General features: G+C 39.1%; 1 protein-coding gene across 1 annotated transcript; it reads right to left on the bottom strand.

Annotated features, from left to right (window-relative positions):
* Positions 1-1,270: 1,270 nt before the first annotated feature.
* On the bottom strand, positions 1,271-81,309 carry pcdh1a (protocadherin 1a). Its single transcript, XM_061703176.1, has 5 exons — positions 80,839-81,309; positions 71,654-72,468; positions 69,250-71,433; positions 24,994-25,213; positions 1,271-4,997 (listed from the first exon to the last, which is right to left on the bottom strand). Exons 2-5 carry the CDS (start codon positions 72,446-72,448, stop codon positions 4,627-4,629), a joined length of 3,570 nt encoding a protein of 1,189 aa, XP_061559160.1. The 5' UTR covers positions 72,449-72,468; positions 80,839-81,309; the 3' UTR covers positions 1,271-4,626.
* Positions 81,310-141,419: the final 60,110 nt, after the last annotated feature.

Below are 141,419 nucleotides of genomic sequence, written 5' to 3' on the forward strand. Positions count from 1 at the left end.
TTAATTTTTAAATGGAACCACATGCTTACATTGACAAACTATCTCAAAGTACCTCGAGTTCGTTCTCTGCGTCTGGCTAAAGTTCAATTTGGTCAACTTTAAAAACATTTGCCATTGTGATTAATCACATTTGAAATATTTTTTTCCAGAGCCAAAAGTATTGCAGTATTGCTACCATAAAATCTATATTTGCATTTTTTTTCTTCTTCCCAACTTTTTTTCTCTCTTTGGAATCGCTTTTGATGTTTTGGCATTCCCAGTCGGTCTCCCATCCAAGTACTAACCAAACCCTGTTTCGCTTCTGAGATCAGATGAGAGTAGACGTTATCGGAGTGCCTGTCGTGGCACTGACCGCCAATTTAATTGATTAAATTGCACATGCTCTTTTGCCAGTATAATATGGCAAATACTGTAGGGCGGTTAAAGGTTACCAGAGTGTTTTGTGAAAATGTTGGTTGTCCTCCACTACTGAACGGCATTAGCAGTATAGCTGTTGGGAAAGCAATACAAAGTGTTACCATACAGACACTGAAAGGATACTTTCACTGAGTACACACACACACACACAAAGAAAAATAAATAAATAAATAAAAAGCTTTAAACTAAGACAAAAAGACATCTTGAAATTAACATCACAACACAGCAATGCTCATTGTGGAGCTGGGGCCAGCTCATCAATGCTTTAAAGAATTGCTCTAATTATGCTGAGTGTAGGATGGGGATTATCCACTTCTAGGACTAGCACTTTGTTTTTCAAGTGATAGAAGTTCTAAATGCAACTCCTGGGACTGTCCTACTTCAGGCCCTGGGATCTCTGCTTTTTAAATCTAATAGAACTTTAGTCACAAGGAAAGGAGATGTCCTTCCTTTCTTGATCACAAAACTCTTATGTGCTTGTCATGCACTTTCTCATGAAAATATAATTGAGAATTGTAAAAAGAAGAAAAATCATCCCACACAAATTTTCCTTGGTATTTTGACCTATGACATTGTCATAGGTCAAAATCGCATAGACTTCTCTCTAGTCAAACTCATAGTGATTGTGAACAGGGCATTGAGTGGGAATCTATTCTATACCAGTAGCACGACAGTGACCTATACGTACCACTACGCTGCCAAATGGCTCCATTTAGTGTATTAGTTCTATTACCCTACGCGTGACGTGTGGCTTACAGGACAAACCACAGACAGCATTAGGTTGTTTTTTTTCTCCCTGAAGTCATTTTATTACAAAGTTCATGAGGACAGTATTACAAGAAAAGTTGTCAACATGCTAAAACAGAACAAAGTTGAACACAGGAGTTTAACAAACTGGTAAGATAAGACAATCCACTGTTCACAATTATCATAACTTGATTAAGTCTTCAGGAGATGGGAGCCAGTGAATGACTACAGTGCAGGCATAGAACGGCCACATTCACACCGACTCAGCAAAGGTCAATCCAACCAAGGCAAAGATGTGCACAGCTCAAGAAAACATGTTACAATTTTTATATGCCATCGGCTTTTCTCAGAACTTTTAGAAAGCATCACTTGTATGTACATAAAACTGTACAAAAACATGGCATCACAAGCATTTTTGTCCTATATAAATATACCAATAATTAGGATAACAACTAGATTCTCTCTTGCAAAGACATTCTCGAGGCAATTGTCTTTGTTTTCCATGGACTGTGAAAAACATGAAAATAGATGTGCAGTTAAATTTCTGTTTGAAGAGTTTGGAACTTTTGGAATATAAACCAGCACTGACATGTCAGAAACTGAAAGAAAAGAAACAGTGAACAGTTTCTACCAATTATCTTTGGAATTCATGCGAAAATCCCAGCCTGCTTTGACAGCAGACAAAAGGTCGTGGAGATCTATGTACACTAACACCACCAACAGATTTTTTTATTTTAAATTTTTTTCTTCACACAACCGCTTTGCTAAGAGTTTTTGACCGACACAAAAACAAAACCGCTTGCCAATTTCAGAACAGTAATATGTCCATCTGTCCACAGAAATGATCACTTTACAATACAGACTACAGAGAGGCAAAATATACTCAAGTGAATTCAACATTAAATCAATGCAAAGTACAAATTAAACATTATTCAACATATTTTGTGTATTTCAGTGCTTTGTGACCTCCTATCCTTTTGATCACGGTCATCCTCTTTCTATTTCAGAGGGGTCATACAGTGTGACTTCAAATCCAAAGGTGACATGAAGGAAACTTTAGTTCCAGGAGCAAAATGAAGGTCAGTGTTGGGTCCGACTCATCGAGAGAGAGAAAGAGAGAGAAAGAAAAGAAAACTGTTACTTTGTGGTTGACGCACAGTAAATCAGCCTCCTGTTATTCCATTCAAAGCAATGCCTGATCATCCCTGCCCCAATTTGGTGATCAAGGAAGAGATACATTTCAGATCTGTGCCAGTGATAAGCATCTACTTAGGCTGGTATCAGGTTAGGATTAATCAGAGAAGAAGAAGAAAAATATTGATGCAAAGCAGTTCCTGAATAAATGAGTCAATACACATAAATGGATAAAAGTTGTGACTGAGGCGATGTGGCATTGGCTTTATCACTCCTTACCATCTTTCAGTTCGTCGTTAATTCCAGGTCAGTGATCGCACCCGCTGCTTCCGGGCCATGAAGCGACTATCCGAGGGATACTCGTGGGGGTTTAATCACAGTGCATCATGGCTGTTGTTTGAATTTTATTTCAGTCACTAAATGGCTTTGAAAATGGCATAATGCGCTCTCTTTCCCTCAAGGCAGGATAATCGCGCACATTATTTAATCATGGCCATGTCCAGTAATTTCCATATGTATTCAGTTCAATTACTCTAAATGCAGTTTTCAATGGCGACGTGATGAGGTAAGTGCTGATCCTTTTAACTGATTGTAGTGCTGCGGGTAGATGTGCATTATTTGGTGGGTGCCTTGTCCTGGGGAGGTGCCTCACACATACACACACATGCACACAGACACACACACACGCCACAGCTCAGGATCCATTACTCACCCTAATTAGGATGCTTCTATTCGGGGATCTTTCTTGCTTACTTAGAGACACAATCTCACCGTGGAAATTTGCTGCAGAGGTGAAAGGTATCTACAAGTCTAATCAAATCAATGTTTGAATCAAAGACACCGCCTGGCGCTGTACCATGTTGCAAGACAGGCTAATGTAGTCTTCACTGCCTTCCAATTACTGAGTAATACGAAGTGTCCTTCAGGCATATCCTTTAGATTGACTTGGAAAATCTCCACTATGGAACCAAATCCCTATATTTTATTTTTGTAGCCAAAGGGGGAAAAAAATATTCATTGATGTATTGCTGGATTGAAAACAAGTCTGTTTATGTTATGTTAATTACGATCTACTTGAATGATGTTCTTCAAGGACCACGCGCCTTTCTCCCATAAGTGGTTACATAGCTGAGACTGAATTTACCTCTGAAAAATAATAAGATACTTTGGGAAAGAAAAAAAAAGTGCTCAGAATGAAGAGGACTACATAAGTGCAACATGAACTCCAATTCCCTACTTAAGATTCAAGTGTTGTTTTTTGCATTTTATTTTTTTAAGCACTGATAAATAACCTTACATATTCATTGATTCTAGCCACGCCCTCATAGCTTGTGACGGGAAAGCCCTAGCAAGTCGATTGTCTGGATTGAGAAGAGCATAAAAACTAAATAAAAATATAACACTGGTATATTTTGAGTGAGTCACAAGGATTTGAAGCAAAAAACAAACAAACAAAAAAAAACAATCCAATTTGGTGTTTGGTCATTGTGACTCCAGGGGACTGTGGCCAAGTCAAGTGTTCCGATGATAAACTATAGGTCACAGTGCTGAGAGTCAATGGAACATAATGTCTGTTCAAATGTTGCTGCAGAGCTTTCTCCACCCATGGCGAAACTCTACGGGGAGCAGAGGTAAAGGCCATTTTGCTATGATTAGGGGCTGAAGGTGTGTGTGATTATATGAGGCGGATAAATGTTTTCCACAATATTGAGCTCACCTCCTGGAGATGTTCTCAATCAAGTTTTAAACAGCAGCAGCAAAGAAAACCTTGACGACGGCAAAATTCTGAGCCAAATTACTTTTTTTTTTTTTTGTTATCAGCTTCTGCCAGACAAAAGTATGTAGAGCACACCATTCAAAATGTATTTACAGCACTATACAACAAGAGAACATATCATTTGATTGTTAGTTAAAAGCAGAATGCCATCTGATAGGGCCGTATTGGCTACCGATCAAAATTCTCTAACAATGGCACAAGAGCACTGATCACAAGTTTCAAATTCAAAAGATCACTTGACAGCGTTGGACGTGGCTAACTACGACAATTATTAGTTACTACATTAGTAGTAATGACCAACTCATTTTGATCCATGTCCTTGTGAATAAATAAATTAGAGTATATCAATTAACCTTGTGGAATTTGTAATAAATATGCTAATAAATTATTAGATGGTGGAGATGGCAAATGACCCAAGTGATCACGCCGGTAATTGAATGAATCACTGTCTACTGTTAATTTCAACTGGACCTTGGCATTGGCAGGTGGGCGGCTTTATTTGTTCTACTGCCATGGTTGATCTTTTCTTCATTTCTGCACTGATTGGATATTCACAGATAGATTTCTCTTTTAGGAGTGTGGGTAGACGGCGAGGTGGGCGGGAACTCAGAGGTTACACTGAGGGGCATCTCCTCCAAGGGGCAGTCCTGACTGGCATCGTGACCGCTGCTAGAATAGGCACTGCGAGAGGGTGCAAGGCGTGACCGGTGCTCTTCGCCTCCCAGAATGGCGCTGCCATTTGCCAGGCGTCCCAGACTCCCTCTTTCCTGGTAAGGCACAAAAGTGGAGAGTTTCGGGGGGTTCCTCGTCCTGCGTACAGGAGAGGGATGCCCGGGCATCCAGCACGCATCTGAGTGGCCCAATTCGCTGCACTCAGTTGTACAGTTTCCGGTCATTGCCACATCAGGAAGCGAGCGAATGTCTGTAAGCAGAAGAGAGAATAAGGCATTGTTAGTTTGTTATAAATGAAATATAAAATAGCATATTAATCATACACCAACATCTTTAAGATAAACCTCTTTAAACTTTATCTCCGATCAGAAATGGTGTCATCCAAACACAAAGAATCCTCCCTCCCTCCTTTCTTTTGAGGTCTTTGCAGCTGTTGCTAAGCACTGAGCAGCAGTTGCTATGTAGCTGTTGCTATGGTTGTGTAATGAGCACTACTGTGTGTAGTCCACTAGCTGATGTGATCCATTCAGGAGATGGCGTGCTGTGTTTGTGTCATTTACGAGTATTCAGCAGCAGTTAGTCTGGCATGCTTGAAATACTACATCACCGGACCATTAACGGTTTCAACAGCAGCCTATTGATTTCGATTACTTGGAATTTGTATTCTGAAAAAAAGGTCCCCCCAAAAATATGCTGGCATTAAAAAATTAATACATTCATAAAAGAAAAAGACAGCGAGGATATGATGCCATGGACACGAAGAGCAGCGGTTTTTGGTGAGAAGTGGAAGCGATAGATTTCTTTGGGCAAAAGTATTGTTATTGATTGACAGCACACACATTCTCTCCCCTTCATTATCAGCCATTTCTATTCAGCTGTTCCTAATTAAATAAATGAGTCCATGAACCAGTGACCTCATTTCCATAATTTTCATAATAATTTCATTTCCAAAATAACTCCTGATAAAATAACTATGGTACATCAGTAGCTTTTCTTCATCCGTTAATCTAAAATCTAATACAGAACTAACTAAATAAATACATACATAAACTAGACAATGACTGATGACAATGCCTTATTAATAAAGACCAATTCTAGAAGGTAAGCTAAACCAAAGTACCCAATCCTACGTTTGCGTGAAATTTAAATTGATGTTAAAACCGCCTAATAATAAACAATAAACAATATTTTACAAATATGTATTTTTGTAAAATGGCTTATCACACAACATACCTGTTGACAGACTACCCTTTTGTCTGTGGTTAAATACAAACAGTTCGGAATTTGTCTTTGTTATTCCTTCATGCTCTGACAAGGACAGGCAATCAATGTTTGTAAAGCAACGATCACACAATATCACTCTGACACGAGCCATGCGCAACGTTTCGATTGCTATGATAAATACCTTCGTGTGATGTGATGTCATGCCAATGTCGCACATACAATAAAAAGAGCATGCCCATCAGTGATGTCTCTTTTTGCAGAAACAGGGCAGTGTTTGAGTCAATATATTTGTTGGGAATGGATTGAGCTTTGTGGTTCGGGGGTAAATCAAAATCAAAAACAAAACAAAACAAAAAAAAAACCAAAAGGCTGCATGTGAATGATGCAACAACAAGAGATGGCGTAACAGAGGCAATTCAAGCAGTCCATAGAGGAAATGCCATGTTAACAGAGATTCTCCATCAGTATTATATTCTTGACCGGAAAACGGCAAGATAATTATCCCATAAAATGTCAGACCTCTGTGGTTGGACTCTGGCCCACAAGGGCTTAAATCAATCAAACGGCTTGAGTTGTCTAAGCCTGTTTTCAACCTATGTTCGGTTTTACATCTCGAAGTACCCATTTAAAGTAGAAATAGGCGATCCCTCAATTATGAAACAGTTATGAAAATGAATTTAAAGCACTTCTTGTCAATATAGTTTGCAAGAGATTTTGTTTATCTGACCGTGGGGAAATTAGATATTTGCCAAATGTTTGAAAGACATTTGCTTCTAAACAGCCCCAAAAATGACGGCTTATGACTATTTGGTTCAAATTGTTCTCTGGCATGAGTAATAAGCTCTTTGCAAATGGGGGAAAAAAACAGTATGTTGCATAACATTTGTTTTTTAATTCATTAATAAATCTCTTGGTCGGAAACATCTGTTGAATATCCAGTAGCTAACTGAATTCAAGCTGCAGAGAATGGAAATAAAATACATGCTCATGAGAAGCTGAGAATTCCAAGCCAATGAATGCACATGCTAAACGCTAATGAGCGTTTTCTGCGTTGGAATGTCCTGGTTTGAAATAAACACAGAAGTTTGCTCTAGTTCAGCAGTCAGCTGACACTCGCTAACATGATGTGTCCTAGTTGGTCCCCCAGTATTATCGACCACAACGGAAGGCGATACAGGGTTGCCATGGCGATGACAGATGCTCTTTTCTTGTTTCACAAGCTGTATCTCTATAATTTTGCAGCTTGTACTTTAAGGTAAAATGATCCCACATTATAGTTTTAATATACACAATAATCCATATTGCATGACCAATTGTTTGTCAAAACGATAATTACTGTTCAAAGGCTGTTGCTCTATCTTTTGTTGCCCTTAATCTCATTGTTCCTCTAATCCTAATTGCTGGTTTTAAGGCGTCTCAAGGCATTTGAGTCACAACTAAGCAATGCTTTTTATATACCCTCTTAATTCAGTTACAGTTACAATTATAGTCAATAAAATTGTACTTTTCAAATTAATTTTTGAAAAAAAATTGACCCCTGCTACAAAATATATTTCAAGGGAGGAGAGTTGGGCAAATTGTTGAGCGTCAGAGCATGAGCACATTTGTGTAGGCAAAGACTCCAAAAGGATTTCACACTTGATTAAAACCTCTCTACAACTTCCAGGTTTACTCCACACCAAGCTCCCTCGTGTCAAATTCTGCATGGCTGCAAAACCAAAAATCATTCATCCATCTTTATTGAAACCTGCTTTTTCCATGCTACAATTAAGGATATATCTTCCTTATCACTGTATATGTACACACATTTATCTTTAATGTGCTGATGAACTCAAAATAAGGGAAAAACTTTGACACATCTTTACCGATTGTCAGTTTTACTAATTGACTTCTGATTTTAAGGCACTGGGCATGTTTAATGAAACTAAAAGCAAGCATGTAATGCATCCTGATACTAAGGACCACTGAGTGCTCATCAACATCAACAGCCATAAAATAAGCAATGACAGCTAAATACACTCCATAGCCTGCCAAAGTCTGACGTTTTCTTCTTGCAATGTCAAAGTGCATATTGCAGCGCACCAGGAGACAACATAGATGTTCAAAGAGCAGCTATTTTAATACTGAAGTAGCATCTCTATTTGTGTTTCATTTCAGTTCACACATGGTTTTATTTGTGAAATCGTGTTGATAATCAAACAAGCAAGAAGGTCGAAATTCAGCGGTTTTCAACACGCAATAACACTAAATCAAACGGTGCTATGAACTTTTTCCCTTCTTTAATGCACTGAAAGAAATTAATAATTCAATATTAGATAGAGGTTGACTGAGGTACACAAAAGAGCATGAACTGCTTTGCTCTTCAAAGCAAACGCCTAAGATGGTGATCATAAAGGTTAAATATCTGAGGATGAGGGTGATGAAGTGAATGAGACAAGTATGGGAGTGAAAACAGAGTATGGAAGGCCAAGGTCAAACCTATTGTGGAAGCAGGTAGAATTAACATCTTCATGAATCATGGAAAATTGCCATGAAAAAAATGTGTCTCATGTTCCATCCATCCATTTTCTACCGCTTATCCGAGGTCAGTTCGCGGGGGCAGCAGCTTTAGCAGGGAAGCCCAGACTTCTCTCTCCCCAGCCACTTCATCCAGCTCTTCCGAAGGGATCCCGAGACGTTCCCAGGTCGGCCGAGAGAAGTAGTCTCTCCAGCGGGTCCTGGGTCGTCCCCGGGGTGGGTGCCCGGAACACCTCACCAGGGAGGCGTTTGGGAGGCATCCGAATCAGATGCCCCAGCCATCTCATCAGAGCCCAAACCGTGTGTGGAGACGAGCCCGACTATATCTAGTCAGAACTTCTCGACCTCACGCACCAGCTCGGGCTGCTTCCCTGCCAGAGAGTTGACATTCCACGTCCCTAGAGCCAGCTTCTGTAGCCGGGGATCGAATCGCCAAGGTCCCTCCCTTCGGCCACCGCTCACCTCACACTGCGCCCGACCCCTATGGCACCTCCCACAGCTGGTGAGCCCATGGGAAGGGGGACCCACGTTATCCTTCCGGGCTGTGCCCGGCCGGGGCCCCATGGGTGCAGGCCCGGCCACCAGGCGCTCACCTTCGAGCCCCACCTCCAGGCCTGGCTCCAGAGGGTAGCCCCGGTGACCCGCGTCCGGGCAAGGGAAACCTCAATCCATTAACATCTTTCATCATAGGGGTCTTTTTACCGTGCTTTGTCTGGTCCCTCACCTACGACCTGTTTGCCATGGGTGACCCTACCAGGGGCGTGAAGCCCCAGACAACTTAGCTCCTAGGATCATTAGAACACACAAACCCCTCCACCACGATAAGATGATCGCTTCCAGGAGAGGTCTCATGTTCATTTCAATGAAATAATAACAAATAGTAAACATGCTGTACATGAGATATCCTATACAAGAGCTGTTATGAAGCGCACCTTTCCCACCATTCGACCCTTCATGAAAGTGGCATTCATGAAAATGGATGCCTTTAATTTACACTGCTGTATATTTTTGCCATCGAATGTGGCCAGGTAAAATGGTAAAAATGTTCAGTTACCAAACTAGTGCAAACAACAATTAATCATAATTATTCCTAAACATTAACTCTTAACTGATATTTATTAATTTATATAATCAATATTGAAAAATGGAATGTTACCTTCTCCAAGATGTTACCTTCTCCAATAGCAACACCTTAGTTTTGCCGTTTGTTAGATTGTTTTGTTTATAGCGCAGGTAGGTCGTAAGGCACTACATTTACTCTGTTACATTTACTGAAGTAACTTGAATAATTTGTACTTGTCAGAGTAGTTTTAGTACAACAAACAACACTTTGGCGACACGGTGGACAACTGGTTCACAGTTCTGAGGACCGGGGTTTGCATGTTCTCCCCGTGCCTGCGTGGGTTTTCTCCGGGCACTCCGGTTTCCTCCCACATCCCCGAAAACATGCATTAATTGAAGACTCTAAATTGCCCGTAGGTGTGTATGTGAGTGTGAATGGTTGTTTGTTTCTATGTGCCCTGCGATTGGCGGTCGACCAGTTCAGGGTGTACCCCGCCTTTCGCCCAAAGATGGCTGGGATGGGCTCCAGCACCCCCGTGACCCGAGTGAGGATAAGCGGAACGGAAGATGACGAACAAAACTTTGCACTTTTACTTAAGTATTTATGTGAAGAAAGGCTACTTTTACTCCATTACATTGAGCTATATTCAGCTTGCTACTTTTATTTTTTTATCGAGTTATTATCTCTTGCACGATCTGTTTGTTTTGGTTCGTCAGAGATACTTGTGCCCTGGGTACTGTCACATGACGCTGTTTCACCTATCAGACATAACCACTTGCGATGTTTGACTCCATGTCACCAATCAAACAGAGCCAAGCAGTCACATGAAACACAGAAGGAAAGCTTTCAAAGTGCCTTATTTGCGTGAAGCGTGGGACTCACTGTCACAACTACAGACTCCAAAAAAGAACATCTGCATGTTGTCATTGCGCTGAGCTGCATTGTTCCTGTTTTTATATGTAATCTCTGCCTGTTGAGCCTAATGTACTCTTTCACAATTATAAATAAAGTTCATTTAAGACCATTTCTTGTGGCTCAATTTGCCCTAATTTAGAATAATTCCTCATTGGTTTAGTTAGTTAAAATGATATTTTTGGGGAAATATCTGAATTTGCACATTCCTTTTTTATATTTTCTTTCTATTGTCCATGTCTGATTAAAAACAAGAGTACATCAGAGGTTACTCACCAGTTAGCACTTGAATAGTTTTTTTTCACTGAATACTTATTATTACTCAAGTAATAATTTGGAGGACTCATTTTTACTTATATCTTCGTCATATTATTCAAAAGTAACAGTACTCTCACTTGAGTACATTTTTTGTCTACTCTACTCACCTCTGATTAGTAAGCATTATGATGGAGAAAATACATTTTTTCATGTTTGTAAAGTGGCATACATATCCAGAGGAATGATTCAATTAAATTTGAATACACATGAAGATACAAACATATGAATTATTTTCTTTTTGCAAAATAGTACATAAACCAAGTATGGATGGAAAGAAAACCACATATAAGGCATGTCATGATTTGTTTACTTTTCTTACAAGAATTCGCTCTCTCGTTTTATAGTTTTGCTCCTGATTGATCGCTTCCCACTGCCTTGGAATAAAAAAAAAAAATGTTAACACAAACCAACAAAAAAGCCACCTTGACAGTAGCCAGGAAGCAGAATGGCATTAGTTAATAAATCGTTGCAAATTATTTTTGCACAGTGGGACTTACACCGTAAATGTGATACAGACTTTGTAATGAACCATTAGGTACATGTGCATGTACCTAATGTTGTGGCCGGTGAGTTTCTTCTTGAATTATTTAATGGAAGGAGCGTCAAAGAGAAATGATAATCGGAAATAATTGCAGCTCTATTTAGCAAGTGGAATTGGTTGATTCCAGGGGGTTTGTGATTTGGCTTTTTTTTCCTGTTGCCATCATGAGAAGCAAATGTACCTGTACCACTCTCCATTTATGTTCTCGCTGTCTCATGTGTAATCTGAACGCATGCATGCCAAAAAAATATTTTTCTCCATCCCCACCATCGCATCACCAACTCAGTGTGCACCTTCGCAAAGCCCCTAAAACACCTCCAATGCAGTGGCATAACATGCACTCTGCAGCGCAGTCACCGGGGTAGGGGTATTCGCACAGCTTAACAACACCCCCCCCCCCCCCCCTCATCCCCTCCCACCCGTCGGCTGACTGATGCATGCGAGGGGTGGGTTTGCATGCCGCTTGCATCAGGGTGCCAGTGGGAGGTGTCGAGTGTCTGAGGCAGGCTTCCTCATCGTCTGATCCCCTGCCCAAAGGCATTGGGAGGTGGTGACGGTGGGGAAGCTGCCTCTTCCTGAGATTTCACACTGCTGCTCTGCGTTTGATTGCAAATGCTGCGTCTCCCCACCGGCTGCTTTCTCGTGCGTGTGGCACGCGGCTATGATCGATGGTGGAAAAAATATGAGAGAGGCACAGCTCATAGAGGGATAACAGCCACTATGGTTTGGGAGTGTGTGGGTGATATTAATGGGAGTGTTTGTGGTCCCTGCTAACATTTTATGTGGCAAATGACTAAAAAAGTTCCAAGAAGCAAAATACTCCACATCTGAGCAGACATTAGCGCCTGGTTCTGGCTGTCAGTCTTGTAACTGGCTGGGAATGCATACTGTGTTTGTCATACTTGGAAGAAAAACAACAAGAAACCAAGGTTTTGTATATCTTTAGCCGTGACATGTCAAGCCTTTTTTGTGCTCAGAACAGTTTCTCACAGCAAGTTGAAGGAACCAAAAACAGCCTTTTCTTCTCCAGATGGGTGTTTTTTTTTTTTCCGCAAGACACAAGCACTGCAAGCACACACCCAATGCTGACATATGTACACGTTCTCCTTGCTGAATAATGGAAAATACAAAAACAGGATGATGGAGTTAGACACATGATATTTGTACTTTGACATCTCACAGGCATGATTAAATTGTTTTCGGTCAAAGAGATTGTCACCCCAACTTGCGAGACAAGCAGCCGTTTACCTATTTGTTATAATGTTGAAGTGTTACTCTGCTGATAATTTTATGCATTTATTCCCAAACATGCTTTGTATACAGCGGCTCAAATCCGAAGCATCATTTGCCTTTGACAGCTTTTTCGGTGTGGAGTCTATTTTTAAACCCTGTAACATATGCGCGCACATTTCATTGCTGGTCGTGTCGTGTCTTTGCTATTTGTTTCAAAAACCAAAAAAAATGAAATTATTCTACATTTTGGCAGAAACAAGTTGACAATTAGTTCTCAGTCAGTCTTGTTGCAAGTGAAGGGCTTGGTCGTTGTTTGGATAAAAAGTTTAGAGCAGCAGTACTCAGGACATGTGGTCAGTTCTGCTACAGACCAAATTATATGGCTCACGAACGGCTTTGACGCTGATCCAAATAATTGGATGCCCATCGACAAATCGATATTAATGCTTATTCCTTTATTTTTCCATGTATATTTACTAGGAAATCAGGGGAAAGTATATGATATTTATAAAAAGTGAAATAAAATCTGTTACTCTATCGCAACCCTCTTATTTTCAGTGGGAATTGGTTACATTTCAACCATCGTCAACAATAACAAAAATTGATGACATAATAATGTAGCAACTTTCTAAGCATTGCCAAGGTACCCTTGAGCAAGGCACAAAAGCCCAACCAAGCCCATTTCAAGTCTCACCTGCCATCCTCAACCACATAGAAGGAACAAAAAGGGGCAAATGACAACTCATGATTGATTGTGCAACCGTCACTAGATTTCCCAAACTAGTGTTAAGTTAGTGTTGTTTTAGGCATTAAAACAAAGAAACTACTGCCCAGACATACAACCTGAGCAATCATGTCGTGACTCTCACAGTCAGTCGGTCTGCACAGTGTGAGCTCTTAAATTGTTATTCTAGTTTTATTTCGAATTAACCTTTATTTATCCAGGTTAGGCAAATTGAGACCACGTTCTCAATTCCAATGCCACAAACTGTACAATGTTCTTTGACCTACAGTCCACATTGGTATGAAATGCCACTTCTAAAATTGCACTTAATTGTGCTTGTGTGTGGATTCTGACTGCGTCAAGTGAAGATCCTCTAAGGGGATTAATAAAAGGATCGTTCTTCTTCACTTTATGGATACAAGTTTGTAGTGTTTGCCTCCCTTAGCAAGGAAGGCCGCATGCTGACAGCGCCTGATGAGCGGACATGACGGCCAGCGGCACGTCAGGGAGAGCTGCTGTGGATGGTTCACTGAGTGACGGTACAACACCTGTCAGTTCTTCCGACATGCACAATTTTGTCTTATAAGACCTTTATTTTGAAGACTGCTTTGTGAGGGCTCCGGTTTGACAAAGTCTTAGCACCTTCTGACAGATCACGCTATGCACTGGCTCCTCCAATTGAGGAGTTGATATGTGATGTGTCAGGCAATACCACTGTTGGGCAAGCTACTTGGAAAATGTTGTGAGCTCAGCTACAAGTTATTGTATATTGAATGAAGCTTCACGACACACCCGAAAAATGTAACAAATGAAGCTACAAAAGTAGCTAAAATACATTTTAAAAAAAGAACAACAAAATTTGTACCATTGGGGTATGAATGAACACTTATAGCAATATTACGAACCCCAATTCCAATGAAGCTGGGACTTGTGTAAAACGTAAATAAAAAGAGAATACAATTATTTGCAATTGATTTTCAACCTCTATTAATTTGATTATGCTATCCATTATGCTTGAGTTATAAAAGTCCAACAAAATAGTTTCATTTATCTGTATTGTTTGGATGTCTGTATATATATATATATATAAACTACTATGTATGTGACCTCAGCTTTTTTCCCCAGTACAGATTAGATACTGCAAATATTTCAGATTTATTTGGCTTTTTGACAGCACTAATGTTGGACCTCAAGATACACCTGAATAAAATAACCGGCAGAAATGCTGTATGATTCTTAAAAGGTTTATTTCAGGAAAATACTGCCATGATTGTTAAACAGAGTGTTTAATCACCCAGGGCTTTGCTGATGACTGTGACATTTACTTGGAGAGACCAAGAATGTCTAGTCCTCTTGCTCACCAAGGTTTTTTGTTTTTTTCTTTATTGGGCCCTGCCTCTGAAGCATTTGAAAGCTTTCAGGTGTTTTATGTCTTCACTCTATTGACCTGTGTGCCATAGTGACATCACCCTATGGCACCAGCAGATCCATGATGCCTCAGTGTGCAACAACTGTGTGTGTAACCCCACATACAGTATATTTAGGCCTACTGCTAATGTGTTTGTTTCTTTGAACCAAATGTCCCATGCACTTACAGTACACATAAATTGATTTCTTTCAAGTTGAGTGGCATTGGGTTCATGTTAATGTCATTCCGCATAGTGCTTGCATTAAAAACACACACAAACACACATTTTTCATTTATTAAAAAAAAAAGAAAAAAATAATAATCATCATCATCCAATACGCTGTCAGAAAAAAATCCCTTTTAGAATTCCAGGGACAAAAAGCTGTCTCCTCCTCTATCATTCATTCATTGATCGTGTCGACAAAAAAACATGTTTTCCATGAGCCATTTGCTTTTTTTCCCTCCCCCATATTGATCGTCACGTATCCCTTGGTTAATTCTATCTTTGATCGCAACAGTGTGAGAGCCCATTAACACATGGCTCTACCCACCTCCAAGCTGTCTGAACGGACTACACGATGAAGAACAGAAAGGTTTCAACCAAATGGCCTCAATGTATAATGAGTTGTAGCTCTGGTTATTCCTGGACAACCCATCATTTGATTATACCTCATATCCTGAAACTAGAGGCCAAGGGGTATATATATATATATATCTTGTATCTGGATGAATCTTCACATTAGCAACAATATTAGAAGCATTCAAACAATATCTTTTGACCACAATTGTCGCACTATTAAGACTCACACAAAGTAATTAAACAACTGTTTCAGTGTATCGTATTACATGAAATGCAAAAACAGTGTACAATCATCTCAACTTTCTCTAGGGGACATTTTTATTTTCTTGATGTGGCTAAATGCATTTTAGAACACTACATCATAATTAGATTTTCATTGCGTAGTAACCATGAACCAGTTTAAGAATGTCACTTCAATACTGCCCCAATAAAACAGAGTATCAGCAAAATATGCATATACTAATATAATCAAGGAACTACAAACATGAAGGATTTACTACTTAATATGTGAAGCCCTCCTCTTCCCATTGTTATTACGTCACTGTCCAGGAGCTAAAAGACCTCCACAAAGAGGACGTCACTGGTTCCTCGATTATAGCTCGCCCCTGGAGCCTCCTTGATGTGCATTTAAAACAACCGAGATGTGGTTGCGTTGGCTTCACTTGGGCCACAATCTTCAACTCTCACCGATCGGTTCACAGCCGAGTGTGGAAGCAATTAATATGAGAATCAGCACTTCTAAATCCGAGGCCATGGAAACACCTTGGGATATCGGTGCAAGAGCTTGTCAAAGTGGTTGAGGAAATGGAAGTCTGACTCTGCTTATCCTGTTGCCCCCCCCCCCCCCCCCATCAGTAAAAAGAAGATATGTTTTTTTTTGTTTTTTTTTTAATAGCAACATGAGTATTACTGGACTGCCACAACACGCTCCACAATGGTGTATGTACTGCATTGAAAACAAATATGACACCTGCACTTTAGTCCCTGTTTTAAGGAGCATTAGCATGGGTATATACTCGTACATGTTTATCAAATTAGAATACTAGCAGGGGACATACCACACTTTTGGAGCTACTAAAAAGAAACGTTAATAATCATGCATATATTTGGTCACGCACACTGGATTAGATTGCTTTTTCCAGTGTGATGTCAATGTTTACATTGTGGCCATTTTTAAAAATAATAATAATAAAAAAAAACAATGGTAGACAAGTTCGTAAGTATTTGAATATCTCTATACCTGTAGTAGATTAAGATATTCAAATAAAGATGTGGCAATAAACAAATGCACAACATGAGTAAACATCAGTCTTTTTTATGGCTGTACTTGCCATCTGTTCTTCAGTGCCTGTGTATGATGGCCACCTCATTTCCCTGCCAGACACAGTAGATAGCTCATCAAGATGAGTGACACGTGTAGATGCCTTGCAATGCACCGCTTAAAGAGCAATAGACCTCTGGCTTTCACCGATGAATTGCAAGAGCCACAAGAATCTCTGACAGAAACCCTCACAAATCAGTGACAATATTCCAGTGTCATGGAGTTGACTGCCTAATTAAAGCAGACATTCAATAGAAAGCTGGCATGGGAAGAAAGTTTCATTATAGAAAATTTCTGTCAGGATTGTTGCAGAACAAGAGCTCTTCAGGGAGAGCTCATGTGAAAAAGTATCCTTTGAAAGACAGACTTTGCAAACAACAGCCAAGGGATTAGCGAGTGAGATTTGACACTGTTAATAAATAAATAAATAAAATAAGATTGTGGCATTTAGTTTTAACTACACAGTAAAACAAATGTGATGGCACCTTGGATGCATAACATAATAACGTGCATTTCACAAAAGCTTTGGAAGACAAATTTATTTTTCATTTCCTCTATTGCTTGAGGCATGTTGACTATAGATTACATTAACACAATATTGTAAATTAGTAATTGATCCTTTCACTGGGAGCTTTTTTTCATCTAGAAGGAAATGTACAAGAACATACTGTTGCGTTACATTACTTTTTACACTGTGTATAGTCATTATTAAGTATGGATGGCCCTTGAACTGCAATATCCTCTTTTGACTGTCAAAGCATTTAAAGAAGACATTCCATTCTACTGGAAATCAGGGAATTCATGTCACAGCGATACAGTGTGAATCCAATCCCTCAGGTTACATCCATCATTAAGGGTCAGAAGACTAGCGAGAGCGAGTTTCAGTAGCTCTTGGTCGCCGACAACGTAGTGTGGCGGGATGACACTTCAGGGCTTTATTATGATGCCCGCCTGAACTGCTCGACAAACTGAGGTCGAAGAGGGTCTGGCCCTCCACAAGCATTGCCGCCAAGACGCATAGCACTCTCCCTTGTCTGCAAATCACATATTCGATGATAGTTAAGAGAGCAAACCTCTAAAATCATCCTTAAAGTTTAACGCCACCATCTCATGATTTTACCAGTAGACACATAGCATCAAGGACCACTCATAACCACAAGAGATACTTACTTACTTTCTTGATGTATCATCTACCAGTACTATAATCATGACGGCAAATGTTCACTTTCAAGCCCACGTTCCAAACACACTACTAGCTCCAAACCTGCTGCTTCAGCACACTGTTGCTCAGGTATGTGCTTGGAGTTGACAATATAATAATCGAAATTCATCCCAAAATAAAGCAAGCCATTCCTATTTGTTACAGTAACACATGAGCACATCTGAAGCTTAGGGACACTGATTAAGGCACCGGTCATTCAGTTCACAAGCTTAGTGCAAAACCCCAAAATATTGAGCAGCAATGCGGTGTTAAAACCACATGAAGTCTAATGTCTGCTGTTATTTTTATTTTTTGTTTTATTTAGCTTTTTTTTATGTGGGGGGGGGGGCAATTATTCAGAACACTAATCATGGTTTTCATCATTTTACCAATGTTTTTCACATGTTAATAAAAGCCAGTGTTAATCTACATTTACTGTAAGTGAAGGTGCTTTAACTATGTATGCCCCATGTAGACATTGCAGAAATATTACGATAAATCATACAGTATATGATTTTTTTAATGCCCTTTCGTTTCTCTGACATTGCTCAAACAATATTACATTCAAACATTACACAAACATAATCAGTATTTTCATTTTTTCATCATAATTGTCAATATAGCATTCTTAACAGTAGGTGAACTAAAACCCAACAAATGTCAGTTTGTTTTACCCCCCCAAAAAATATAATCATCTCTATTGTTATTCAAGTCAGCAAGACACAATGATGAAACCACAGAGAAATCACTTTAATGCACAAAAGAATGAGGAATGAATTTGGAGGGGGTAGATTTATTGGGATAATGGGGTTTCTATTCTGGTCCCCTCTAGATTTCACATGTGGCTGCAATCTCCGCTACTTTAATAGATGTCAGCTCATATTTAAAATCAGCCAATTTCATAATTTGCTTCAGTTTATAGTTTGTGTCTCACAGTACCTCATTCAAAGGTTTGGCCTTCTTGCTGTTGTTTGGCAATTACGGTTATCTGCTGTCAGGACCACATTTTCAGTGTGTAGTCACATTTTTTTTGTGATCACACAAGCAAGATATTTAAATTGAGGATATTGTGAAGACTTGACACATCATTGGTTCCATTTCAGACCCAGGCGTGATGTTGCTAAAGGCCCCTGGTAAACTAGGGTGATAATAAACCATTGTCTCTCTGTGGTGTCAAAACCTAATCCAGGTTAGAAAGTTTAATTCTGCTCCAGTTAGGCTCTTCCAGTGACCTATTTGCTCTGCAATAAAATTACAAACAAGCGGTGGGGAACGAAGAGCAGCAGCACAATGCGTGTGCTAGAATGATCTCGGAATTATAGGCGTACTCAAGACAACTCGCCACAGGGGATCGCTCGCTGGGGCTTTTTTCCCCATAAACGTCTCTAACAAAAAAACAACTTGTCCTTTCTGGTCGCAGATCCAGCAGTTGGTATTGACATAGTCCGCTCCATTATTAGCGAGAAAAAAAAAGACAGAACACCTGTTTGAGGACACCTGCACCGGTGTATTAGTGTGATATTATGGCAACAGGCAGGGACCCAAGCTGTGACTCACAGGACAAAAAGCCCTATTAAGGTGACATTCTCTCCCAGCACATTGTCTTCCTCGACAACTCTTGAAGATGCTCACATGCTTTGCTCATTATTTTACTTTAAACAGAATAGAATTTTACCAGGATGAGGCAATGAGCGTTGAAAAGGTTGATTGCGGCATGATACTGGCATGGTAGCCATTAAAAGCAGAAGAAAATCCCTGACAGGAGTTCAAAAGGAACAAACATTTGACACTACATGCATCTTCTGAGAGATCTGAGACTGAAAAATCAGACAGCATTTCTAAAGAACCTCATTATCATGCAAATGGGATTCATGCCATTTAATCTCACCCTACTTGGTGTCCCACATGGCAGTGAGTCCGTAAAGAAGAACAGACAGTGAGACCGCATGCGAGGCAAGCATCCATATGAAAATTCCTCCATCTGTGGACATTATTAGTCTGTTGTACAAAGGTACTTACAACCAGAAAATGTAACCAATGATCAATAGAAGAGTTGTTATGCCCTTACATTGTGTATGACAAAATTGTTGGTCAAAGTAATGCCCCAGCAACAGAGCAAGGTCAATTATGAGTGATACACAAGGTTCAGCTTTTGAGCAGCAAATCTATTTAATTGTTGAGACTTTGCTTGATGGAAAGCAATGGAAGTTTAAATTCTCAATAAATCATTTGTTTAACAACAACAACAAAAAACAGGAAAAAGGCTATTTCTAAATTAACAGCCATTTTCTCTTGCTAAAATCATGAAGACGAGTGGCTTGCTGTCATTTTAAGTGAGAAATGTGACCTTATTCTAATAAAACTCCTTCTATGTTGTGTGCAGCATCTAAACCACATCTGTAACTGCTAACGCTAGCTATTCAAAGGGCACTGCATGGTCTGTTGAACATCAATCGTATCAGTTTGACTGTTGGTCAGATCCAGCTGGCTTGTTCCAAGAATGTCGGGTAGAGAAACACTGGGATTAAAACTAATTAACGGTGCCTGATAATATCATGGGTGAACTGTATAATCACAACTTTAGCTGGGAGCTGTATAATTTTTTTCTTCCTCACAAACATGACAAAACATGCAGTGTGTATTATAGTAATCCTAGCAATAATGACTGGCAGGGGCAAAAATGTCAAAGTATCTGTCCACTAATCAATATGCACTGTCTTGATAGTGGCTGGACAGATGGGGGGAGGGAGGGGGGGAAATCAATCACAGACAAACCATTCTCCTTGAGAACAACAGGAGATACAAGATTGGATGACTCATGGTGTTCAAAGCGAGTTGTTTAAACAGAATTACTGAGGGCAATGATTATGATGAGAGTTCATTAACGTAAAGTAGCAAAGCAATCAAAATGATTTGGCCATTCGGGGGTGTGGTGAGACAACCTCCTCTCCCTTATGTAAATACACCCCGCTCCAAAAGAATGGGAAGAATGAGAGTGATCTCTTCATTTTTGCTGAGACTTTATATGATGGTGCACCGCTTCCCACTCTTGATATGCTGGATGGTGAACCGGAGTTTCCTTCGAGCCACTGAGAGGCATTCTCAATGGCCTCATCGAACTAACTCCTCACCAGCCTACATTTTGCCTCTGTGACCACCAAAGCTGCATTGCTCTTGGCCTGCCGATCACTATCAGCTGCCTCCAGTGCCTACCATCGGGTTCAGGGATGATCGCCATGATAGGCACCAAAGCACCTTTCCAGCCACAGTTCAGGTTGATTGCCTCCAACAATGGAAGTACGCAACATGGCCCATTCAGACTCGGTGTCCCCCGCCTCCCCTGGGATGTGGTCAAAGTTCTGCTGGAAGAGGGACTTGGATGTCCTTCTTACAGGGGACTCTGACAGACGTTCAATAGACCAGACCCCCACAATACGTCTGGGTCTGCCAGGCGAACACACCACCAGGTGGTGATGGGTTGACAGCTCTGCCCTTCTCTTCACCTGAATGTCGATGACGTGCCTGCAAATCCAAAGACATGACCACAAACTCAATCATCGAACTGTGGCCTCGGGTGTCCAGGTGCCAAGTGCACATATGGACACCCTAATGCTTGGTGTCAAACCATAATGAGCACCGAAGTCCAGTAACATAGCTTTTCTCGGGTTCAGAACAGAGAGGGCATTCCTCCTAATCATGACCTTTCAGGTCTAACTGTCATTGCCCATGTGAGCATGGACGTTCCTGAGTTGCTCTGAACTGCTTTTTGGTGCAGTATACTCAAATCTATACTGAACAAAAATATAAACGCAACACTTTTGTTTTTGATCCCATTTTTCATGAGCTGGACTCAAATATCTAAAACTTTTTCTACATACACAAAAGGCCGTTTCCCTCAAATATTGTTCACAAATCTGCCTAAATCTGTATTAGTGAGCATTTCTCCCTTGTCGAGATAATACATCCCACCTCACAGGTATGGCATATCAAGATGCTGATAATTGCACAGGTGTGCCTTAGGCTGTCCACGTTTATATTTCTGTTCAGTATATATTACCTCTAAAATCTATGTTAACTGTCAGAACGCCCCCTGATGACGGAGGGAGGCTACCCTATCGCCCACTGGAATGAACCCCAACGTGCGGGCACCAGGTCGTGGCGTAATATGTATGACCACACCTGCTTGGTGCCTCTCACTAGTGGCAACTCCAGAGTGGAAAAGAGTCCAACCCCTCTCAAGAGGAGTGGTCCCAAAGCCCAAGTGGTGAGGCGAGGAAAGCCTGACTACATTTAGTCAGAACCTCTTGATCTTACACACCAGTTTAGGCTTAATCTTTGCCAAAGAGGTGATGTCCCAAAGTCACTAGAACCAGCTTCTGTAGCTGGGGATCAGACCGTCATGGTCCCTGCCTTCCCCCCTCCACGTGATGAGCTCAAGGAAAGATGGACACCTGTTGACTCCTCATACTGTGGTCAGGTGGGACCCCAAGGGTGCAGAGCCTCGCCATCGAGTCCAACTCCAGGCCTGGATCCAGAGGGCAGAGCGGTGACCCGGGGCCAGGCGAAGAAAAACATAGGGTTTTCTGAGCTGTACTTTGTCTGGTCCTTCACATTCCACCTGTTTTTCCTGGGTGACCTTACCATGGGAAAAAGTCTCGGGCAACTTAGCTCCTTGCATCATTTGGACACACATAAAGCCCTCCGACACGATATGGTGACAGTTCAAGGAGGAGTGAACCAGACCCTTAAAACATTTTTGAGTAAAAATTGTCTCACAACTAATTTTTTTTTTAACCTCTGACTAATGCCACACATTTGCATCAGAAATCACTCTTTAATGTTGGGCATAGGCAAGCTACATAAATATACTTGCTACTGTTAAAGTTTCACTTATAATGGAAAAAAAAGCTGTACATATTCGCGTGGCCCAGAGATGTAAAGGGGGACAGTCTGTGGTTCATATTGGCTTTGATTTAACTTTAATAGAGTGACACATCATGCGCCCCGCCTCATTTTATGCCTGCCAGTCATCTCTACAGTGATGAACACATCCCTGCACCAGTGCAGCCTGTCACTCTGTCACTCAAATGCTTAAAAAAAACTTTGCCACTATTCAGGTGGAGCTGGGGAGAATTTCAGCTGTCTCTTTTGATTTTCTGTCTAAACCTTCCTTTTATCTGGGCTCTGGGTTATTTCCCTGAAGTGGGAATCACATTTTAATTAGGTCTATCCTTGGTTAGCGGTTCATTGTCACATCTCCCTATCCTATGTGCATGCCCTATGGGTTTGCATGTCAGAGACTCTTAGTCCCCACTTCCTGTCACAATCTAACATCTCCTGCATCTTGTGCCATCTTTTCATTCTGTAACGGCTCCATCTCTATTCACAGTCAGGCTCTCCTGCTGCTGACAACAAAGAGTACCCTGTCTGACTAAAACCTGCATTCTGCAGATGGGCAAAAGAGGAGCAGAAAATATAAACTAAAAAAAGGGAGAGATCATATGGAAATATATCAACAGACTGAAAACACCAAGTGTAGATGTATCAGTTGAATTTAACTTAAGCAAGGTTTTATTTTCTTATTTAGTAGCATTCTTTAAACCAAGTTAATGCCAAACTGCCAATGCAAAACAAAGTAATGTGGGATCATGCAAGGAATACATGTTGCCATAGGTAAAATGCACCCCAGCATACGTGCGGTTTGGTACCCGCGGATTCACCTATTTGTGGATTTTATTTTATTTTTTTATTAAATGTTTTTACAATTTTCAAAATAGGTAAAATAATGTTTTTTTCAGTTCACATTTTTTCCTTCTTTCTTTCTTTATTTTACTTTTTTTTTGGGGGGGGGGGTGGGCAACCCCAAAAGCACATTTTGGGTGTTTATCCCTACTTGAAGGATTTTTTTTTTTTGGGGGGGAGTGGATTTTTTTTTCTTTCATGTAATGGGTACCAATTATCCACTGATTTTAGCTAGCAGTGGTCCGGCACGGTCCCTATCCCCTGCAAATAGTGGGCATCCACTGTATAGAGGTTCATTAACCAAAGGTACAGCTGAATATTTTATAACTCAAAAAAAGAGGACCATGTGTATCAGTGGCACCGCTAGGCCGGTTTAGGGGGAACTGAATCCTCCTAAAAATGTCTTAAGCCCCCCTGAAATTGTTGGATTGTTTGTGGTATGTCCAAAATTTACCCAGACACATACAGAATAGATATTTTTTTTTATCAGTCTCAATTTTTGTATGTGTTATTCCATCCATCTATCTTCTTTACCACTTATCCTCACTAGGGTCGCGGGGTAATGTGTTATTGTTTCAGCAATAAAAAAATATATATATAATCAAATGTGTAATAGCTCTCAAATCTATTTTAAGCATTAAAAAAAGAGCCGACCATGTTTTTAAGATAAAACTATCCATTACCACAGATAAAAATGGAATTGAAAGATGGAAAACGGTCTAGTTGAGTGGCGAGAAATGTCCACGTAAAAATGTCCGTTCTGGCGAGGCTGTCCAATATAAAAGCTACTGCATAATAAACCACAACCACATGATGTGAATCAACGTGTTTCAGATAATGTTGGATAGCTTAAGGCCATGGAATTTTTTATTTTTTATTATTTTATGATAGTCAGTTCACACAGTTAATGCTTTGGCTATGACTTTCTTTTAAGATTGACTGATATGATGCTGAGAACAACAATTTCCCTTTTTGAAGAACAAATGTAGATTTGGGATCCAATAAGCAAAGGGGCTACTTGTTGTGAGCCCAGTGTTGTCAGATGTCATGGTTCGAATTTATGTAGAGGGCAAATGCGCCATGAGATGGCTTATTAATTAGCGCTCTTGTGAAAGAGGGTCATTAAGTATCCCTGACCTGCTGATGAAGGGGACAGAGACCTGGCTAACTCCAGATTTGATACCACGTTCAGACAAGGGTTCCTTCAAACAGGGGTTCGCCTACACAAGCAACAGCAGCAACAGTTGAAAATAAATAAAATAATTCATGCAAATCTTCGATAAACATGCAAACTTAACATTGACGGTGCCAAAACATTTCAACTCTTCAAATTGCCGGGGAGCAAAAAACAAACCTCACACAAATGGCTCCATACATACACAGGCAAAACCCCTAATGGATCCATTTGCATTTAAATACATATTCATAGGAGCAAGAATGAAAGGGGGTGTTATCAATGTACCGTTTTCAGGGTGCTCGCTTTCTCCAATGCTGCCATCTGGAGTGGTTCGCTCATAGTGGTCTTCAGGCAGGTTCAAGGGTCCGATGCGAGGGCCAGACGATGACTTGCTGCTGGGTGTCTCTGATTCTTCCAAGCCGCTGTCATAGTAACTGTGCTGAGAGGCATCCTGCAGGTCCTGCACAGGGTTGGTGGTGGAGAAGGTCACTCGCCGATGGGGATGCTACAAAACAGAGACATACAGTAGACACATGATCTTTTTTTTTTCACAGCTACGCTTATCCTTTTGTTTGCGTGCTCCACTGAGAGACACAACAGGTTGTACGATTGCAGTTACAGATAAAATACACTGTATAGAGAAAAGTATTGATACACCTTGCTGTTGCACCTACAGGAACAGAAAATGGAAGACAATATCAAGTTGTTCTCCCCTTGGCGGCTATTACAACTCATATTCTTCTGAGAAGACTTTCTGCAAGGTTTTGTCGGTGGAAACTGTAAGAGTTTTTTTTCTCAACCTGTGATTGATTAGTTAATTTAGCAAACTAAAGGTGTGTGTCGCGATACCTTTGACCAAATGATTTATTTGGGAATATGACTGAATGTTTCTCTCTCTTGGGAATTATGCTTTTTTTTTTTTTCTTTTTAGATTGTAACAGTATATTAAAGGACATCGTCTTTTATAGTCTATGAACACAGCAGTAGAAATTGAGATAATTGGAAGAAGCATACATTATTAAACAGAAACTACCACATTAAATGTAAATGTCTTTTTATTTAAATGTGCTCTGAGATAATGTTTCCATTTTCAATACGCAACTAGACCATGTGAGAGTCTCAACTAAAACACTAACCAGACCTATCCTGCTTCACAATAGAGCGGGCAAAGTTTTGTGACATACCGTAAAAGGGTTAGTCAGCGAGTCAGTCAATATATATTCCCAAAACCCTACACTACCTCTGGCAACATTGCATTGACCACATCAATTTTTCCATTCAGTTTTTATTTTTATCTCAGGTGACTCTCATGACTGTATCTTGCACAGCTATGATTATATTTTGTGAAGTAGACTACTTTTGTAGTGACAATCATATAAACTCCTGCTTGCCCCCAAGTGGCAAAATTTGGATGGTAATGTCGAGAAAAACATATCTTCTGACTCACATATTGTCAGATTGTTAATCAGAAATCTTCAAAATATGGTGAAAATCCGCTGTGAAACGTCTATCTGCTTATGCAAATGCACTGTAAATGGATAGTTCGGATATACCGTGCCAATGTGTCATCACGATACACAGATCAGTGATGGATGAACATCTGCATCTACACAAACTCACCATCTGTGGTGGAAAAAAAAAAAAAAAAAAAAACATCTGTGACAACAAAACAAAGAAAAGACTGTTACATTTGGAACAAAATACAGATGGCAGGCCAGTGGAGTTTACCAAAGTAACTTACATTAAATCAGAATCACGATATTTTCTCTAGGTTTTCTAAAGCAGACAATTATTTGTACACAAATATAGTAATTGAGTCTGGAGTCCCCACCCACCCAAAGAGTATGAAATTAAAAAAAATTCTGAAAATGTGTCTATTATCGAGCCGTTCAGAATTTTGCTCAGTAAGATGTCACAATGGTGACATTGGCTAAGCCTAATTGTCATAATAACTAGCCCCACTCTGAGTTTTTCCTCCCCGTGGCTTGCCAACAAAAAATTGCCAGTCAGGCGATGGTTGGGAGTCTGGTCGTCAGACGTCATGTAAGCACTTTCATGTCAAGCCAAAATGTAAGCAGAGCTGCAGTGTTACGACAACGGCATGCATAAGAACAGTGTTACCGTTGTTACCATCAGATAATCGGCACTTATGCAAATATTAGGTTAAATTGTAAACGCAGGATGGGGGATATTTGTACTCGCTCATGCACGGAGCCGCACACAAATTGACAAAGTATAATTTGGCGGCTGATGAAGTGGTGCCTTCACGAGTAAATATTCAATCAAATATTTATGGGGGCTGTCTGTATGGGGGGAGTTATAGTTAAATTAGACAGTGGTGCTCTTCGCATGAACGAGATTAATTTCAAGTCTGGATGCTAAGGGGTGAGCATCTCCTGCCTGGAAGGAGTCTCAAAATCTCCCAAAGTCACCAATAACACCAGAAAGGGGCTACAGTTGTTGCTAATTGCTTTTATGAAAACTAGTCCCCTAAAGGGGTCTGAAAAGTTTCTAAGTTGTTAAGTTGGCAACACTGATGAACCTTCGCTTCTTCCAATGCATTGAATTAAAGTTGTATTCTCCATTCGCTTGAGACAGAACTATCTTACCCAAAACCAAGTGATTTAAGTTAAGTTTGCTCTAATTCTTTATCCTTTGTGTATGGGATGTAATGTTTTCAAAGTTATTATTTATTTACTATTGCTCAATTCTATTGTTTACTGATTCTGCTCAAAACAGGATCAAATCTTGGATTATTATTATTACACCCATGTATTTTTTTGTGTATATCTTACTACTTCAAAAACTATTCAGAAAGCCCAATGAGAATCCAAATCCCCATATTAACATACTTTTCCACGGATTTTGAAGTTTAACAAAGCAGAAAAGGGAGGAAATATTGCTGTGATTTAGCGGAAAATTAATCCTTAAGGTCTCCACGCTTGGAAAATAGGAATAAAAAGGAGCATCAAAATTGTACTTTGTGACAGTCACTCGTTCCTCGTTACATGCTGATGAGATTTGATGAACGAATAAAAGACCGAGTGCATGAATGCGAGTACCAATGGAATCTTGAAATTAATGGCTTGAGGAGGAACAGGGCGGCAAATAATAAATCATTCAAGATCACACCCTTTATCAAATTGACTGGATTGTAAATACAGTTAGGGGACCATTAAACCCTGTCTTCTAAAGATCAGATTACTAATGGCGATTTACTGCCGATCGACAACAGAAAGATGACTCTGTACGCTGCACGTGTAATCGAACTCCACAACCCCACATGCGCATCTCTTGTAAAAGTCAGGAAAGCAATGAGACAGCAGAACAGGTCTGCCTCGGCGGGACCAGTCGGCCTGGATCGATACGACAGGTCTCTGCTTTCCATCGTGTAAACCACTTTTCTGGCCAACACAAACCCCTGTTGGAAATCACGCAAATCATTATTCCTTTCGTGCAAATACCAGATATGGAGAAATTGCTTTAGAGTGTCGCTAAGTGCTATGAACATTATGTCCTTAATATAGTTCAAGGGCTTCAAAATGTTTTCTCTTCATCTTTGGCTATCTCAGCTTTATTTTCTCCGTGTTGTATACTGCTGCATCTCCTCATCTTTCATCTTATGTGAGTTTTAGTGTGCATCATAATTTTTTTCTGCAAGTAGTGCTGCTATGTACATATATCAAACACAGTTCGCAATATGAAGTTGTCTTCGGCATATCCGTTATAGTTCAGTGGAAACGAAGGTGTGTTTCCAAAGAGAAGTGAAGGATCCTTGAGCAAACAATCGCTCCTTATAGTCCTTATGATTTGTATGCATGGTGCAACATCAAGAAAAGGGAGTTGAGGTTCATATTGACCAATAAGAATAAACCATTTGTATTCCTTCAATTATATCGGGCCTTTTAGGCAGTATGGTTGAACAGAAACATTTTCTAAGCAAAATTTGAGGGCACTTGAACTAAGTGTTTTAGAAGGGTATCTCTTACAGAAGAATCACACAATCATTACTTTGATAACTTACCATCATTTTCCCAAAATGCCCTCTCGTATCATTGATTTTGTGCTATTTAATCAGACATCCCATGCAGTCGACCCAGCAATATGTATTATTTTTCAGTGGTGCATTCTTAATATGATGCTACGGCTCAGTGACTATTTAAATGGGAACGTAACATTTAGTTGTTCAAATATGGGTTCTTACTTAAACTTCTCCTCAAGGCTTCACTCCAAAGAGTCAGCATGTTTCTAGGGTATGATAACTAGCAAAGGCTGCCGAGATGCGAAATAGATTCTCTTTTTAGACTGAGCACAAATCCTTTGCCAGGCCTCAGGGCTGCAGGGATGTGGCAAGACAGAAGGATTGGAAGGGGAGGCCGGTCAGGAGCGGAGACTTGGTCAGGCAGACAAAGACAACACTTTGGCTGGAGGGGACAAGCAGAAGGATTGGATTCTGGGAGACTGGAGGTGGTAGTGGGGGATTGTTTCAGCATTGTGGGTAGCAATGGGACAAAGACTGAAAGAAGGAACATTTGTGATGACAACTACACTCTCCCTCAAAAGTATTGGAACAATGAAGCTAATTCCTTTATTTGTGCTTTGAACCCACCAAAAAGGTCTGGTCACAGGCCTGATGCAGTTATTGCAACCAAATATAACCATATTCACTTCAATCTATTTGAAGTCTATTTGTTACAATACTTAAAATGTTGGTGATGTAGTGGTAGAGTGGTTCACTTGCTTGGCTTCTGTGTAGACATTTATTCTGAATGGGGTAGGTGGCAAACAAAATGGATGGATGGATGGATGGATAATACTCTCTTCTCAGTTGGTTATCAGGTTCACAAGTAAATGCCTGGCCATAAACCTGAAATGTTGAGCGTAAAACCCAAATATAAAAGGAATTGGCCTCACTATTCCAATACATCTGTAGAGGAGTTCAAATGCATCCCAGTACCTCCAAGTAGCCTGATCTTAAATTGCTTCATTGTTCACATAATATTTGATTCTAAAGCAGGTAGAAGGGTGGTGTTTTTACAAGGAGGCCAAAACACATTTGAAAGTAGGAATAAATACAAATCATGCTCAGCCTCGTACACAGAGCTCCCACAACATTTAGAGACTGTTTTTATTGTATTTTTTTTTCAGGTCACACTGGCAGGAATTCTAGCCGCAGTCTTCTGCGTTTCCACAAGCACATTTATATTACACAACGCCCAAAAAAGATACTGGCTGCGACTATTTATCTTTTCAATGTATTATTATACACATATCAAAGTCATGTGCTGACAAGCAATCAGATTATATTTTTAGCACATGTCCACCCCACTGCATTGCATTTTAAAAAAAGATTTAAGAATGATTGTAAATTGTTATATTTTTCTGTCATACATAAATACCTAAATAACTAGCATACCATATACAAGACCACACAGTCTTCAACACTCATAGTGTGAAAGTATTCTTCGATTTACGCTCTTATCCTTCTTTCTACATCATCAATTTCATATATGTCATTAAAAATATATATATATGCACTTATCAGCCTTATGTAATAGGTCATCATATTTTCTTAATCATTTTTACTAACAGCTTGAAATATTACACAACTGTAAATGCGCAAACGCTTATTGTAGCGAATAGTACCATCGCATTCCTTGTGTCTACATATGATGTTTCCACATCTAACATAAATGGTTATACGTGACTGCATGTAAAATATAGTCTGGGCCGTGTGCAGGGTCAGTGAGGAGATAAGTCAGATTTGCGGACCACGCTCTAAAAGAAACCATTTTGGTGACAGTGGAGAATCTGTACTGCGTCTGGTGATTTGCCCTACTGGTCCCGAGTGAGACATCAGACCCCACTGCTGCCGTCCTTTCCCACTGCACCAACTATTCAGTCCACTTCTGAAAGCCCCCGAGCTATCGGACACCACTCTGCCGTCAGGTGCCCTGTCACTCAGCCAAGCCTCACTGATCGCCAGCACTGAGCTGCCGGTACTTATGCAGATACGAAAGCTTTTTCATCAACTCCATCACCTTTTTACTTTCAGCAGTGGTCGGGGAGGTAGACTTAGCATTTGAATCTCTCATGTCGATGGGACTGCTGTGGAGAGAGTCAGCAGCGCGGAGTATCTGGGAGTACACATTGTACACCTCAACCACCCATGCCACAGCAGTAACCAGGAAAGCACAACAGTGGCTTCATTTATACCACTAACTCAGGAAAATTTTTATTTCCAGCACATATCACTTGCTACAGCACGCACCCTAACACTCAGTTTCACTTCCTAGTTCAGATTCTCTAGCGTTAATATAAAATCAGTCAGGTAGAATAGATTGAGTAGCCAGCATCAATATAAGGCGGTATACTTATCAGATTTTTTTGTTTCCACATATAGCTTTATGCTTTTTTATTAACCCAAAACATTGAATACACAAGTTTATTCCATCATACCATCTACTAATATTGTGTTTAAGGTCCACAAGTCAATTGAAACCTTCAAAGAGGCTAATCATTAAGACATGGAGTCAAAACGAAAGCTTCGTGTAGTTATTGTTTTTTTTATGAAGCTCACATTCCAAATATTGTTTTATTTGTTAACAAACTATATAATCTGTTAGATTGCAGGGCTTGTGAAAATTATTGTGTGACCATCACACTTGCATTTTGCATTTGATTCCATTTGGTCTTCTACATGTTCAAAAGGAGATATTTTGTAGTTGTTATATTTTGTAGTTATTATGAGTCTAACAAATGTTATGCAGAACAGTGATACTCTGTATGCTGAAAATATAATTTCACTAACATGCTCAAAGCACAACAACGCTTCATTACCCTGAATAATAACCAACACTGGAAGTGCAATTTCCAACTGGAAAATACAACTTCTGCAAAAACATTCATATCTTTTCTTCAAATAAAAATTAAATGGGGAGCTTCAAGTTGAATATTTCGAATCTGTATGACTTCACACAATAAGACAGGTGAATGTATAAGATTGTGAGCAATATTCTATTACACTAGAGAGGGCCCTTATCGTTTTTTAAAGCAAAACAAAAAAAAAAAGTGGTAAAGGATATTCTTCTGTAACACACTTAAGATGTCAAACTTGAGAGAACCTATGTGGCCTTGTTTATCAACCTTTAGTTGCAGTATATCCAGTGTGTGGTAGAGCTGGAAGCCAGCCATTTCCTAGTGATTCATCGTTATGTGTCACTCAGATATTATGAAATGGGTTTCCTCCCCATGTTAAAGGAAACAACGGATGTCTCAGTGCCCCCCGTGATATGAAAAATTCAATTTAAAAGGATGAGAAAAAGAATGGCGCAAGGCCTATTTTCATTCGTCCCACACTGAGCGATATGAGAATGATGTTATATTGTGTGGAGGGAGTGATGCCAATCGTACTGCAGAGAAATTCCTTCATAATTCAATTCAATTTCTTCCAAATCCCAGTGGCAAGCTCCCGTGCCAAAATGAGGCGGTATGATGGAGTCAAACAGGGAGGGCTGCAGACGAAGATGGAAGAAGAGGAACTACAGATTGAGACGGAAACAACGGTGAAAATAGCAGCTGAGTCGCAGAGAATAGCCAGACCCGCTGAAAGGTAAAAGAAGGCTTGTGAATCAAAGTGGCGGAGAAGTGGACAGAAGAAAATATTTTAGCAATGATACATTTTGACCATGGCGCAATTCAAGAACAGTCAAACTAATTACATCTGTGAAGCATCTGACAGCCATAGGAGTACGTAAATCCATTTTGTATAGATCTACAGTATATAGGAGAAGCTGTTCCAGGTTACATCCGACAGTGCTTAAACCAGGGGTTCCTAAGATAATCTTTCAGGCGGTATGAACACTTGGTTTTGGAAATTTTCCAATTATATCATTACTGTGTATTTCTCTTTTTTTTCACAGTTACCAAAAGCATTGTCCACTCGAGGACATATCTTCCTTTCAGAGCTCGTCATGCTCTTCATCTGCTACAAACATGATGTTCAATATCCAAACGGCACACTGGTTATGTGATTCTTCCCAAACTTCCAAAAGCAATGTATATACAAAAACTAATGAATGGAAAACTTTGATTGATACAGAATTGCTTGTTTTAGTCATATAACTTCAAAGAGCTTAGAAACTAAGATATTATTTTCATTAATTATGACATCTCCAAAACAACAGAACGTAATTTATGGGTTTAAAACAACTTACTACAATTATAGAGGTTTTTTTTTTTTTTTTTTCTTCTTTGTGTCAGGTGGTAGACACCAGTTACAAAAACCTACTGTGTGTTGATATGGAGTTAGCTTTCTCTGGCATTTACTGTATGTATGCCGGCGTCATTGATGAGCCACCTGACAAGCCCCAGAAAGAATTTGCTTGACCAACTCAGTTGACACTTTATAAATTTATTTTTAATTCCACCATCATGTACTCCATTCATATCCCTTCTACTGCTCTCTTGCCTCTCCTTAGACACGTCGACACACACGCAAACACACAACACGGTTGTTTTTTGTAGGTGCAATAGCTCGGAGGCAAGCAGTGTGGAATTGGAGTCTTCAAAGAGTCTCGGATTATCAAAGAGACACAGCTACCAGAAAACTAGGGGACACACTGCAGAGGGGGAGGGAAAGAACATAAGCGAGAGGCGGGGAGGGGAGAAGAGTGCAGGAGAGTCAGCATGGGTTTGGGTGGAGGATGAAGTGATCAGACAGGGGGAAAGGAAAGGGAGGTGGATAAAGACCAGAAGTCCCTTTGTTCACTTACTGTTAATGGAGAGAAAAAACGGCCAGAGTGAATACATTAAAAAACAATCACACAGGCCCTAATGGTCTTGATAGGCAAGACTGAATTCACATCCTTCACTGTCTGTGTCACCACCTATTCAGGAATGCTTATTTTGCACTAACCCCCCAACCCCAAAGAGAATTTCATTTCACTGGAAGCACTAGCCTTGAAATAGCATAATGTTGTTACAGTAAAATCAAGTATTACTGCAGCGGGACCCACCGAGTGTGAATATAGCTGCCACATCTAATGACAAATTGGAGCGTTCACGCCATTCCATGACAGGATGTGGGAGTGCTGCCGTGAATGCGTCAACCTTTGACAAAAACCTCTTCGTCAGCCCCTCTGTCCTGCGATGAGCAATGGATGTCGATTCCCCATTACAAGGACACGTCTCACTGTGGAACACATTTCAAGCCAGTGTGGAGAAAATATTCTGGTTGGTTTATTGTTTTGAGCTGCGGGCCATCATCTTGTAATGATTCCGGCCCCCCTGCTACAGAAAACTCATACAAACCTCCCAACGCTGCTAGCTCAGTTTGAAGTAAGTCATAATAATATCTGATCAATTGTGAAGCGCACAATGAAAAAAAAAAAAGGGAATATTTTCTCTGCAAGAATAAAAAAAAAGTGGTTTTCTGTGTAAATATATATAGTACATCCATGGTCTGACACAGGCAGGACGACAGCATGTTTGGGCAGATGTTTGATGTTTTTTCGTGGCAACGGTTGGAAAAAGAAACCAAAATAAAGGACGTTCAACAAGTTTGTTTTCGCTGAATAGCTGTTGGATGCCCAACTGTGTAAGTCGAACTCGAAAAATAATTCCGACATTTACATTTAGCCAGTTGATTCATTCATGAAAAATGCTGTTTCCCACTAACATCATCTGTTTTGATTGAGACACAGTCCTCTACATTTTGGATCAACTTTTTTTTTCAAGCTAATGATTGATTTTTAAGACTTAATTGCGATAGTACTGTGTGTCAAGATCCTTTTCAGTATGTTGTTGCCTTAGCTTTGGATGTTGACACAAGCGCTTAAGATTCATGTTGCTTTTGCCGCCTTGTTCCCCACATATTTTAAAGTAGAAGTTTATCAAATTAGGGTAATCAGGGTTAATACTGACAAAAGTAGCTAATGTCCAACTGGACTTTCACAAAGTTCCTCAAATACAATAATAACACGAACATGCAGTACCATACATAATTTGACCAAATTGAATGATTCAACAATACAGTATATTTCCATTTTTACTGATTGCACTCCGACTCCACATGATATATACCTTCAATAATTGCATCGAATGTATCAAATAAAAAATTATAATCATAAGTTCTGCTTTTTTTCCGTGTCATTTTGATTGTATTGATGTTACAATATAACAGTAGAGTAGGACAACACTGCATTGAATGTTACAATATGGCTTGCCCAAGATTAGATTCTAACGATGAGTCTGTTTAAGTGAAGACGCATTGTCGTTAAGAGCCAATTAACAACACAAAAAATTAATTAATTTATATTTCTTGTGACAAAATGAAATGAGATGATGGTAGACAAATATAATATGCTTTGGTGTCAGGGGAGACAGGCGCTGTCAGCTTTTGGAAAATGTAAAAAGGATCAGTGAGAAAACTTAATTGGGAAAAGCACAGGATTAACATTTTGATTAGTTTTTGGGTAAAGAAAATGAATTCCCTGTTTTTATGTGACCCTCATTTTCTGAAACAGCAGGGACCAACTATGCTTATCTGAGCCCAAAGGACAGGAAAAGTCATTACTTGAGGTTTGTAGGCAACATGCCACTACATTCTAAAAAAGGATAAGTCCTCAGTGCAGAGAAACAAAAAGGTAAGACACCAGCAAAATGGATGACGAGATGGAGAAGGTAAAAAAGAAAAAGGAAAAATTGCAGAGAAAAAAAGGAAACTCAAGAAGTCACTGTCTGCCAGAAAAATCCAGAGAAGTTGACAGATTGCCGTGGTGATATGATGTGAGAAACTATTGTTTATGTTCCAGACAAGAGGGATGTTATGAAGATGAATAACTGAAAGTTTTGCTTGTTCTGCTTTGAATTTGAACACCAGCATTGTTCATACCTCAGACCCATATAAGACTAGGCAAGCACGACTCAAGCGGCTTTTGAAAGAATAAATACAACTCCAATTCCAATGAAGTTGGGACGTTGTGTTAAACGTAAGTAAAAACAGAATACAATGATTTGCAAATCATGCTCAACCTATATTTAATTGAATACACTACAAAGACAAGATATTTAATGTTCAAACTGATAAACTTTATTGTTTTAACTAATAATCATGAACTTAGAATTTTATGGCTGCAACACTTTCCAAAAAAGCTGGGACAGGTGGCAAAAAACACTGAGAAAGTTGAGGAATGCTCATCAAACACCTGTTTGGAACATCCCACAGGTGAACAGGCTAATTGGGAACAGGTGGGTGCCATGATTGGGTAGAAAAGGAGCTTCCCTGAATTGCTCAGTCATTCACAAGCAAAGATTGGGCGAGGTTCACCTGTTTGTGAACAAGTGCGTGAGAAAATAGTCGAATAGTTTAAGGACAATGTTCCTCAATGTACAATTGCAAGGAATTTTGGGATTTCATCATCTACCATCCATAATATCATCAAAAGGTTCCGAGAATCTGGAGAAATCACTGCATGTAAGTGGCAAGGTTGAAAACCAACATTGAATAACCGTGACCGTCAATCCCTCAGGCGGCAGTGCATCAAAAAATGACATCAATGTGTAAAGGATATCACCACATGGGCTCAGGAACACTTCAGAAAACCAATGTCAGTAAATACAGTTCGGCGCTACATCCATAAGTGGAACTTGAAACTCTACTATGCAAACAAAAGCCATTTATCAACAACACCCAGAAACGCCGCCGGCTTCTCTGGGCCTCATCTTTGATGGACTGATGCAAAGTGGAAAAGTGTCCTGTGATCCGATGAGTCCACATTTCAAATTGAGAAATTGAGAGAAGCATTGAGAAAAGGAAAATAACCATCCAGACTCTTGTGGACACAAATTTCAAAAGCCAGCATCTGTGATGGTATGGGGATGTGTTAGTGCCAATGGCATGGGTAACTTACACATCTGTGAAGGCACCATTCATGCTGAAAGGTACATACAGGTTTTAGAGAAACATATGCTGCCATCCAAGCAACGTCTTTTTTATGGACGCCCCTGCTTATTTCAGCAAGACAATGCCAAACCTTGCACGTGTTACAACAGTGTGGCCTCGTAGTAAAAGAGTGCAGGTACTAGACTGGCCTGCTTGCAGTCTCGACCTGTCTCCCATTGAAAATGTGTGGCACATTATGTAGTGTAAAATACGACAACGGAGACCCCGGACTGTTGAAGCTGTACATCAAGCAAGAATGGGAAAGAATTTCACCTACAAAGCTTCAACAATTAGCGTCCTCAGTTCCCAAACGTTTATTGAATGTTTTTTAAAAGAAAAGGTGATGTAACACAGTGGTAAACATGACCCTGTCCTAGCTTTTTTGGAACGTGTTGCAGCCATAATATTCTAAGTTAATGATTATTTGCTAAAAACAATAAAGTTGATCAGTTTGAACATTAAATATATTTTCTTTGTAGTGTATTCAATTAAATGTAGGTTGAAAATGATTTGCAAATCATTGTATTCTGTTTTTATTTATGTTTAACACAACGTCCCAACTTCATTGGAATTGGGATTGTACAATGGAGTGACACCATCATTGTCAGTTGAATAGTTGAGGAAAGATTCGAGAAAGTGAGTATTTGAATACTAAATGGAAATTTTGGTCCAATTAAAAAAAAACTGCCACAATCTAAACGCAGATGAATATGAGCATATACCCCCAAAAGAATGTAACAGTCCTGTTAAAAATAAAGTTTAATCCCCCCCCCCCAAAAAAAAAAATTTGGTGCATGCAAGCAGGTGAATGACAATCTTCTCTATAGCAACTGTCTTGAGTTAAACATATTTGAGTGAAACCCAAATGACCCAGTACTACTAGTAGAAGGAGATGGATCACAGATTTGTTTTCAAACCATACAACTATATTAAAATAGATTAAAACATGAAATATAATTAAACATATTAGAATGATTGAAAACTTATTGTCAACCAATGACAAGAGAGACACCAACATTAAGACTTAAAACGTTTGCAAGTGCATCTGAGAAGCCATGCGTAGCATTTAAAATCGTCAGGCACAGTAGCAGGCTGTGACGGAAAGAGGTGGAGGTGACTAAACTCAACGATGATGAGCTCAACCAAATTACTATCGCGTCTAATGTCTGCGCAGAAAAGTGATGATCAAAGAGTGACTTAAGCACGAAAACCTAAGGGGAATTGAGCAGACAGCAGGTAATCACAGTGGCTACTGTTCATGGTGAAGTCCCCACTACAATGGCATAAGCCAGTGAGGAAATATGACTCCAACTGTCTCATAATTTGGTTTTAGTTGCAGCAGGAGAGAGGAACAGTGAGGAAGGTGGCACATTCAAATAGCTGCATGGCTTAACTTAGCTGAATTTAGATTTAAGAATATTCTCATTACCATCCTTCATTCCTACTGTGTTTATTAAAAAAAAAAACACAACTGGGAGGAAGTCAGGATATTCAAGAGAGTTTAAAAGGATTGATTGATTGATAAATTATTACTAAAGTGATTCTAGAAGCCAGAAGAACCACTACTGTCTTATCAGTCAGGTACATTACAATTTGCATTTACAGTAATTTCTCGTGCATAATGCGCACCCATGTATAATACGCACCCCCAAAGTTGACCTCAAAATTCTGGAAAACGCTTCTACCTATGTATAATGCATTTTTACAATGCATGATTTTGCTTCTACCCATATGATCAAAACATGAAGTATTATATGTATTTTGTTAGTTTTGTCAAAGGATTAAGCACTTAAAGTTAAGCACTTTATTTGAATTAAGCACTTAAAGTTAAGCACTTTATTTGAACACGTAATCCTTTTTTTAATTGACTTGCTCTTATTTTGAAATTCACAGCCCTACTTTTATTTCGTAAATGAGAAAACACACAGTTGTGATCATATGTTTGATTACCCAGGCAGAATTTGTAAGATGGGTACAATTCTTTCAAGAAAACATGAAGGACCAGGCGAAACACATTTAATTTTATTTTAATGGGATTCAAATTAAACGGTCAAGCATTTCAGAAAAGCATTATCATTAAACAAAACATAATCATAAAGAAATTAATGATGGTTGTTGTTCAGTCATCAGTCTTAAAAAAAAACAATATTTCACAAATTCTCCAAGGGTATGTAAACTTATGAGCATAAATGTACATATATGCAGTCATATGTACCCCTGTCATATTGGAATGAAAGTGGAGGCTAGGCTTTTTATATAACCACTAGGTGGTGGTGGCATTTTAGAATGAAAGTGTATAGCTTTTTCATAACCACTAGATGGCGGCATACATTTTTAAAACTGAAAGTTTTTTCCATTTGCCCCTATACCTATGTATAATGTGCACGATTGACTTTTGACAATTTTTGGGGGGAAAGAAATGCGCATTATACATGAGAAATTACGGTAAATGAGCCATCTGATTATTCTGCAATGTGTGCGTAAATGTAAAAACAATAAAATAAATATATGTATATATATATATATATATCTTTATATATATATATATATATGGCCTGTATACACTTTGTCACTTTGTCAGTGTGTTTATGTCAGCAAGTAATACTGAACTGATTTAAACAAGGCTCGCTTCAAGGACTTACCTGAAGTGTGTACTTATGTAGAAGATTGCCAGTTAGCCTCTTGCTCACACACCACTCAATTTCCTTTGATATTTAGTAAAATAAATCTTTTACACAGACTATGGAAAGAGTAATAATGCCAGGAGGGAGCTAAAAACAAAGAAGAAAATGGGCTGTAAAGAATCAGACATGAGAGAAATTAATCCTCAATATCCTCTCCCTACTGGATACCTTATTGCCTCTCAAAGTTCCCATCGTCAGAGTTAATATCTATTGCTGCAGCATCTGGATGAGAAGCATGCATACACTTACGTTTTGTTTGAACTAGAACATAATTGGATTGGGAGAAGGGATAAAAATCCTTCAACCGTGCTTAAAATTGTGTTTTTCCCCTCTAATATTGTCTGCATGTGAGTCACTGTTTCACAGTGCGTGTGCATGTCTGTGTTTATGCTGTGCTAATAATAGTATATTTTATGGTCTTGCTTGTCAAAATTTGTTACCCTGTATTCCGATTGGCAATACATTTCGAGGGTTGGATTATTTCTGAAGTGTGTGTGTGTGTGTGTGTGTGTGTGTGTGTGTGTGCATCTCATTCTTGTATTCAGTGTAATTATTTTGACGCAACTAGATGGCGAGCCCTCATGCTCCTTGATTTCATCAAGTTGCTGGAGAAATAAGATCAAGCTTAATTAGATTCGCAATGACCTTTTTCACATCTGGCTGCAAGCATCCAGTCAAGGCAGGAGGAGGATATGTTTTCAAAATTCCACCAGTCAAGAAGAATCCTGTGCCGTGAAGCGAGGCAGGAAAAACAACAACTTGTCAATCATCAGATGAAGAGATTAAGCCATTTGAGTGAGCTGCTTTGTGTGTTTAGTTTGTGGCCTTTAGGAGCGAGAAATCTGTAATCCAACTATTGCATCTGAAATCATCTCGGAAAAGCAATGGAACATAAGCAGGGAGTCGTGCCCTCTGCCTCACTGTCTTCATGCAAATTAAATCCTACTGCGCTTCTCAATGACTGCCTCAAATCATTTCCCCCTCTTGGATCCAACTACCCTGCTTCCCACCAAATGCAAGGGAAGCTTCACCCCGTCGTGTTTAGTGAGTTAATGAACACATATTTGATGCATGCCCCATATTGCCTTCGATTCTCAGCCTCAGCTAAACAGATACTATTATTTATGCCACATTTATCCCAAAAAATAATAAAATAATTATATATATATATATATATATATATATATATATATATATATATATAAATATATTTATAAAAAAGACATCTAAGTGGACTGCCTTGAGCATATTAAAAGAAGCGCTCATTTTGAAATGCTGAAAAAAAAAATTGCGAGTAGATCACAGACCGTCTCACGCTCTGATACTGTGAGGGGGGTAGACTAGACCCAGTTGATACAGATATGGTATGATATTGATGACAGATCTGATTAATCTTCCGATGATTTTTTGGCAGAGTCTTTTAAAATGGGCTTTAGACAAAGCCCCAAAGCATAAGCATCTAGCATGAATACTCCATTGCCATCTCCTTTCAGAGCTCATTTGAGTCAAAACTGACATATTTATGGCTCATCGTGCCGTATCGTAGACATCACAGTACAAGCACCATGAACCTTTTAAATACTCAGGGCCATGCTGTCATACTCTGTTAGTAACATATGTCTGAAAGATTCGTAAGAAAAGGGAGCTCAGCTAGATTTCTCTGATTATGTTCCAGACAAAATCTAAAGCATAATGTCGGTGAATTTACTGGTAGCAAATGATTTTGTGAGAACATCTATTCAGCGAAAACAAACTTGTTGAACTTAATAGATTGTAATAGTGACAGCAGATACAGGTTTATACATTAAGTCTCATCTGGATACCAATCGTGCCTTTTTTCATTAAAATGGAAAAGTTAAGAGAAGCTCCCAAGAAATCTATAATGATGATTTTTTTTGTGTTGCTTGGCAACAGAAGTAGAGCTCGGCAGTGAAGGAGGTGTAAAAAAAAAAAAAAAAATTATTTAGAATCCAAAATCAACATGGATTTATTCAGAATACTCATTGGACAAACGGATATTACAAGGTGTAAAAATTGGAATTTGGTAAAAAAAAAATGCTTGACTGTGATTCAATGATTTTCAGATGCTCTTCTAAGTCAAAATGAAAGCCAACAAACTAAATGTGCTAGTTTGAAATAGTCATCCTTAACGAATGCAGTAATACATTGCACACATATGGAATACAGTATATCACAGGCATGGACATGGAGCTGATAGACTATGATAGGATATAGATCTACACCATACCTTTGTCCTCTGAATTATTGATTTATTGAGCTGCTGCTTGAAAACACATTTCCTGTTTGCTTACGACAAACGAGTTGGTTGATATATATCGCCTTAAAATGGGTTAGCGGCTAATATCTATTGAGTCTAGATTGCTTTATGGATATACAAGATGGAAAATCTCCTTTTGTTATTTTATGCTAAACAAACTTGAAATTTACACCAAGGGACCCAAATGAGCATCTGATGGAATGGCAGAATCAGTACTGAGCAAGCCATCGCGCAGTCTCCCAATCCCACAAATGCATCTTTAATATGTCAACCAACATCAATTGGAGTTCCTCATCCACTTTGTCAATGGGCACAACCACAATACAAAGTATGTGGACAAACTTGCATAAACCCACCATGCACAATAAGACACAATGGACCCAAATCCTCCCAGGACTGTGAACTAACAGACCCTGGCCCCTTCATCATGGTTAATACATCAAACGGAATTAGCTTCCCAGATTCCTGAAGCTTAGACAGACATGATTCTGACAGTACACGATTCCCCGCTACTTGCTGCCTCGTCCCTCCAGCATCTCCAAACTTATTTTATGCCCTATGAAGTCTGTTTTAGGTGGTTAGAGGACTAGCTGCCAAAACAGATTTCTTCATATGCTACCTCTTCTTTTTTGTGAGCTTGCATAACATGTTAAAAAGACATATCTATGATAGGATACTACTCGTTTTGGAGCTTTCCCGACTTGAGTTGTTGATTTCCAACCCCAATTTCAATGAAGTTGGGACATAAAAAAAAACAACAGAATACAATGATTTGCAAATCATGTTCAACCTATATTTAATTGAATACACTACAAAGACAAGATATTTAATGTTCAAACTGATCAACTTTATAGTTTTTACAAATAATCATTAACTTAGAATTTTATGGCATTCCAAAAATGCTGGGACAGGTGACAAAAAAGACTGAGAAAGTTGAGGAATGCTCATCAAACACCTGTTTGGAACATCCCACAGGTGAACAGGCTAATTGGGAACAGGTGGGTGTCATGATTGGGTAGAAAAGGAGCTTCCCTGAATTCCTCAGTCATTCACAAGCAAAGATGGGGCGAGGTTCACCTCTTTGGGAACAAGTGCATGAGAAAATAGTCAAACAGTTTAAGGACAATGTTCCTCAACGTACAATTGCAAGGAATTTAGGGATTATCTACCATCCATAATGAAGAAGAAGAAGAATCATCTTTTATTGTCATGAACATGCATGCATGCACATGAAATTTGTTCTCTGCATTTAGCCCATCACAGTGTTTTCACAGATTGAACATTAAATATCTTGTCTTTTTAGTGTATTCAATCAAATATAGGTTGAACATGATTTGCAAATAATTGTATTCTGTTTTTATTTATGTTTAACACAACATCCCAACTTCATTGGAATTGGGGTTGTAATAAATGGCATCTATGTTCTTTATTTTACACATAGTATAAACACATGCAAGCTAAGACATTTGATTTGATTTGTTTTTTTACACTTTTTTATTTCAATCTGATAAAACTGGACAAATATTTTTCTGAAAATTAATTAATATTTTAATTAAAAAACAAGAATTTTTTTTTTTGGTTGAAACTTGGTTAGTTATCACGATTATAGAAGAATGCATTGACAATTTACACAAAACCTTTGTAGTGGGGGGGACATGGCCCAGGAAATAAATCAATCGGTGGTGGCAATGCAGATAAAGTTGCAAATCTTGGAAATTTGTACTTTCATATTTTTTCATTGATCGCACTGGTAGTGTACATGCTGCTGCCTTTCATTCAGAGAGCGCATGTTTGATTTCCAGCCTGCGTCCCATTACCCAGCCACTGCTAGTCCCAAACTCCAGGAAGGGCACACGGTGTAAAAACTGTGCCAAACAAATCAGCCCAGTGACTTGGAGTGGCAACTCTTGATAGGACGTCACAAATTCTGTTGATCAACCATTTGAGCAGACTTACCAAAGATGGCATTGTAATAAAATGGACATCCACAGTGGTATTTACCTTACAAAGTGCTTAGTAATTGATGTCCATTGGTTTCACTGTGCTTTTTGCTGGATATCGACTTAAACTTGACAATCTGGATGACATTTTTTTGTAGAAATTAGAAAGCAAGCATATTTGACTGTGAAGTAATCGAGCTCAAATGTTTTTTTGTGCTCAGCTTTCACTATGGCCAACAAATGCATGCCCCACTCATATCTATGAAAACAGGACATTTTTTGCACAGTTCTGTCACAAGCTTTTATTAATAACTTAAAACAGAAGCCATAAAGCCATTTGGTTGTTGATGTTACCATTCTATAGTTTTCCAAAGAGCGGTGTGTTCAAATTAAACATACAACTATGAAACGATGTCCCTGCACATTGATGACAGCCCACTGGGCTGCTGACAGTGAGGCTTAAGTGCAGGGAAACTCACATGTGATCTGCTATACTGCAAATCCTCCGAAAGAGGATAAAGAGGCTTTAGAATCACATTTACAGCACAGGAACAGTATCTTGCTGATAAATACAGATTGTGGTGTTTGACCCTGTCCGTCAGCATACTGAAAGGCTCATTACAACTACATGCTCTCAGAGTAGCCCAGATCACTCACAAACGCAGGTTGACAATGACTCGAGAACACAAGTGCAAGTTGTTGTCAGCCCTGAAAATGTATTATATTGGTTATCACTACCATTTTCATGCTTAAGAAACAACAAGTTTCACTTCTCAATAGGTCAGACGGCACATGCTGTTGTTGACTTCCACTATTGAACCTAGATAAAAGTATGTGGGTTGGTTCCTGTCTCTCCAGTAGTTCATGCTACATGCAGCAGTAATTAAAGTTATCTGTGTGGTTTCAAAGCTAATGTTCAAGCAATGCAGTACTTTCCATGTCCGACTGTGACCTCATGTCTAAGTGGAAGCTAAATGTAGGGTCACAATGTCTTGTCAGGGGAAGTAAAATCATAAATAAATTTGATGGTAAAATACCGTATATGAGTTGTGTGTATATATACTGTTAATAATTTTTTATAGGACAGATATGCTGCAAATGGAAATGATATTCCCTCCATCCATAGGTAACTGGAGCACACACACATATATATATAAATATATATATTAAAAATATGATGTTACACAATATTGTATAATGATTTAAGACAGCCTTGACAAAAGCGATTATCCTATTACCTTTATTGTACAGTATTTCTGCTTTTTTTTTCCTCAAATGAAAACTATACAATACAAATTAGTTTAATACAGTGTGAAATTATATATTTTTTACAATATACATGTAATAGTTTTAATAGTTGGATAACAAGACAATATGATAAAAATAAGCATGTATGGAGCATGCCAGCTCCATCAGACACGCTAAGCTACATTGATTATATTAGAAATCTAAACTGAAGAGAAAAGCAATCACCAGATATGCCTGGTTTGATAGCAATGTTATTTGACAAAGATAATGAACAACCGCTGCAGGATTTTTCAACCGTTCTCCTCGCTTCAAACATTAGAGGCTTGTGAGAAAGAAACAGCTCAATTTCCCCAGTGGCATTTTAGTGACATTTTGATGCGAAGCAGAAATCTGGTACAGTATTTTTATACGTTCAAACAAAAAGTTGTTAGTGCATGATAACCATCTTGTATCATCAATCTCAGATCGATTGCAGCAGCCAAAATCCCGATGACCACTCTAAATCAATAAAACAGAATTAAATGCATGCTTCTTATCTAATCTTGAACCAGGTTTCCCCGTAAGCAAAGAGGATTGTGTGTGTGTGTGTGAAGATTGTAATGGTGACTTCCTCTGTTCTTTGTATAATGGAAGCATGTAGCGATCATAGAGAGAAAGTAACCTTCTTCCATAACAGTATAAGGCATTCCCTCAAAATGCAATCAAATGCAATCCGACGTACATGTTCATAGAGCTAACATAATTACATGTATAACAAAATGAATTGGTTTTTTTCCCTCTTTTTTTCCAGTAATACGACAAGGGATGGGAACTGATAAGAATCCAGAAACTCCGGTTCCATTATCGGCATTGTTCCTTATGGATCATCAAAAACAATCACTTTTCGCTTCCCATCCCTAAATACAGTGAGCCTTACATACTGTATATGAAATGTTATGATGATCTTATATCAATTAGACAATGTTTATTTAGCATGAACAGCCACCAGCACGAGGACTATTGACTTTTCGTTATTCACAAATTCACCCATTCATGTTTTTTTTTTTTCTGTCGAACTCCTCCTTAGCTATTTGCTGAAAAACTCTCCTAATTGTAGATGTAAGGATGCTACAAGAGGCAGCAAAGACCCTGACTAATAGGAAAGTAGTAATTGGTGTCAAGGAAGTACATTGAAATGATGCATTTTACCTGAGAGACTAACAAAGTTGTATGTCAAGGAGGAGCTGAGTAACGCCTGGCTTGTTACCAGAAATTATGGAGCGTCTTGCACATGCACTTCCAGTAATTTTTTTAAAACTCAAATAATTTGTGAGCCATTCATTTTTAAAGGGATTGTCGTAAAATTAGTTTAAAATTATATTAAAGTGTTTTGGGATGATAGTTTGTGGTATATTTATGGTTAAAACCCTAACCCTATTCATATAGGCAATTGTAAAGATTTTTGAGGGACATCACTGATTTACAGCTTTATGCTACAGCAGCTCGATCCCTATCCCCTGTGAATAGCAAGCGTTTACTGTATTATATTTTCATTGACACATACATTTTTTTAAATGCCCTCCATATGTTGTAAAACATATGCTTGCAGGATTGTAATTGTTTGTGTCTGAGTGTTACTATGATGGCTTTTGCACAGAACTTGCAAAGGTGCAGACACTGATATCACTGGAAACAGGTCACAAGTGCCTATTATGTACATAATATAGAGCTTGGTTTTGGTACAAATTTGCTCACCAAAATGGAAATACGTAATGGGAGGTCTTTGGTGGTTTAAAATACTTTTGCACATCTCAGAAGTGAATGGGAGCAGACCTGAATGACTCATTGGCACGACAGCAGTAAGTCGCTGCTTTATTTATGAGGGCTGGTGGTTTTTCTCCTGTGTGTCTCCAAGGCTCACTGATTCATAAATGGACTAGACTGACTGAGCCTTCAATAGTAGAGGTGCACAGGGAGCGGTGGATATTCAGGATTAATTTCTTTCGTGTCATACTATTATTCGCACCCCGCCTTCCCCCATGCACCCATCAAAATCCATCGCTCTCTTGTACTCTATCTGCGAAGCATTTCCCATTTCTTGGTTTGATAGTGCAAAGCATAATTATTTGTGACTAATGGTCTGAGCATTAATTTTCCCTCTGATATTTTGCAGTAGATATTTGGTTGTTGCGGGGTAATGATTTTGACGCTACCACTTAAATAGTAGATATGCTGCGGCAGACAAGATTTCATTACCTGACGACACAGATATTTTGTTGGGCAGGGTGATGCAAACTGATGGTTTAAAGATTCACTGAAACAGAAGATCTGGTGAAGAATGCTGCTAAAATGAATCATGTTGTGACTAAATTGCGTTATGCTGGTGGTAAAAGAGGGAATTGCCCACTCATTTGATTGGTTTAAACAGCCAAAAATTATTCTGCTTTCTGTCACAATAGGAACTGCTTGAGAGGTAACTTCAAATGTAGCCTGTGCCTCTAGTTTCAGTGACACAGTAGGAGTCCAGAGGGCTCTTTGAAATAGATGAATATGTCCTGGTTTCAACAGACTAAGTCCCTAGATATTCCATTTTGGCACATTGTTAAATATTCCTTTCTAAGTGATGTTCCTTCTGCATCCTGACCCACAAAAATCAAACCATAAAACAAACAGCTATAACCCCATTTGGGGTTATTTCAGCAGCTGTTGATGGTTGCTCTGTTGCTGACATGCCAGTCAATCACAACAGAAATAGTCTGAACCATACAACATCTGAAACAACGCCTGCTGTCTGCTGGGGGAGAGTGCTGACATTTTGCATTTCACCTCACAAAAGACAGTTTGTTTTGTAAAGATCCCGAGCTAGAATTCATTTGTCTTTGCCTGATGCATTGTAGCGTTATAATATCCAAATAACAGTTGTAATGCCTCACGAATGCACATGTAGCGTTGGTTCAGAAAGTTTCTTTAAAAATAAAACTATTACTAGTTGCAGTTTCACATATATCTATGTTATGACACCACTAAAATCAAGCAGTGCAAAAAAAGAAAAAAAATTCCCAGGCAGACAAAAAATGGGGTTTGCAATAACTGTAAATGCAGCAAAGTGCTGCTAACTTCAAAAGACTCATGATGCTATTTTCACCTGGCCTACTCATTGTTGTTGTAGAATGGCTTCCTGGTAGATCAATGTGCTAACTTGATTTCTAAAGAACAAGAGGTATTGAATTTTGTAATTACCAAGGTTGAACAAAATAACTGCAGAGATGCTCTGAGCACAACCTCAAAAAGCTGTTTTTGCCGGCTACCGTTTTGATAGCAATGTTATTTGACAAAGATAATGAACAACCGCTGCAGGATTTCATATTTCAGCAAATTAGTGTTATTCACCTCTGCTTTCCATTGTTGAACTGTCAGAGAAGAGAGGAAAAAGAGCGAAAGAGAGGAATTCCGATTCCACATTCACATTTCAGTAACTCTTACTTTTATATGATACACTAGTGGAGCTAACAACCCTCAAAACAACACATTATGTGCCTCTTTTCTTATGCTGTCATGGTGAAAATGGAATTCAAGAGTGCCTGTCAACTGTTGACATTTTGCTGGGGTGTTGCATTGCTCAGACAGGAGAAGCAGAGCACAACACATCACTCTCGGAAAATCATCACAGTGATAAAAAATGCCAAGGGAAGTGGTGACACAATCCCTGCAACTATAATGGAGAAAATTTCCCTCCGATTTGTCAAATGATTGATATTATTGTTTGCCATTAAGAGAGCTAAATGAACTGTGTTTAATATGTCACTTCTCCACTTCACGATATTGAAAAGCGCTTAACGTTAAGACTGGCTCCTTTCTAGTCACATTTGTCACACACATTGAGTTTGGCGGTTGCAGGGTTCAGAAAATGCCAAATGTCAAAAAGCTACTATACTCAACAGCTGGCATTATTTAAAGCACACTCATCTCTTGCTATATCGCAGATCACTTTTTGCAGCTGTATCGCACATTTTTTTTCATTGGATTTACATCGCGGATTATTATTTCACGGGATTTTGCAGTGATTATTTTTCCACACAGACTGTTACCGCAGAGTATTTCGCACATAAAAGAAGCTCACGTGAAATTTGCCAATTGAAAAGCGCAACTGTCTTAAATTGCACTACTGCAGACCTATGCTGAAGTAAACATTGTTAGCTAATTCTCTATAGCCTACCTAATTGTAATCCCTCCACCCGTAGAAGGATAGACACAGCCAACTGCCCACTTTCAATTGCTTTACTGAACTAAGGTAAGACAATAAACAATAAAGTATAGCCACATATTTACACATGATCTGCCGTTTGCTACAACTACGCCGAGTCACTCACACAGCGTGGCTAACAGTTAGCTAGTTAAGCTTTAATATCATGCGTTGAGCTTTAATATCATGCTTAGACACCATTTTTACTTTAAACACAATGCTAAATGTGTAGCTGACTTTTGTCCAGCTGCCCCACCAAAATCCCCACCAATTGCCCCACTGGCAACCACCCTGTGAGTGACTGGTGACCAATGGCAGGGTGCAGTCCGTCTTTCAAACAAAGACAGCTGACCAGCCCCTTCTGTGGCCCAGAACAGGATAAGCGGTACAGAAAATGGATAGATGGGTTGATGCTGTTATGGCAACTAACTTGTGTGTGTCAGAATTTAGGTTATGCTCTGCTCTCATCCTTTCCTGATTAATAGAAACCAATAGACAAATTATTCTTTGGTCCATAGATTGAATTAAAACATTTGAAAAAAGTCCTGGGACTTAGTTCTTAGTCTCTGCACCAAGTTACAGACTCACAATTAGTTTTTGAAGTCATCCATATTTGTGTAATCTCTCATTAAAGTGTGGGTGGTAATTGCTATTGCTTCCTTATATTTCTAGCAACTCATTGCGTTCGTGCATCAACAAAAGGTAAGTCACATGAAATAAAACCTTGGTTTCTGCTTTATTCCTAATTTGGTTAAGCGTTTTTTTTGTTGTTGTTCTGAGCTTTCATTATTTATCTTGCAGGCGCTTTTGCCGTGCCTTCCTCACTATAAATTCACAATGGCTCCCTGTGTAGTAATGCTTCGAAGCTGCCTTTTCTGCAGCTTGGTGACAAATAAGACAGACAACATGCCTTTCACTAATATGCACACAAAACGCATGTTCCTGTTAATTAAGAGTGACATCTTTACAGCTAGCCATGCCAGCATCTTCCGCTAAATGTAACATTTTAGCCTGTGCACGGCCTAGCTAGCATGTTGGAGTGAAACAGGGTTAAACAAACTTTTAAACTGTTGTTATTATTATTATTATTGCTGTTGTTATTATTATTATTGTGGTTGTAGTTTGTAGTGATAAAGACCTGCACAGCAGCTTACTTATTGTCGTTCTCTTAATATTGTCACCGGACATTACTGCAGAAGTGGGGGCATCAATTGTGTGGGCATCCTTTGCGATGACTGTGGTCTATAGAATATTAAATATCTACTAGTTTTCAACTGAGTTGGGTCCATAAATACATGTATATTGCTGTATTTAAAAAATAAATCAATAAATCAGTACTGTGCCCATAGTAAAATATGTTGGTTGTAATTGTAAATGTACCAAAATTGGTTACAAAAAACACAATTCATACTGGTTATTCTTGACATGATATCTTCACAAAGAGTAAGGTTCAGATTATGATTTTTGTTTGTTTTCTTGTCTGTTCCCTGGTTGATGATGGTTCATTCCAACACACGGGAGGTTTTGAGGCATTGTTTTGCACACACTGGGGGATGAGACACTGCGCAATAGATAGTCAGCAGAGAGCTGTGAATTGTTATCCCCGGCTGTGTGGGAAGGACTTAGTACTCTGTTTCTGTACGACATAAACGCATTATTGTACAAAAGCATTGTCACTTTACTCCCTTATATTGTAACAAGTGGATAGGATAGACAACATGAACAATGAGGTGTTTCTCCATGTGTCAAAAGGGTTTGATTAGTGTTACACATGCAGCAGGTGCATTGGAAAAAGCCAGCCCAAGTGGCACCAAATAAAAGATTGCATTATACATTGCACACAGCCGTCACAGTTTCTACTCTTAAGCATGTTTATTTGCACTGCTGATGAAAAGATTCATTATTAAAAGAAGGAAGTCATCCCTCTAATTCAAATTTTATGGCTCAGGCGATTCTATCTTTTCTATCATTTGTTAGATTCGCAGAGTATCTGGTAAATACTATGTCATTCTACTCAAGAGAAAAGAACATCTTTCCTCAGTCTGCCGTCAGACCTAACTAAGGAACCCGGGGGGCTTTGATGAGAACAAAACTAACAGGACTTGGATAGCCCTGGAGCTAACTGTAAGCTTATCCTAAGATTAATATTAGATAAAAAGAAGGAACAGCAATGACCTAGCCACTCTTCCTCATCATGATATCTTCTCCACGGCCAAGCAAAATAATAAGTTAGGACTTCCTCTCTTTTACTTTCAGTGTCTCACTCACTCGTCTCGATGCTCCGTCGCTCACTGTCTTCAGTCTGCTGGGTGAATGAATGGATGTCTTGACACATTTCCATTAGTGAGAAGACTATTCAGTTACCATAGCTCACAATATCACAACCTTGCCAATTCTGAATGCATCTTGAGAGATCTGATAAGGTTCTCCTCCTGATACGTTGCTTTTTTTTTTTTATTAGTGGAATTTTGTATTGCCACATTGCCCTTTTCTTTCTTCATTTAAGTTCAACATTAATGCGGATTAGAACAAGTATAACCCATTAAAACAATTAATTAAAAAGGAACTATTCTTGAGCCTTTTGGGACAATGAAATACTCAAAAACTAAAAAATCAAAACGGAAACTCACACAATTAAAACATGGATGATTGGAATATACAGACCGACTATACAATGTGTTCATGTTGTTTTTGTTAGTTAACCAGATGATGCAGAAACTCTCTCAACCACAGTTTACACAATACTTGGAGAAGGGTTGGAGCATGAGCGGAAGAGGAACTCATCAAACCTTTGTGATCTTGATAATGCTGCAAATGCAGGAATGTGTACAATTTGGTGCTGATCAAAACCTGGACAGAGGTTTGCATAAGCCTGAGTTCTATGCTAGTTTACTAATAAAAGATTAGAGATAAACAGATTTGTAAATTTCATTATGCTATGCAGGTATCATTAAGACAACACTGCATATCGTTGTTAATGTTATTACACTGTGGGAGTTCCATCTTGAACACTCAAAAAGTCTCCATAGATTTTTTTTTCTTCCCACCTAAACATGTAATTATAGTTGTCTTCATTTGGAATCAGCAAAATAAACTGTGTGTGATTTCAATCAAGAGCATGTTATCTAATTTCCTGTATCCTAGCAACAGCATCTGCACTTTAAACACCGGTAGTAACAACAGCAACATCCACACACAATCCGCCCACTCCGTGAGCCCACTCATGTCTCGGTGCCCTCTGCACCTGCCCGAATCCCCAGGTGAGCCACTACCGCCGATCTCTGACAACAGTTTTTCTTCACCTCAGCCCACTCACTGCTGCTTTTTTTTCTCCTGATGCCGAAAACATAATGTGCGTTACCTTTTCCCGTCTCTGTCTCCCTTCCCTTCCAGTGCTGGGCACCGACTTTATATCGCAAGCTTGTTGCCATTTACTGTACGGCTGCTGCTCGGGTACCACTTGATGGAAACAAACATTCTGTAACATTCATATACAGGATAATCATTTCTTTCATCCTTTCAAGGAACTCACAAATACCGAGACACTGCTTTTATATTGTGATGAAAGAAACACAAAACATGCTGGATTGTAAGAGCACAATGGTGTGTATAAAGGTGTACTGATAGACTGGAATGGCAGTTGGCTCAAAAGGCTTCAAGGGAGAGTCATTCTGGTTAAGTTGGACATTTCAAAATGTATATTTTTTATGATTTTATTCGTCTTTAACGGCCCACCATAGCAATGCAATTACTCAATTCATTGGAATAAAACACATAGATTATGCCATTGTAGTAATGTAAAATCATGTGAGCAGCACTCGAATGACTCCACACCAATTCGTTTGGACACTATCTGGAAAAAAAACCTTTTTTTGAAGAACGCTATTAATTACTATGTTGTGTTAACAATATCAAATCTTGACTTCGGCCTTCCTGTGTGGAGTTTGCATGTCCTCATCGTGCTTGTATATGTTTTCTCTGTGTACCATCCCATGCGTGTGAGGTTAATTGATTGGTTGAAATTATCCATAGGTGCAAATGTGGTATAGAAAATGGATGGCTTGGTGTGCTCACATTACTGATATATATGGAGAAGGTATGGAGAAGGAACCGCAAAAAACTCTCGGGCATCATACAAGAGGCCACCGAACCCCTGAACTGAAGTTGGAATAAAAATAAATCGCTTATGAAGAAAACGTTTTTGCTTTTTTTCTTAATGTGGCAAAACAAAAGAAAAACCCATCCAAGCTTAGAATTGAGATCATATCGGTGTCAAGTTTTCTGCAATGGGATTGGTGCATCCTCGTGAACATATGACATCTTTAAGTGAATGAGGAGCATTTCTTTTCCAAACATATATTGCATCACCATCATTGCAACCAGCAGGGTACAAACACATTTAAAGGCAGAGATGGACAAACATAAAGCCTCACATTTGACTTCATTTCATTTTCTGCTCTTCGGTGCACAAATGCAAAACGTCTCTATTTCGGGGCGGCTGAATAGAAGCCAACAGCATTCATACACTCGTGAACACTATGTGACACTTCATACAAATGAAGCAATTATGTGTCATTAATTGTGAAATGAAATTAATATAATTTTGTTATTGTTATGTTAAAAGAGTAATTTTTCTGAGGCTGACAAGCTGTCAAACATTGAAAGCTCCCAGCTGGAAAGGATCATTAAAAAATGCAGAATTTCGAAAATGAGGCTTATAATAGATATGATAAAATGTATACCACAAGATTTTTGAAAAAAAAAAAAAAAAAACTCATTTGGCAGGATACAGTAGCCTTTGACCCTTCGTGCCCCTTTGGCTAGATACCTTTAACAATCAATTGGGTTCTTGTTGACAGAGCAATCATTCCAGGAAATTTGAGATCAAGGTAAAGGAAAAATAATGATTTTTGATCTCTACTAACCCTATCATCTGTAGTCAGATATCACTGAAAAAAGAGGTTTATCTTTGACATAGAGACATGATACCTGAAAGACAATTGGTGGAGAATCGTAACTAGCAGATCACTATAACCTCAATAAATAGCAACATTTACAATGTAAGTCAGCCACAGAGCACATATTAGAAAAGTTGATTGAATTAAATGTGCTATGACCTTAGCGTAACATGAAATGCAAATAAATCAGCTTAGCTGATAAAAGACACACCGTAACAGACAATAATCCATAGGCTTTACGAAAAAGAAAAAAAAAAACACGGCACAATCAGACGCAAGCGCTTTATGCAGGACTGTAATCAAATGTGGGCCTTATCACACATTTGCAGAACATTGATCTGATACTTATGCTTATCGAGCACATACAGAAACACTTAGAAATGCATGCATTTAGTCAAACCTTTTCTTGGATAAGACTTGGATAGACTTTTTTTTTTTTTTTTTTTTGCAAAATCTGTTGAACTGTTTAGTTTCCTGATACTTTATATTGTGAGCTTATCTATCTTAGCAGACTGTATAATGTCTTCACAGGGTGGAGAGACAAGGTAAAGGGGGCACTGCTATGTACTGGTGGGCATACACGTTCTCTATCGGATCACATTTATTCTGTAATGGCTGTTTCTTTATGTTGCTTTCAAAAGAACAGTAATACCTACGTTTGTACTCTTGAGACATGGTGGAACCTTCCAATATATATATATATATTTTTTTTAATAATAAAGCAATGAAACTGCCCATTTTGGGGCATTATAACTTAATTACTGAAAATGTGCTGATAAGCGGTGATGCCTTTGTGAGTTCAGTGTAACCAGTACTAACATTGTTTTACGTGCAGCCAACATGAATGGCCTTTACTGAAATTGGTAAAATGAGCCTTCTGTGTGAAATGTGCTTAGCACTCAGTTCTGCCTGAGATGTTCTGTTGATTTTTTTTTTTTTCAATTAATGCAAATTCAAGGCTAATTTACACAGGCCTTATGGCTGGTATTGCAGATCCCATTCACATTCTCTCAGTTCGCATTCAATTTCTGAGAAGTGTTATGAAAGCTCAAGAGCCAAAAGCCTCTGGACAAAACTGGATAGACTAACAAAGAAGCCACGATTGATTGATTATGCTCAACCTCAAACAAGTCCTGAGGAGAATATGGAGTAGTTTATGTGTCTACCAAAATGCAATGAGAGATGGCCTCATCTGGAAAGATAAACAACAACATTGCCTTCAAAATTATTTAAATTGGAAACATCTGGTTTTGCTATGTATTCGAAATAGGAGTTAAATCCAGTGCTCATTTGACAAAGCGGAATTATTTTTGGTGTAGAATTTGACACCAGCTTTTCCACATACTGTATTTCAATTTTAAACATGGATCCAGATGTTCAATTTTATGATAACAACTTTTTTTGAAGAAAAGCGGACCCTGCTATATGCACTTTGTCCATCTATAATGTGAAGATTTTGGACAATGCCTCCAGCATTGAATGAGAATTCACGTATCAATTGAGGACAAATATCTAAGAGTCAAGGTGGGCCGGTGCAGCTTGTTACTGAGATTATACATTGAACTGTAAAGCTTTTCAAGTTTCCTGAATAAAAACATGGTGGTTGACCCAAGTACCCCTCTTATTTGTTTTATTTTGCTCCATAATATAAGGCATGTTGCATTGATCAGTACAGCTTTCTTTCTGCTACACAGTACTTTGCTCTTGATGGCGCAATGAGTATTGAGATGCAAAGTGCTGACCTCCTCTTCCATGTATGACACGAATCAGACAAAATGTTAGCTAGTTTGATCAGCCTAATTTGCTGCTGCGACGATTGAATGGCAGAAGCAACATGAAAGTATGCATCTATCTTTTCTCCCCATCAACGGCTCATGCTGGTGGTTTAATGTAGGATATTTTCTCTTGTTTCTCACCATATCTATTCCTTGAATCGTTTCTTCTTTTTAAACACAACAATGAGCTCAATCGCCTCAAATGGCCTTCATAGTCACCCGTTATCAATCCAATATGTGAGGGACAAGAGATTTGCATCACAGATGTGCAGTCCACAAATCTGCCCCAACTGCATAATGCGATCACGTCAATTCTAGCCTGTTAGTGAATCTATGCCAGAAAGAATTAAGGCACTTGAAGATGACAAGAGCGGGGTCCAAACCGGGACAAGCAAGGTGTGCTTAATAAAGTGTCTGGTACAGTGGGGTTCTTGCAATGACGCAATCTTCAACCATGAGATGATGTGTTGCTCACTTGTCTCAACTACTGTAATGTGGGTTGGTGCCTGCAAATAAAAGTAGACGCTTTGCTTAACGAAGTCACATGACAAATCCTTTTGCTACAGACTGGGGCGGGAGTAGCTAAGTCTGTAAGGACTTGGGCTTTGGAGTAAGAGGACACGGGTTTGAGTCCCACTATGGGAAAAAATTGTAAAAAAAGTGGCAACTAGTTGTTGGACAGATGCTAGTCTGCTTTCTGGCCACCTTCGAGGTACCCTTGAGCAAGGTATCGTCCCCACCACCTCAGCTCGAACGGGCCAGCACGCGTTGCTCACCTCTTTCACTCCGACTCTCTCGCTTTGTGTGGTGTGCTGTAACACGGCGTATACAGTTAGTGTGAGAGTTGCATTTTCCCTTGAGGGACACAAATGCATAAAACAAATTCCCCCTCAAAAATATACATTTGTTTCATATTTTTAGGTTGTAAGGTTATGCCGATCTGCAGCACATACTATTTTAAAGATAGGCTTTAGAGAATGGAAACATCAATCACATTTTTATTTAATGCCAAACTAGACTTAGAGAGCTCTCAGACTTTTTTTTTCTTTTCTTTTTGGTGTGGTTAAGCCAGCACTTGCACTAGCTTAAATGTCTACTAGATGCTAAAAAAATGTATGCATTTCCTAAAGTGAGTATCTTAGTCTAATATGGAGCCAAATTGTTCTATACGAGGTATGGCATTAAAAGTAAAATGATCACAAATAGGCCTGAAGATCATACCTTTAAAACTAACGTCCCATTAAAAGAAACAAGCCCCTCTGACATTGTGACATAAATTTTGTCACAACAAAGCTACCCAAAAAAAAGGAATGTGATACATGGTCACATCATTATTGTAACAAGGCAGCTAACAGTTATTTTGACCTGAAGACAGAAATGCTAGCAGTAATTCTTCTGGCAAATAATTAGTTTTATCTCAGAACGACATGGGTCACCCGTAAGGGGCTCAATTATAATGCGGGAACAATATCAGAAAATGTGCAGCTCAGTGGAGCTTTCAAAGGGGATTGCTTCTTCATATCTTGTCAAATTTCAGATGACATTTCATATGGCTACAGACCAGAAACGGCCCTCTTCCTGCGTGAGTCACTGCAGCTCCAGAGTCATTATGTTGAGGGCTAAAATTTCACACTGCACTACTTTAACACATTCATATTAAAGCAGAAGGAAACATTAGATCAGATTTGTAAATCAATTATGTGAGAATAATATATTTTAACATTATCCATATATTCACTATCCACAAAAAAATACTGAAAGGCGTTAGGAGTATGGTGCTTGCACATTTAACTGAATGGCAGTATTTATTTGAGATTGTATTATTTATCACACTTTTGATTACCGGCTGCATGCTGTCCTCTTGATAACACTGCTACATTGTGTGTGCACAAATGAATATGGTGTGGTAAACATTTTGCCCTTTTCTTATTTCGTTTTCGACTGGATTCCAAAGTGTATGGTGTTGACCATTTGTTGAATAGCACAGTCTACTCTTTATTATTCCAATTACATTCGGCTCGCTATATTTCTTAGCTCTGCCTGACGGATTTGCACTCATTTATTCTGTGCTGTGTACTGCTGCTTAACAGACTCACATTTGCATCATAATGATTTAGAAGACCGATGCATTTTAATGTTCATAAACAGGAATGTGTGCAGTATTACACCAGCATTCAACTGTTCATATGGTGGCCGTAATTGTAGCAACTCGTTGGTAGGATATTGCTGTCATAAGACACTAAAACACAAAGATGAATGTTGAGTTTAATTTTAGGTGTGCCACTTGTTAACAGTTGAGTTTAAATTATTGGTCATTAGTGGACCACCTACGATAAGAATATATGATTGCCTTTGGTTTTGATACCAATCATCTTTTGAAGGCATTTGATGCATTTTTAAAACCTTTTCAAAATCACACTGATTAGTTGTTTCCTGCAAGCAACACACAAATTACTGCACGCAGCCGCGACCAGCCATGTGACCCACATTAACAATGCATTGAGCATTTTAGATGCAGATCGGCCCATAGGGGAAGCTTAGGCCTTTCATATGATAATATGATATGATAATCGACAGTATTTATTAATAACCTGTCACTAAACTTATACAGATTGCACAGATTGCACATAAATTCTACTTCATGATGTTTTGGGCCAATTTGACAAAATATTCTTGCTGGAAGGAAACACTGCAAAGATTTTTCTAAATGTGTTCGATCTATATATATATATATATATATATAGTATATTTTCATAAAAGCTGTATATGCCATTGTGGACCTTGAGTATTTGGTATTTTGCTCCAGCATATCAAACAGCAGCACAGGGCCACCTGACTCAAACAATGCACCCACAATAAATTCAAGATAGAGAGATGAGTGTCTGAAGGTATTAGGGTGGCCCTAAGCCTTTATCTTAGCAAGTTTCAGCCCAATACACATGAGGATGGAGGCAGGGACAAAAGGAAGCCAAGCAATTAATTGTCTTCTCTACTTGGCATCTCATTTCAACAGCCCAGAAGGTCTATTACAGGAGCAAGACAGTCATTAAACCTCAACAATAATCACTGCTGAGCTATTCCTTCATCCTTTGTACTACTTCACCGTCTCCTGTTTAATGACACTCTTCTGTGTCAATCCTACTCGCTAATACAAGTTTTGATGCATGGAATCAATTTATAGGCTGTAAATGCCATGTTAGTTGCATCAGTGCTATTGGACAGAGCCTGGGAAGATCTATTAAATGGACAGGATAATCCAACACTATATTTTATTATTATATTGTTGCCATCCAAGGAGCAATAAAAAGCTGTTTTACTGTACCGTATTTTATAAAAATGCTCTACCAACGACTGTTATGTGAACGATTGAGCACCAGAAATACAGACATTTTCAAAGCAATCATTTTATGTTGTGTGTACATTTAAACATTTTAGTGTTGTTATTACTTTGAAGCAGACTCATAACTTTAAACCGGAGTTGGCAATAATAAAAAAAAAACGTCTTGTCATATTTGTTAAAATTTGACCCGACAGTAGTACATCAGTCAAATTATTTGTAAAAAAAAACCTGCCCTCTGGCATCATCTTGTACCGATGTGGTGTCAATGATTTGCCTCACGCTGACCTCTTACTGTGGGCTTCAGGAGCTTTGCTGAAACCATGGCAGAATGTCCACCACCAGAAAATAAAAACATAAAAAATCCCATCCTTTGTTTACCAACCACTGGGCATCAGACTAGCAAACCGATGCAGAGCGAAGAAGCAACAGAAGAAGGAAATGGACCGATCCCGAGACAAAACAAGGATAAACATAGGAGTTGCCTTTCAGAGTTTGAGAAATCTCAGGCAGCCGAGAGGATTCAAAAGCGACGTGGAATTATCAACATTTTTGCTCGAAGTACTTTCATCACCTCTTTTTAGCCCACATTTGCCATATGTTTGTGTGGCTGCAGACTGTATGTTAACAGGACATGCAGGAGAACACGTAAAATGTAAGATTTTCGCTGGAAAGTGACATTATCCAACATGACACATCTTCTGGTGGAAGGTAGTCCAATACTTTACAAGCAAAAAGAAAGGAAAGAGGCGAGGAGGGTTGATGATGGAAGGTAGAGATGTGAAAGAGCACCGCAGAATGTACAAAGTGAAAGTTAAAAATACATAGCACATAGTGGAGATTGAAATCTGAAAAGCTCTCAGTAGGTAAGAATAAAGAAGACTTGAAGAGTTGAGGGCGCCCAAGAAGAAAACAGTGGGTGGGTTGTGAAGAGACTTGAGTTGAGAGGCATAAAAGTGGCAGTTGGGGGACGTGGGGATGGTTCATTTGTCACTGTCACATCAGTTATAGTTTCTCCTTCATAACTGCAAGGATGGGATCTGGCCCACAACCCGGGCCTGGATCTCCCCAGCATCTTCCATCCTCCAACCTCTGCCAGCACCTGCCCCGTCTCCTCTCACTGGGGGTGGGGGGGGTGGGGGTTCCATGCAACACTGCACTCTCTACTCACACAATTGTGTCTGCCTGTGTGGACATGTTCATTGAGCTTAATCAAATGCATGTCCGAGCAGCAACCGCAACATATAGCCTGAAGTTAAATTATCTAACCAATGACATGCCTGACTGATGCTAACATTTCTTTGATGGGATAAATTAATGTGAAATGTTTGTCCTTTAAATGACAGCGATATAAACAGATATTACAGTCACATTGCATACCATGTAACTACAGCATATCGTGTTATACACAATGTAACTTTTCTACAGAGGCAGTAGCATGTTGACAAAGTCGCAGAAAAGCTTTTATTGGCCGGATGTCTACCCCAACCAAGGGCCTGTAATGCATACTACGGTGGTGCTTCCTCAATAGAAACCACTCGCTCAAAGGTTTCAAAATGCTCTTTGGCTTAAGAAGCGTGATGCTGTAGGCAATTATTTTGCATGCTTGTTCGCCTGTGGAAAATGTGTGTACGCAGGTGTAATTAACAGGAATTGTCTTTAGTATGTCGGAATGCCCGCAATTGCTGAACCCACATGTAAAAATTTTTTGGATGGATTTTGTTACTCCTGCATTCATCTGGCAAGCAATTTCCAAATAGCCCATGAAATCACATTTCCCCCAAATATAACTAGCTGTTGGTCTGTTAGTCAGCATACTATGTCTTGCTTGAGAGTCTCACTTTCCTTTGACGCGAGCATTTTTCTCAAAGCACCTCTGCCATTTTGACAGCGGGACTATTCATTTTATAAACTTTCATTTCTTTTTACCATCACTTCATATACATTGACATTAATCTCTACTGCTGATGATTTATTCACACTGCTTATCTTTTATTTTCCACCAAACATCAATAACACAGCCATGGTCGCTCTATTGCTTGGTAAGAGGAGCTTGTTTATTGAACAGCTCTGAGAAGAATTTTGATGTGACAGCCAACATCAAATTACTATTTAGAGATTGTTATTTGTTCATTATTCCATTTACTAGCACAATATTCATTATTCCAGCTTCCCCCTTACTTTACAACACCATTTTACCCGCCCACCCGCACACGCACACAGTCATTAGTGCAGAGTACTTTGTCAAAACTTTTCCCCCTTGATCAAATAAAAATCATTTTGGGAGGTGGTAAACCAATACTTCTGTTTTGATGGGAGCATGAGGCATTTTGTACTGCTCGAAAACAATATATGCAAATTAGTATCTGTTTTGACAATGTTTATTCATTTTATGTCAGAAAAATACCCGCAAATACCTAACAGTAAACCAGATGTCAATAAAGGTTCCCAGAAAAAACACATAAAATCTGATTCACAGCCAAGCCAGGTTTTCGCTCTTGAGCTGATCTAGGGTTTAGAATTTAAAAGTCGCTTTGAATAATGTGTGGGTCTGTGGAAAATTTGGGTCAAGCTCATCAAGCAATAATAAGCAGCGCGCCAGTCACGGTGCTGAAACCTCACAGCTGCATGGAGTCGTTCCCAATAGGGAAGGTGACCGAGCTGGAATTTGCTAAAGAAAATGCTCGGAAATAATAAAAGAGTGTGTGAAATCTCAGATGGGATCTATTTAAGCGCAGTAATTCTTGCGCTGATTTAAATTTTATGATATCGTGCATTATGTACGGCCTTTCTAATGAGAAACATCATTAAATGAGTAACAAGTTAAAACAGCTGTCGCCTAACATCTTTGATTTTGGAGTGATTATGACCCAACAGTTGCATTTCTGAAACTAAAATGCTTTTTGATAAACTACCACTGACACACTGTTGGGTATAAACATAATAAATGACATTTTAATGGCAAATCAAATAGATTTTATACCATGTGTAATTGTGCACCTTGGAGGCTGACTGGCCTTAAAGGTGTCTGTGGACCAGAGCGCTTCCCTAATGGACCTTAATGGGTTTTATAGTGCGGTGCAGACTTCTAATGGGGCGCTATGTCTGATGGGGATGCTCCACTCTGGCCCTCCTGGGCCATTTCTAGGTTCCTAATGTGACCTGAAGAGAAGGATACATAATGTATCAGTGGTTTCCCTCAGTGAGAGGGTTAAATAAAGTGGAAAGTGTTGCGGGAGTGAAAACACAGAAATGGAAGGTTATGAGAATTTGTAATAGTGGTGGCGAGTTGCGGGTGGGAGGTGAGGGGGGGAACACCTAAAGAGACATTTAAAGCTGCCAGAGGAAGAAAAATACCATGGCGTATTATTGAGGGACACTTTGGTGCTAAGCTGCTTATTGATAAAAGCAGTAATCTGCCTGGCAGAAGGTAAGGAGGCTGGGATGTGTGGTGATATAATATCGCACCTGAGGGGAACGCCATCAGAAGGCTGAGCCTTCACACAGCTTTACCTAAAGGAGTTGCTTGTTTTATTTATTTTTTAAAACATTTTTTAGCATAAAAAGAGAGAATCTGACATGTTGACAATCACCAAAAATCATATGAACCTGAGGGTTGGGAAAAAAACAAAAATGATGAGTTTTATATTTATGGCTTTCCCTTAGACTTAATCAATAGCGAGAACATTTTTAAAGGTAGCTGTATGATTCAGTGGTATCACGTTAAACGATTGCAATTTTATTTTTATTTTTTTATTTTTAATTGTAGTACAAAAGATATTGGTAACAATTTTCATTGTTTTTCATTTTGCACTTGAATTATTCCTTTGTCGAAAAGTAGTGTGTACACAGCTTCGACTAACAAACTTCAGAAAATCCAATTGTCTGGTCAAATTTTGACTGAGCGGTATTGGGATGAAAACCCCAAATGGTACCAGATGCTATTTTGCATTGTGTTTCTAGAACATCTGTGGACATTCCAAATTCCACAGTTTGTTTGTGTTTTCCTGCAATGTTCTTATAAACTTTGCTTTACTTTGCCAACTATGAGAACATAGTTTGTCATCTCAGACTTTTCACAAGGCATTTATAAATAGTGGTATATGCCAAGGGTATGTGTCTTTGAAAACTCTCCTCACATGTATAAAACAGAACTTGAAATCTATGGTCACATAAGGCTAGTTTTCATGGCATCTGAGTTATTAGGAAATATATTGACATGAACACACAGTCAAGTAGGGAACGTGAATCAAGACATCAGCAAAAGGGTAAAAAAAAAATAAAAAATGCTCTGAGAAAATGCAAATATGCTGAGTATAACAGGCGGTCGGTCATCTGCATAATAGACAGCGCTCTTTTATGTCATGAAAAGCCAGAGCCCCAGTTGACGACATCATCGTGCATGACTCAAACACACGCCTCGCCCATCTGGCCGCAAACTTCAAAGCATGTTAGGCAATGCGATGCGAATATTTGGGGGCTGCTCCTGCTGCATTAAATAGAAGACTTGTTAACATTCTTAAAAAATGAAGTTAAATTCTTCTCACTTAGCACTCTTGTTGTAGTTAGCTATTGGTAACTGTGCAACACATCTGTGTTGTGGGTGGAAATTATTGAGCTCAGATAAACAGTCTTCAACAAGTGATGGGGGACATGTTCAAGGATTCAACGAATTTATTTGTCACACCATTCCTGGCTCAATTAGAATTGATATTTAAACTGTCCTTTTCATTATGCAATTTGCATTTCGACATCGTGAGACCAAGATAATGCCGAACATTTGATCAACAGTGTGTCGCCGTTGTGAGGCCTCAGACAGGATGTTCAGAGGGGGAAGTGTCACTGAGTGTCATCAGCAATTAGCAACACACATACAGAAAGACTGAAAGACTCAAAGAAAAGCATAGAAATGTACGTCCTTGGAAATGTATTGCTTGATTCATGGATTGTGATGGTGAATTTTGCTCTTCAGCTCCTTGTGAAAGAAATGCAACTTGTGCAAAAAGTAATGAAACACTGAACAGTTGGACATGTTCAAAATGTCAAATTAAGTTCACCTGTAATGGTTGTAGTGCATTTAAGTTCATCCTTAAATTTCACCCAAAAGCTGAATATCCATAACTTTTTGTGAGCCGTGTATATCATTGTAATATGAATAACATCACCAAGGGTTTGGGCCCCTTGTGCAAAGCATGAATGTATTATCGCTATTAAGATATTCTATTGCTTTTTAAAAAAAAAAAAATAATTCAATTATTATGTTTTTAAAACAGTTACCTCACTTCACAATGGATGTATCTCACCAGATCTGGTCAGTTTCTGACTCAAAAGGGTTAATGATTTGAATCTCCATCTGAATCAGTAATGACATTTCCAAGGTGTCCATGAATCCAGATGAGGATGAATCCTCTGGCTGGTTGTACATAAGGCGAGGTTACATACTCACTGGAAACAGAGCAGACTCCAATCTTTTGGTTAATTAACTCGAGCTCACCAGAACGCGACAACTTTAGTGAGTGAGTCATTGTAACCATAAAGTTAGTCCATAAAATAAACCAAGTTTACCAACACTATATTGCACGGTGTTTTTAATTGATCTTTGTTCACATTTGGGCGGCAGTTTATTGTTGTTCAGGATATTACCTCTTCCCCTCAGCCATTATCTCTAAATGATTCCCACCTTAAAATTGTGGTAGATTATACAAGCATTATCTGCTTCTTTAATGGCTTTGGAATTACATGTTACTGGTTTGATCATTCACAACTAGTATTATACAAGATGACTGGTAGTGTAGTGGTACACATGGGCTGACTTTCCTTCCCCCTAGTGTGGAATGGATTCCTTCTCAACGACTTGAGGTTTCAATGCGAGTGTAATTGATTTGTAGGTGGATACTTTCTGGACATTATGGAAAGTAAGAGGATTTTAAATACATCTAAAAGTATCTTTTAACTTTAGCTTCCTTGTCCAATACCCTGGTTTTTGTTTTACACAAGTCACGTGGGTTAAATTCTGTGGGAAAAAAAAAAAAAGTTAATGTATTGAATTATAGTCCTTGAATCGAATGGTCGTCTTGAATTGTTTGAGCAGGATAACCGTTTTGAAACACATTTAGTCTATGTAAAATCAAATTCAATTGAATTGCAAAAAAAAAAAAAAAAAAAAAAAAGGAATTGTACCACACCTCAGTAGCTTGCATATTTGGGTATGTGATTATTCTGCACTACTTCCTGGTAGCCTGACAAACTTTGAGTATCTGCAGAGGAATATCCACTAAAGAGCTGCTTTACATTTCTGGAGTAGGTCAGACATTTGTCTTGCTAGTCCTAGTGCCTGCCCGGAATGGTTTGTTTCCTGATTGAACTGCCTGCATCCTGCTCATTAACTGTTCTGTCAGTATGGATGTCTGCATTGTTGATGTCTCATCCATCCTGCCTGCCTACTTTCCCATATTTAACTTACTATAGATTGTGTGAAAGAAATTTGATGCTCTATGAAACACTGAGACAAGTCAACGGTGTACATTACTCTAAACCCCCATTGATGGTTTGTTGTTCACAGACAAATATTACAAATTGAAATCATTTAAAAGGTACAGTTTGAAAGCTTCCCCCTGAGAGTCCGCATGTATCATCTTTACGATGATCTAACCATGCCTTAGAATCCGGCACATGACTCCGTCCACATTCATTGATTACCGATCTATATACTCGTGTCTATTTGTATTACTTACATAATATTTACGTATCTCAATTTATATTATCATTAGTAAAGTTGGGTTCCACTTCTGAACCACAACTACTACTTGATATTTTGTACAACTGGTCTTTTTCTTCCCCCCCAAAATACAGCGTGAAACATGTTTCCCCTCGCTGTGTCAGCATTACAAATATTGTCTTAAATGCAGAATCACTATCGACAAAGTAAGATTTAGTTGTTTCATAGCTCCGTTTCACTCACTATTCTGTAAACCAAACTTTGTTGCTCTAACATGGTCTGCCATGATAAATTTTGGTTCGTATGGATTTGGTACTCTTATACTCCGTAACATTAGCCTACAAAATACTCGCTATTTTCAATTGCACCACGGTGATTCACAAATTCACATGTTGTACAAGCAACAACCAGTTGGGAAATTCCTGTAAGCATATCGTTAGTGGAGAAAGAACAGGGCGGTCAAAACATTTATTTCCACTTTGCAGTTACTTTATAATAATGCCCAAAATAAAACAGCTTCAGCAAACTATGTATAGTTGAACTAAAATAATCAAGGAATTCAAAATAACGATTTAATTTGAAGTCTTGCTCCATTAACGACACAGCTGGTACTTTTATACTGCACGACTGCCGAGTGATGACTAAGACTTCTTGTTCCTCGCTTTTTAGCTAGCCCGTAGAACATCTTCGATGCTCGATCCTCGTGACAGACAAGACAACTGAGACGCTCCTTAAAATGGCGGTGAGCAAACAATTTCCACGTCACTGCACTTGAGTATTTTTTTCACTGAGTATTTATTAACTCTTACTCAATTAATGATTTGGAGGAGTACTTTTTACTGTTGTTTGATTCATATTTTTGTGAAGAAACAGTACTCCTTGAGTGCATTTTTGGGGTACTCGCCCCACAACTGGCCATTGGTCTAAATTTGACATAATCCCAGTTTTAAGGAATGACTAAAGTTCACAAAGTTCCCGTTGGCTTTCGGGAACAGCACGAAGGAAATTAGATGAACATCCAAAGTGAAACACCACTCTTTGACTTGTGATTTTCAAGACGTCATATGGAACACATGGTTTACACAAATGTGGAACTCTCATTAGAGAGGTGTGAATAAAGGTGCGAGCGTTTGGACCCAACAGGGCTAATTATCAGCTTCTAATTACTGATGTGAGTCATGGGTTCCTGCAGCAACCGTCTTACAATATCACACGTTCAAATGTGACAAGGGAAAAAAAGTTGAACAAAGGTAGTGGATGTTAGCCATCTCCTTGGTTGTTAAAGCAATTTCTAAATCAATGGTGTGATAACCTCATATGACATTTGTCATCCATAATGACGAAAAAGTAACTGCAGTTCAAAAAAATGTCGCATAAAATGAATCACAGGTTCATTTTAAAAATAATCCCTCAAACTTTCATAATATAAAATCTGAATAAATCACATGCAGACAATTCATCAGGTAGACTTGCACACTAGCCAGAGAGGAGCAGTGCATCATTAACACAATATAATCTGCAAGACATGTATTGTAATATATATTTACACCTCACAGCATATAAATATATATATTTTTTAATTTTTATTTGTTTTACCTTGCCCAGATGTGAGGAAAACTCCCAGTGTCTCCACTTTAATTAATATTACGCGAACAGATGCTGGCCCTTACCTCTTATTTGTAAATCACTAAAAGATTGCATTCCCTTACCCAATGTATAGCTTCAGTTTACAATCTCAAGTATGCATTTATTTACTTCTTAATTTAGCAAAATAGCGGCACAGTGGCCGACTGGTTAGAGCGTCAGCCTCACAGTTCTGAGGACCCGGGTTCAATCCCCAGCCCCGCCTGTGTGGAGTTTGCATGTTCTCCCCGTGCCTGCATGGGTTTTCTCCGGGCACTCCGGTTTCCTCCCACATCCCAAAAACATGCATTAATTGAAGACTCTAAATTGCCCGTAGGTGTGACTGTGTGTGCGAATGGTTGTTTGTTTGTATGTGCCCTGCGATTGGCTGGCAACCAGTTCAGGGTGTACACCGCCTCCTGCCCGATGATAGCTGGGATAGGCTCCAGCACGACCCTAGTGAGGAGAAGCGGCTCAGAAAATGGATGGATTGATGAATTTAGCAAAATAAAGACTGTAAGTGAACCCCTTTTGCAAGACGATGTATAAACTTAATACAGACCTAAACATCGTTTTGGGACAAACAAACACTGAGACACAATTGCGCATTCACCATAACAAAGGCCACCATAAAGAACAACACTGTTAATATTAAAGTAAAGGGCACTGGGTTACATCTGTCACATTACTTGGCAGTTACTTTAATTATATATTTTGGTCAATCTGTTCTTCCTGATGTGAGATGGGATGCTGTACATGAAACAACATCTGTAGAGTTATGTCACAGAGCTTCAACATCTGCCTGTCAGTCATTGGGCATTTTCTCATATGCCTTGATGTTATCATATTAAAAAAGCAATGTCAAGTGCTGAGAGCTTACATCTGTGCCGCAGTTTCATCTTACACTCTTTAACTAAGAGACACATTTACACGCAAAGGCTGACACGACTCACGGAGACACACCCTGTGGCTTTTGTTCCCTAATGTTGTCATTCAAGGTGACAGTGGTGATTGTTCACTAAACTGACACCATCCACAAAGACTTGTGATTGCCTAAGATGTCAGGTAACATCTGCTTAAAGTATCAACCAAGCCAACGGTGAAACTGGTTCTATTCATGTCTTTGTTTAAAAAAAAAAGAAAAATAAAAAATGTCTGTTGTCTATTTTTATGAGACATTTTTTTCTTTTAAATGAATAATGCCTAAGGGAATTTCAGGGGATTTTGAATGTTACAGTATTCCATGAAGTTAGAGAGTAGTTGTGATGTGTAATGTGACAAATACTGTATTGGATAATATTGTGATAATGACTTCTGCGAAGCGAATTGTGCAGAGAGACAATCTTTTGATTGTCATTTGCTGGTTGGTTAATTTTATATTAATTTTAAAAATCAGTCATGCAGTCACATAAATATGAAATCATAACTTATGTGTTTTCTTTTTTAGCACTAAAAGCAACATTTTATAAATTAAAGGTGCTCATGTCAACTTCACACAATTATTGTTTCTACTTTTCCAGTTAAGACATATGTGTATGTACTGATGTAAGAAACACACAGGTTTATAATCCCAAAATCATACTTTTCTTTTCGTAATCCCCTCTGATTCTATTAATAATTCTGTTTCCAAGGTAATTTGCACCTTGCCAAATACTGAAAAGATAAGTGGATAAGAAGGGAGATATGAGCCTATGTTTATATATTATAACACACACACACATATATCCAATACGACTATTGAGTCGAGTAGGGGCATTAATTTGCTGGTGACTGACTTTCTGTTACATGGGATCATGATTATCCAATGACCTTACCTGTTTGTTGTACTTGGGTTGACTGGTCTTGTAGCTGTAATCAGAGTACTGGTCTGACCCAGTAGAGTTGTCATCTCCTCCAGTGCCTACAAAGGTATTAGTAGCCGGAAGGTCTTGGACTGCCTGATGTTTTTGTGAGCCCGAGGGAGACTGGGCCTGGAGCTGAATGGAGGGCAGCGGGGAGTTGGAGCGATAGTGCCGACCTATATCAGGGCTTTCTGGTGAGTAAGTCAGGGGCAGATGTATCCTTGGGCTATCATTGACTGCGTCAAGGTTGAATTTGAGGCTTTTTTGGAGGCTGACCTCCTCTTCTTCCCCAAGTGGTTTTGGGGATTTCTGAGGTTTTCCTTTCCTACCTCGTTTCCCTTTGACATTTTTTGGTGCCTGTTTAGGTGCGTACAAGTCCTTTGTTTCCTTCTTGCCCGGTTGATATCCACTCTTTGTTTCTCTTTGGATGCGGTGTCGAATAAAAACCACCACCAAGATAAGCATAACAACACCTGCCACCCCAGCAAGGCTTCCAAACAAAATGTTGCTCCGTTGTGCAGCAAAGCCATTGTCAGGATCACCAGCAATATCCCTGTCTAGTGGAGTGTAGAGACTGTGTCCAATTAGAGCCTCCACTAAGCTGACGTTTGAAATGGTTTCATTAACATAGATATGGACCAAGGCAGTGGCATGACGTGCAGGCTTCCCTCTGTCAGTCACTTTTACCACCAGGCGATGGAGTCCGCCATATTTTGGGGCCATCTCCTTTGCTAGCGTAATCTCTCCACTGGACGGCGAAATGCGAAATAACTGGTAAGGGTTACCACCTGCAATGCTGAAGACCAGCTCTGCGTTGAGCCCACTGTCAAGGTCTTCAGCTTCCACCATTTCCACATGACTATCAGGGGAAGCAAGGGGTGACAAAAGTCTGAAGGAAGAATTGGAGGGTTTTGTAACAACTGGATCATTGTCATTTTCATCCAGTACATTGATGGTAACACCCACATAAGAAGACCGGGGTGGTTGCCCCCCATCCACTGCTTTTAGACGGAAAGTGTAGCTGCTCTCTTTCTCCCTGTCAAATGAAATGCTTGAGAGAATGGTCCCAGTTCCATTTTGAACAACAAATTTCCCTCCATCAGACTCTACAGAGAGTTGAACATGAGCATTTTCACCTTTATCAACATCCATGACTGTTACCATGCCAACAGGGCTCAGGGGAGGCATGTTTTCTAAAACTGAGAAGCTGTAGCCACTCAGCATAAATTTGGGGTCATTGTCATTGCGGTCAAGAACTTTTATTACAACACTTGCTGTTCCTTTATGGACAGGTGACCCTTTGTCAGCTGCAGTGACCCGGAACTCATAGTGTTCTTTGTGCTCACGATCAAGTGGGTTCCGAGCTTTGACTTCCCCTGTTTTTGGATCAATCTCAAACAGACCCTTGATGGATGTGTCTGCTACAATGTGATAGAGAAGGTCTGCGTTTGTGCCGCTGTCCGCATCTGAAGCTATAACATCCAAAACCTTTTCTCCAGGTTGATTTTCTTCTGCAAAATCTACCTCAAACAAGGTTGGGGAGAATACTGGAGAGTTATCATTTACATCAGTTACCTGTACTTTCAATGAGTTAGTACTAGAGAGCGCAGGATTCCCAGAATCTACAGCCACAATCTCCACTCGATAATCCTTCACCCTTTCATAGTCGAGGAGAGTGGTTGTTTGTAGGAAATATTTCCTCTTGTTGTCACTGGATGAGTCACTGATAGGGCGGAGCTGGAAGGGCACATCCCCCGCAACCACACATGTGACCACAGCATTCTCTCCCTCGTCCTTGTCAGACACTTGCACCAAAGCAACAGCGGTTCCCACCGGCATATCTTCTGAAATGTTAGCTACTCCGTCACTGTGAGTCACAAGACCAATGCCACGAATCTCCACAGCTGGAGCATTGTCATTTTGGTCATTCACCTCAATGGTAACAAAGGTCTTTGAGCTCTTCGGTTGTGGACCCTTATCCCTTGCTACCACGTAGAAGGACAGGCTGTCAATCTCCTCTCGGTCCAGTGGTCCTTTGACATAGATGATACCAGTGGACCGATCTATTCGTAAGAGTTTTGGCACTGCGTCTCCTGCTTGATGAAGTGTGTACTCAATTTCTCCATTAGGGCCCATGTCAGAGTCATTTGCTTTAACCTACAACAACAACAGCAGCAGACAAAAGCAAAAACTGCAGTTAATTTATGTGAATTACGTATGTGCCAAAATGTGCCGATGGCAAACCATTAATTATTTTGATTAGGGCAAAGAAAGAATAAACCATAATAGTGTAATTTGTGACGACAATTATTTTTATTTTAAAATTTGTAGGTAAATGGGCCAAAAGAAAATAGTTTCAAGTAATATACAGTCTTACCTGCAGCACTGAATGCCCCACTGGACTGTTCTCCGATACTTCTGCTTCATATGTCAATTTTTCAAACTTGGGTGAATTGTCATTGGCATCAGTGACGACCACTCGCAGCAAAGCACTGCTGTAGCGCTGTGGGTTTCCTCCATCCACAGCCTTTATGGTAAGGTCATAGGAATCCTTTATCTCACGATCTAAGTTGCCCAGAACAATAAGCTGTGGGAGCTTGCCACCCCTGTCATCTGCCACTTGTAAACCAAACAGTGTTTCTGCATCTTGTCCTGCTGTCAGGGCATAATCATTCACCCCATTCCTTTCTGAGTCTCTGTCAGTTGCTAACGGTATGGAGAACAGTGCCCCCATGATCGTGTTCTCAGGGACCGATATAGTGAGCACAGAAGACGGGAACTGGGGGGTGTTGTCATTGATGTCCTGTACCTCAATGCGTCCTTCAATGAGTCGAGGGCTCTGGTTCTGTATCAGATCTGTTACGGATACTTCAAATTCCAGGTAGCAGGGCTTACCCCTAACAAGCAACCGGCAGTCTCTCAGTGTCTCTCTGTCGATGGGGATCTCAGTGGTGAAAATATCTCCGGTCTTTCCATCAACACGTAGATAAGGGGCACCCACCTCCAGCTTGTAGAGATGACCTGAGTCTGGCAGCCCGTGGTCTGCAGCCAGACTACCAATAAGAGTGTTGGGAGGTTGCTCTTCTTGGACCCGATACATAATGCTGCCTTCAGCGAAGCTGCAGAGCAGCACCGGGAGCCAAAATAGCATCACTAGTAAATTCCGTTCCATGGGGTCATGAGAAGATCTTCCTGTAAAATGAGGAAGATAATTTCTGTCAATGTTTATTTTCCATTCTATAGACTATACAGACGTAGCAGTGACATGTATTAGCTAATAAACGCCATCGGCAATAATAACATATATCATTGACACAAAAGATAAGGTGAGAAAGTCAGCCCAGAATAATAACTATATCATGCCTGCAAGCACCGTAATATTGTACAATAATACAACTATGAATCATAATTGTATTCCCAATGTTTCCCTGCAGAGATTGGAAACATCTGAGGGGCCATGTGGGTTGTTTCAGTTGCATAATCAAATGCAAATGTAATCAATGTAATAAGGACTAAGAACAACAGAATAGACACTTAGGGCCTGGTTTACTAAGATCTCAAATATCGGGTGCAAAATTGCGTGTTCACTCTAACAGATGTAGCGCTGATGGTTTTCACCCTGGAAAGTTTCAGAGAGAATTTTGGGGAAGCCAGTAACTGTTTAAAAACACTTTTTTTTACATTTTTATTTAACTTGTTCTGAGTGTCCTGAGAATTGCATTGCTGAAAAGAGAATGTGTAGCAATAATGTTTCCCCCCCCTCTGGCATTTAAAAAATATTAACACAAGCATAAAAGATCTATTCTCATTTTGCCTATGCGTTCTAGCCACAATAACCACAATCATCAGTTATGCACAGCAGTGATGCTTTTCACCTGACTTTCAAATGCAATATTTAAAGATGCCAAATCAGCCATCACAATTTATTACAGGTTTGATTAGTCACATTTGCATCTACTCCTCCCAGTAGTTTGTGCATTCGGGTATAGAGACAATGAACTGCGCTGCAATTTTGCCCATTTGACAGACGCAAACCTGGGTGGGCCAGGTTGCTAGATCGACTTCCACATCTCTGTGACTGAAGAATCAATTTGCTAAAATTGTAAATGAACACTTTATTGATTTATTAACAGTAAGTTAAAAATGGGTGGAACAGTGGACGACTGGTTAGAGCATCTGCCTCACAGTTCTGAGGACCTGGGTTCAATCCATGCATGTTCTTCCCGTGCCTGCGTGGGTTTTCTCCGGGCACTCCGGGTTTCCTCCCACATCCCAAAAACATGCATGGTCGGTTAATTGGAGACTCTAAATTGCCCGTAGGTGTGATTGTGAGTGCCCTGCGATTGGCTGGCAACCAGTTCAGAGTGTATCCCGTCTCGTGCCTGAAGATAGCTGGGATAGGCTCCAGCGCGCCCGCGACCCTAGTGAGGAGAAGTGGATCAGGAAATGGATGGATGGGATGGAAGTTAAAAATGACTTTGGCGACTATGCTATCAGGCAAACGAAAATTAACGGTCAATATAAATTGTGGTTTTCAAACTATATCCTTACTAAGCTGGCAAAGTGTGACAAAGTGTTATTATACAGTATGTACGTATTTAATTTTGACTGTGGCCAATGACGATATTAGCTCGCTGGAGGTGTGAGAGTGTCCTTACACACCATCGTATTAGTGTTTAGTCCAACTTACCCTGCTGTCCTATTCAAATGTCTTTGCATGCTCCATTGTTACAGATAAACACTGAAATAATTTTGTTTGAATTCCAACCTTTGAAAAAAATTTAATTACAGCACATTATCTGCGTGTCTTTGATACATTTCCCCCCCCAGCATTCTTTTTTCCCCCACACAGTGCAATGCTTTTACGGTAAAATAATTTTCTATGTGAGTAAGCTATGTGTCTAATTTAAATAAGAGCACACTTTGGGGTTAAGTATCCAAGTCCAGTGCTCTGAAAAACTTAAGTGCATGAATTTGTATGTCCATGTGGGCTGTTTAATCACTGGATCATTACACTTGATTTTGCCTCAATTCATGGCATTTGAGTTGAGCACTATGTGTTAGTGAGGCATTAATCCTTTAAACGATAGGGTGGGGGAAATAATCGACCAGCCCATAATAAGCACAGCTTCGTTGTCAATGATTTTCCAAAGCTGTAACACTGCTGTTGTTTTTTGATCTCCCATTTTGAATCATCAACCACACAATACCATTCATTATGAATCAGGATTATGGGGAAAAAAATGTAATGAAATGCATTTCTGTTATTATGACAGCAATACAGGACCAGAGACATTTGATTGTTGAGCTTCAGTAAATTATACAGTACATCTTGTCATATGGATCCAATTCTTCAGATATCAACGCAGATATTTGTTTAGCTCAAAAGCAAAACACAAACATAAAACAATCAAATAAGAAATCCAATTCCTTTTTAATACATAAAAATGGAAGTACTGGCTACTGATGGCTAATGGCTTGGTTATTGATGTGTGTCATTCTACTTTTTGGAGGAGGAGCTTTAGTTGATGTACAATTACCATGACAAGGGAATATATAGTATTTTCTATGTGTCTTTGGATACTACAAAGTGAATTTGAGACAAATAGACTACAATCATTGAGGACAGTCCAAATGGCGTCCTCTATTTCACAAACATCTTGAGGAACAGATTATTAAAAAAAAAATACCCCAGGATAGGAAAGTGTAAATTCAAGTATGTGACAAATGAAAATATTTTCTTTAGTGTTGATAGTTAATAAATATAACTGAAACACAAATTGTCTTGCTAAAGTTTTTTTCTTTGTTTGTTTTTTTATACAATCATCCATATTTTCATTCCATCTATTTACAGAAGTAATAGATGTGCCTTGATTGTGACATGATTGTTATGGTTGATGACACTCATGACTTAATATCTTCCAGTTGGCCTCTTGCCTGTCTTCCAGATGGCACCATGCCTTGCAGTCACAGCAAATTGATCTTATTTTCTTTCCCTTTGTTTACATTTACATTCCACATCATGTTGTTTGTGAAGTATGTTTATACTGTGTGTTAGGTTTAAGCAAACATTAATCAACAATCTCACAACGTTTTTAGTGAATGTTTTGCTTAACTAACAGTGGCGGGAGATTTTGGAGCATAATATGCAGGATGTAGGCTTTATGTTTCACTGAAATTATGAAACTCAATGCAGAATGGCAGCATTTAAAACTGTGACAACTGCAAGGACTGCATTTTCCGGCAAGTCAGCACCTTATTCTCCCTAAAAAAATATGATTATCATCTGCCGACCCAGATGGTGTGATAGACCTGAACAGCTAAGAGCTGATTCAGGCAGATCGTGCCACATAACTCAGCGTAAAAGCAAATTTATGTTTTATTTTTTTCCTTTTTGATTGTTCAGAATGGAAGACTTAATCAAAGTCAATTCATGTGGTAAACACGAAGAAAACTTGCATGTGTATAAATTTATATCTTCCCCACAGCTTGAAACAGTAACATAAGAATTGATGCAAAGTTATGTTTCCAGGCTAGTCAACCACTTTATATACCAATAGAGCAGACTATCTGGGGTTGCCATGGCAATTTGATAAAAGCTATGCTCCTTATTACACAAGCCAGCCTTCTTTTTTGTATAGTGAGGCTTTTGGAGGTAAAATCATTTAAAAAAAAAAAAATCTTATCTGACTAGGTTATTGCACTAATAAATCAAGCTTGCAGCCTTGCTGATGCCCTGCTTCAATACTTTCAGATGTTGTTATACAACTTTTGCCTTTTCCTTCAAATAACAAAAGGATTATGTTTAGTGTAGGAGGGATGACATGCACTTTAATGATCCCTTGGAGGTTTGCATATTTCCAGATCATTGTTTAGCTTGCAAGATTTAATTTTCTAGACTCAGGGTCACTGCACTAATTGTACGTGGCACTGAACAGCAACCAAACAAGGTTAACAGTTACCTCAAGAACTTAACTAAAAGCAAAAATGGCTTACTGTGCCAGAAAATGTGATGAATAAGACTGTCTTTCACCATGTAATCACAAATGTTTCTGCACTTTACATAATGCATTATTTTAACTACAAAATGTTTATATACTGTATTACATATGCATATTGGTACCCTTATCCAAATGGGCCCAAAGTTGTGGCCGGTCGGTAGACAATGCAGTCTCGAGAATGATTTTCTTTTTCTTTTGTGAGCGAACGTGCTACTAAGCAATAAAAAGGCAACAACACATCCAGCGACATTTACCTCTATCAGATCAACATTCATCATACTGTATAATCTCATGCTGTGATCATACTATGGTCCAGACTGTTCCCTCGAAGAGGGAAAAAATATGGAAGCATGCCGGTGGACCTTTAAAGGCTATCTATAACTGCCTAATAGGAGTGGGCTATGTGCTTTATCTTCTGAAAAGATGTTTAACTTTGCAGAAAAGAGTGCACTCAAGGCAAAATAAAATAAAATAAAATAAAATAATAAGCTCTGGGGTTTAGGACCCCGAGGAGAGCAAAGAAGAGGCTTGCCGTGCAGAAAGAACAGTACCTGGCCAAAAGCCAGCTTATTAAAACCATCAGGGTGGCAAGTCTGATGAGAAAATGGGGCGAGAAAGACCCTGTCGCATGATTCATGCACAGCACGGCCGTCACGCCGCAGACCTACAAGTCCCAGGAGAGGCTCACCCGAATACACCCTGTCACTGGTCAGTGACCTGAATAGATAAGGATCGCTCAAAGTGGAAGGAAAGTGTTTTCTCACTTTTTTCCCTTCCAATGTGTCACTTGAGAGTCAGTGGTCACTGAGGAGATCCACAAAATAGCACCCGCAGCACTTTTACATGCCAAAGATTGAACGCACAAATTTCATCTGAACATAATTATTATTAATCTAATGATTTGTATGTTGCAGTATCAGACCTGGAAAAAAAAAAAACTAAAAAAAGATGATGACTCAGATAGGGGACCACGTGACATAGCGTAACTTTCCAAATGTATATCCTGTACAATTGCTGGAGCACACAGTATTTAAATTGAGCTTATTTGTTACATTATGCATAATTATAACACCAGTGGTCAGATACAATAATGGCAGGATAAAACAAAATAATTACACAGTAATTTGATTTTGTATTTCCAATTAGTATCCAAATTTTCTTGACTTATTGGAAGGTAGGTGCAAAGTCCATTAGGAGCTCTGTTGATTTCCCAATATGGCTAAACCCAAAGCATGAAAGCGTCTTTCCTTTCCTCTTCCTTCTGCTGCGCCACACATGACTTCCAATGTCATTTTGAATGACAGTGAACTCCTCCAATTGCTTTTAGCATCTGACCGCAAGGCTCCATTTAGGCAGCCCTCCCTCAAGGCTTCGGCGCCTTCAGTGCTTCTTGCAGCAAAAACATCAGCTGAACTGCAAGGTGATTGATTCTCACCTGGAGCCCTCGCATCGTGCGCCACCTTTGTGACCCCAAGGTTCGGGAGCAGATTTCAACTTCTACAAGTCTATTATCAACTTTTAGCTATATATGAGACTGTGCACAGTTTGTGTCTCAAGAGAGCCGCACTCTCAGGTCTTATTGCACAGACGTGGCTGACCTTAGTGGTAACAAGGTCTTCTGTAAAGGATGTACCAGCCAAGTTTGTAAACAGTACAAACCCTGCATGAATTGAGGATCTGTACCACCTTGGCACCGAACGAACTTCCTTTTTCTGACTTTACAATTACATAATCACATCACAGCTGTCAAAATGTACATCACGTATTTTTCAGTACTTCAACTACACGTCATTTAAGGACGGGAGGACATAGAAAAGGGAGAGTGGGTACATAAACTGATTTATATGGGCACAGTAATGACAAACATGTTACCTCTAAATATTGTTCTGCGTTTGTAGTCGAAAATCATTGTTAATCACTAGCTTGCGTAATGTCACAAATCCTTGGGAAAATCCATCCATCCATTTTCTGAGCCGCTTCTCCTCACTAGGGTCGCGGGCGTGCTGGAGCCTATCCCAGCTGTCATCGGGCAGGAGGCGGGGCACACCCTGAACTGGTTGCCAGCCAATCGCAGGGCACATAGAAACAAACAACCATTCGCACTCACAGTCATGCCTACGGGCAATTTAGAGTCTCCAATTAATGCATGTTTTTGGGATGTGGGAGGAAACCGCAGTGCCCGGAGAAAACCCACGCAGGCACGGGGAGAACATGCAAACTCCACACAGACGGGGCCGGGGATTGAACCCTGGTCCTCAGAACTGTTAGGCTGACGCTCTAACCAGTCGTCCACCGTGCCGCCCCTTGGGAAAATATAGTACAGAATATTGAGAACTGTCACCGTCATGGGGAACAGAACGATAGCCAATCAGGACGCAAACTGAAGCTTGCAATGTGGATGGGGACCCAACTTGCTGAGTGTTTGTATAATGTCTCCTCCAGGTTGTTTACCATAATGGAAATAACAGGGAAAATATCTTCCAAGACATTGGCACGACAAATAAGCGAACAGCTATCCCAGGTTCTTCTTTTCATGTTCCGTCAGTCCGGATGCCCCGTAGCATATTGCTGCCTGTCACAGATCATCAGCTGGGCTACAACGTCAAGTTCTGTTTGATCACGCCGGACTTCTGGCTTGGGGGATGCGACTCGTCATTGTTGGTGGGTAGATCGTTAAGCGTGCGGTTTGCTGCGTCGATCACATCGATTACACTGCACACTTTCGGAGTCGTAAGAAGCACACATAGCCGTGTATAAATTTTCCGTGCGGGGTTTGTCACCTTTTTCAATCATGTTCAAATAATGCAAATCCTTGTATGTACCAGGCGACATAGTTTCTTTACCTTTTATGTTGAGATTATTTAACCTAATCTTAATTAAACGTGTAGCTCCTTTTTGTTGCCGTGCGTATCTGATGTTTGGGACAATAACAGAGGTATTAAAAAGGAAAGGCTAAGATAATTGTGCTGCAGACCCTGTGCACCTGTTCCGGTTACCATAGAGACAGATGATCTATGACTCTGTGGACTGAGTCAACGCAGTGACTGACTGGCTGACATTTGCTGCGCTACAGGTACAGACGAAATGACTCAAGCAGAAAATCGAGCGAGGCATGTTAGTAAATTAACAATAAGCTGTTGCAAAGGGGACAGACTAACATTGGTAAATGTCATTAAAGGAATAAATTAATCATTTTCTACATTTGTGTTGCTTTGAAGCAGCTGCACGAGAGCGGACACAGCGGTATCATGAGTTCTCTGCAGAAGTGGGAAGGTTCACCTGCATGTTCCGAGCTCAAATGTTTTTCGTGGAGGGTCTGCTCCTCCCGTACTCGGAGGACATAATGATAATGGATGGTTTTATGATTTTCTCAAATAGGGTCATTTTCTTTATTGGCTGCCTGTTGCCTTAAAGAAAAGAAACAAATCCATTACCCTCCCCCACACATACTTTAATGGCTGGCATCACACTCAGTGACCTTTTCAAATACTTCTTTAGACTGTGTACATTTGTGTTCCTAACTGTCTATTCGTGGACATCACTTCATGTATCATCAATTATAGATAGTTCTAAAGACCATTGCTGCTCAAAACACTTCCAACTCCTTTTGTTGAGAAAAAGCATTTAAAAATGAATCCTTCTAATGCCAAGCAGTTTGTAACGTCACCTGAAATCAAAAAAATAAAGCCGCACGAATTTTTTTTTTTTTTTTTTTTGTGCCCCCTAATCAAAGCTTGGCCAAATCTCATCTCTCACCAAGCCCACTGCCTTGAGCTCGACACAGATGAGCTCACCACATTAAGAGGACTCGCGTTGCAGGCAGTTTGTGGGATATGAGCTAGAACGCTTTACAACCCTGTTGTGTTTGTGGACTGCTTTGACGGCCTTGTAGCGTGTACACTATGTGTCTAGCAGACTATTAAAATGAGCCTAGTGCTCGGTGGAGTGGGGAGAAACAACACCCAAGACTCTCACTTGGAGCTCAGGGGGGGGGGGGGACATTTCCCATGTGGACGCGCACATTTTCTCTCCTCCGAATGGACGCACAACCGTTTCCAAAATGATTATTTTTCTTATTTTGCGCACAAAATGTTACTCTTGAGCAAACACACCTAACTAATGCACGCAATTAGCGTCAGATTTGTAGCTAGAAAGAAAGGACCACAGAGAAATGTTTCAAATGGATCGCATTTTCTGCTTCACAGGATCATAACGCTTTTATAAAATGCAATTACCGCAGAGCATTCCGTGCAATTGACTTGTACTCTTGAAGCTGAAGTGCAGCGGTATGCGCGCATGCATTCCTGCAAAACCAAGGGTGGGATTTTTTTCCCCCGTTTTGTTTTTCTCACACAGTGCATCCATCAACCATATGATCGCTCATTCCTCTGATGCGTTTAAGTGCGTAATGAAAGGGGGTGGGTTGGGGCAACTTGTTAGTACTGGACCATGACAAGTCGCAAATATGTTCCAAATTAGCTGAAACACGGCAAAAAACAAAAAACAAAATGCAACTAAACAGAGTTCATTCTTAATATTCTAGTGCGGAGATTGACATTACCTGAACCAAGAGACTTGATGAGCGCTTGGCCGCAATCCGTCCAAAAGCTGCTACATCCACCAGCCCAGAATGTCGCGTCAAAATAACTTCAGCTGCCACTCAATCCGTTTAGAACTTTCCCGCATTAAAATTCAGAAGACTGCAACCGCGTCTGGTCTGCCGACAGTCGTCAAGGGAGATTGATATATATATATATATATATATATATATATTTCCTTTTTCCTCAGCCCTCAGCAGAAATATTCAAAGTTTGCGGTTAGCCTTAAATTATTTGACGATTAACCTGAGAAATGAGTGGCCTCATTTCACTGGGGATTGCTTTCCTGTGAGCCATGTTCAGTCCTCAGCCAAAATGAAATGACTGGCGCATCCCTTTCGGTCCGAGTTTGTCCACCAAAAAGTAGTCTGGAGCGGACTCTAAGGACACACCTGGCGGTTAAATGAGAGCAACGCGGACAAGGACGGCTTCAAAAAGAATAATAATCTCAAAAAAAAAAAAAAAAAAAAAGAGCCCATCTGAAGCAGGTCCAGAGAGCAAGTGGTGATGAGATGCTGTGGCTGACTTGCTGCCTTCGCTGCCTCTCTCCTCTCATCAGAAGGTTGGAGGAGGTGGGGCTCCCATCAGCTGCAGAACGCAGCAACTTCACACTCAACATCGCGTTATATGCCCGGGCTGCCTACCACCAAATTGCTCCATTCCTGCACTTTAATAAGATGGCATCAAACTGGGTCACCAAATGCTCAAACGCACTTCATTTACATCAGCACACCATTTTTTTATCTTTTTTTTTGTTTTATTTTTTTACATTCCTGCATGCGAAAGACTCACCCAAGATCAGATGGGAAAATGATGACGCCACTTGTTTGGATCTGGAGTAACAACAGGTTTCATGTGCAGATAGTTTACTTGTTGATATGCATTCCATGTTGAACATGAGAGTACCCAAAATAAATGCAGCCACTGGCACTGGCTGCTCTTTATTCATTTGGCGCCACCCTCAGGCGGTTATTATAAAGAGGCCATTCACCATTTAGCCATGTTATTCCACAAGAGAATGGGATTCAATACAAGAGCTTTATTAAAAAAAAAAAAAGATTGCAGGCAGCGTGGGTTCATCCCCACTCGATGATGATGTGAGTGTGAAGGGTTGTCTGCATCTCTGTGTATGTGACCGATGATCGGTTTTGGGGAGTAACATGTAACTAGATTACATCATTTCATTCCAAAATATATGTAACTGTAAACCATTACATTATTGAGTGCAAATGTGAATCTGAAAATAGCCGAAAAAGCTCAGATTTTTTTTTTCTTTCCATATGACGTCTTCCACGTCAATGCTTGTGATTGGCTCTCTCTGGTCATGTACCATTCTGCAGTAATTTCAAACATGACATATTTTCCCAAACATGACCTCAAAGCACCACCTTGTGGTATGATCTATTAGTTTTTCAGAGATTTTGAAAAGGTTCAATTTATATTTATGCTTTTTAAACCATAGAGAACATTGTCTTTTGCACACTTTTATCTATATAATTTTGGACTTTTATGGAACATTCACTGACATGCAGTTGTTATGAAGCGATCTTGTCTAAATTGTGCACATTTGTCATTAGGTCAAAATGGTATGGTATTGTAGTTTTCCACATGCTGTACACATATAAAGCAACAAACTTACAGTATTTATGTATTTAAATGTCATTATATTTTGTTACCAGATTAATATTTGTGTAAGGATCGTTTTAATCCAGTTTTTTTAGAGGACACATCCAAGTGTTCAGTTGATGCATTCATTCCAAATGAAATCATCAAAAAGTAATGTATTGTAACCAACTACATTTCCAGAAGAATCTTCCTAACACTGCCTATGAATGACTGCCAACCAGTCCAGGTTGTAGTCTGCCTCTTACCCAAAGTCAGCAAAGATACAGCAGGCTGCTGTGTCCTCGGTCGAGTCTGTACACTCAAATTGATCTGAGTGAAACAATGGCGAAATGGGTAAAATGTTGGCTTCAACTATTTTGGAATCAAGCAGTTAGATCGACACCAGGCTCAATTGCCCCAGTCGAATCATAAACATCCCATACCTTTGCTCAAGGCTAGAAATCAGCACGGCTCTGCAGGGAATGAAAGCCATCCCACACCACATGACTCTCTCTCCCTTTCTTCCAAAACACTAATGGCAACAATCAAAAACGCTTAGTCATAAGTAATGAACTAGGAGCAATGAGACAAACAGTGTTTTGCCACAATGCAAACGCCTTGAGCGATGCATGCCCCCTGGAGAAAATTTGATTTTCTATCTCCCCCCGCCATTCTGAAACCGGAGTTTATCCGAAGCTTTTCTGTCTGCAATTCTTTACCCCCTATCTCTCATTAGCTACAAACACACAGCTGTTGGGTTACCTCTCCAGGGCTCCATTAAGGGCTGCCACTCAGGCTTACAATGTCCCCGAGCCAATCATATGAGCACACCCACCTACGCACGACTACTGCAAAGCTGCTCCTAACCAGCCAAATTAATAATATTAAAGCAATTTACTCAGGTGGTCAGTGCCTTTGCCTCAAAAGAGAAAAGCATACCGGGAAATATGTTTTGTCTCACGATGTCCAATACATCTATCCAGCTGTCATCTATCTATCTGTCCATCTATAGTATCTATCATAAAATTAGTGACAACACATAAACTAAATGCTCAAACCAACGGGCCGCAATCCTCCTCGACAATGACATTCAAATGAACCATTTCAGTGAAAAGACATAATTATAATTGCACTGCGTCTGTGTAAACACTTTTGTGTCATGTGACTATTTTTTCCCGCAGCATTACTCAAAACAGGCTGCCAAGGCCGTGTTTTAACGTAATGAAATTTACTCTAAGTGTATGTATCAGGTGCCACTGTGTCAATAAGAGCGTCTCCAATGAGTGTTATCGCAATCACGTGTAGGACAAAATATGAAATTGTTTATGTTTTGTAATGGAAAAATTGATATCCCTAGAGCAACGGTACTACTAATTATTTGCATCTACTTCGTTGAAGATCTAAAATACATTTTAGTCAGTATAAGAAACCATTTTGGTTTTCAATGCTATCCAACAAGAGATTACCACTATAGCTAAGGTTGAGCTCAAATCAGTACGTTTGACCTCAGCTGTCATTGGATAAATAAATGGAATTGTGCATGTTGCTCTTTCAGCTGTCTCTCTCATACCTTGAAATTCCATGTATTCGGTATTAGATATGATAACAATAAAGAAATATTTCATCTTGACTCATTGGTCGAAGTGCCCCAAAATGATAGGGAGCTCCCCCTCAAGGCTTGAACCTATTAGTCCACAAGTCGACTTTATTACTCCGCATCGACGTTGATGCTTGAAGTCGACTCATAGCTAATCACGTTTTTGGGATTTCAGTCTTTCAATCGGCCAATTTACAGAGGACGTTCGACTTGCCCGATTGTTGTCATCACTGTACTGTAACACTGTGGAGTAGAGAAATTAAAAAAACAAGGCGACACGGTCTTAATACGTCTGTGCGTGTCCGAGAGTACGAAAATAAAATGGTACCGGATGAGCATAGCTGTTAGCCTCACGTCGCTAGCTTTAGCTATTCTGATTTCCAACTCGTCTTGAAATATTGACGGCGAGGAACAAGGGCAGTGGCGCGAAGTGACGCGCCATCTTTGTCGCCAATATATTACAACCAATAATGCATGGACAACAACAATGTGCTAGCGAGAACTTTTTTCACTAACGTCGCAGTATATGGCTCACATATGCTACAAGTGTGTGTATATATATATATATTTATATAATTATCCTGGTTAGCATGGCACATGTAGAGACGGACAACCATTCGCACTCACATTCACACCGTCACTGAGTGGGAACTGAACCCACGCTGCCCACATCAAAGTCGGGCGAGTGTACCACTACACCATCATTGATTAGTCGACCACAATTCAACTTATGTCACATTAGCGTCGACTACAAAAAATCTTTAGGCGTCCAACCCCAACTTACCCCCACAGTTATCAGATTGCTGTAACGAGGTCAGGTAAAAGGTCAAAACATACTGTACTCTGCCAGGTTGTGTTTTGGTGAAATATTTGTCTAATAAACGTATTAAAGATATTTCAGTTGATGATTTGCAGGCTCTCCTAATTCAAACGCTTGAAAATTTGTGTATTACAGGTAGAATGGTGGAACTCCTTTTATTTGGGTTCAGAGCAAGACACTATGTGGCTGTGATCTGCGCTCATTTGCATCTTTCTAACCTCTCTTATCACTCAAGGCACCTGGAGCACATTGCCCCGCCTCCGCAAACACACACATTGGGCCCATGTGTCGCATTTGAGGGGACATTTAAAAAGAGGAGATAAGTCGGCAGAACGTATATTGGAGGGAAAAAAAACACACACATGTCCACGCAGAGGAGTAAATCCACGATAAATGAAAATGTGACATCTGCTGCTGTACGCCTGTCTGAGGGCACAAATCTTCAAGCATGCTTTCACAGCATGCGTTTCGCCTTTGACAGCTGATTGAAAACACACACACTCACATCCCAAGGTGTGGCAAGACATGCTCTAACATTTAAGCGAACGGGAATCACTGTAGGGCCTGCTATGCGAATTAGCACGGACATGGATTTACTTCTTAAGAGTCGGAGAAAACGTAAGCCTCTGAAGGAAGAGACGGTCCAATAAGTAGACTGATTGAGCAATGAAGAGAAAGAGAAATAACATATTTGTAACTATTAAGCACTGATAATCGGAGTGGCCTTTTTCTTTTCCCTGAAAAATTCTGATTTCACATTATTTGATGCAATGAGCTCAGCGGGGATGTTGCATAAGGCGCACGTGGAGCCAAGCGCTCCACCAGATTCAAATGATAATGATGTGAAGAAGAAAAAAAGCATAGAGATTTTTCTTACAAAGAAGTGATGTATCTGATAATTTAAGGTGTATGAGTAAACAAGCTCACCCAGTATGTATTATGGCATTGACGGACTTTTACGTTACTCCTTGTAAGAGAGAATTTTGTAGTTATATAGCTGTTATATAGCCTGCCTGTGCACAACCTCTTTGAAAAGAATAAGCTTTGAGTCAATTTCAATTCAAAAAACACATTTCAGAACTTTAATGACGTTTTGTGTCACTTGTGGTTGAATTTTTTTATTGTTTTAAATTGAAAATGTGTTTTTTCTAAACTTTATAGAACATTGGTGTCTAAAACGTAACATATATATGTTTTGACACCTTAAAAATAAAAAACTAATAATTTGCAATCAACTTCCTTCACAGGTGGGCAGTAACACGCATTTAATCCATTACATTGACATAAGCAACGTTTTGAATACATTGTACTTGTCAGAATACTTTTATCGCAGCAGGGTTTTTACTTTTGAGTATTCATGGTGAGAAAGAAATATTCTTTACCTCTGTTACATTGAGCGACATTCTGCTCACTGCTTTTACTTGTCATCTATTATTGCTTGAGCAATGAGGAGAGAGATTTCTGCATCGGACGCTGTCACGAGACTCTGTTTCATCAGTCCACTAGCACTAAATGTTTGAATTCAATTCACCAAGCAAACAGAGGCAGGCAGTCACATGACTGCACACAAAGTCTTTGCTCTCCTTCTCTTTTCCCACCTCTCAGTAAAGTATGCCACAGAAAATATTGATTCTGAAAGGGAACTCAGGGAACGTCATCTTCACGAAACTGGACTTTAATTAAGTAAGCCTGTGATTGTGATGAGTGTAGTTCAAGTGAAGGAATCCTCTTGCTTAGCATCTCTGTGTCTTGTACAGTATGTACAGTATTCACAATGTTTATCTGTGCAGTAGTATTTGATGTCAGTGTTTGTCTTTTAGGTGTTGGGGGTTGAGGGATTTTAACATTGCTCAGAGCAATGGTATAGTTTGCATTTCTGTTTTTAGTTTATTGTTTATATTTGCCACTGGGCTAGGATTATATCCGCATGATCCTGACAGTTAGGAATGCATCAGCAGCAACAATAACATTTGCTGATAGTCAAACAGTCAACCTAAAACACTCCAGCAGTCATTCATTGCTCACTCTTCACCATCCAAAATGGGGTGGGGGGGGGGGGGAAATAATATATTAAAGTAATTCACATTATGGTATTTCATTTTAAAAGGATTAAAAATGTGTAAAAACTCATGAATAAATTGGTAAGCAGAATCCATAGTCTTACAGTCTAAGTCAGAGGTTCACCTAATTGAATTATTACTCCTCTCTCATGAAACCTTATGGGGTTATTTATCATGCATTGTGTTAAACCAGTCAGTCGATTACAGGCTGCATTTAATGACAGTGCTTTAAAAGATGTTATCCTCTAATGATGTATGAAATTAAGTTCCATGTGGTGTGATACTGTATAATATGTTGTATAAAATTTGAATGGCTTAAAATGAAATGCAAGAAATGTGTTGCAAGGGCTTATGGTGGTGATGTGGAGTGGCAGGACACACACACACTGAAGAACAGATACCATGCCTCAGAATACTTCTCTGTAAAATAAGCATTATATTCTGATACTTTTTATTGGTTCATCCCAAATGTATCCCAAAATTTTGGAGTGAGACTTCTCACATTGAGGGGTTGATGCTAAAACAACACATGGTGTTAGAAATCTTCTACTTTGAGCCCACACGAAAAGTAAACATGTTGGCTTCAGCAAAAACAACAATTCTTAAGCAAATGTGTAATCTTTAATCAACCAAGGGAGCATGCAAGCATGAAATACAAGACCAAAGTACACAAAAACAGAAAACAATGATGACAAAAGGTCGTCACGAAATAGAAACAAATATGATGTACTGTAAAGCACTAAAGGAAATGGGCAGAGGCACAGCAGAAGGAAGGTGCCTCTATAAAACAATGCATGTCTGACATTTCACTACTGTAGATAGATGTCAAGAAGATGAAACAAAAACCAACTCTAAACTACAAACATGGAAAAACACAGCAGTTTATGTGCACTGTAAAAAAATAAAAGTTTTTATGGAAAAAAATCAGGCAGCTGGGTTTCCAGAAATTTTAAATAACAGATGGCAATAATTGCCAACAAGTGCGACGGGGAAGCTTCGGCCACCAGCACTTCCAAAAGGTAACTGTGGAAACAGAAAGAAAAAAAAAGGTGAACAGGAGATACATAGCAGCTCACCTGAGGTCACCAGATGAACATGCTCAATAAAAGTGTCACAATGCTGGGCAGAAGGTCCAACGCTGAAGGTTATTTATATGTGACACATTGTCACTCAAATTCAGTGTCAACATTCATCTCAGTTCCTGATGTCAGAATGGCTTAACAATGCCATCAATGACTATATAGATACAGTATATAGCCACTGGATTCAATACATTTTTCTTGCTTTCTTGTGGATCCAAACAGCTTCTTGAAAAATGCAGAAGCCAAATGTATTCATCAGGGTAAAGAGTGAAGGCGTAGCATCTGGCCTCCAATTTTTAATTAGATTTAACCACTAGGAGTTCTTTCATTTTACATACTGGGATGCCTTATCCCAAAGGAACACTTGATAACACGCAAGTAATAATTGATCAATTTTTTATTTAAGGTGGAAATCATTTCTCCTTATTACTCAGAGGTAAACAACTCTGGAAAGTATGCAAGGATTTAAATGAATGTATTCAATTTTGTACTAAAACCATAAACTTGGGATTTGGGGAATAATTTTCTAGTCTGTGTTGGCATAGTACACAAGTGAATCAATTTTGTTAGGTTGTTTGTTTGATTTGAAGTTTTATATGCGCAAATTAGTCCAGTTCAATTGAAGTGCAACTGGCAATGGAGCAGCGGAAAAAAAACACATTTTACAGCACACTGGGAGGTGAGCTGCTGCTTCACTGCTCTAAAAGGCTTCAGCAGTTTTCAGCATCAATCTCTTCCTCAAGCCTGATTTTGTTCAGTCAATATTATGCATGACATTGCAAGACCAGGTCTGACCTTGCAAGCTTGAGAATGCAATACCGTTGGCAAAGTGTGGAACCAGTAGAGCCTTGAAAATATGCAGACAAAATAACTTTCCCTCTGACTAAACATTTTATTTTTAAAACAGTTGACTTACTGAAACTTTCAAAGTAACGAAATACTGACAATTTTCAAGAGGCTATTTGCTACAGCTTAAGGTGTTGGAATCTTTGTTGAAAACGCTCTGATAAAAAGCATTTTTCATCTCAATTGTTAAAACTGTGCTTGTCTCAATCTGAGTGATGTGTGTTTGCAAACTCCTCGGCCAGCTCCCCGTGGGTGTCAGATGTGGACTAGTACAAATGTATTTTGCAGCTACAGACAACAAGAATGATGACCGTTGAAACTGGCTTTTCTTTGAAAGGGTTGGCCTAATGATACATCAGCTCGTGAGTGACAACAAACTACTGTGACTTTTAAAACTACTTCAGTTGAAGACGCTTTGTCAATGCCAGTCTATGTGATTTGTACGTGAGTCCATGGATGATCCTGCAAGATTACCTTAAACACGCTTGCAACACTGTTGGGCAATTTAGAGTATTCAACTGACCTGTGCGTGTTTTTGGAATGTGGCAAGAAACTGCAGTACCCGGAGAAAATCCATACAAGCACAGGAAGAACATGCACACACGAGAGCCTGAGCTGAGATTTGAACTTTTCAAATGTGAGGCAGTTGTGCTAACCACTTCAAACATCGTGCTGCGTTTCTGCATTATTATTATTTTTATCCATATATGATCACACCACCAAAATTTACAATAATCACAATAGAGAATTAAGAATATGGATGAAAGGAAAGTATATTTAACACTGCTCACAGTCTGGATATATTTTCACGGATTCGAGTGAATCCACGACATAACAAACATTCTTTTTGCTGGGGTCTGATGATTTCACTTGTTTTTGTGCTTCCTGAAAGTGGGGCTCCATCGAATTTATGTCCCATTGATAGCAAAACTGTTCTCCTCCTTTAAGGGAAAGTGGAACAGACTTGGCGGTTGATTGTCTGTGGAGAAACAAAGCAGAAGCCAATTACCTGTCAGAAATCTGGGCTCGGCAGTGTATTACAATGGTGTAAGGCACATTTTTGTTGAAATTACATCGGGAAATACTTACAAACATGTAAGTACAGATATGTTTTTTCTTTTTTTTGTACTTATCTAATAGATGCCTCAGACTGAGATTGTGGTGTTGAAGGAACTGTTTCACACCCATGGAGGGTTTATGTGCTGGACATACTTTGATTCATTAAATATCGTGAGATATTGGGCTCCTGCAACTCTGAAGACTGTCAGTCTGAGCTGTTTTGAAATAGATGCCATGAAACAGAGGAAATGGAGCTTTTCATGTTTAATTAATAATGCTAATGAAACTTAATTAGAGCAGCTTATGAAAAATGCATTCAAATGAGAGATGGGCTTTATCCTTAAATAACAAGCCTCCTGTTCTAGATTGGGTGTCCTATTACATGCTAATTAGACTGCACTAGGGACTGTTAATAAGCATAGATCATCTCAAATATAGCACCTTGTGCCCCCCCCCCCCCCCCCAAACAACTGTTAATGACCGTATAAGTAAAAATCTCTCTCTGCATGTGTATGACTAGTATTGTCTTGCAAGCTGTGTTGCTTTGCAATAGAAAACATCTTGACATTAACATCAAGGTAGTTGCGGCTGATCAATAGAGGGCGTGAGGGTGCCGCCCCACCATACACCGTGGTCACCACATTACTGAAATACGAATAATAACATCGAAATATTTCAAAATATATGTATAAATATTTTTTTATGACTCGGCAAAATAATATACAGTTGTTGAGCAAAGTTGTTTTGCGCATGTGTGTTGTCTGATTGGTGACGCATTTCCAGTGTGGTGTGAATTTGCAGATAAAATATATGCAAATTTGATATGTTTGGTGATGCGCTGTTCTTACTATTACAACAGTGATGTGATCATGCATAAATTCCACATTAATTGCTAACGTAATGTATGTATTGAGATTAAAAACAACTCAAGATTGACAAGTGCATCAAAAGTCCTTCGGGAGTGCCTATTAAGAACACAGCAGGCTCACATCACATTTTACAGATCTGGGAAAAATGTCATCAAATAAAGCATGGCTCATTGATTTGTTGTTCACTGAATTGGATCCGACAGTTAATTCTGAGGTATAAAATACCTGACTTAAAAAAAAAAAGAATTATGGAAGTCAGCTGTCACAGTCATAATGTATGAGCAACAAAAGAAAAACGAATTTAATACATGCCTTGTCTTCAAGTATGAGGATGATCTGTATGCGGACAATGGTGAACTCTCACTCTGAGTGTCATCGCCAGCGTTCTAACAGCACACCAACATCACGACTCAGTAGTTGAAAATGCTTGTGTGCCCTGCAGGTAAGAGTCGATTAAATCCTCCTACACTGTGATCCAGCTCCTACGCCTGATTTCATCTCAACCTTTAAGGCTTTTGATCAGAAACCCCTATTGCAATTTGCTTCTCTCAATATAACCAAGGAATGAACCATTGAAAGGGAACAAGTCAGTTGATGACTTTAGAAGATCTAGAAGAAGAAAAAGAAAAAAAAAAAAGGCTGAAAAATTATCATAAATATATATGTACAGAAGCTAATTAATTATACAACCGGTATCTTTGCTTTAAAGAGGGTAGTGGGGACAGGGGCTGAATGAAGGGGTGGCTGTGTGGGTTCTGTTTTACACTGTCAATTTGTCAGACGCCTGTAGGGCCTGCTATGTTGCCATGGTGATATGCACAAGGCATGAAAGCCTAGAAAGGTTCTGTTGAATGCAGAATCAAATGTACACACATACACTATATATATTAGTCTGTGATCTCTAAGCACTTGTCAGAGTTCAGACCGACCTATTTAATGAATTCATTAATTTGCTGGAAGATCAATATATCAAATCAAAACAATTAAAATTGGGAATTTTTTTTTTTCTTTTATTAGACATCCAAGAATCAAATGCCTGCATTGGGCCTAGTTGCTGGACAAAGAATGACTGAGGTTTATTCAGCACTCAGTGTGCGAGATTAGTGTGTTAGCGAGGTATGCTGAGCGTAAAACCACCAGGGCGTCTCTCTATTAACCCTGAGGGACCATCATTGTAACTTAAGTTCCAAAGTCGCTTCAGTCAAAAGTAGTTAATGTCCTGAGTTTCTCCTTAAATTACCTATAAAAAAGCCATTGTTGGTTAACACCTATTCACTACCTTGAAAAGCGCATTTTTTTGAGAAATGCACTGAAGTCTGAAGCTTTAAATTTAATAGAATGTCTTTGGAGGAGGGTAGTGTTGTATAAAAGGATGAGTAAAACATCCTCTTTTGTGAGAGAGTGCACTGAGTCGGAAGCCGAAAGCCGGGATGGAGGCGTGAAGTACCTTTGTGATACCAATTAGCTCACATTTGGAGTTCAAGTGACTCTGCTCAAGCCTGATTCTGTTCAACTCCATTGACTCTTGTTGACGTCTTTTTCTAGAGTCACACCACACGGAGGAACTGTTTCTCAAAACCTGCATGCTAAGTGAACCCTACAGACGATGGGCCTCATTCACTAACTGTGCGTGCGCACAGATTTGTGCTTAAATCGTGCGTAACGCACAAATCTGTGATTTATCAAAACATTCACACTTGTTTTTGTTCATACGCTGGAAAACAAATTTAGAAGATCCTCGGACCATGTAATGTGCAACTTCCAAATACTGTGAAGTTAATTTGCGACTAATGAGAGGCGTTTTCAAAGAAAAAAAAATTAATTATGACTTGTGTTAAATAGCAGCACAGGGCATGCAATCAAATAACATTTCTGTCTCTTTTTAGGGCTGGGCTGACTTATCAAACACTTATCAAAACTGAAAATACTAAAATGTCATTAAAAGCCAAAGGGCAGAAAACAAATACCAATAAGAATGCCATGGCCTCACCTCAAAGCACTACATTTCAAAATAAACGGTGTAATGGAATTCAGGAACTTTAGAATAAAATGTTACTCAAAGACAAATAAAAGTGGGAAATTATTATTCGGTATTAACCGAAGTTGAGAACGTGTTTTACCTGACGCATTGTGGTTTGGAAAGGTACCTTGGGAAAAACCTGTCCAAGAATCAGCGATTCTTGTCTGCACAGTTATGTTCAGATACATTACTGGTAGCTTCATTTTGAAACTGGAACACAGGACAACAGATTCCATTTTTTTCTAATTCAGGGAACATTAAAATCCATTTTCTTTTCTATCGTCTGTTGGAAAATTATCTATGATGACACAGTGAGTTCGTAGTAGGAAAGAAAAAAACGTTTAACCCAACTTTAACATGATTTAAACTTCTTTTCGATAAATGACAAGGCCTGGAAATGAACAGAATGTGTTGATTGTGTGGTTGAATTTCAATTTTAATGCAATCTATAGTGTGTAGATCATGTGGTTGTGCACCTTAAGTGTATGACACTAAAATAAAGTACACTCTTATTTTATTAATTCAAACCAACACACCACTGACCTTAGTGAGGATAAGAGGTGAAGATGATAAAAACATGGATGGATTGATGGGATTTTTGTTGGTTTGGATGAAAAGGACCTTATCACATGTGATTGACCTTTGACTCATTTAAAAATAATAATTTGGGGCACTTCAATATTTGTACTTGAGTACACCTGCTGTTGCGGTTATATTTGTATGGTGTCTAGTGACTGTCATGATATGTTACAATTTATAGTATGTCTCTCAGTGTTAGCTCAAATTCAAATCTGTCTTTGGCATTTCTAGTTAATAAGGGAAAATAATGTACCTGAAGTCTAACAGCTTTGAAATTACGACAAAATGCATTACATAGACAAAGGTATCCAAACGCAAGGTTTAATAAATGTAATAATCAATCAGGATTTAGCCTGGACCCCTCCTCAATAATCTCATTTCTTCAATTTACCAGTCATTTTTGACAATTGTAGCTTCCATCTCTTCTGGGAGCACTTTGGACATGGCCCTTTGCTGTTCCTGCATGACTGTGTCCCAGTACACAAAGCAAGGTACATAAAAGCATGGCTGAATAAGTTTACGTGAGGAAGAATTTGAGCAGAACCTTGACGCAAAGTCCATCAAACAGCTTTTCCTACAACTTATATTGTGAGGCCTCTCGCACTGATGATTGTCTTTTTTTAAATATTGTGAATATGAAAGAAGCACATTATTTCCCCTTCTATCCATTAGTTTTTTTTCAGATGTTTCAGGTCCACATTTGAGTATTTAGAATGTTTGAAATTTTCTGGTTTTCATTTTCATCATTTTACCCGTGGGCTTTTCAATCCATAGATATATTAATAATTAGAAATTCAATCATTCGATTATAATACGATTCGCGTGTGTGTGTGTGTGTGTGTGTGTATGTGTGGGGGGGCGGGGGGGAGTTGTCTGGCAATCCCAAATCCATGAGTGTTTCTTTTATAATGACCCCAAGTCTAACCCAGGAGAAATTTATTTGTTTTGAAGTAATATTTTTAAATATTTCTACGCACATTTTGAACAAAATTCACTGGCTTAATTTTGTGTTAACATGTCACGTTAAAATTTCATCCCTGCATCCATCCATCCATTTTCTACCGCTTATCCGAGGTCGGGTCGCGGGGGCAGTAGCTTTAGCAGGGATGCCCAGACTTCCCTCTCCCCAGCCTCTTCATCAAGCTCTTCCGGGGGGGGGGGGGGGGGGGGGGGGGATCCCGAGGCATTCCCAGGCCAACCGAAAGACGTAGTGTCTCCAGCATGTCCTGGGTGGTCACCGGGGTCTCCTCCCGGTGGGACGTGCCCAGAACACCTCACCGGGGAGGTGTCCGGGAGGCATCCGAATCAGATGCCCCAGCCACCTCATCTGGCTCCTCTCGGATGACCGAGATTCTCACCCTATCTCTAAGGGAGAGCCCGGACACCCTGCAGAGGAGACTCCTTTCGGCCGCTTGTATCCGGGATCTTCTTCTTTAAAATTGTAATAGCATTAAAGCAGGCTGGCTATATTCTCCTTTCATCTTCTAGCGATCCTATGGAACAATTCTCATTAGTGATGTGCGGCGCCGCAGTCATTATTCCAGCTGACAGCTCTGTGTACCCTTTGGCAGAGCCCGGTTCCTTTTGCATGCGTGAGTCTGATCATTAATTCTACCAGTACTCATGGCCTATAGCATAGGCAAAGGGAGAGTAGGAGGTTCATGCCACTTTCCACAATTGGGACACATTGACAAGAGTGTCTCGTCTGGTGGTGGCTGACACGCATATGAACATTCTGTATCAAGGCCAAGACAGGACCTGATTGGCTAATAGAAAAGTTGGGAAATATTTGGAATTGATGACGTTATTATGAATTGAATAGTAATGAAGCATGCGGTTCTCAGCAGTGGTGGTAGCTGAGGCTGGATTTACACAGCAGTTCTAAATGCTAAATGTTAAAAATGCCGATAGCAAGAAGACGATACACCCAATGGAGAGAAAAAGAAAAAAACGATTTCGAAAATCAAACACTAAAGAACGGATTTTTGTACATACAATAAAATACTGCATTGCCCCTTATGCTCTTAATGCAGAGTCGGCATTGCTTTAAGTTCCACTCTTTGAGATTTTATCAAAGAGTGGAACTCTCAGATTTCCGATTTTAACTAACCGACTAATCTAGCTCGGGTTCTTCCGGTCTGTCCGTCTCAACGCAAAATGACTGCTGCATTCAACAACATCACTCGAGACGTACAAAAAAAAGTCGTAAAGCGTATTCATCCAAGTCAATACATGAGTTCTATATCGACTGATGGTGTAATGTTCGTTCACGACCACTCATGATTTGGTCAAAACTACAAGACTACACAATTATTGAACTTTGACGAACATCTTTAAGCAAAACAAACTACATCAACACCTCCTACATCCTCCTTTCATGGTGACTTCAAGTGGCAAGCCGTTTGTGTCTGTAAGGGCTGGGCACTTGATTAGGGATAGAGGCCCCGTAAAATCTCAAATTGAAATATAATAAATTCTTCAAAACATCGTTAGGATAAATATATTGCACATTAAGCACTTGAAATTTCAGCCCATATGACAACACACCAAGTTCCCCGCGCTAACATTTTGTGTTTGCATGTGTTTGTATGCAACGTTCATTAACAAGAGCTAATTATTCCTATTTTTGTATTATCTCTGATTGAAACCTCAAAATCCCTTGCTATTCTGTTCTTTATTCAGATATCATTTTTGTCTGAAATATTATTTTTTCCTAAGCGCTTGTTTAGAACTATTGAATGCGCATTTGAATGCCTCTAAAGTGGGGTAGAACACGTTAGTTTGTCATTTGCTATCTTCATAATTTCTCGAGGTCCTGATCCATTCATATTGATGTTCATGTTCCAAGTGCTCGACTCTGTGCACACATATCGGCTTCATTGAAGCTATTAAATAGAAACAAATGATTAGATATTACGTAAAAAAAGGACATATCTGAATCTCTGAATCTCTGAATATATCTGATATCTTCATTCAATAAAATCCATGCAAGGTCCATCAACTGTTAGATACAAAATATTAGTGTTGATGTGATGTTCTTTACAACTGCATTAAGGATATTTGCAGACCTTTTTTATTTTTTTATTTTTTTTACATAAATCCATTAGGATGGTTTCTCCACTCAATTGCACATAACCGTACACTATACAGTTGTATCATTAGTATATCTAATGAACATTGTTGGGATATTGAAATGCGTGGAAACCAAATTTGGAGTAATGCTGCTATTTAACAATGTTATGTTTTTAAGTTTTAAGTGACAACTTTAATGAACCGGAATGTAAGTCCTTCCTTCCGGCTGCCTCACCTTTGCAACCAACAGTCCTTTTACTAACCTGTATGTCACGGTATGTTTTTGTTTAGATTATATTCATGTTTAGTTTCATGTTCAGTCTTGTTTTGCTCGTTAGCTTTTCATTTCCACTTGTTCTTGTTAGCCGTGTTCCTTGTGTCTGCCAATCAGCTCCCTCCAGGCACTCGTGTCATGTCCAGGTGTGTCTCGTTGTCTCGTCATTTAGCTTGTATTAAGTTCCCTGTAGTTTCTTTCAGTCTGAGTCTATTCAGTGATGTTGTTGATGTTGCTGTTAGCTGCGTTATTCTGGTGTGAGTTTGGTCCCGGAGTTTATTTGTTTGCTGTGAACCTTGTTTTTCTGGACTTTGCTGATTTATTGTTTTGACCCTTTTTTTTTTCTTTTTTTTTAATGAAATACCTTCTTGTGACTCCTGCCTTCTTCCCTGCATTTGGGTTGCCTTAACAACAGCAAAATCTGCACATTGTGAAACTGTACGCAACTGTTTGTACAGTACACCATTTATCTCCTCTGTTAATTGTTAATATTTCTGGGTTCATATATCTTACATTTAGAGTACAGTAGATGAATAATTTGTTGAGTCGTGTAGTTATACAATGCCACAGCATATTCTTGATACTTTTGTTCAGATTCACAACTGCACTTTAAGTATCTTCAATATAGTAATCAGTTTTTTTAGTTTTCAATGCACTGCTAATAACTGATAGTGCTAGTGTTTATTTTCAACTTTATTGATACATGTGTAATTTTTGCTGAGTAAAATGCTGCTGTTTATTCTTGCTAATGTTGATGGTCACAATATATACTGTACTTATTAATGTACTGTTACCATTTATGTTTGCAAATATTTATTATTCATGTGCAGTTGGCACATTTGTAGAAAATGAGAACCATACAGCTGATCTCATTGCACTGCTCAGTCTTATTGAGGTACATTTGTACAAAGATTTCAATTATGTATATTTTTAATCTTTGATTATTATTATTCTTTTGTGTTGCTACTGTTCAATTTCCTTGTAAAACCTAAATTTCCCCATTGCTGGAGTTCTAGTCTCTTTTATCGTAATTTAATCTGAGAAAAGCGAGCATCTGGTCAGTAACATAATGTAGCGTTCTTTGGCAAATTGCCTGGAACTCAAAACAGTTTGCTTTGGGAAATGGGTGCAGGAAATTTTTTTATATCACACAGTGAAAGCTCCAAAGTCCAACACCCAAAAAGCATTATGATTTGGAGTCTAACCCAAATTTTCTCAAAAAATATTCTACAAATGTCAAATGAAAAATTACAGTATTTATGATTAGTCATTTTGTGAGAGGTTAGGCGAGACATGAGCAAATCCTGTGAGACTTCAGGTCAGTGAACAACTATAGGATTCAGTCCACAATTAGTTTGTGCGAATCACTGAGAGGCAAAGTGTGGTGAAAACCAGAGAACTGGAAATTCAATTTATTTTTACATAGGATGGTGGAAAGTGCCGTGTGTGAGGGATTATAAATTTGTTTGGCTACGTGTGTTAAGGACAAGTGAGGAGCGACACAAAATTACACGTACTGTATGCGACTGCCTTGTTAACGAGACCCATTTGGGCTCTCATAAATTGCTAGCACCTCTCTTAAAGTGTCAGGGAGGAAAGTTTGCTCACAGTATTGCTCTGTGTTTATGCTAATACTGTGTGCAGAAGGACAGTTTTAACATTTTCAGCAATGACCTCCAAAATGGACCCCGGTCCACAGAAATTTTGCATGATTAAATGAAAAATCATCAATCACTTGTTGCAAACGGAGTACTTTCCACCACCCAGCACAGCTGTGCCCTTTTCGAGCTGCTGTTATCTGAAAAAGTCAAGTACTGCCACAAAACACTTGGCATGATGTGGATATGCTGCTTGACCCAAAAAAAATAAAAATGCTGCAATTTGGCCTGAAAACATGTTTTATTCATATGCACATTGACTTAATGCTTAGGGCATATTTTTATTAAATTCAATGGTTAAAATCTTTCACAAAAAAAAAAAACAGAGCAGCATAATGGATCTTAAATATGGCAGCAGGTGGAATGGGAGAGCTTGAGGGCATTTGAAAAACCTGACTATTTGCTTTCCTGCTTTTGGTGTCATATGTTGAAGACAAGGCAATTTATTTGTGTAATTCATCTGAAGTAGTGGAATGGTAAACATGCAGTAAATTTAATAAAATAAAACAATTGACTAGAGTGGGTATAATGGCAGAATTTTTAAAAAATGACTACTGTATGCAATATAAATGAAAAGCCAAACAGTTTACTTTTAACATTTTAATAAAGGTGATGGTTTTATGGCTAGAAGGGCGGTTTTGCACTTTAATTAAAAAAATTTTGCGATTCAAAGTGAAATGGAGATGGAAGCTAATGCAAAAGGGAATTCACAAACAAAACAACTAGCATCAACAGAGCATACAAATATTATCATACATTGCTTGTATGGTAAGAAATATAAAAAGTATGTGTTTTCATATCATAAGTGCTTGTGCGCAAGCACACAATGTAAAATTTGTCATACACAGATTGAAATGTAAATTTTAACAGAGTGTCCTGAATTCCACAGGCACTTTTTTTTAATTGTTGCAATTATTCACGGAGAGCTGCTTTGTTGAACGTTTTGGCTTCTCATTTATCGTCCAACCGCGAGTTGTGTATCCTCATAATTTCTCCTCACACTTTCTCTAGGATGTTCACTTCAGTTTAAACCCTTCTGGTGTGAACAACGTCCCCCATGTGAGAATCTTTAATTAGGGGAGTGTCCAAATCTATGAAGATGGGAGCGGCAAGAAGGCTTTATATTTTAATTATTTATTTATTTATTTATTTTTTGCATGTTCATAATTAATTTGTGTATAATTTTGACAGATATTTGTATGGAGAGCAATACATTTGAAGTTATTTTTAGTTTCAGTTGATTTATTTGGGAATAATATTGTATCCTGTTCATTTCAATTAACATTATATTCAAAAATGATTTATTTTAACCTGTTCAATAAATGCTTATCCTGTTTAGGCCTTGACCTAAATTGGGCTCGGAGTTTTGGCCCCATGATAGGGTGATGACTTCTCCAAGAGCTAATCATAGTCAAGAGTCAGCCAACCTCGTCCATTCAATGTGATTGGACTGGCGATTTTGGTTAAAGCTGTTCTGCTCAAAAAAAAAAAAAAAAAAAGTAATAAAAAAAAAAACACCAACAACTGTGACTCATGGATCTCCCGTCAACAGACAAATTTATTCTCCAATTCAACAAGATTTTTGCAGGAGAACTTAAGACCATCTGACCAGTTGAAGCGCAACAGAGGAAGAGCGATGCAAAAGAAACCACAGCATCAAAGTAAAGTCAATTTACAATGAAAGGGCTACAAAAGAAGTGTATACACCTTTTTGGAGTGGCTCAGTCAGTCCTGACATCAGCCTGATTGAGATGCTGCGGCATGACCTCGAGAGTATTTCACATTAGACATCCCAAGAATATTGCTGAACTGAAAGGTTTTGTAAAGAGGAATGGTCCACAAATCTTCTTGACCGTTGTGCAGGCCTCTTCTGCAACTAGGAAATGTTTGGTTGTGGTTATTGCTGCCAAATGTGGCTCAGCCGGGTAATACAGCCAATGGTTCACATACGTTTTTGTTTTTTTTCCCACCCGCAAATATGTTTACATTTTTGTTTTGAAATTGAATAATCGGATCGGCTCATCATACACCTCTGTAACTTGAAAGCACTTTTTGATTTTTTTGGAAAACTCAGTATTTCAGGGTAAGATTCTATCAAGGTTGTGCATCTTGACTTTGCTTCATTTCCGACTCTTCCGTGCACTCCAAATTACGATGGTGATCGTGAGCTCATCTCCTTTGTGCAATTCTCTTCTGGTCAGCCCACAGATTTTTTGTTATTTTATGCTCATTGTGTAGCATGGATTTTGCTGTGAATTCCTGTGTCAAAAAAAAATAAAAAAACAATTCAGCCGAGCATTGGGGTTGGAGATCTTAAAATTAGTATTGCAGCTATGGGTCCTAATTAGTTTGATTAACTGAATGGGAAAAGAACTACAAAATGAATGCACCCACATTTGAGTATGAAATAGATATATTTTTTTAGAATTCACAAATTACACAAAGCAGGTACATTGTATTGCATGTGTCAGATTTTTACTTTTTTAACCTACCAAAGAGCCAAGGAATGTTTGTTAGTGACACACATTTGTCAGTCATCTTAAGTATAGGTTTATGTAGTCTCCATGGGAGTACCATATTGGAGCATGAAATGTGTTCATTTGCACATTAAGGCTATGTTCTGTCTTTTAGTAGGAGAGGCCATCTGTGAATTTTTGTCCTGGCTTTACCTCCCTTCGAGATACCTTAGAGGCTTATATTTCCCAAAATGGTTTAAAAATACCTCTGTACGACTGCCTATTAAACGTGAACATAGACCATATTTAATGTTGTTCCTACTGTGAAAGGTGAGATAAATTGTTGCAAGTTTAAAAAAAAAAAAAAAAGTTGATTTAAGGCATTCTAAATCTTTAAGCTTTTACCATGGTAGATGTCCAGTAATATGAAGTTATTATGAATTTCAAAGCAATTATGACCCCAGTATTCATAAATTTGTATTTGTCTGTCATAAAAAAGTTGAACAAAGATGATGGCAAATGAGTGTAATATAATTCTCTCGTAGACGTCATGCTTCTCTGTGAACATTTCATTGATTTCCATCAACATTGTGAGGTGAGCAGTTGAACCACTATTTGTATTTTTTTTTGTTTTATTTTTTTCATATAAGGCTACTATTAGACTGCAGTGTGTGAAAGGCAGAGGTGGGTAGAGTAGCTAAAGATTGTACTCAATTAAGAGTACTGTAACTTCAGAAAAAAATGAAGTAAAATGAAAAAGTAGCTCTCCAAATAGGTATTTGTGTAAGAGTAAATAAGTAATCAAGTACTGAGCCCGCCCACTCAAATCCTACGGGCTGCGCTAGTCTACGAAATTACCAACACCGTTCTTAACCTGCCCCTTCGTGCCGCCCACTGCGGATTTACGCCAGTCACGACAAAACGGACCTTAACTGCTTAACTTTTGGTTGGTTTTCAATGGAAATCTTGAGAATCTCTCAGTTCTATTGATAAAGCAATTGGATAGGATCTTGTTTTACATTAAACCTCTCAAGATGAGGCTTAATTGTAATTGTGACATGTTCTTACTCACTTATTTAACCATCTCTCAGCAGAGAACAAAGATTATGGCTGATAGCTATGAATCATACAGGAGAATATGCTCATGCCAACTTGTAATATATCATTAAACAGACAATTCCAACTTTCCCGATCAGAGAGAAAGAGTACAACCCAAAGGAACATTTATTCATTGCAAGACGAGTTTTTTTTTTTGTTTTTTTTTTTTATCCACCACATAGCACAATTTGCCTTCGACAGACGTGTACAGGTCTCATCATGCCAGTAGCGCAGCCTGCAGTTAGGGAACGCCACCTCGTCCACATGCTTCCGACACTGCATATGTGACACTAGAATCCCAGAGGGCATGTTCTCAACAGATGCTGCTGCTGCCAGACAAGCTTCGCCATCGACAGTCCCGATTTTAAAGAGGAGAAATGCAAAGGAAAAAAGTCCAACCTTTTTATATCCCTGACAGCTCATTACTGCAGACACAACCATGGCCTGCCGTCGTTGGCCAGCACTCCTTACTGGAGGAAACGTGCAATAAAAAGTGGGCTTTGGGAGAAATGAGAATGCAATATTAACTACCCCAAACGGGTCCTTAATTAAAAGATAATTAGCTGCAGAGAGGGAAGGGTCTTTCTTAATTTTGGGCGTGACAACAGCCATGCACCTGTGTGTCGTTACAGCTCAGAAATGCAGTATAAAGTGAAGACCAGTTATATAGGCTCAACAAACAGATGAACTCATTTGGCACAAAATAGGTTCACTTGCTGGTTTCTGTCACGGTTCGGCACACACATTGTTGGTTTTAAGTCCTTTGTTCACATAGCCAAAGCAACAAGGTGATAGGGTGAGGTGAGCTGGGAAAGGATGCGCTGGACTCGTTCCCAGCATAGTGAGATCACAAGCTGCTCCATATAGAGGGTACTTCAAACTGTCTGAACATCTGCGAAAGGAACAAAAATGGAAGGAAGCCAGCCAAAAGGAATACATAATATGCCATATACACGACACTAAATATTTCAGAACTTTTCCTACAGTGTCCCGTATTTTAAAGCTGTAGGGGATCTAAGCCATATTTCAGCTATGCAGGAGATGGGCCGGACGGGAAAACATCACATACCACTGAAGAGTAGTTTGGTACACAATGCTCACATTAAGTGGAGAACTTGTTACACAGGCGCGCAGGGAGGCTAAACATCACATCTAGTCTCCACATACAGTGTTGAGCCTTTTTTGACCTAACTCGGTTTGATGGCTTTGGGGTACGTCCCACGCATGAGCAGCAATTCGAAAATACACAAACACACATGCTTTAAAAGCACTTATCTAGCCACACAAGGTAAAACATGATTTAACTTTCTACCCATATGTAATAGTTTGGTATTAAGTTCCATAAGTAGTAAGTAACTGACTGTTCCAAGGGTCTTAACATTACATAAAACGGGATTCCATCAATAAACGTATGCTGACTGAACTTGAAGCCGTAATATGTAGTGTTGATCGTGATTGATAACAATTTTGCATGTTTCAATGGCATGAAACAAGAAGAATAGCATTGTTATGTTACTACCATAACAATCTTTGATTTTACTTTAGTTGTCCACAGCATCGGTGTACCAATGACATCGCCTGTTGTTTTTAATTGTATTCACCACTGTAGTGATATTAGTCTCTGTTAGCTATATTCCTTGTAACTTATTATCCAAAGTGAGAAAGAGTTTTTTATTGATTTAAAATTTCACTGCGGTAAAATTTTTGCCAAATTCATAAGACCTTAAATATAAAAATACTTGTCAATCAGATGTTGACTTTTTCCATCAACAAAAGAATATTAGAGATGGGTAAATATAAAGGGTGACAGGTATATTTATTTTCCCACCTTCAATAATGTCCGACTTGGAGAGAATCCTACCAGTGGCCAACGTTGTCAGCAATGTGATTCTGTCTTTGACCTTTCACACTGCAGAACTCTCATCCATATTAATGAGCTAATTCCACGAGGAGATGTCTGAATTGTAGTTCTTGTGGACAAAGAAATTCAAAAGTCAAGCAGCTTTGGCCGCTAAAGGGGATATGTTCTGTAAATAGTGTACAAACATCTGTCCCTCTAATTTGAATTTGCTTTGGATTACAGGCAGACATGAAATCGTCTTCATGCCATGATTTTTTCCCTTTTTTGATGCCCTCAACTTTTAGATGATGCCAGAGCAGTCAAAAGCAAATAAACCAATAGTATCCATTTGTGAAACAAATATGTAACTTACCAAATTTGGACATAGGACGTTTCTGACGGATAGTGATGATATTCTGCTTGGAATTTTATAGGAGGTATTCTGAGGCACACATTGTTATCTCTTTTAAAATTAACCTTATGGGTTGAAGTCTTTGTTGTAGTGTATCAACATAATTTAACATACATATTAAGAGCAGACTATAAAATATAGTACACAGGGTTACAGCTTGACTCTAATAAATTGTGTAACCCATGCTACTACTTGAACATAAGAAATTGATTAAATTAGATATTTTTATTTTCAATTAAATAAAATGATATCCATTTCATCTCACCCCTTCCAGTATGGAAGGTGAGTTTAGTTCTATATGCACTCACGATCTGAACAAAAAAAGATCAAATGTGCTTAAAAAAATAAATTAAATAAAAAATGCACTTTTGTTTATAATTTGTTATCGTAGGGGTCCTGGGAGTGTGTGGCCACTTGAGACCAGAGTTTCCACTGTTGGGCTTCCTTACGAATGTAAACATTGTCATGAGTGAAAGAAGAGGCATTTGGAGTGGAATTTGAAAGCGAGCGGTTTCCTCATCTGTCACGGCAGTGAGGAATCGACCGTAACTGCCATGACTGTGTCAGTGAAGGTCGACTCTGGTTGGTATCTTTCTTAGACTGCACGGTCTCCTCGTAAACAATGTGTGTGTGTCGTGCGGTTAAACATGTGGGGAGAGCTGTATCAGATGTTACGATATTGCCAGGGATTTTTGAAAAAACAGATTGCGCTTCCCTGGGGGTCTGTTGGTAACCAGCCTGGGCTTTGAAGCCTGTATCAGAAGTACAGATGCAGTGAATCTGCCTAATCGGGTTTAGAGGCAGACTCCTCTTCGCCGCAACAGAATTTCTGATTTATCTGTTAGGTGGACTATCGAAAAAAAATTAAGTGTTCATTATAAATATGTATTTGAAATAGCTGGATGACACAGAGTAGATATCTTTTCAAACAAAGTATTTGGTAGGCAAGTATTGTTTGGCATTCAAAATGAACTGACATTCAGAAATGTTTTTTTATTTTTTTTATTTTCATGCTCATGCCTGATTATTGGCATTTGTAGAAAATGAGAACCAAAATAGAAATAAAAAAAACTGGATGCTCAGAATTGTTCAATAGGTTCCCTTCCAAATAGATGTATTCAAAGATTGATTGCACGCTGGACGACTGGTTAGAACATCTGCCTCACAGTTCTGAGGACCGGGGTTCAAATGCCGGCCTCGCCTGTGTGGCGTTTGCATGTTCTCCCCGTGCCTGCGTGGGTTTTCTCCGGGTACTCCGGTTTCCTCATCCGCATAACATGCACGGTAGGTTAATTGAAGCGCTCTAAATTGCCTGTAGGTGTGAATGTGAGTGAGAATGGTTGTTTGTTTCTATGTGCCCTGTGATTGGCTGGCGACTAGTTCAGGGTGTACCCCGCCTCTCGCCCCAAGATAGCTGGGATAGGCTCCAGCACGCCCGCGACCCTAGTGCGGAGAAGCAGTATAGCAAATGGATGGATGGATCCTTCATAGCTACTGGAGGGAACTGTTCACTCTCAAAGTTTTTCTCACACAAATGTCTTTACAACAAATCTCTGAATGGCACAATGGACATCTTTTAAACAGGTGACAATGTTTCTATAACGAATTATCGGGGCCTCTCTGCTACATTCTGTGAACGAAAATACTCTTCACGTGAACATTTTACATTGTACAGCGTTCTTGGCAATCAGTTGATCAGTCAGTTATCAATCGAATGATCTTGTGGCATACTATCTACTGAGCCATGCTTGTGTGTACAAAAAGTAAAAGAGATCGTGAAATACACCATGATTAATAAATAATCAGAGGTGCAGAGTGACCTAGAAACCAGATCACCATTCTTACTCATGCAGCCGCCGCTACCGACAACAGAAAACTTTGCAATTAAATATGTTGCAGGCGTAAAAAAGTAAATATTTATATATATATATATATATATATATATATATATATATATATATATATATATATATATATATATATATATATAGCTGTATCTGCCAATCTCAAAAAATATAGGAACATATTCAATGTAATCGAAATATCTTCGATAGTTTTGCAACCAGTCTAAATAGCACATTTTAACCCAAAACCTTGCCTATTCATGTTTGTGAGAATTTTGTGACTTACGATGCTCAGTTGTGTTTTGGAGACATCGCATACGGACAGATTGACATATTTCACTGCACAGACTGCAGTTTAATCTTAGAATGTTTCATTTACATAGCACGGAATGTTTATTTTTAATTGGGTCCTCTTGAAGTATATCACCCTCTTTGTCTTATGTCATACTCAGTTGGCTGGTCATGGGACAAATGCGCTATGGCTAACATCTTTTCAGTACAGTACATGTTGAAGCAGATAGCTAGTTTTCTAAACATATGCACCAATTAAAAAATCCATTAATCTCCATAATGTTCAGTCATAAATCATATGCTGTATCTGGACAGCTGGCCTAACTGTAATTATTACCCAGCAAGAAACAGAACTATTTGATTAACAGTGCTTTAACAGTGCTTTACTTCCCTCGTCCCTTTCAGTTCAGATTAGAAACAATACGTGAAAAATAAATCCCTTCCATGTTAAACATTCATGAATAAAACATTTGATCATGACACGTGAAATGTTAGAATCTGCTTACGTCCATCTCTTTTGTGACAAAAAAAATGTTTTATTATGGCTTTGTGATATTGTTTGCAGTTGATCTAAGTCTTGATTGTGAACATGTCAAATCAATTAACCCATTAAGAGGCAATAAGTCACATTCAATCGAGACCCTAATTCAATTCATGATGCACATTTGTCATCATCACAGAAGCCGGTTCACTTTGAATCTTATTGATCTATTTATTCGGCAGTTTCTCTCCATTATGGAAATAATTACCTTAGCTTATATGTGGAATTAAAAGCAATAACCTTTATATTACACTGGCAACGTGGTGTTTTTTTTTTTCTTTTTTTTGTGGCGGTTTGCCTTGCGGACTATGCTGACTGATGCCGTGAAGCACAACGGGTTCTTGGGAAATCTATTTTTGCGCGCAATAATGAGCCCAGGCAAGAATCTGCCCTGTGGAATGACGGAACGCATATTACCTTTAATGCAAACCCTATTATCAACGACACACACATACATTATTTAGTCAATTCAAGTTTCGGAAAGGCTGGTTCCAAAACGAATGTGAATAATTTATCCACGAAAGAATGGGTTCGATGAATCAGCCTTTTCAAACATGATAAGTAAAAAGAACAATCTGCTCATCGCAAATCAACGGTAGCAGATGTACAGTCAACATTTTTAATTCATTAGTTTGTTTTTTAAGAATTGGGATCATATTAGAACTCAGAAGCTTAATGGGTGTACGGGTCTTTTTCATGGCAAAGGGGGGTCCAGAAAGATTTTGATCTCGGTCCAGGTTAAAGGTCCAGCTATTGTTTATAAGTGGAGATCACCTTTTATGTCCAGAAATCAATGAAGAACCAGCAGCCATACAATACTCAAAATATACACTAGACTCGTCAGCACGTCCTGAAATATAACCACCATGCCAATACAAATTTTAGCACCACTCATGACGGTCAAATAAGCTGTAAACACTCCCTGCAATAAATACAACTGCTGGAAGAGTTTCACAGACAAACTGTAATTGTATGCCAACAATTTGCCAATGAGCCTGCCGTTGACAATAAATAGGATGGCAGGAATTGTCGTCACATGGCCAGCATTTTAAATGAGAAGGAGATTTATTATACAGCAAATATATTGGCACATGAATTATTTGAACATGAACATGAATTATTCACAATTATTGGGGTTACTTATTCAACGTGAATAAGTGTTTTTATGGAAACAATAAATTCTGTTCTCTCTCTGTATCATTAAAATGCACTTGTTAATAAGAATTTAACACTGTGTGTTGTCAGGAAAACATTTTTTTATATTTATATATATATATATATTTGATGAGTGCACCATACAGGCCACCATGTGTTAGATGTGTATTTTAATACACACAAACTGTAAATATATGCAGCCTGTATATATAGTTAAATGTTATATACTACAACATTTTAAAGATAGCAAACGCACAAAAAAATACCACACCACCAAGGACAATTTTCTTTGACATTCACACACACTATCCCTTGAGTTACATCCAAAACATAATCCCGCGGCTATTTAAAAACATACAATATGTAAAAAGTTACAATAAAATATTACTTTTCTCTATGTGTCAAAGACACATCCTGAACATCAGGCGGTCTGAGAGGATAAAGAAGCCTATCAGCCAGCATGTGATGAAGAGAAAGTGGGGGTGGATTGTACATATTTTACAAACGCAACAGACATTGCGGCAGACACCGTACAGGGGAAGTGGAAAGTGGCGAGGCTAAGACAGACTGAGAAGATCCGTCAAGATTGAACCCAAGGAAACCAGACAAAGATGGACGCCAGCTGAAGAAAACTACTTAAAGGTAAAGGAACAAGAGAGAGCTGGGGAAATAACATCCATTACTAAAACAGCTGTGATCAAAATCCTTAAATATTATGTACACGTCAAAGGGAAAATAGTAGCATATTTGTTTGCAAATACTGTTTCTACCTCTAACACGCTGCGTGGGCAGATGTCTCACAAATTATTTGTTGCTCTTCAAGCAGGGCACGGGGCATATAAACTCAGTGTGAGAGTTCGTAGTTTCTCACTGATTGTTGTGTTGTGGTTATTTTTCCTTGTTAAAACATTAATTACGAACTAAACTTCATTAAAGCCTGTCACACAAATCATACAATAATGGGCTCAGCCCATGCTTCGGTTTGGCAACTCTATGTGTGTTTCCAAATGTCATCCTATAAACACATGACTGCATGAAACACATTAATCAGGCTACTGGCAATGACTAGCAGTGTATGCCATGTCCAGGATTTTGTATGAGGCATACTCATTCAGCGACATACTGAGACAACCACTGCAAATGGTTCTGCGATCATTTGTAGCTATGCTGCCCTTGCTCGGATAAGTTTCAAATATACGCAATGGAAATAAGCAGGCGAAGCTTCTTCATCATTGACTCCACCTGCTGCTGGAAGTAAACCTTTCACTGGCAATCCTGCATTCTATTATTCCTGCCCATAAGTAAGGACTTTTATCCCTGTCTCTAGTTCTCCCCGTCCGTCTCGTCTGTCAGTCTTAAGGCCCATTGAAAATATTTGTACAGTGCAGTAATCCCCCGCTATCACAGATTCCGCTTCACAGTCTCGCTATATCGCGGATTTGTTCATCAGCGTTATTACAGTTGTTACTCTAGTTCTTTTTTTCGAGTTATTACAGTTGTTATAGGGTTGCAATAAGGTATCTTTATATCACGGATTTCATTTATCGCAGGCGTGGTCAGGAACACAACCCTAGCAATGGAGGGGGAATTACTATATATATATATATATATATATCAAGAAAGAAAAGAAGGATAGTTCGACTGTACAAAGCAACCCCAGTTCAAGATCAGCAGACGCTATACACTTAATGAATTGGGAAGTTGCTGCTGATGTTGTCATGTGTACAGTTTGGAAGTACTGAAACCTCAACTGTAAATAAATTCACCTGAAGCGCACAATTTATTAAATACAATGAATAGATAAAAGAACATGTTAAAAAAATCTCGCAAACAACAGTTCATGCTCATTATGCGATACCTAGAAAACAAGGACAAAGATTGCTTCTGTTATTTCTTGAATTATATTCATTTCCTTTGAACAAAAACATAGCTTGGGATATTATGATATTAGGTTAATGTATTCTCTTTCATGATTATGCGCCAGCGAGTGCCTTGATCAAATGCTGATTGTTGGGGAGACCCTTCGTTATTTATGGTATAAGATACTGGTGCTAGAACATCATTGTGCTACTTTTCCTTTTCTCAACTTTGGGTTGTAGGGTAAATAATTCAAACAACTGTGTCAACTGAGTATCGAACTTTTGCAGACAGCAGTTCATTGGTATGACACTTTAGTGAATGCACTCCGCGAAAAGGCTTTTGGTTTCATGATAGGAGGCGCGAAATAAGTTGTGGGAATGCTGCAATTGGTTGGAAATAGTTAAAAGACAAGAGGGCCATTTTGCACGATAAATGTTACCAGCAATCAGACGGTCAGGGGGAAAAAAATAACTTGTTTCTTGGCACAAAGTTGAATAATTGCCTCAAGTTGAGGAGGAAAACTGATTGTTGTCACCGTTGGCATAAGGGCTGGTACTGTTATAAACGCCTGAATTATCTAAGTTGCTCACTAATTCATGGAGAACCTGTCAGGGTCAACTTACTCTTGTTTTAATGTTAAATGATGATGGCATTGTATCCCAAGGAAACACTTTGTGTTTCCTGCTCACTGTTCTTTTGCCTGTGTAAATGTTTTTTTTGTATACAGGTAAGTACTTTAAAGTGATTACTAAAGCCACACATACACTCCGAGCGACAGCTGAGTATCAGATCGGGATTGACAAAAAAGGACAGACAGATAAAGAGACAGAGCCAGTGACTAAGCTTCGAAATAAAAGTTTATCCCCATGGCGCAAAGCGTTTCTCTTTTGCAAACAAACAAACTGTACATCTCCTCAGTTTTCTGTCTCACATTCTTGTTTCCTTGGCAACCGTGTCAGATGAATCGAGAGGGCAGTGGACAACCTCCAGGGAGCCGATCCTCTATCATTCAAAGTTTGTCTCACTCTAGGTCATGTGATAACTGTTCCTATGGCAACCAGGTAGGAGGGCAGCTTGGGTATCAGTGTGATCAAGGGAAAATATCAAGCCAGGCTGGGATTGAGGAGGGAATGCAAATATATACACAAATATATACCAAAAAAAACTCATATGCTAATGTCTCATCATTGATAAATTGGATTTTCCGAATTCTAGCAGAAAAAAACAGTTCGTCAAGCAGAACCCAGCAAGCAAAATAAAGCGTCAATCCTGGTTAAATGTGCAGTGACTTTTCGAAACTTGGTAAATATGTAATTGAAGCCTGACGGTGAAAAGGGACCAAATAATTTAAAAACTGAGCGGGGTGTTTTCTTGTCCACTCGCAAGAGCATTAATCACCACCAGCAGCAGAGTCACGAAACCGATTTAATTTTTTCAGCAGGTGGCCTTAAAGCCTTAAAGGTCTTTTGGTCTATGATAAGCATTTGGCCTTTCTGAGCCTTTGAGCGGCCACAAACAAAGGACCACCGCAACCCTCTGGGCTGAACTAAATGGTTGACTTTTCCAAGCCTTTTAGTCTGCACAAAGCTGTTGGAAGGCATCCATCAGATAAGAGATTCCCATGGGTGTCCTTTTGATTAAATGTGTGACGTGCGACAAATTGGCATGAGATACCTCACATACGTAAGAGGTCTGCCTTTTTTTTTTATTTTTTTTTTTTACATTGATGTCAAAAGACTTGTATACAAGTAATTTCAGTCACTGTCAAACAACAGCAACAAAAACACAATCAAAGAATAATGGTCAAAAGATACAGTGCCTTCTTACAAGCTATTTGTAGTAGACAGTGAATTTAAATTTACTGTAATGTGTTGTTTGAGCACATTTAGGAGTGTGTGAATGCAGTCATTGAAACTCTGGTGTCCACCAAACTGGGGAACGAAAGCTGCTTGAAGAGGTGGGTCCTTCTCGGTCCGCTTGCAAACAACCAATTACACGGTTACAGTCAATGCAACGGAAATGTTAACATATAGCAGTGCAAAGACACAGACCAATGTTACAACAAGAAGAAGAAGGAAAACCAAAAATATATATAAGCGTTAAGTCCAGTGACGTGGGAAGGGCCACATAATCGACCATGAACCCCAGAAGGTTCCGTATACAGCCTACAAACTAAACACTGTGGTTTCAGTCCCCTAGTTAACAGATATCCTGTCCAGGAAAATGTCAACAAGCAAGACGTTGACACCTCAATACCCATACAGTTGCAGATCTCTCTGCAGATACGTTTCAGCGAGACAAACTAAATGCTTTTTGCTGGCTTTAGCCAAGGACGAAAATGGCCATTGGAGGCAGCGACTTAAATGTGACCTTTTCATGATACCTGGAGGGTTGACAGGTGTTCATTTGATCTCATTTTCACAATGTCCACTGCAGCAGCATGAGCCTTTCTTATTTTGAAAAAAGAGAGGTATATATATATATATATGGTAGACTTGTACAGACTACTCGACTTATTGACTTTGCTACTCCACAATGACGTTTAGAGTGTTACGCCAACTACGTCAACTATGTTTTTGGCTTGAGAAAGAGGCAGAGCTGCCTTGAGCAATGGATGAGCGCGCTTATGATAATTAGACTGTTAGCTTAATTGATTTGAATTGTCTTTTTTTTCTGAATGCGCAGCTTTGGTAAGGGAGAAGCAGTAAACTGGAAAAAGGACAGACTGGAGCAGTATTTTTTTTAACTCAGTGCTGTGGTGGACCCAGAACGAGCACAGGTTTGTCCATTTGGCCAAGTTTTGCAAACGTTATCTGTCTGGCCTTGTGGCAGGCACACCGAGAAAGGGGAATTTTTCTCTGGCTGGAAACACCATCGCACGCCAACGGGCGCCTTCACCCGACCCATGTCGATGTTGTGGGGTTTCTGACGTAGATATTCTGGGTAAATTCAGTCTACGAGCTGTCCATTGTCAGTGAACATAGATTATTGCAAAGCATTCCCTCATCCTGTGATTTATTTATTTATTTATTAGAGCTGTACTTAAAAAAAATATCACTGAACTCATCGGCAACTAGTCAGCGTGGACTTGACTTGCATTACATTAGTGTCAACCTAAAATAAAATCTGTCGTGGAACCACTTATATGGTGTGTGTGCATGTGTGTGTGCGTAGGTTTTATATATATATATATATATATATATATATATATATATATATATATATATATATATATATATATATATATATATATATATGCTAAGTAAAAAGTCTATATAAGTACGTCTACAGTATTGTCAAGTAGTAATGGATGTGTTGTTTTGACCAACTGGTGACTTGTACAACAAATACATTTGATGCAAATCCTTTATAATCAGATTAGACATACATGCCTGTATAGTACATTATTCTAATAGAACACAATATGGATAATGAGTGCATTTTTTTTTTTTTTTGCTGGAGTAATTTTTAAGTTTGTGCTGAAGAGTATAATGTTGCATACATTGTTTCTCATCGGTTGTCTGTCTATGAAGTTGCTAGGTTAGTTATTCTAGTCAGTAAGACCTTCACTGTGCGCGTCATAGTTTTATTAAAAGCAGTGAGATGGACTTTTTCTAATGATTCAACACTAACTTGAACACATGCCTCCGCCTATATTCTACTGAGTGCCATTTTAGTATTTTTCTTAAAAACGGGTTCTTTACTTTCATACCACATTCTCTCCCTTTGTGAATAGGCAGTCTTTTAAAAAAAAAAAAAAAAAAAAAAAAACAGGACAGGACAGGACAATGCAGATGGCCCTTACATCAAAATGTTTGAGTGTATCTCTTTTAACTGAAGTAATGAAAGCACTCAGCCAGGAAAACAAATACTAAATGAACATCTTATGCTAAGAGGAAAATCATAACAGCATACCTCTTTATCTGACATACCTAGCAATGTAAAACCTCAGCTTCCTGTTTTTAAACCATCCCACCTTGTTGAGGTTGATCACACCTATATTCTTGGCATGAGCTCTTGTGGAAGCTAATTGGCCTAAAATGATTAGCTCCACAGTGCTGCTGTCCGTTGTTTATACTCCATGAGCAGAAAACTAGGGTTGGCCTTTTACGGCAGGCATCTGACCTTGGTCTTGGCTTGATGGGCCTTCTTCCATTCTCTCCTAAAAAAGACCGGTGGGAGACAGTGGTGCTGAGAGACTTCACAGACATGCAGCGAACAGGGAACTTCAAAATGTCTCTGAGTCCACATTTGCAGATGTGAAAGAACAAAATAAATCAGATGAATAGTTTTCATGCACTAAATTGTGTATTTTGGGAGAGATCGAGTGTGTTCATCTGATTTTTCATAATCAGATAACGGCCGCTATCCGACGAAGAAAATCACATTTTTCTTTTTATGTGATATAAATGATATAACAACAAAATAAATTGGATAATTATCAAATTATTAGTGTAACACATTATTAGTGTGCATGAACCGGTTCTGTGTCTCAATAACCTTCGTCTGATAATAAGTTTGAAACAACATCTTTATTGCTCAACTTTTGTTTCACACTGCTGTGTTTTCTCCTTCGAAATGATGTATATTCATAAGCACTGGAGCACTGGTAAAAAAATTAAAATAATAAATCAAAACGTTGTACTAATAGCATACGTCCTTCAAAGAAATGTCATGCCTTATCCCGTTGCGACATATGCACTGTTAGAATTGCCACAATTTGTAATCTTTGACAAAGAGAATAAAAAGCCCACCTCAGTCGAGGTAATTTCAGCCAGCTTCAAAAGATTAACAAGTCTGTGTGTTTTTCTTTATTTTTGTCCTCCTTTGCCATTTTTTGAGGGCTTTTTTGCAACACCGACTAAAAGGACGTCAAAGAGAAGAGAAGAATAATGACTAGCTGCAGGAGATAGCGTAGTGGAATATTAGTCACCATGTCGGCTCACATTTAGGAGATGCGGATTTCCATTGGCACGTCTCAGTTTGTATGTTCTCCTCATGCTTGTGTGGGTTTTTTCTGGGTACCCAAGCTTCCACCCACATGTGGAAAAAAAAATGCTTAGGTTAATTGAAGACTAAATTTCCCATAGGTGTGCATGTCAGTGTAAATGTTTGTTTGTACTCCACCTCTCGGCCATAATCAGTGGACATATACTGGTGCAACTCACCCATGACCCTAATGAGGATGAAGCAGTATCCATACATCCATCCATCCATTTTCTACCGCTTATCCGAGGTCGGGTCACGGGGGAAATAGTTTTAGCACTTTTAGTATTTACCACAACGGACCGATACAAAGTCAGCACTGCAGACGCTGCACCGATCCGCCTGTCGATCTCCCGTTCCATTCTTCCCTCACTCGTGAACAAGACCCCAAGATACTTGAACTCCTCCACTTGGGGCAGGATCTCATCCCCGACCTGTAGAGGGCATGCCACCGTTTTCCGACTGAGGACCACAGTCTCAGATTTGGAGGCGTGGATTCTCATCCCAGCCGCTTCACACTGCTGCGAACTGCTCCAGTGATAGTTGGAGATCACGGCTTGATGAAGCCAACAGAACCACATCATCTGCAAAAAGCAGAGATGCAAAACTGAGGCCACCAAACCAGACCCCCTCTATGCCTCGGCTGCGCCTTGAAATTCTGTCCATAAAAGTTATGAACAGAATCGGTGACAAAGGGCAGCCTTGGCTGGTTCCAACCCTCACCGGGACCAAGTCCGACTTACTGACGGATATGCGGACCAAACTGTGAAGCAGTATATAAAACAGAATGATGGATTGATGGAATATCAACAGGAAATCAAAGTGACCAGCAGGAATGACTGATGTATGTTATCCAAATAAATTTTTTCCAGTGTCACCAAATATTTCAGTGCCTTGTGCATTTGGATTTGACAGCTAATAGCCAAGTGGGTGAGTACTCTTCAGCATTTTTAGCGCTGTTTTAAAGCAGTTTTATTTCATTATGTTGCTACTTCCTATTTCTTTTTCAATTGCAAAGATCGATGTGCATCGTTCCGTTAGCTTCTCGCGCTGCTTGTAAACAAAAGGTGTAACAGGAGTTGTGTTGGAAAAGTACTACGACTGGCGCCACAAAACACATTTCAAACCCAAACTACAAGTTGTCCCTTTCAATGTAGGCCAGCAAATCTATAAAGGCAACCTGCAGTCTTTGCTTCGTTTTGTCCACCAGAAGAGGGCAGTTGTGGCAGGAAGACACCAAACTGCTTTACCATGACAACATGCCCGCTCACAGTACCCAGAGGTGGCTGAGAAGAACATCGCCGTGTTGGAGCATAATTTCCTATTTCCCAACATTGTCAAGGGCAACCGTTTTGAAGATGTGTAAGACATCAAGATGGCCGTAATGATGAAGCTGGAGATGATTCAGAACGAATCCTTCCAGGAGCGCATGAAGGTGTGTTCGAGAAGGCTGGGAGAATGTGTTCGACTCCAGGGGGATTACTTCTAAGGGAAAGAACGTGAGCAGTAGTTTGGATTTGAAATACATCTTTCAGTCGTGGATTTCTTTCTGAAGTTCGAGGAACCACAGTAATTCTCCAAGTAACCTCTCTAAATATATGTTTGTGTGTGGCAATGTAAGGAGAGTCGCCTTTATTAGCAAGGGCCTGCATGCAGGATAAGAGAAAAGATATCTTGCATTGAGGTCAATATGTTCTAATAAGAAAGTAGAAAACTTCAAAAAGCTCCCTACACCCCTCAAAAACCTTTCTCTCTCCACAAGTATTTTGTTCATTTTAGACATTTTTCAGCAAGAACAGGCTACTCAGTTTGGTGAATGTTTCATCAAGCCTAAAACAAAACCATGTGAGATATTGAGGACAGTCAAGTGGAACAATAGGGGAATTTGGCTTTCATATCTGACAATAGAGGTTGATGAGCTGAATCAATGACTAATTAAAATGCAGGATCATCAGGGGAGAAAAATATCAGTTACAGAAGAAAGAACCAGTGAGCCTGAATAATCATGACAGTACAAAACAAGGTATACCTGCCTTTGTAACGCTTGTGGATTATTATTTTATTGAGAGAATACTTGTTTTAATTGTAGCACACCCTAACTGATTATTTTGACCATTGATCCTGAAATATTTCCTGAAGATCAAATGTCTTAAACAAGATGTTATGCATTTTAAACACTTCCCAGATGTCTTAATAACATGTCTGTGACTTGCTTTAGTCATCGTACTTGAAGGCTCAAGAATTACGGCAATCTCCAATTTTTCTTGTCTCGTCATCCCGTTTCATGCAAATGAGCCACTGCTCACGATGCGGAAGAGAAACGCGAGCCCCAATAGAGACAAAGTCAAAGGGACTTTCACGTCAACACCAAGATGCTCGACTACGATTGTGAGTGGATCCGTGCATGTGGCGCATGCAGTGAACGCTTTGTCAATTGTGACTTCACACTTAGGCAAAATTGGGAACAGCTCAAAGAAACATTTTGGGAGATAGGCAGCTCACAAAAGATTAACTGGGTTATGAAATTCCACAGTTGGCAGGCACACCAGAGACACAACTATTTGTATACAAGCAATAAGAAAGTCAAATTTCTTACCATACTTTAGCCTTGTAGTGCAATAAATTCATACTCTTTGCTCATTTGTCTTCTGCAGCGCAAACCTTTATTTTTTACGAAACGATTGCCAGGGCGGGCAGATGACTTCAGGTGAACATTGGATTGGCACATCAGTGGCACAGTGCGACCGCGTCACATTTTTTTGCCGCATCTTATACATCTCTGCCCATTCACATACATGTAAACATTGGTGTGAGGGGGGCGGGAAATACCGCTGTGTGGAGCTCTGGTGGCTACCTCGCAGCCAATTTTCGGTGGCAAACACATCACTCACACATCACTTTCAACTGGTGTGCATGCTCCACTTGTGTGTAACTGTGTTTAAAGATTTTAAATCCAAGACACATAAGGCTGTCAATAAATCAGATGCATTTGTTTGCTGGTTCCATGTGTGCTGGTCGGGTCAGTTTGCAGTGCTAAGGTCATATGACATTGAGCCTTATATTGAAAAATAGATTTTGTCAGGAGCCGAGGAAGGAACAAGCAGATTTTGTTTTTCAAGCTGTCACCAATCCTCTCCTTGGTGGACTGAGGTCACCTCATCAGTTTGTTTCCACTAGTGTTTTTTTTTATAAACTCTCTAACCAACACCCGCAATCTCTGACTGTAATACGTATAAATATATAAAACTAAATATTTACTGTACATTGTATTTACCATCCAAGTTTTGCAGTTTTATTTTCAGGACAATAAATTTAACACCACAATATATCAAATGCATTATATGAATGCCTGACTAAACTCTTAACAACACATCTGTACAATGTAATGTGCGTGTTGTCTTTTTACTAAATCTGTGATTTAGCACTGTTGTAAAAGCATTAAACTTCTCTGTCTATTTGGCGCAGTATTGGCACAATTCAATCTGCAACCTGGCACAAAATGTCCACGACATAAATACTTGAAACACCATTAAAAAAAAAAAAAAGACTGGAATTTGATGACACATTTTCAGTCACAGGAATACAGTATTAGTTATTATTATTATTATTATTATGAGTATGCACAACACTGCTTGGTTGACATGTAATGATAAAGATTGAAACAAGATGAATAGACCGCTTCATTAACATTTGCTTTAATTAATTATTATTATTATTATTGTTGTTTTTTTTAATTTTCTATTCTGCAGTTGACTTTAGAGGGGGATTTTGTCCAAGGGCACCTTTACCCGCTTTGGTCTAAAAAACAAACACTGCGCATTATGTGACGCACGATGAGGGCATCTTCAAATGCGCTCCTTTGTACCATAATGATGGTAGGGTTGATTCTATTCAGGGCAAAAGGAAATCTTATTTTATTATTGTATTTATTTATTTATTTTTACTTTTAATTACATCTGGGATTTGCAAATGAGCCTACCACTATGAGGCGTTTAGTTGTATGTTGATGCCTCCTGCACTGTTGGTAGGTGTTTAGGGAATTGTATGTTCAAATCTTGTAGCACCAGATTACCTGTAGTCCCTGAAGGATAATAATATGATGGTGTGTATTAGTTTGCTGTTCTCTCTCATATCGGTCTCTTTAGAATGAAATCCAAGCTTGTTACAGTTCGTAATCGTTCCATATGGTATACAAGGAAGTGACGTACTGTTGGCTGCTTTGTAGATGAGGCGTTGATGAGAGTGTTGTTAACCATGCTCAGGTTGGTCATTTTGAATAACAGTAGATTTGATATGATTGTACTTTAACATAAAAGACGGTGTGGTACCTTTGAATTGACTTAGCATTTTAAATGAGGAACTGTTTTCCAACATGTGGTAAACTACTTTAAAAAAAAAAAAAAAATGGAGGTTGCATTCACATTCTATTGCATTCAGGCGCAAGTATCTGCCGTGTCAATGTTACGAGTCAATTTACCCTTGTATATATATTGTACCCCTGTTTATATTGTGCCGCAAAATGCAATTCAATTCTAAACTGCAATGCAGTTTTTTGCTGAATGCGTCATATCTGTTTCAACCAATAACTGTAAAAAGGCTTCCATGGACATGCATCGAGCCACATTTCATTTCACTTCTAAAAACATCATGTTCCAAAAAAAACACAATGAAGTGAACAAATGGTTGAAGAGAAGCACAAAGTTTATGCACAACAGAGACCATCAGTATAGCAGTCAAACTAAAATTGGTCCTGACTCATCACCATCACCAGCGGTTCCCCAAACTGCCCAACATTGCCGCTTGTTTCATCAGTCGAATATTTAACTTGTTTTCATAACCCAAGAATAAGAATATACATTAATCACAGGCACCTAACGCACCAGCCTGACTAAATATAAATATATACATTTTATTTAGTATTCCGTATTAATTTTGGTGTTTCTTTCAAAAATCAAACCAATTATTCCAGGATTAACATATTTGATATATTTAAAAATTACATCTCCCTCCAAAAAGATTGGAACATTGAGACACATCACTTTATTTTTGCTGTTGACTTAAACCATTTGGGCTTGATTTCAACAGAAGAATATAAAACTAAAGATAAACAGTACAGCTTTTATTTTTGCAGGAATTTTTAAGTCTGCATCTGATACACAACATAAAAGATAACACCTTTTATTTGAATCCATCCATTTTTATTAGTATTTGGACCATCTGACTGACACTTTGTTTTACACTGATTATTCATATGATGAATGTTTACACTCAGATTTAGAGTTGGGTTTTGCCTCTGAAGACTACATTTATACTTATCTGAAGTGTAAACCACATTGGGGAAAAAATGTAATTGGTTGATGGGTGAAAAACAAGCAATTGTTAAACTGAGAGACGACTGAATGTCAATGAGAGTCATTGCACAAACACTGGCCATAATCTGTACAACCATTTGGAACGTCCTGAAAAAGGAAAAAAAAAAAAAAACACTGGTGTGCTAACGGGTAAATAAAGTCAAACAGCATCAGTTGACGGCAGAAGTAGTGTGAGTGCTGAAAAGCAGCTGTTTTGCTTTATTCCGCTGCTTGTATTTGCTTTATTTCTTCTGATCCCAAACAGTCTTTGGAACAATCCCCCAATCCCCCACCCCCAGCAAGTTCTGATCCGAGTATGAACTTGCATCAACGTCCATAGAAATACTGTAATAGAAATAAAACATTTTTTTCTTTTCACATAATAAGAAAATAGATGCTTTCACTTGAAAAAAATATCCACCTCATCAGTTTGTGTCCAGTAGTGTTGATTTTTATTTATTTAACTCTCTCACCAACCCCTGAAATCTCTGGCTGCAATACTTATGTTGAAGGACCCCAAATTATATATTTATATGTCAAGAACTGCTCCAGATGTTTTATCCGACTGTGGTCCCAAGTGCCCTCTTCTCGAGTGTGCCGGGGAAGCAGTTTATGAAAGAGAGACACTTCATGCCTGGACAGGCTGGTGAGAATCCTTGTCAGCTGTTGCATGGAAAAAGATCCTCCAAAAACTGCTGCACATCTTGGGCAACGACAACCACACGACACAGTAATCAGGCTGAGAAGCACGCTTAGTGGCAGCCTGGCGTGTCTCTGTCTTGGTCGACGGATATACTACGGAAATCTCTCCTTCCGCTAGCTATACGGCTCTCCTACTCCTCCCAGCGCAGAAGGGGAGCCAACTCCTGAGAACTTAAGCTGTACAACTACCCTTGCACGCACCTTAAGGTCTTTTAACTCCCTTGCGCACATTACACAGAATGCAGATTATCTTGTTGATTATCTCTCTGTTGTTTTTTTTAAATTAACATTTCAGTTGTACTTTGTACTTTTTGGTTGTTTTTTTTTAGAACGTATTCTTTGCATTTTATTTCCTGCTGCCACTCTGTCACACACTTGCCTATTAACTATTTCCTCTGACTATAACAGTACACTACATAACTTAAATTTCCGTGCTATAACATTACTTGCTATATTATGTTGGTGATATTTTGTTGCTTGATTGCTGCTCCTGGATACCAGAATTTCCAACAGGATGAATAAAGTACCTACCGACCGACCAACCTACTGACTAATCTACCTAACACAAACACACTTGATTCAAAATGCAGGTTTAAACGTAGAGGTATATGCATGAGAAATTCTCTCTCCGTCGGAGACTGCATTTACTTACCCGGCAGTCTCACACTTTTCAATTCATTCATGAGGGGTTGTAGTTAACACACTCATAGGAAAATATACAAATTGAAGTAAACAATTGTTCCACCAGCTCTCTGGGTTACTTCCGCACTTGGCAGCACACTTTTTAAGCAGACACATGGAGCAAAATGCGATCGTCGCTGTTAGGAACAGTGTAAGGAGGAAGCCATGAATAATAGACTATCAGAGTAATAAAGTAGTCATACTGTCATAAGTCAGTTATGTGCTGTGTCCGCGTGAAAACAAATAAGACTAGCTTTAAATGCCTTTATTCCCATTTATTAAGTGCAATAAATGGTTTTTTTTTTTTTTTTAAAGACATTGAATGACACTTTTTTAACCTTTCTCAGTGCAGAGTACAATTGCCGGGACAGGAACGAAGCTGACACCGTCTCACTACAGCCAGGTAGGTTTCGTTTTGCTGCACGTTCAAAATAAAAACTCACCGCAACAGAAGTGGAGAAACATTTATTTTCTATTATTTGGTGACACAGCACGTGTCCCCTTTATGCTACCATTAGATTTCAACAGCTTATTTCAGCTTTATTTCTCCACCGAGCGGTGATTATACCAGATTGCTGCGCTGTGCTTCTTGTCTGAATGCGTAATGAGCGGTGTTAATTGCAATTGTATTGTATTATTGGACACGACCGTGCCAAGGACTGCTTGCACCAGCACTGAATTCCTCAGTGGAAAAGCAGTAACACTGGTGCGCATCTTCACATCATTAAGCCCCGCTACCATGGATACGAGGTAACACGTCTAACCAGCGATCAATATAATTTAGTTGCCTGCGCCCGCACAGCATTCATCTTAACATTTAATGTGTCTGTCACCGTGCAGACTGAAAGTGACGGCATGCAATGAGGCGCGGCCCAATGCTATCATGAAAAAGACAAAAACAGTTGATCCACAAACGTACATCTCCCACCCTCTTATGTGACATTCATAAACATTTGGTTCATGATGTGGAAAAAATACAAAACTCACTTTGGAGTACTACACACTTATTTTTCTTAAATCACTTCAGAACTAGTGGAAATACAACGTTCATTATGACCAATACTATGTGGATGAAAAGGATGTTTTTTTTGTTGTTGTTGTTTTTTTTTTGTTTTTTTTTATGTCAGGCTGCCACACCAGTCTGTTTGCCACATAAATTTGTAAATCTGACTTCAATGTCAACGCGTCACCGGCCATGAATCTCACCGCACGTCACTGAATGTGTTTGCACGTGACTGTGGTAACAACATATTGGGGCGGAAGTACCTCAACTGTCAGGACCAGAGGATCCCGGTTGGGGTCCCACGGTGGACAAAAAGAAAAAAAGAAAAAAACTACTTGTTGGAGGGAGAGAGCCACCGCTTCCTGATGACTGTTCCGGTGCCCTTGAACGAGGCAACAATGTTTAAAGTGAAAAATAATTTCTTGAATTTGGCCTCATCAATACATGTAATAGTGTTCTCAAAGAAGCATGTGACTCATTCATGTGGGAGGGATATCTCGTCATACAAATGAATTAATGAATCTACTAATTTATAAAAGAAATTCATATTATGTATCCACGCTTGTATAATAGGGGTTGTTACTCATCCTGGTTAGGGGCACTGGAGCCTATCCCAGCTGACTTCGGGCGAAAGGCGGACCACACCCTGAACTGGTCGCCAGTCAGTCGCAGGGCACATATAGACACGGACAACCATTCGCACTCACATTCACACCGTCACTGAGTGGGAACTGAACCCACGCTGCCCGCACCGAAGTCAGGCAAGTGTACCACTACACCATCAGTGACCCCCCTCCAACAAGTGGTTGCAATTTCTTTTCAAAGACCAAGTCTTAGATACTGTCGCCCCCCCTGTCATTCATTTTAAAGGTGCATTCAAAATGAAATCCTGCTGGTTGTTTGCTACATGTCGGGAAGGGTGGAACCTAATTAAAGCAGTCATTGCAGCGCTTATTTAAGTGAAGTTGTTCAACTTCTGTCGCTTCCCCCACCCCGCATCCCACATCCTCACATCCTCATCTCATACACTGTTCAGCGACGGTGTGAGCAGTGTGATCCCCTCTGCTCGTGGCATAGATTCTCTCTCTAAATGTAAACACCTGCAGTGCCACTGTGCTCCTAATTAAAAGTCTGTCTGTCTAATGAGAGACGTGCCTGTCAGGCCCCTCCACTACTCATTAAATCACTACTATTCAGGGCCGCTTTTACCCCAGTGCACGGTTGGGATCTATCAAGCAATCTCCTGTGCAAGTGTTTGTTTCCAACATTCTCTCGGAGAGTTCATTGTCCTCTGTAAAATGTAGAGCAACATCTCAAACTTTATTCTCAGCATTTAAATTATCCATATACCAGTAGTTCATGTTTCCCTTCTTCTCCACGGACTAATCAGTGATCACTAATCAATGAGCCGCTTTGACACTACCTGGTTCAAGTAAAGTTTAAGTTTCATAAGTACACCCAATAATTTAGGGAAGGAAATATAGTCTACCCCCTGCATTTTATTATAATAAAAATAGACACCATTAAAATGCTTGATGATATCCAAATGACGACAATCTCAAATATGTTCTTATATTGGAGAAAATGAATGTTTTTCTTTTCTTCTTATTCGAATGCACATAGTAAGTGTTTCTAGAGTTACACTTGGCTGCTCCAGAAAACAGCACGAGATCAACATCTATTCTAATCAGTGCAGCACGGTACACAAGCTGCAATACCACTAGTATGTTGGATATGCATATCAATAATTACATTTCACTACCTGTTGAAGCTGATTTCCTTCTATTTCACACAAAGTAGTATGATGGTTGATCCTTAAGAAAGCACAGGCCTCTGCCTGAAAATTTTGGATAAACACAACCGAGAGGTCGGAAGCTGCTGCATTAATTCCAACACGTCGTGAAAGTGTCTTTCAGAAAAATAAGCACGCATGGGCTAGACACAACAAAGGATGAATAAGTTTGCAAAGAGTACAAAACATGAAGAGACAGAATACAAGGACAAGCAGGGCAACATGTGGCAAACTGCCTTTATAATGTGAATCCTGCTGCTTAGGATTCAGATTCTTTCAACTGATTGTTTCTGTGTCCAGCATACCTACACAGTGTGTGTCAAGAGTGAATTTGCAGACGTCGCTTGCGCACAAAGTCAGGCTCTTTGTCTCGGCATGAGAGATTAAAGCACAATTCTAACTGCTACATTACCCTTTACCAGTGCTCTATGACATCATGACTATGCTAATGGGAACATGCTATTTCTGTTTTATAGTCACCATCAGGCATAAGAGCCATAAAACAAACCAAAAAATGAAATTATACGCAGCAACCTAATTCAATGGCACTGTCGGTAGTACAGCTATAAAAAAAAAAAAACTGTTACATTGAAAGTGTCTTAAATATTTGACACTTACTTCACCCCATTAAAGCTGACTAATAGTGGGGAGCAGCTCCTAAAAATACTTATCTGTAATTAGCAGCAATAATAATAGCAAAAGTATTCCAGTATATACATTACGTCCATATTTACAAAGTTTGTGTTCAGTGAAAATGGGAACTGTTTAAAAGAAACAATGTAGAAACTGTGGTCTTTCTGGCAACACAACAATTGAACAATCAGTATTAACTGTGATAACAGAAGGTTTTACAAATCCAGGCACTCTCATTTTACCTGTGTAAATTGCTTGGAACCAACAGGGAATCTAGACAACAGAAACGCAGCCTGATGAGGGTTTACCAATGACACCGTACCACGGCAAATTGAAATGTAAACTATATTGCTTTGGGGAAAGCTGGCATAAGGCATTTAGCCAATTTCTGCGTGCAAGACTGACATAAGGCCGTCAGCGCTGAAAAATGCAGGCAAATGTTCAAATTAAAGTCATCGTTTAGCATTTTATTATTCTTTTATTTAAATGTTATTGAAATTATGATAGCGATATAGTATATATGCAGAGGTTAATCCTATACAGTATTGATCCTCTGAGTATCAACATTGCCCGAACGCCAAGCAGTTTGCGGGCCCAAAACCGGGCTCAGGGGCAGCCTGACTTTGAGAGTTGGACAGTGAACTCCTGTTCAAAGGCATTGACATGTTCCAGACCCACAAACAGCAGGTGTAAAGCCATGATACAGAGATACCTTTTTAGATAGATTTATAGCTCCCACACATTTATTTTAACAAAATATTTAAACACTGTGCGTACATTGTGTTTTTGTTTTACTGTTCTCCCTGCGTTCAGTGATTGAAAGTGACCTGTGACTTTGTTTCCCGACATGCAAGGGCATTACAGATCGAAAAAATCTGCGGTGTAGTGGGGCCGAGGTTGGTGAACCGAGATATATAGATGTTTTGTTTTAGATATTGTTCAAGATTCTATGCTGTACTAAGCCAGATCTCTTAGACTGAGTGAACTCTTCCTGTCGCATAAAATAATGTAGTAGTTAGTGTTGCTGTTTTGCTGAAAGTCAAAATAACTGGAAAGTAACATGAATCTTAATTTATTAACCTATGAATGAGGCCAAGCAATAGTAAAAAAAAATAATAATAATAATTAATGCATGGCCCCTGTATCCTGGTTTGAAAAATACAAAAAAAAATAAAATAAAATAATTGCGAAGACCCGCAGGGATGATGAGGAGGCTGGGGGCAAAATGCATTTATACTGAGACATACAGTATAGCTATATAAGAATTAATTGTATGATGGTTGTACTGTGCTTTTTGGTTTCGTTTGTTTTTTACACTCTAGAACTATGCCACAACATGTTAGTCTTGGCCTTTCAATGCTTTTTTGGAATATACTGTAGTTAGAAGAAAATGAAACACTGTATCCCTCACTCATTGTGAATTAAACTGAACATGTGTAATGTGTTTTTCTGCTTCACCAGGTTCTGTGTCACGGGGCTTTGGATAATAAAAATTAATGGCCTAAATAACCTTCTGTCAAGAATGCGTCGACAGATTTGGAAGGAGGAAAGAAAGATTTTTTGATAAGTGCCTGATGGGACATTAAGATTAGACAAGCTATTCATATTACTGCAGAGAATTCATTACGGACCTCACAAGATATGAGCCATAGATTGCTTTGTTGCTTGAAGCTACAGCGCAAACTGCTGCACTTCTCTGAAATACACATTGGAGGAAAAAAAATGAATCACCGTCATTGTCCCTCAGCTCATTCTTAAAGTGCTATCGGAAAATATTGAAGACCAGGAATCATCACCGCACAGAAACATCACTAGAAAGGAACTGCAGGGAGGTTCAACTTTATGTACAGTATGGACACTATAGGCGGCACGGTGGCCGACTGGTTAGAGCGTCAGCCTCACAGTTCTGAGGACCAGGGTTCAATCCCCGGCCCCGCCTGTGTGGAGTTTGCATGTTCACCCCGTGCCTGCATGGGTTTTTCTCCGGGCACTCTGGTTTCCTCCCACATCCCCAAAACATGCATTAATTGGAGACTCTAAATTGCCCGTAGGTGTGACTGTGAGTGTGAATGGTTGTTCGTTTGTATGTGCCCTGCGATTGGCTGGCAACCAGTTCAGGGCGTAGCCCGCCTCCTGCCCGATGACAGCTGGGATAGGCTCCAGCATGCCCGCGACCCTAGTGAGGAGAAGCGGCTCAGAAAATGGATGGATGGATGGATGTACACTATAGAATTAAACGGACCTAACTCCACTCGCATGCTCCTTAAAGTCACTTGCAAATCCAAAAGGTTATTGACAAGATGCTGCATGGATTCAGCAAAGCGACATTATTTTGAATTGATAAAAAGGTGTATTGAAAGCACGATTTGTACTTCACTGGTTGCTACTAACATATTTGTTCAAAGCTATCTGTAGTATTTGCACAATTGTTGCTGTAAACCCATCAATGTTTGCCTAAAAACAATGTTACAAAGATTGTATTATTATTTATTATTTGATGTTTGATATACAGTACTATCCATTAGCTAGGCTTCTTAAGTGTCTTGTCTGGGTCTTTTTTCAGTCAGCACAATTGCTGCTTGCTTATATATCAAAATAGATCCCAATGAAAATGTAAGTGTACATCCAGGTAATATAAAGTACCGGTGTGCACGATTTTTCACCAGGACTTCACCTTGAAGCTCCAAAGGGAGCAAAAAAAAATAAAATAAGTTAGGGAATTACCCTAGGCAGTGCCCCACGGAACTGCCCCGAACACTGTACAGATTCAAGTATCTCAGGGATTATTAAGGAACCTGAAAACAAGGTCAAAGACTTGAAGAAGAGCACATAGCAAGTTAAACTTAACTTCCACTTCATCCCCGAGGCTCTGAAAATACTTAGAAGATAGTTGAGGCGGGCTCTATTGAAAGCTTCCCCGTTGGCATGCAAAGCTTTACTTTTGATGTTAATTCCTTGAAAGCTGTTTCTTTAGCTGGGGATTAGTGGATGAAGCGCTTGGCTTACCATACTCCGGCTAATAAAGATGAAACATCGACAACACAGGTACTCATACGTGCACTCGCCCGGGAACAACGTCTACAAGGTTGCCTTAATTATAGTGAGTTCACCTCGCTTCACTAAGTAGAAGAATTGAACGACACGGTCTTTGACTCTAATGCAGCGTTGAATGCGGAGGTAAAATAATGTGTGGGACACATCACCTTAGTTCATGCCGTCAACGCTACCTGTAATTGTTGGTATGCTCCAAGTCTTCCCGTGTGGGTGTTTCAAGCATACTGCCAAAGATTGACAGTTATGAAGTGTGTCCATTAGAGCTGCTGATTAGCCCTCGTGTATGCTGCAGAGTGAGCGACTGTGCTCGCTAATGATTCCGTGGCAGTGGGCACAGAATCCCCACGCTGCAATTCATCTGCGCAGCGAAAAAATCTCAGTGATTAATAGGTTTTTCACAAGAACGTTCACCCCGTTGAATATTTGAAACGCTTCGGCCCATCACTGAATCCTCTCCTTTGACATTTTAAGAAGTAAATGAATCACTTCAGCCACTGCACTCATCCTGCTTCCAAGAACAATGAAAACCTTTCCACTCTTCCCTCACTTGGATATTTTCCAATAATCAACATTGGAAGGGTGCTGAAAGTACTGTGGAGGTATTATTGGACACCACTACACACAATTCCCATCTCGCCCTGACTAATCCTAGCCATTTGCGTGCAGGAATATATCCTGTCAAAAGGTATAATTCAAATAGGAATACAATTATTACACTATTGGCGCCACTGGGAAAATAATAATCAACATAGCGGGGTCGGTATTGCCAACTGGCATATAGATTTACCATTACAAGACACTGTATGGCAAACCAACAAGGACTATTGGGAGAGCGCTAAATCATTTTTCTATTTATGTGACGATGTGGCTATCAATTTCATTTGTCAACTTGGCATAGTCTGTTTTCTTTCCATCTTGAAAAAAAAAGAATAGCATAATAATTAATGTGTCAAGGAAATTATTAATTCATAACCTTACCTGGCAAGCAAGTCTTTTGGAGAAACAGGAAGATTTTTTTAGGTCTGCCCGGCCACTGCTAGGCCAACTGATACATCATCCAACAAAGTTGGATATTTGCACAGATAATTACCTATAACATTGATGGATGGATGGATGGATGGATGGATATGTTGATGCCGAGATGGAATATCTACAAAATAAACTGACTGGGGCATGATTGCTTAATCTTTGTGGTGATGCAATCACCACAAGATGAATCAAACTGCCCAAAAAATAATAATAATATTAATAAAATAAAATAAGAATAATTCACAGGTTATCATCTATTGACTGATGGCAGTGGTATTAAACTTTTTGAAAACATGCAGATGTATTTCATCTTCACAAATGTTATGACTCGTGCTGACAACAAAAAGAATGAATGATTTATTATGTAACCTCAAAACCAAAATACATTTCTAGCTATAAGCAGGAGCAGTAAAGTACATCAACGAAATTGCGCAGATTTTCAATTTATTTTTTTGTTTGTTTGATTTTTCTCTGGTCACCACACACATTTGCACAGCCACGTGTTGCTAGGCAGAATTTATCAGGCTCATTCATGACTGCCCTATAGGCCACTTAATACATTTGCCAATGAAGTTAAACATTTACACAAATAATTACCCATAAAAATGGCACTACCTGCACATAATGACGTTCAAATAGAATTACAATTCTGTGTTATACTGTGAATAAAATGCTTATTGCAAAACTGAGAAACACTTCATACAGTTATGGTCTGTGGTATATTAACCTATGGATATTTATTCTTCTTTCAAATTCTACCAGCTCTCAAGTTTACAAACAGAATAACCTTCGTTATTTTACGATTCACGTTTTCTGAATGCTTACCGTACATAAAGCGATGTGCAGTTCTATAAACGTCATTGAGTCTGTATTTTCTTTTCAGTAACATAATTTAACGACAGTGTTTTGTTTTTGTTTTTTCACTTTCACAATTCAACCTAATGCCCACTACTGATGCATACTAGAAACTCTGAGCCATAACTAAGTTGAATGGAGAATATCTATGAAAAGTTGAATATGTTTTACGAAACCCATTTCTCCAGGGCAACGGTTTATCATTTTCTCGACACCTCTGCAGTCCAATGTCACCCACCTGTGAATGAGGCACTCCATCACTACATACAGTGAGCAAATCACAATATACGCAGAGTAATGCCGAAGAAACTGAAAGCAGTGGTCCGACATATACAGTAGCTCAGCAAGTCATAATCCTTTGCGCAATGTATTTTAATTTTGCTTAAAGTCTGTCACTTGCCATGTAGAAATATTTGTATTTTTATATTTGATATTTACAACACAATACCTGTATATATTTTACCACTTTAAAATGCATATATTATATGATGAAATACTTCTGGGGTAACATTTTTTTTTTTTAAGTTAATATTTTGCATAATTAAACATGTTTGATTAAAGGTAAATGCATATTAAATATAGTTTCAAAGAGAAAGAAAATTGTCCATTTTCTATTTTTACCTGCTGCGGTCCCATACGATAATTATATTGCTTCAAATTACATCACCATTTTTAGATTAGAATTCATACATGAGCAAAATGGGAGACACCCATTACTCCATGATGACATCAGATATGTTGGCACTGAAAGGCTTTGTAAAACTATGAATGCACGTAGCATATGTTTCCTGGAGGGCAGATCGGTGTCACATAATTTTCCCGTGACTTGCGGTGGGCCATTTGATCTTGTAAATGGTGCCAAAATGTGTCAATTCAATATCCAAATCAACATCTTTGTGAGTGATAAAAAGTGTACAGAGCGCTGGTTACTGGGCCAAGGCACACATTTGGCAAGAGAAAAATCTCGCTCCGAACAAAAACAAAAACATTGAAATAAAAATGTTTCAATTTACTCACAAATTTACTGAATCAGTGTGAAATCTGGGTCCGTTTAATTGAACATAAAGCTGATATAGTCGCAGGGAGCCATGATGTACGTAGTCTGTTGTATGTAATGGCAGCAGGTGGATAAACAGCTTTATTGTACCTTCTGCCATCTTCTGGAGTAGCATTGAATTCTTCTGCCTTTCACAATACGTCACTGGCATAAGAACAAAGATATGCAGTATTTTGAATCAATAGATAATAATTTTCAGACAAATTAAGTCGAATAGGCTAATTTCCCACAGCACCCCTAATGATCTCTCATGGGGCGCGCTGGAGTGATACGGCACCCTTTTTCGGAATCATTATGATTTTTCTGCCAGTTTATTAGATTTGCCTTTCCACAAAGAATGGAGGATATTAGCCACCTGACAGCCAAGCTGACCTTCATAATAATTGAATTTTGCTTGCGAGAGGTGTATGTTCACATATAATTCAAAGGGCAGCAGTCATAATAGCAAAGCATCAAACATGATTTTAACCTACAGAATGTATTCGTAGCGCTTCACTATTTTCACATTGTATTATGTTGCAGCTGTATTCCCAAAATGAATAAACACAGTATCTATTAACTATCTATTAACACAGAGCAATCACAGCCTGCCTCAAGTCGTTCTGAACGGGATGCCACAAACTTGTCACACCTACAGTACCTTTGGGCAGTTTCGCCCATTGGTATTTACACCACCTGTCGAGCGCCATTTGTTTGGATAGCGAGCATCGGTGACGGACCATTTTCAGATTTCCCCAGAGATGTTTAAGAGGATAAGCAGTACGGAAGATGAATGAATGAATGTTTAAGTTTTGGCTCTAGCTGGCCACTGGGACTTTCACAGAGTTGTCCTGAAGTCACTCCTTTGATATCTTGGCTGTGCGGTTGTGCTGCTGAAAGAGAATCTGTCACCCTAGTAGGAGGCCAAGTGCTCTGGAGCAGGTTCTCATCCAGGATGTCTCTGTACAGTTGCTGCATTCATCTTTCCCTCAATCCTGACTAGTCTCCCAGTTCCTGCCACTAAAACATCCCCACAGCATGTCGATGGCACCACCGTGCTTCGCTGCATGGATGCTGTTGGCCAAGAGATGAACGGTGCCCAAAAGGTCTTTGCGGTTCTGAATTTCTTTTATTTGTGGATGAGTGGGGCCACTGTGCTAATTGAGACCGTCAAAGCAGCACAACTAGTTCTATCACCTTCCCCAGGTTTCGGCCTCGAGACAATCCTGTCTCGCAGGTCTGCGTAGCATTTAACTTCATGGTTGGTTTGTGCTCTGACGTGCACTGTGGGACCGTATCTAGACAGGTGTGTGCCTCTCCGAGTCGTGTCCAAATCCTGGTGGACTCCAATTAAGATGGAGAAACATCCTAAGGATGACAAGTGGAAACAAGATGGACCTCATCTCAATTTTACCTTAAAGCTCTCTGTGTTTTACCATTTTGAACCAGGACTGAAGAATTTCAACTGGATTCCTGTATTTACACCCACATTTGACATGTCAAAAATTAATTCAGCACCATCACAATAATGCCACGCATTGCGATATGGGTATTTTGGGGCCGAGTGCCTTGTTGAGTGTCTTGTCAGGACAATTACTGAGTCTGTTTTGGGATCGAAAATTGTTCTAATCCACAATTACTACTTGTCGTAATCTACGCATTTGCATTGTTGATAGACAGTTAAATAACTGGCATAATTAGCCCTTAATTACTGTAAGGCTCTTGTTACATATTGGAAAAGCTGATCTGCCTGCATTAGAAAATGCTTATAGATTTCATCCGACGGCTTCGTGTTCGAACATGTATACATTTGCGATTGAAAAGCTTTCACTTGAAGGAAGGAAAAGCCAGTGAGTGAAGGAGTGTTCACTGTTGTGAGTGTACACCGAGTTGATAGGTGTAAGATTCATTGAGCTGCAGGTCTTTGGAAGTGGCAAATCCAGGACTCGACTCTATCATGGACATGCGCCTGGCAAGAAGCTACAAATCACTGTTGCAGCTACGCACTTTGGATCCCAATCGTCCTGATTAAAGCTGTGAAGAAAAGAAACTATGTATAGCGATATATTGTACAGAATGTTTACATTTTGATACTTATTTGAGAGCAAGCATGGAAATCTCACATTTTCAGGTGCTACAGGTAGAATCACATTCCCAATTATGTTGCCGTCATTATGTGTTTGCATCAAAGATAGAGTGGCAGCTGATTGAGTGCCCTGTGTACCTTTTTTCTGTCTTTTTTCCATACTGAACAACAGATTGGCTTGTTGAGGAAGATGAATATTTTTTCATCAAATATACTCCCCAGGCTGTTGCGTTCGAACAATGTTAAAAATAGCATGGCTACTGATGAGCTGTCATATGCTCAACATTTGGTCAAAGGACACAGATTACATGTTCCAAGCCAGGGGCAATGTCCCTTTTAGAGAGCAAAAACAGCATTTTTCCTACAATTAATATAGTTGACGGCTAGATAACACTAATTTAAATGAAATGGATATTTGACATGTGAAGAGCTGTAAGATGAATGCCCTTGAACCATACCATAATGCATCTATGTAAGTACGTGTCAGTTTGGAGTGTCTCTGAATGCATTTTCTTTAACAAGCATTGGGCATTTTTTTCTGAAAAGGAGACAACACAAAGGCTGGGGATGAAAGCGAGCTAACACCTTCTCGGCTAGTTGCTTGTGGGTACTGCGCCCAATCAGAATAAGTGCTTCATATTGATTCTGCAGTATTTTTCAGCCCCTGCCTTTGATTCCACACATTAGCACAATGAGGAAGTTGAAGCCATTATCATCATGCGTCATCCTGATAACCACCATATATTTTGTCTTTATTAATAGATCCTGCTGATTTATCATATTGCTTGAATGCACTTATCGCAAATGTTCATTGGGTACACATGCACATGATCCAATATCAGAAATGTGTCAGAATATTGTCTTTACGAAGACAGTAATAATGACTACTGTAAAGTACCATGAAAAAGTATTGATCCCCTTCACATAAAATGCAGTTTATAAATGAATGTATTTTTCAAGGGGGGGGAAAAAAACTATTGAAATCTACTTGGCCCTGTGTGAAAAAGTAATTTCTCCCAAAGGTCTTGGGAATTTTTTAGATGTTTTTTTTGTTGTTGTTTGTTTGTTTTTTAGCAAAAGTGAGGCAACTCTGCCATGGATGCAATGTTTTTGCTATCGCTTCGCTTTTGTTGAGTTATGAAAACTGACCTTAACTGAGGCAAGGGAGGCCTGCAAGTAACCTTTGTAACCTCCCGGATGAGATGTTGCTTTACTATTGGGCTTAATGGAGGTTCACCACTGTTCCATGTTTTCTCTATTTGAGGATAATTGCTCTCACCAGTGGTTTTCTGGAATCCTAAAATTTTAGAAATGGCTTTGTACCCCTTTCCAGACTGACAGATGGCAATTACTTTATTTATCATCAGATCATTTGACTCACTTAATGTTTGTCAAAAAGGTTGTACTGAAGTGCGGTCTTGATTGAACATGTCTGGAGGTAATCAGGCTTGGGTGTGGTCTGTGAAAAACAACCAAGAAATGTGATTAACCACAGTTAATTCATAATTAACGGGGTCATTACTTTTCACACAGGGCCACATAGGTTTGATTTTATTTATTTTTTCTAAATACAATAATTTTAAGAACAGCATTTATGTTTACTTGGGTTGTGTTTATCTGATATTTACATTTGTTTAATGATCTTAAACAAAGTGGGGAAATTATGAAATTATGCAGAAGTATACGAATTTGAGAATGGGGACAATACATTTTCACGGTAAAAATCCATAACTATGATGTACTAGCTGTAATATGTTCAGAATTGTTTCGTTTGTATTATCATAAGTGTAGTATAAAACAGATTACCATTGTAACAAAAGTTAACTCATCGTTACAATTATTTATTTATTGCCTCCAGTATACAATTTGTTTAAATATGACATGTATTTATTTATGCATGCGTTTATTAGGAATGTCATCTGCTTTAAATGTAGAACACAGGCCGTAGCTCATCCATAAGGACTTGGGTTTGGAACCGGAGGGCCACAGCAATCGAGATGCCCTCGAGCAAGGCATCCAACCACCGCTCTCAGCTCAGCGGTGCAGCACTGTTTCTGACAAAAATGACTCCAAGCATGTGTGTTCTGCTTCTCTGTTGTGTACAAGAAAAATACATAGCAGTGGAAATGAAATATTTCCTTGAGGGATTAAAATTTGTAGAATGAATTGGTAGAATAACAAATACTGCTTCTTATGTCAGTCAAAGTGAGCATTATTACATTTGTAATGACTGAACTTTTGATACGCCGCTTGTGTCGCTGCTTATTTAATTGTGTAAGTGTATCTAATGTTGTGGCTAGTGAGTGTATATTCACAATAGTATGAACAAGTAGAAGAATCACAAATCCTCAAAATGTGACATTTGATGCTTCATGAACGGAGAATTATGACCATTTTAATCCGTATTTGATATTGAGGATTAATCCCCAAAACGTTAAAAAAAAAACAATAACAGAAAACTAAACCCAAAGGAGAGTGAGAAGTTGAGATTGAGTACAGTTTTTTTAAAGGTTGCATCATAGGCTTAACCAGTGGAAAAGCCTCTATATGTCATGTCATGTAATATTGAAGCGAAGAGATTTGAAGTTTCTGTCAAACCCGAGCAGTTCGGTGCAGTCCCAATACAGAGAATGCTCAACACATTTTTTGATTGTGAAATTCCTGCACACCCCATTGAACACTTTCATCCCATATAGAGGATTAGTTCTCCAAAGTATTTGCATATTAAGACATCCATAATATCTGGACATAAATTTAACTGCAATTGCCACGATGGGAGTAGAATATGCTGTTATATTTCCAATAAAGTGGCACATGTACTGCCTTTTATTGTTTTCAGAATCTACTAAGGGTAATATATTTGTCTAGCTCGAATATTTTACGGAGCAAACAGACCGAAGAAAATGAATGGCTCATAAAGTAAGGAATTGCAGCAATATTTGACGATAGCGTTGACGATTCTGACCTGTTGCATGATGACATATCCTATGGATTGATACGCAAGTGTTTATTCTGTCGAAGCCTGATGCTTGAACTCAAAATCTCATCTTAATGCCCTTATGCAGGACACAGCCGATATTAGTATTCAGCATGAAAATGTCCATTAGTTACCGATATCTTTGTTATTTTGAGGGTTGTCAACTCCAATTAGTGTTACTTCAGTGTCAAGAAGCAAGGAATTGTTCTGAAAAATAATGAATACACAATACATCAAATATTTATATTAATAAAAAGTAGAATGTAGCCTAGGCAGTAAACAGTCAGACAGGCACAAGTGCAGTGTTATCCTCTGCTTGTGCCACACTCCGTTTTTCTTGCGGCGGAAGAAAAACTGCAGTGTTTTTTTCTGAACGACAGTAATTATTGTTTGTCAGTAGCTCGCCACTGAGCAGTCACCTCACACCAGCGAGAAGAGGTGGGGAGAAGGGATTGCCTCCAATGCTACCCACAAAGGCAATCAACTGTTGGAGGACTTGTGGGAAGTGGAATTAGTCCTTCTTCACTGGCTCTGCCTACTGCTTCGGCAGCTTCTATCCCCAATACTTGTCCGCCGACTCAGCCTGGCTGCCGAGCTGAAATACATCTTTCAATTGACTGACTCCATTCAAACCTTTATGCACCAAACACAAAGAAGGTGGTCAAAAGCATTAAATTGCTTCTTTGGCTTTTGACTTTTAATGTACCAAAGCAGTTACAGTGTCTATAAAGTGTTTGCGTTACAGCATGGAGTAAGAGAAGTAATCCTTCATATTTTATTATTAGGTACCCATGCTGGGTGCTCCATCACATAAAACTGTTGTAAAATGTTACCTGAAACATTACTTGCCAAGTATTGAAACTCAACCAGTGGAATTGAGGGATTCTATGATAACAATATTATATTATATTAATTATATTAAAAGTATGCTTTTAAAACCATTTGAAAGTGCAGAGAAAGTCAGACAATCAACTTAGCACATAGTGTAAGTGAGCTACAGGACTGTGCCATAGCCTACGGTCCACAATAAAACTACATAAAGTTGTTGTTGTTTTAAAAAAAAAAAAAATACAAAAATGTCATGTCACATTATTGATGGTCATGTCATATTATTGATGGTATTGCATGTGACAAGAACAAAGCTGGTTATGAGCCCACACAACAAACTGTCGAGGCAGCAGCCAGACGTGTGCACAGCTCTTTTTTGTAGCTCCTCTCACTGACACCATGGATACATGTTTATGTCATCACCACATCAAATAGTGCTAAATCAAACCCACCTAAACTAGGAAACATGACGACACTCCAAGTTTTGTCTCTCTGTGGCTGTGAGAAAGGTGACCACCTCGCATGTCAGTTATCACATATATCGCAGAACATCTCTTTTGAAGTAGAGAAAGAGAGAGAGAGAGAGAGAGAGAGAGAGAGAGAGAGAGAGAGAGTCACATGCCTCATTAACTATCACGTCTCATGTCTGCAGATTCTGTGATGGACAGGATTTACTGTTCCAAACAGATTATTTTTTTTTTTTTTTATTTCCAGTTCCACTACATTATGTTTTGGAGAATGTAGCACATGGTGTTAGCTTAACATTGTCAAGATGATTCCTAAAATATAACTGCACTGTTGACATCACTTCTGTCATAATGACAGTTTTTATTTCCAGCTATAAAAAAACAGGTCATAGTTCAGCATGTTTTTCACAGTTTTATTCTTAAAATTACTGGGCACGCGATCTGCAAACTGGTGAGTCATCTGAGCCTTCTTCAAAAAAAAAAACAATTTAAAAAAATGGTTTGGCAATCACCCACCTAAATGTGACCCATTTTGTTGGAAATTAATTTGCAAATTAAATTAGAAAGATTTGATTTATTTGTTATAGACTTAACCTGAGGCATTTAACAGTTATAAATATAGTCAATAATCCTTTTTGGCATGTTGTGACATTGAGGGATTCCAGCTAATTATTATTGGCAAGATAAAGCACTCCGAGAAGTGCTCTGAATGTGGGACAGAATTTGAGAAGGCAATATGTTATCCAAAATAGCGTAATATATACAGTTTTTAACAAATGTATTAGACCGCCACCCAATGTAAGAACAATGCCACAGCTGCCTTAAATTAAGTTGTTCAGCATTAAGTGTTTATGCCACCATTTATGTCACAATGTTACTTTTTACGGCTTTTGAAAAGGTATTAATTAGAATTTGTTATTATCGTTATATAAAGATTTTGAATGTTGAATGTTCCAAAATAATGGAAATGATAAATGGCACACATATGACATGGTTGCTAAGGAGAGAGCACAAATAAATTGATTATTTGAAATTGCAGCAATAAAGAGAAGAAAAATTGTTCACGTCATTCGGCAATTAGCAATTAAATCCTAAACGCTCACTAATCCAGGTTATCACAGTAACCTGTTAGTCATTTGCTTTTTTTTTTTTTATTTAGCTGAATATGCTGTTTGAATACAATCTCCATGTGTCAAAAATGATTATTGTGTTCCATTTTTCTGAAGAAGAAACCAAATAAATGGATGCTTATTACGCTGTACAAAACATTGCATCCAGTGCTACATGTGCTTAGTATTTGCATTTTGTGTTCTGCGGTGTCAAGCATAATGGGCTTTCCGGATCTGCATAATGTATACAATTGCATGTTATATGGGATTTTGTTTTCCAGTCACACAGTACCGAGGGTAGTTAATAAGCTTTTCTTGGCGAAATGCTGCTTTAAAAGGTGTTAATGAAGGGGGATCGCTGCGAGAATAAGACTCAGACCAGCCCAAACGTTCAGTCATCATCAGAGCAGTGTTTTATTTATATATATATATTTAGACACAATCTCAGGTTTTGTGCATTGTATTTATGTAAGCAAATTATAATGCCGAGTATAAGAAGAAATAATAATCATATTTATTTTATTCATTTGCCCATGGTACATGGTTGCCAATGTTTATTTTCCCAAAAGATGATTTTTAAAGGGTGGAGAGTGACTATATAGGATGTCTATACACTAGTTATGTTCCATCATAAAAAAAGATTAGACATGTGCTGACCTCTACAGGTACAATCCTGCCTTGCATCCATGACAGTCATCATGTTCCAACTATAAAGCACATTCCAGGCCCTTATTGAAATTACAAATAGGCAGCCATCATAATAGAACTCTCTGCAGCAGAACTTCTATGCATCCATAGATGTTTCACGACAGCTCGCCGACAGTGAGCCAGATCTTGACAATGACATCATCAGAATTGGGGCACGCAGCCAAAATGTGGTTGCAAAGCTATAGGGAAGCTGCAAATAAAGAGAATAACTGGACTATCAACCGCTTCTGACAAACAACCAGAGGCTTGACTGAATTGGGGAAAACTAGAGCGGGGGAGAGGTGCCCGCTGGGCATCAGTGCACAAAGTGGAGATGATAGCCTAGAAGACATAAGTGGAAGCAATTGAGGGGGGAATGAGGGAGGCTCGGTGGAGGGAAACGCTATTCCGGTGCACGTGGTGATTGGCGCATGAGCCATGGGCAGAGACATCAGTGCATTCAATTATTCCGTACATTTCAATGAGTTGTTACGTTGTATAAATGGCAACAAGTGGTTAATTGTACCGTCTGCCAGCTCGTGGAAAGAGCATTCAATTGTTCTGCCTGTCACTGTATGTCGCTGGCATAGATAGGACTGAACAAAGATACAATATTTGTTGCCAGTAAATACTCATTTCTGGACCTATTAAGTTAAATTGGATCATTTCCCGATGCACCGCAAAAACTGATGATCTCGAATGTTGTTCAGGGATGACTGCAGACAATGTAACATCAGCAAACCCACACGTCAGCCAATACGCTAATCCTCACAGATTTCCAACAAAATTCCAAATTCTATAACACTTACAGCATATTATTGTTTGAAATATGTGTGTGTGTATTCAGATAGTTTCATGTAACATCGGTGTAACTGACTTGGCGGTTACACGTCATGCAGTTAGGCAAATAATGAAATTCGTTTGTGTGCATTACGTCACAAACCATCTAAACAAAAAGTGTTCCATGCGACGAATGGCTTGCATGTCGCTGGCCAACATGGGCAATTCTGTGAGATGAATAATTATTTCTGGACGCAAAGGACATTGTATATTTCCTAGTAGCCATAGTGTTTGCATTTTTATTTATTTATATATTTTATTATTACTTTGAGGCTTGATGTGTTTGTACGTTCCAAATGAATGCCCAATCACCGCTGACAATGTAAGTCCATTAAACTGCATTCTATCTAACTGCCAGCGGGGGGAGACACTTTCATACAACACTATGTGAATTGATTACATTTGTTTGGAGCAGGTCTCTGACACGAAATTAAATGATGCACCTTGCAAAATCTTATGTCCTTCTGTGTATAATGTGCAAGACCCGAGCTGCTGCACTCAACTGCCTTTGATTGCTCCGCAACAATGGATAAAATTGCTATTCTATCAGCCAAATCTGAATTTTACACATGGACACAAGAGATCACTTAGTTGCAGCAGAGCTAAGCGGAGCAAACAGAAGGTATTTAGGCATGCTTGGTTAACAATTGGTTGACAATTATCGATTTTCTGACCTGAAGAGTGCAATTTTCAGTGGGCTGAAATAATGATAGGTTTCTGCTTAGAGGGAGAAGACGAGATGCTGAAGGAAATAAAGATTGTGATCAAAAGAGCATACTGTTAAGAAATAAATATGAAACACTGAACTAGATTATTTCATACTCAAAAAAAACGCATTATAATGGTAGTATGAAAGGTTTTCCCTACAAAATATCATTCTTTTTAATTGGGTGAATTTCCAATGTAGATTTAACAACGTGCCTATCAATATATCAATCAATATTGATTTGGGTTGTGGAACGATGCCTGTATATGTGCTTTATGATTTTGGCCTGCAAATTAGTTCGGAAGTTAAAAAAAAAAACTAAATAAATAAAATATAGTAGGCCAAATTACGTCACAGATTCATTGAGAAGTGTTACAAAGAAAAGTTTCGTTTTTAGCACGATTATCACTTTGAAAATTCATAAATGTGCTTACCACATCTGATGGTGGCAGGCAAGCAGTAAAGAGACACTATACTGGAAGTCCAAATGTAGTTTAGCAGAAAAAAAAAAAAAAACATTCTGGAACATGTTGCTTCTGCAATATGTAAATAATGTTTCAATTTTCCATTTTACGATGCCCAACTAGGAATAATATTGGAATACTGTAAAACGGTGTCTTTTGGAAGTACTCTGATAGTGTGTTATGGATATTTCAGACTGGATTATTATATTCCATGTGTCAT

The sequence above is a fragment of the Phycodurus eques genome, chromosome 17, assembly GCF_024500275.1.
Source record: "Phycodurus eques isolate BA_2022a chromosome 17, UOR_Pequ_1.1, whole genome shotgun sequence".
In the NCBI taxonomy this organism is placed as follows: Eukaryota; Metazoa; Chordata; class Actinopteri; order Syngnathiformes; family Syngnathidae; genus Phycodurus; species Phycodurus eques.

Bases quoted from the DNA above. Each gene is read 5' to 3' on its own strand.
- pcdh1a (XM_061703176.1), bottom strand. From the start codon at position 72,448: ATGGAACGGAATTTACTAGTGATGCTATTTTGGCTCCCGGTGCTGCTC. The intron at 71,434-71,653 runs GTAAGACTGTAT...TTGTTGTTGTAG, and splicing joins TGGGGCATTCAGTGCTGCAG to GTTAAAGCAAATGACTCTGA. The intron at 4,998-24,993 runs GTACATTGATAA...TTCTGCTTACAG, and splicing joins AAGCGAGCACCCTGAAAACG to ACATTCGCTCGCTTCCTGAT.